This window comes from Cibotium barometz, chromosome 1 (genome assembly GCF_041138505.1).
Source record: "Cibotium barometz isolate CiBa-2024 chromosome 1, ASM4113850v1, whole genome shotgun sequence".
In the NCBI taxonomy this organism is placed as follows: domain Eukaryota; kingdom Viridiplantae; phylum Streptophyta; class Polypodiopsida; order Cyatheales; family Cibotiaceae; genus Cibotium; species Cibotium barometz.
The window spans coordinates 60,643,550-60,787,728 of NC_141046.1; the positions used below are offsets into that span (position 1 = coordinate 60,643,550).

The 144,179-nt window shown below is 42.1% G+C and overlaps 2 protein-coding genes across 4 annotated transcripts; both read right to left on the bottom strand.

The window, feature by feature from the left end:
* Positions 1-35,652: 35,652 nt before the first annotated feature.
* Positions 35,653-97,790, bottom strand: SYN4 (sister chromatid cohesion 1 protein 4). 2 transcript variants are annotated; one of them, XR_015266872.1, is made up of 13 exons: positions 96,572-97,778; positions 70,135-70,411; positions 69,833-69,933; positions 69,582-69,631; positions 68,984-69,048; positions 67,111-68,900; positions 66,885-67,020; positions 66,667-66,803; positions 64,341-65,281; positions 63,863-64,180; positions 49,370-49,478; positions 48,936-49,086; positions 35,653-35,975 (listed from the first exon to the last, which is right to left on the bottom strand). XR_015266872.1 is itself a non-coding variant. In XM_086804528.1 (13 exons), exons 1-13 carry the CDS (start codon positions 96,693-96,695, stop codon positions 35,877-35,879), a joined length of 4,014 nt encoding a protein of 1,337 aa, XP_086660654.1. In that variant the 5' UTR covers positions 96,696-97,790; the 3' UTR covers positions 35,653-35,876. The 2 variants fall into 2 exon arrangements, 1 of the variants encoding a protein (XP_086660654.1); XM_086804528.1 differs by having other exon boundaries at positions 64,147-64,180; positions 96,572-97,790.
* A 41,125-nt stretch (positions 97,791-138,915) lies between these two features.
* LOC147642264 (uncharacterized) lies at positions 138,916-141,483 on the bottom strand. 2 transcript variants are annotated; one of them, XM_086804542.1, is made up of 4 exons: positions 141,191-141,483; positions 141,001-141,070; positions 140,709-140,907; positions 138,916-140,594 (listed from the first exon to the last, which is right to left on the bottom strand). In XM_086804542.1, the coding sequence occupies exon 4, from the start codon at positions 140,529-140,531 to the stop codon at positions 139,473-139,475; it is 1,059 nt and encodes a 352-aa protein (XP_086660668.1). In that variant the 5' UTR covers positions 140,532-140,594; positions 140,709-140,907; positions 141,001-141,070; positions 141,191-141,483; the 3' UTR covers positions 138,916-139,472. The 2 variants fall into 2 exon arrangements, with proteins under 2 accessions (XP_086660668.1, XP_086660662.1); XM_086804536.1 differs by lacking the exons at positions 141,001-141,070; positions 141,191-141,483 and having other exon boundaries at positions 140,769-140,907.
* Positions 141,484-144,179: the final 2,696 nt, after the last annotated feature.

Consider the following 144,179-nt stretch of genomic DNA (forward strand, 5'->3'; position numbering starts at 1 on the left):
CTTGAAACACATCCAAAAAGAGATTACCTAGTGAACTGAACTGTCGTGTGAGGATCTTTCCAATGGTTGAGCTCGTAACCCTTGAGGTCTCCAAGCTCTACAACTCCTTGAGAAACAATTCCACCTCGTCTCCCCGCGAGCATTGTGAGATCCCCCCCTCCGGGGTTCGTACGGCGGAAGTGTTGAAATATACAAGTGAATAGGGTGTGTGTGGGAACAAGCCCTTAGCAAGAGGCTGTAAAAGAGAATCTGTAAATGTGAGAGACGCTATGAAAAGGTGAAAAGTATCTACTGGGAGAGAATAAAGGATAGTATGAGGAGATTTAGGAGGTGTGGAGATATTATGGGAAGAGGTGGAGAGAATCAAGCAAAAGAGGTGGAGTGAACCAAGGAGAAATCAGTGGGATTAGATGCTTGGATGTAAACTCTATAAATTGAGGCATTGGCCTAATGAGAATTTGCTAGTTTTTTATTATCCATGCCTACATTAAGCTATCACACTAATTACGTCTTAATTATCATTTAATCTCTTTTCTAATGATGTTGATTCTAGCATTTGATCCACCATAGCTCATCACATTGCTACAAATTTAACATGGTATTAGAGCCTAGCCTAGAATCTGTCAAATTTATGAGCCCATTATCTTGCTAATCACCTAGTTAATCAGGATTAGTAGATAATTAAGTTTTTTAACCTCTTTTTCAATTAGCCTCTGTACCCCCAACTGGTGGAGGAGCTCTCTCTCCCTTCGGCCCAAACCACTTTAGCCACACATAGCCACAAGCCTTGTGCTTCAGCCCATCAAGACAAACCAGCAAACCGCCGCCGCTGGCACAAGCAGCAGAAAATCGCGTTTTTTCCAGTGCCTATTTTTCTGAATAAAATTGAGATCTTGTCTACACCAAGTACAATGGCTCTAATTCCTCTTGGCCCTAGGGGTTTTCAAGGGTGCTCTACAATCTGGTGAAGAGATTTTTGATTTGATCAAGTCTACAGTGAGATCCAAGCTCTTCATCAAATCTACAGGTGACTTTGATAAAACAGAGATTAAGCATTCAATGTTTGGTCAAATCTTATGTTTCTTGGCTTAATCCTCTACTAGACTAATTGCTATTGATGGCCTTGAAAGGATTTGAGCTCATTTGAACTATAAGGCCCCAGATCTGGACTCCCCGCATACTCGGTTTTTTGTACACAAAATAGAGGATTTGAGCTCATTTGAACTATAAGGCCCCAGATCTGGACTCCCCGCATACTCGGTTTTTTGTACACAAAATAGAGGATTTGAGCTCATTTGAACTATAAGGCCCCAGATCTGGACTCCCCGCATACTCGGTTTTTTGTACACAAAATAGAGGATTAATTTGCTAATCAATGATTAATCAACACTAGTCACTATTTTTTTGGTGCAATTGAGGGTTCAAACTAACCATTGGGTACAGATCCCTATAACTTCAGATTGCAATTCAGATATGGTTTGATACTCCAACCCGTACAGATTTGTTACCCTTGGTTTAATATAATTTCTAGTGAATTTATGCTGATAAATCTGTTATAATAAACGTCTCAGCTAAGAGTTGATGTTTTTTATCAACTTGATACAAAACATCAACTTTTATGAAAATTTGATATTTTGCATCAACATGAAGGAAAGTGAACCTTTAATCACACACTTGAACAAATATAAAAGCATTAAGTAACAACTGTTAGCCACCATTCGCAAAAAGGTAGAGAATGATGAGGCACTAGCAGTGCTTTTGAAGAGTGTGGACAAAGGTGAATATGAAAACATTGTAGCAACATTAAAGAATGTGCCTAAATTGAAGCTGCACGAGATAGAAGGAGCTCTACTAGAGTAAGAGACCAGAGTCAAAGAGAAGAAATGGCTGGACTCAACGATTGGAGAGGAAAAAGCATTCTTCACCCGTGGAGGATTCTCTCGAGGGACGAGGACGAGGAAGAATCAGAGTAGGAGGAAGGAACTTCACTTGCCACAACTGTGGAAAGCCAAGACACATGGCAAGAGACTGCTATAGCAAACCCAGTGGAGAAGGAACAACATCGGCAAACTTCATGGAGGCTCCTAAGGAAGTGGAGTGAGATCATCTTTTCTGAGAGAGAGAGAGAGAGAGAGAGAGAGAGAGAGAGAGAGAGAGAGAGAGAAACCCCACAACCCAATGTAACCTGCCCCAATAGAGTAAAACCACCTCTCAGCCACCAATGATGTAGGCCATGTGGTAAATGTGTGTGTGAGCACTTTAGTCAAGGTCACGGGCACTTGTAGTAGCCTTGGATACACAGAGAGAGAGAGTGTGTCAAGGACTATGAGTTTAGGGACTTGAGGCATTGGTCGTGGACTATCAAGTAAGAGGGAAACTTGGTATAGGGTCCAGGTGTGCTAGGAGTATTCACTTGAGGGGAGGTGTTGAAATATACAAGTGAATAGGGTGTGTGCAAGAACAAGCCCTTTTAGCAAGAGGCTATAAAAGAGAATCTGTAAATATAAGAGAAGCTATGAAAAGGTGAGAATATCTACTGCTGGGAGAGAATAAAGGGCAGCATGAGGAGATTTAGGAGGTGTGGAGATATTCTGGGAAGAGGTGGAGAGAATCAAGCAAAAGAGATGGAGTGAATCAAGGAGAAATCAGTGAGATTAGATGCTTGGATGTAAACTCTATAAATTGAGGCTTTGGCCTAATGAGAATTTGCTGGTTTTTTATTATCCATGCCTACATTAAGCTATCAGTTAATTGCTCACTAATCATATCTTAATTATCATCTAATCTCTTTTCTAATGATGTTGATTCTAGCATTTGATCCACCATAGCTCATCACATTGCTGCAAATTTAGCATCGGCCTCCCACGCGGGGGGTGAGAATCCACACTCGGGGCCTCGCCGCCCACGGATATCCAGACGAGAGGCTAGCCTGACGGTTCCTCCGAAACCGAGCCCGAAAAAACTCTCCTCACCCGGAAGGCACGGGGGCGATTCGGCCATGGAAAAATCTTCTAACGGGGGAATTATCCTAACGAGTCAAAGTCATCACTATTAAAAGTGATATGACCGAGCTTGAAGTCACATGGTCAGATCAAGAAGAGACTTGCACTTGGTCCATATAATCACCGCTTTTTCCCTCTTTTAACGAGGATATTAGTGCAAATAAATGTGTATCTTTTTCTTTTCAAATAATGACGTAAAATTGTAAGAAGTTACGAATTGTGTAATGTTGTATTCAATAAATTGCATTGAAATTGTTATCTTTAAAGAGTGCAAGTTTTTTTTGGCTTCAACGCTAACTCCGTTCCGTGCTTGTATAGCAGGGCGGCATCGTTAGCAAAGCTCGGGAATGGCCCAAGGTATCCCTCATACCATTGGTGGCAGAATAAGGTTCGCCGATTGAGGCGAGAGATTATAATGCTGCCTAGTTCTGAGGGCCCAGGCTAGTGCGCTAAATAAGCCCACCCTAGTGTGCAGACATCCCTCTGGGGGGCGAGAGGATAAAAGTGTTACTTTCATCAATATTATTTTCATGCATAAAATGATGCATAAAAGAATTATTTTTTATTATAAAAGTGTTACTTTCACCAATATTGATTTTTATGCATAAAAGAATTTTTTTTAATTATAAAAGTGTTACTTTCATCAAAATTGATTTTTATGTATAAATAGATGCATAAAAGATTATTTTTTTTAATTATAAAAATGTTACTTTCATCAATATTGATTTTCATGCATAAAATGATGCATAAAAGAAATTTTTTTAATTATAAAAGTGTTACTTTCATCAAAATTGATTTTTGTACATAAATAGATGCATAAAAGGATTTTCTTTTATATAAAAGTGTTATTTCCATAGAAGTTGGGTTTTATGCATAAATAGATGCATACATAACTTTTATATCAAAATAAGAGTTCTCTTTAATCCTATGTTTAAATCCCATGAATATTGGTAAATGAATAAGTAAATACTCTGTGAGAGAAAATTCTACCGTTTCATATTCTCTAGGATAGTAATGAGAAAATTCAAAAAAAACTATCGAAGTCAGAATTTTAGATAAATGATTAATTTATTCCTCATAGGAATTCATGATTAGTTTTAAATTCAGTTAAGCAAAATACTCAATGAATGAAATTCAATAAAGTATTAATTGAAATATTACCCTTCGAGTTCAAGAAAAGACGATGTGACCAGTTTAGAAAAATTCACTCAAATCACCCACCACCGAATCTGAAATCAAGTTAAGACCCTTGATTCTGATCTGAGGATCAAGGTTATAAAATTCAAGAAATTCTGTTGGAATTTTAGACCTGTGATCTAGAAGTATTGGGATACGGATTTAAGATATACCCATTGTATTCAAAAGATTCCTTCAAGATAAATCTGTAATAGTTTTCCTTCTATCTAGTTTAATCCGATGAAGGTTAGTTCAGTATCTTGACCTCATTAGAAAAATTCGTTAAGAAATTCAAAATGGTGGAATCGTCCCCGTTTTTCGGGTATGGGAAATTTCCCCGATTTTGATTTTAGGAATGACCACTAGCTTCGTCTCGTGCCCATATATTTGAGGGTGATGCCCGAGTGGGAAACCCTACCCCGCGCATGAGGGAGCTGCTTATGCTGCTAGGTAGCGGGAATCCGGTGTGCGGAGGGGGTAGTGGGATCTCACAGAGTCTTAACGTTCCATCTTTCTTCTTTTGAAAGAGAACGGGCACACCCCAAGGTGAGACACTAGGTCTGATGAATCCCTGCTCTAACAGTTGTCTTAACCGTTCCTTAAGTTCTATGGCTCCAGGGAGACTGGCATTTTGTATGTATGCCAGCTCCGGGGGGGTTAACTAGATCTCATGATCTACTTCGCGAGACGGAGGCATCTTAGTCAGCTCGTGCATACTCACTTAACCACTCTGGTTCTTTAGCCTTGCATTTTATGTCTACTGGATTCATCTTAAACGACATAAACTGCTTGCCTCTTTCTAATCCCTTTCAATAATTTGGAAGCCTTGACTAATTGCAGCACTGGGGATCCAAAAATTCTAGTTCCTTGAACTTTATTCTCATGAAGGTCAAGGAAAGAGATGGTTCCCTTCTGACAATGAATACCAGCTTGATTCTTACGGAGCCAATCCATTCCAAGGATTCCATCATAGACTCCCAAGGGTAGGACTCTGAACTGGCACTCTATTAGGTTCCCATCTAGGCTAAACTGAATAAGGTCTGTCTCAAGGTGTGTGAAAAGAATCTTTCCACTGGCCAATTCTACTTGCATAGGTTTCCCTAATTTTTGATCTAGGACTAATTTACGTAGACATCCTAGGGAAATAAAAGAATGAGTACTGCCTGAATCAATCAAAAGCTTGAATTGCTTACCCTGGTACTCTGCTGGAGTCTGGAGGACTGAGAATTGACGGTTATTCCCTTGATGCTCTATTGCTGCATAGATCTGTCCTTTTTCTTCCTCCACTTCATCAGCTATAGTGACTGCTCTAGTTGCTAGAGTCTGAGGTGGAACTCTCTCTCTTTGGCTACTCCAATTCTAGGAGGGAGTTCAGAGACTGCTTTGCATGGAGGCTGTAGGCTGAGCTGGCACTCTTCTAGGCCTTGATTCTGGCGCACGGGGGACCTTGATTGGACTGATATGAAGGAGTCTGTCTGGGACCTTGGCTTCCTTGGCCCATAGAAGGAGATGGGCTTCCTTGAGCTAGTGCCCAAACCCATGACACTCTTTTGGGGTTGCCTTGATTCTGGCGTGGGGGACCCTAATTGGATTGATATGGAGTTTATCTCTGAATTCTGGGACCCTGGCTTCCTTGGCCCACAGAAGGAGATGGGAAATCCTTGAGCTAGTGCCCAAACCCGTGACATCCGAAGTACTTGTTCTCACTTTGAAGCTCTTCCCTTTGCATTCTTGAGAGAGCCAGAGTTCCTCAGAAAGTACTTCGAGGGAAAGGTCTTCCTTCATTCCTAAAGCTTACCATCTCCAGATTCTGGTTAGAACCTTGGTGTCTCTTTGGAGGCAAAAGGTTGGAAAAACTTCCTGGTGTTTGAAATCTTTTGAAGGATGAGGGAGCTGGCTTTGGCGGAAATTTTACAATGAACGCTTTGGTGAAGTCCTTTGTCATTCTGACAGCTTCTGCCATGGATACTGGTTTGGCATTCTTGACCAGTGTGTCTAAGGGTTCGTTCATTCCCCGAATGAACCTGGCCATAAGTTGCTCTTCATCTAGGGGTGGTGAATGCTTGAGTAGAAGAGCGAATGCCTGGTGATATTCTTCGATGGTTTTGCTTCCCTGATTTAGCTCTAAGAATTCATTCATTTTGGTTTCTAAAAACCCGGGGGGACAAAATCTCTTCCTCAGATAAGCTTTAAGATCGTTCCAGGACTGGGTATTCCTGTGGTTCCTCCATGCCACCCTGGCTATTTCCACAATTTTTAGCTTGGCAAGAGCCATTTTGCTCCGCTCATTGTAGCCTGTGACATCAAAATACTCTTCCATAGCTTCCACCCATTTCTCCATAGCCTCGCGCCCAGGTTCTCCCCTTTTGCTTTAAAGGGTCCTGGCTGAGTTCTATGAAGAGCCTTGCGAATGTCAGGGTCAAGCTCTTCTTCTTCAGAGAGAGGGTCTGCTAGCTGACGGCCACGGTTTCCTCGCCTCATGATTCTGCCACCATACCATGATTCTGCCACGGTTTCCTCGCCAAAAATGATATATTATTAAATTTTTATTTTGATATCGTCCATGAGATCCTAAGACTTAAGAGGTGTGAAAAATAATTTCTTAAACAAGATAAATTATCTTATTAGAGATCTATGACATATGTCCCCAGTAATAGATTTTGCTTTATCAATTCGTCCATAAACAACCACTTTATACAAAAGGGAATTTTTCTCTAAAACATCTTTATTTATAGAAAGTCAAAATATCCTTGGGAGTCGCATAAGATAAGGGTACTGGGCTATAGACATGCCCTTATACAAATGTTCCCTTACTGCCAAGGGAGCGACTATCTTCTCCTTAGGAATAAAGCGACTAAGGAGTCTGTAGATTTGGCAGGAAAGTCTGAAATTTTGAGGCCTTGAGTGATATAAAATAACACCATGTATCACTTTCAGCTTCATCAGAATAATTGGTCAATGAGAGATTCTACCTCAGCATCACACACAGGTCGCAAGAGGCATGGACATACTGCCCTGCAAACCACTTGTGCTGCCGTCTCTCCACTGGTTCAGGAAAATATAGATCCTCGAAATGGCCTGTGAGTCTGGCTCGGCTCGTTCGAGTTGTAGCGGAAGAGATGAGATGCTCAAAGGCGAACGCAGTCATGTCTTGTGACTGGGCCTGGAGGTGTTTTTTGTTTTTGGGTCTTCTAGGTCATGACTTGCAAGCAACAGCTTCTTGTGCGCTCATTTCTCACTACCAGAGGGGTGACAAGAGCATTGTTATTTTGTTCTTGATGTGCTCCTAAGTCTCCGTATTTGATCTTGAATTTGTTGCTAAAATGATGTCGCAGTGTGTGGACAAAAACAGAGGTTGATGATGTGTACATACTGTGTAGAGTACTAAGAGTTTCAGAAAATATGTAATTAGTTCAGGTCAGTTTTGAGTTTTGGTTGAGATTAAATCTGCGCTGAACAGGAGGAGCAGAGGCATAACTAAAATATGGTGAGGGTTATGCTCATGTCTCTAAGGAATTCCAAGAATAATATCATACGTATGCAAAGGTGCAACTAGAAAAGTGCGAGGTTGAGAATATGGTGCAATGATTAAGACAATATCTTTCAGTTTCTTTGTACAATTATAATTTATTTCTTGAAAAGCAGTTTTGATTTTATAATTTGAAGGAGTAGCATTCAATTTAAGAGCACAAGTTTTTGGAAAATAAAGTCATGCGTACTACCATCATCATGTAATATATTTACTTCGTTGCCCTTAATTTATGCTTTTGTTTCTAGAAGCCAGCCATGGAGCTTTGGAACCTGCTCGTTTGCTGTACTAAAATGGTGGAAGGGTCAGCTGTATGAGGTGTTGATGTTTTTTCTAAGCTTGGGTTTTCTGGGAAGTTTTATGTAAAGAATCAAAGCTGGAACTGAATACTTGTATGCATGCTTGTAATAGTTACTGAAGTAAAGCTTTGAGGGTAGCCCACCTCAGATATGTATCTTGTCCTGGAGCTTGGTCCGGATATCGAAGAACTATACTTTGAAGATGTTTCTATGTTTGAGGTCGTATATTCTGAGAGTGATGCAGGGTATTATAGTTCACATCGATGAAGGGGAGTGGGCTGATTGTGAATGGGTGCTAGATGAAGATGGTTCTGAGGATGTAATGGATGTCCAACTTTGTAAAGACGAAGACTTGTACTAAAATAAAGTTTTGTTCATACTCGGGTCTGATGTTCTAGGTGTGTTTATATCAGTGTGTGGAAGTGTGACACTCTATAAACGCATATACAGCTATACCGCTTCCGTGTCATCACTTTTTGGTGCCTCCACAGAGGAAAAAATTTCCTTCGGTTTGTGAAAGAATACAAGGGTTTGTGTGAAGAAAGATTGAAGAGATGGCTCAGGACTTTCCAGAGTATTGGGGATTACCGCATGAAAGTGCATTCAAATTTTTGGAAAAGATGGAATTTACAGCTTTGATGAAAGACAGAGCAACCCCGGAGATCCTCTCTCAAATTTTGACTTATTGCTTACAGGGTGATGCAAAAGCATGGCTACAGATGTTTGTGACTACACACAGGAATGCTCATCAATAGGATCCTGAGTACCGTGTGGCTAGAGCTTCATTTTTGGCACAGTTTGCCTGTGTAATGATGTGTGGAAGGAGTTGTGTAAAATTTAGCAGAAGGATGGACAGGATGTGGATCAGTATTTGATTGAGTTTGGTAGACTGTGGAGTCTATGGTGTGAGGCTTTGATTCCCAAAGTACCCCCACAAATGATAAAGAGAGACCGGTTTGTGGCTGGCCAACCCTCCATCTGAAGGTGGAGCTGAAGAATCTGGATAGCTTTGAGGAAGCTGTCAGAGTTGCTCGAGAGAAGGAGTGGAAGGTGAAGGGTCTGAGGCAGTTGGGAATACAGGAAGAGCCGAAGAAGTTTGTGAAGGTGCCAGAGATTGAAAGTATGCATCCTGAAAGAGAGGCTGTTGTTGTTCCTAAATAGGAGGATTCATTGAAGAAAGATGTTCATGAAGCAGTGGAGTTCATGAAGTCTTTAAGCTTGAATTGGATAGAGTCTGCAGGAAGAGGAAGAGGCATAGGTGTTATGGGAAGGAAGACTAATGCATCATCTAGTTCTGAAGGAAATTCAGTAGATATTGGAAGAGGGAGACGGTATCCGAGTGATGTGCAATGCTGGAATTGTGTGGTGAGTGGGGTCATATCAATCCGCAATGTGAGAAACTAGCCAAAGCTAATGGTGGTATGTATCAATTGTCTATAGGAATGAATGATAGGGTGATTGACCCTAGTATGCAGATGAAGGATGCAATTCAGCACAATGTTCATGAAGTCCGTAAGGTCACATTTGCAGAGCAGGATATGGGATAGATTAACCTGTTGGAAATGGAGAAGGGTAAGGTTTTTGGAATCAGCCTTGAAGAGTTTTCAGAAGATGAGGAGGAGGAGGATGGAAGTATTGATGATGTGCAGCCAGTTATGATTTAGCCTATGATTAGGGAAGTGATGAAGACTCCAGTGTGCTATCTACCATGTGAACATCATACTATTAAATAGGCTGAAACTGATTATGAGCTTGTTGATTGTACTTTTGACTCTTGGCAGAGAAATCCCAATATGTTGTTTAAGAAGATTATTGATGATGTTGCAGATTGTGAAAGTGATGTTAATGCTGAGGAACCTGATGTGTTTGAGTATGGACATGACTTGGATGATCTCTTTGATTCAGAAATGAGTAATGACTTGCATGTGCCTGTACTTCAACCAGTCAAGGTAGAATGTGATGATCAAAATGTCACTAATGAAGATACTATGGATGTACATATTGATGATCCGAGTGATGAGTTGGATATTGCAGCTTGTGAGAATTTGGATGATGAGCTGAACTATATTCTTGATAATGCATTAGATGATCTGCTAGAATTGGCTCCCTTGGAGAAGATAACAAATACTTGCATACCAATTGTGCAGGAAGGGAGTGACGGTGTGACTGATGATGAGTTAGATTCTTTTGGATGATGACGTGATAGATTTTGCATGTGCGGTTGCTGATCATAAGGTATGTGTTTCTTGTCATGCCCAAGAGAATGAGTCAGTTGTTGTCAGTAGTAGTGAGAATGCATGTGAGGTTATTGTTGTTGGTCAAGGGGACCAAGATGCTTTGCCTGGCAATTTAGGAAGCTTAGACTTGGTAGAGATGTCTGTGCAAGATGTGGAGAATCTTGAAGGATCACCAATGGTCTTGAAGCTGGAGAAACTACAGGGAAGTGGCAATGATGAGTTTACAGTGCATGAAGTTGCTATGTTTGATGATGGGCTGAAGGGAAATGAGTTTATGGTGGGTACACCTCATGTTGATGCTCAACGTATGGATGAGTGGTTTGGCTATAGTCTTAGTTTGGCAGTTTATCCAGAGGAAGAGTTGGAAACCAATGATATAGGTTACAAATTGGATGACCATGAGATGGAAGTTGATGATCAGATGTTTGTTAATTCAGTATATGATTATGAGTGGGATTCAGATGTGTTAGAGAGGAGTAGAGGTGAGGAATGGTTGTTTCCATCATAAGATTATGTGAGCTCGTATGGAGGAGGAAATGCAATAGTATATATTGATAATGCCATATATAAAGAACCCAGGGGGTTGCTGAAAATGGAAGATCATGACAAGATGTATCAATGGTTATTTGACAGAGGAAAATGCTTGAAGAATTGGAAGGTGTATGCACCGAGATTTCTGTTTGATCCAGGAGGATAAATAGTCTCTGTTTGTACAGTTGTTTGTACAGCTGCTGGACATGAATGTCTCAGCAAAAATAGGGGGTTGCTAAATATGTGTGGACAAAAACAGAGGTTGATGATGTGTACATACTGTGCAAAGTACTAAGAGTTTCAGAAAATATGTAATTAGTTTGGGTCAATTTTGAGTTTTGGTTGAGATTAAATCTGCTGAACAGGAGGAGCAGAGACATAACCATCAGACCTTGCATCCTCATGATGTGGTGATCTTGTTGCTTTTGTTGGCGAGTCTTCGGGTGTGTGTGTGTCAGTGCCTGCATGAGTGCTGACCGTTTGCATTTGGGCATGCCCTTTGTAAATATATAGCATGGATGTAGGTGGTGTGTGACCTAAGGCCAATGAGGAGGCAAAAAGGGTGGAGTTAATGGCTTGTGAACAAAGGATGGGAAGACTTAAGTGGTATGGGGATATGGTTTAAGGGGCTACACAGTATGAACAGCCTTAAACAATAAAAAATCAATAAGAAAATAGAAGCTTCAAGCTTCCAAAAAAGTGAGGGTGGCGACTACCAACGGGATCCCGACAGGTTTGCCCTCACTGCGTGTGCCAAAGGATGGAAGGGGCCACATGGCAAGAGAAGGTGAGCTTGCTGTATGGGGAGTAGGGGAATTCCTGAGACGAGCCGAAGGAGAGTCACCAAGGTAGAGAGCATCGATAGTAGAGGAGGGGAGATGGCGTCAACTGCAGTGAAGTCGAAGAAGAAGAGGGTGGCGTCAAAACTGCAGCAAACCAGAGAAGGAAAGAAAGGTAGCATCGTCTGCTGGGAAGGAGAGAAAGGTAGTATCGACTACAAGAAAACAGTGAGGGAGAAAGGGTGGCGTCGATTTTGCAGGTCAAGAGACAGAGGAGGACGTCGATGGGCTAGCGTGTGAGAGAGGAAAAAAGGAAGGTGATAAAGGGGAGCGTTGGAGACAAAGAAGTCGTTGCTAACTGTGAGCTTGTGTGTCGGGCTAGCTGAATCCTGAGAGATGCTATGAGGCAGTCAGCTGAAAAAGAATAGAAGACAAGAAGGGGGCCTTTGTTCGAGATGTGGTACTACAAGCCTTGGGCCTCACAGAGGACGACTGTGTTGTTACTTTGAAGCCTACAGGCTAGGTACGTGGGAGGATGCCATGAAGCGACTATTATTGAAACTAGGAATAGGATAGAGGAGGGAGCTGCAGGGCTGAGGTTGAGTTGTGCTGCTATTGGGTTTTTCTCAGAGGACGACAGTCTGGTTCTCTTGGAGCTATGTGGCCATGAGGCAATGTGTGTGGAAGCAAAGGGAATTGAAGACCAAAAAGATGTCTTTTGGTGAGGTGGTCGTCTACTGCTGAGTTGGCTAGGAGACACTCTTCTTAAAGCTAGGGCCGTGGAGCTTTGGAACCTGCTCGTTTGCTGTACTAAAATGGTGGAAGGGTCGGCTGTATGAGGTGTTGATGTTTTTTCTAAGTTTGGGTTTTCTGGGAAGTTTTATGTAAAGAGTCAAAGCTGGAACTGAATACTTGCATGCATGCTTGTAATAGTTACTGTCTTGAAAATACAGTCTTGTAAACCTGAAGTAAAGCTTTGAGGGTAGCCCACCTCAGATATGTATCTTGTCCTGGAGCTTGGTCCGGATATCGAAGAACTATACTTTGAAGATGCTTCTATGTTTGAGGTTGTATATTCTGAGAGTGATGCAGGGTATTGGTCAGTCATAGTTCACATCGATGAAGGGGAGTGGGCTGATTGTGAATGGGTGCTAGATGAAGATGGTTCTGAGGATGTAATGGATGTCCAACTTTTGTTGAAATTTGAGCATAATGATGAGCTATGGTGGATCAAACACTAGAATCAACATCATTAACAAAGTGATTAGCAAATAATTAAGACGTAATTAGTGGGTAATTAGCAAATAGATTAATGTAGGCATGGATACTCAAAAACCAGCAAATTCTCATTAGGGCTATGCCTCAATTTATAGAGTTTACATCAAGCATCTAATCCCATTGATTTCTCCATGATTCACTCCCAGAATATCTCCACCTCTTGCCTGATTCTCTCCACCTCTTCTCTTTTCCCTGAATATCTCCCATATAACTCCACACTCCTAAATTCTCTCATGCTACCCTTTATTCTCTCCCAGTAGATTCTTCTCACCTTTTCACAAGTTCTTTCATAATTACATCTCCTCTTTTACAGCCTCTAACCAAGGGCTTGTTCCCGCACACACCCTATTCACTTGTATTTTCAACACCTCCCCTCAAGTGAATAATCCTAGCACACCTAGACCCTATACCAAGTTTCCCTCTTACTTGATAGCCCGCGACCAGTGCCTCAAGTCCCTAAACTCCATAGTCCTTGACACTCTCTCTCTCTATGTGTCCAAGGCTACTATAAGTGCCCGTGACCTTGACTAAAGTGCTCACACATACATCTACCACGTGGCCTACATCATCGGTGGCTCAGAGGTGGTTTTACTTTGTTGGGGCAGGTTACATTGGGTTGTGGGGTCTCTCTCTCTCTCTCTCAGAAAAGATGATCCAACTCCACTTCCTTTGGAGCCTCCATGAAGTTTGCCGATGTCGTTCCTTCTTCACTGGGTTTGCTAGTAGCAGTCTCTCGCCATGTGTCCTGGCTTTCCACATTTGTGGCAAGTGAAGGTCCTCCCTCCTACTCTGCCTCTTCCTCGTCCTCGTCCTCGAGAGAATCCTCCTCGGGTGAAGAATGTTTTTTCTTCTCCTGCTGTTAAGTCGAGCCCTTTCTTCTCTTTGCCTCTGCTCTCTTGCTCTAGTGGAGCTACTTCTATCTCGTGTATCTTCAATTCAGGTACATTCTTTAGTGTTGCTACAATGTTTTCATAATCTCCTTTGTCCACACTCTTCAGAAGTACAGCTAATGCTTCATCATCTTCTACCTTTTTGCCAATAGGTGCCAGCTGTTGCTTAATGCTTTTATATTTGTTCGTGTGATTAAAGGTTCACTTTCCTTCATGTCCAATTTGTAGAATTGCATTAACAGATTTATCTTTGAATTTTTTGCTTGTGTACCAAATAATTTATTGAGTTCATCCCATGCATCTTTTGCCCACTGTATCCCTGTGATGTGATGAATGATTTCATCATTTAAACTAAGTGCAATAAGTCCCAATGCTTTTTCATTCCTGCTCTTCCACTCATTTTTCCCTCTCTCTAGGCATTCATCTCTCCCTTCAACTAATCCCCACAGATTTTTCCTCATCAGCAAATACATGGTTTTTGTCTGCCATGTATAAAAAAAACTGTTCCCCATTAAATTTGGCTATTTTCTGTACTGAACTCATGGTGATGTGAAGGGGGTCTTACCTCTTGATCCAATTTCAAGATTCAAGGGCAATGTCTACCCTTTTACAACTCAATCTGGTGTTTAATAGATGATTACAATAAATTTATCAGCATAAAATCACCAAAAATTACATTAAATTAAGGGTAACCAATTTGTACGGGATGGTTGGAGTATCAAACCAACTCCGATTTGCAATCTTCACTTGGTTTAGATGAGGAACACCTTGTAGCATGATCATCTTCTAGCATGTTGTCATCTAAACATATTGCTTCTTTACAACATTGATCGAATGTTTTCGAATTGGATACAATGATCAAGTTGTGTAAGCTGTTATTCTTTAAGCCCATCATGAAACATCTCCTCAATTGAACATCGTTTAATTTTTTCCATGACTCACATGAGTCCAAGAGTTTTATCCGAAGGATAAAATCTCTAATGGATTCATTTGGTTGACGCTCAATTGAATAGAGTTTTGTTACTGCACTCCATCGATCACCTTGTTTGGAAAAGCCATGTATAAAGGCTGATTTCAAGGTTTTGAAGTTGGTCTTGATCACTGGCATCAATGCGATGAACCATCGACTAGCTTTTCTCTCTAAGCATAAGTTCAACGCATGTACCTTAGTGGGGCAGTTGGGATTTCCAAAGGCTTCACATCTCTGTTCAAACATTTGAATGAATTGAACAGGGTCGGTTGTTCCGTCGTATTTATCCATAATTTTGAAAATTTATATGGCCATATTTTTGTATGAATCATTGAGGCTGTATACGTGAGTGCTTTTGTTGGAAGAGACTCAGTGAGTTCTTGGACCACCCCCCTTCCTAGACTAGACAGTATGTCCAATGTGTGGGCATCCAGGAAAGGGTTGATACTTATAGGATTTGCGAGAATGTTAGGCAAGGTACCAAAGCCCGCGGTGGGATCGAAGTCACAAGGGGTGTAAAACTCGATGACACGCTTGTTATAGGCATGGCCAATGGCATGGGGAGGTGAATTGGTGGCATAGATCTCAATGGTTGAAGATGTCAGCCATTGGGTTGAGTCCTTGTGTGATCCCTTGGCAATCCCTCTATCGTGGCCATGTCAGAGTGCCTAAATGCTCCTTAATAAGCAATCACAGTTTGTTTTTTTTCTTTCTTTTTATACTTTCCCACAGCCCGTTTTACAGCCTCAAGAGGCTTGGCGTACTCTTCGTTGGATCAAACAGGTGTCCGTTTATCCTAATTAGCTTAGGTGCTATACGCATGTGAACCTCTTAGAGATATTTTTTCAAAAAAAGCATATGCTAGGAACTTCCCAAATGGAAGAGGAGGTCCTAAAACCTATTTTTCATCAGTCTCAAGACGAAAAAAATTCCCTCTTTCGCAGCACGTTTTTGAGGGTGTTCCAAAATGAATTTTGAAAAACTCTGTATGAGAGAGTTGTAATATTTTTGGAGTACTACAACTTAGACCCCAATTAACATATTTTCTAAATTTTTAGCCTCTTGAACAAGATTAATCACCCTTAATGACAAAAACCATTTCATTAAGAGAAATTAGTCAAATTCAAGGGTTTTTTGATGGTTTTAAGAAATGTTTTGAAAGATTATGCTACTCCTAATGCTTTCTAACACTCTAATCCAAACAAGTTCAACAAAAAACACATAATTAAACTAAAATTAATGATCTTAGATCTATGTTTAAACTAAAGAGAGCTAACACCATTAAGAAATGCATTCTCTTGCATTGTTTGATGTAATGGATGCAAACTAAGCATAATACAAACTATATGTATTAGGGCTTACATTGTGCAAGCCCTAAGAATATGAAAAATCACAAAAACAATAACAAAAATAACAAATCAATCTAAAAATTAAGCAAAAAGCATTCTTTTCAAAAACCAAAAAGAGAGCTATTCTACACCAAATCTCACACAAATCACCATCAAATCCACATCTTTTTCATGGAAAACCACTAATCAAGATAATGGGCAATGGGTTATGCGTAGATTAGAGACAAAACAATGGAAAAAATCAAGGGATGGCTCCTCGACAAAACGGCACCAAAAATGTTATGGCTCACCCTAACCCTCCTTGAAAAGAGATTACCTAGTGAACCGTAAACTGTCGTGAGAGGATCTTTCCAATGGCTAAGCTCGTAACCCTTAAGGTCTCCAAGCTCTACAACTCCTTGAGAAGCAATTCCACCATATCTCCCGCGAGCATTGTCACACCGTCGCATTGCACTACGGGTACTCGTCCCTCCTCTCACCTCACTTTACTCACACACATTCACTAGCATGCATTAGGGAGAGAGATTAGCAAGAGGATTAGCAAAAGCAAGACTCAATTGCACAATGGGAGAGTATGTTGTATTATGAGAGAAATTCACTTATATACATGGCCATAAGTATTCACACTCACTTAAACTATGGCCGACCGGGCACTTTAGGCTCATAAGAGACCTAATGCTATTGCAACAATGACCACTCTCATAATATATCCATGAAGTACATCACTTAGGACTTCATCCTAACTTGCTACCACATGCTCTTGAAGCAGGAATCACCATAAATACTCCGTCACACCATTTACGGACGCCTATCCAAGTTGTAGCTTTGGACACTATTGCTTCATATCTTAAATGTATGACCCTTTGGTGTATCTACCATGACTCCTTGATGTAAGATAATGGTAGTAGCTCTTGTTAATCCTAGAATTGGATTAACAGAAACTTTGACCCAAGCTCAGGATTCTATTAGTGCTCAGAATAAAGCACGATTTTATGCTGATATGGGACGCTCACCTCGGTCTTTTGAGCCAGGAGCGTTGGTTTATTTTAAAGTTCCTAAAGATTCTCAAACTTTATCAACAGGAAAGTTCTCAAAATTATCTCCTAGATATTGTGGTCCATTTCGAGTTATACGTCGAATTGGCATGATTGCATATGAGCTAAAACTACCTCCACATGTCAGAGTTCATCCAATCTTTCATGTTAGCAGACTGAAAGAGAAGCTGGGAGGCGAGGATAACACAATTACTCCTCACAAACTCGTTGAGGTCGAGGATTTATCCTATGCTCCACATGAGCCTGAAAAGGTACTTGAATTCAGGGAAAGGAAACTTCGTCGCTTAATCCCTGAGGTTAAAATTAAGTGGAAAGACAGGGAAATCCAGGATTCCAGGATTCGACTTGGGAGTCAATTGAGAACATTTAGCATAGGTTTCCTTATTTTTCATTGCAAGAGAGCAATGTTTTGAGAGAGGGGAAGTATGTTATGTGCACATCATATTATGTGCATATACTAGGAGGCTAACCCACACTAGGCATGTGAGCATGGGATCATGGGAACATGCTCTAGTGGGACAAGGGTTAGACCTAACCTTGGGTTGGGGTTAAGGTCAGGCAACCAAGGATCACATATGGAAATAGAGAGTCAAGAGTCACTTGAGAGTTCTCCTATATAATAGGAGCATGGGGAACTCTCCAAGGGATGTTCTCTTGTGTAAAGCATAGTATCTACTCTCTTGCCATTTCATACTAGAGCTACGTGCTGCTCTGCTGGATTCAAGACATACCTCTTGGTGGTATGGGACACCAAGGTTAGGTATGTGGTTCTTCATTACTTTGATGTGTGCACCCTTGGGCTCAAGGGTGGTTGGGTGGATGAGTATATGCATGGATTATGTGTGTTTATGCATAGTGAGATTAGCTAGAGAGATCTATGGGGTTTTAACACATATCCCAATGTTGCCCATTTTCTCATGTAATTAGTTAAGCTCAAGTGGTGAAGATGCTACCAGCCTGAAGATGTGTGGATGAAGAGGTATATGATGAAGTTGTCTTGCGAGGTTAAGTGTAGCAAGACACCATTCCACTTGCTTCAGAGCAGCTTATTAGAGATAATCTTGAGGAAAAAGCATATTGAGGCTCCATGTGGTGTAGTGTAGTGTAGTGTAGTGTTGGCATAGAAATTCTTGATACGAGGCCTCATCTCTCAAATTATATGTTTCAGCCCATAAATAGAGAGAAAATGATAGAAAGGGATCATTTTGTTTCTTTATGGGTTCTTGCACTAGGACTACATCTGCACGTGATTTGCATATGTAGAGATGGTAGTCAAGATTTCTCTTGGTGTGCAGTAGGGTATGGTTTCCACATCTCTCATGGTGGTACTAGAGATTGGGCTTCTTCATTTCCTCATGCATATTTGGTTGTGAGGTTGTTGTTGTGATGATGATAGCCAAAGAGGAGGCCAATGGAGAGAGCAAGGAGCTACATTCTTTAAAGGTCTTAGAGAGTCCTACATATTTGAGGGTTTTCCAAGCAATGGGTCATACCATGGAGGAGGAGTCTTGCGCACCAACCTTGCCCCCCCATCCAAAGATGTACCTAGATGGTCATGGATGATGAGACTTGTGTATGTTCTAGTCATTATGAGTGCCCATTCATGTAAGATGTTCCTGGAAAGGGCAAAGCCCTTAGTGAGACTAGGCTTGCACCCACCATGGTCCCCCCATCCAGAGATGTACCTAGATGCATATTAATGATGGTGAGGGTCGTACCATAGACCATGCTTACACCCACTGTAATACCCCCATCTAGAGATGTACTTAGATGCATGTCAATGTCAATAGCAAGAGTATAGTGCCTTCAAACTCTGTAGCACTTTGGCATCTATTGAGTGGCCGTATTCTTTGGTTGGCCTAACATTCTCTTGGCAAACTAATCACGGAGAATTGTGAGACGTTGTTTGAAGCATTTTGGTTGATTTTATTCTAACATCTTTGGTATACCTGTGTTCCTTGTGTGGGTATTATGTCCTTAAGTTTTAGATCAGTGCATGCACATATATCTTATGTGAAGTGCTCAACTGTAACTCAATTATATACAAGGACTCCATGAAGGGACATAAGTAAAAACAAGGTGAAGAAAAGTAAGCTTTGGAGTTAGAAGAGTTTTAATCTTAGAATGGGCTTAAAATTAGATTATGGTGTAAGAACAAAGAAACACCCAAGTTGTGATGACTAGAGGAAAAATAAGACAAGGGTGTCATCAGCTATTTTGAGATAGGTTTTAAGGTAGGCAGACGGAGTAAAGTGTAAAAATTTTGGATCTACAAGCCATGTAGGCATCACGTGTATAGATGCATACAAACCCAGATTTTGATGTGACTTGGACCTTCACGTGCTCAACGTCATCAAATTTTGGGACCTGACTGAATTTGAGAGACCTTGTGAGTTTAATGTGCCTTGGAAAACATGGCTTCATCTTTGCTTTGCCATTGATTACTTTGAAATGGAGTTGGTGTGATGGAGACCCATGTAGCAGCACCACGGATACCATCAGTATAGTTTGACACATTGTTAAAAATGAGAGATTACTGCATGATAGAATAAGACAAAGTCATGTGGGGAGTAAAAGTGGTGTTACTAATTGCACGTGGTAGCACATGAAATTGTGCTATGGTGAGCTGCCGGCACGTGGATGCGGCGCATTATGCAAGTAGTGGGATGGCTGGCGATTGGGGCCAGCTCGAAGAACCTGGGGAGGGTGGATGGGGTGATTGGGAGACTGATGAGACGAGATCAAGAGAGGAAGGGAAGAACAAGGAGATGAAGGGGTTGCAAAGAGATGCCAGCAGGATTGGATTTACTCTCGTCTAGACGCTCAACAATGCCAAGAAAATCTATGCTACAAGGAAGGTATGTATTAACATTTTATCGAAGTTAGTCAAAAGGCAAGTTGGTTTTTTTTTCAATGTGCAGTGTGATTTTATTTTGTCTAGGGAAGCCGCCTAGTAAGGTGGAGATAGGTAGATGGCTGCAAGAAGAAGTGTTTCATGAAAGAGTTGTTTCTTAAATCTTCTAGTTGGGGAAAGGATTCTTCAATGTCCTATTTATCAAAGGACAAATAGTGTGACCGATCTCTTTGCAAAATCCCCACTATTCATGGGTTCAAAGATGATTCATACCATGCCGTTTCATTCGACATTTGATGTGAATCGGAGTCTCAGGGAGTCATGCCTGATATGGGTTGACATAATTGGCCTCCCACCTTGGTTGAGGCCGGCTTTGAAGGAATTGGCAAGTGCCTTAGGCCAGGTGCTATTTGTGCCTACGATGAAGATAACAGCCCCGTCAAGGTTTGCATTTCTTGGAATACGCTTGTCGAAATGCCAACATCTCTTGAAATGGATCTAGGAGAACTTGGGAAAATGGAACTAAAGCTAAAGTTTGGGAGCTTTCCGGGTGCATGTTTCAGATGTGGGAATTTTGGGCATATTTCTAGGGATTCCGGTCTGGAAGTGAATGAAGAAGGGAAGAAAGAAGAGGGCTTAGTGGAGGGTAGCAAAGTAGATACCTCAGTTATGCAGGCCGATAAAGGAGTAAAAGGGAAAGGGAAGATAGGATGGAAGGAAATGATACTGAAGAGCAAGGATGTACCAGAGTCAAGGACAAAGTCAAGGGGGGGAACAACATTAGGCAAATTTGTTGAAATTTGAGCTAAATGATGAGCTATGGTGGATCAAACACTAGAATCAACATAATTAATAATGTGATTAAGAAATAATTAAGGTGTAATTAGTGAATAATTAGCACATAGATTAATGTAGGCATGGATACTCAAAAACCAGCAAATTCTCATTAGGGCTATGCCTCAATTTATAGAGTTTACATCAAGCATCAAATCCCATTGATTTCTCCATGATTCACTCCCAGAATATCTCCACCTTTTGCCTGATTCTCTCCACCTCTTCTCTTTTCCCTGAATATCTCCCAGAATAACTCCACACTCCTAAATTCCCTCATGCTACCCATTATTCTCTCCCAGTAGATTCTCCTAACCTTTTCACAGGTTCTTTCACAATTACATCTTCTCTTTTACAGCCTCTAACCAAGAGCTTGTTCCCACACACACCCTATTCACTTGTATTTTCAACACCTCCCCTCAAGTGAATACTCCTAGTACACCTAGACCCTATACCAAGTTTGCCTCCCCTTACTTGGCAGTCCGCGACCAGTGTCTACTCCTCCCCTCAAGTTATCTCAGCACACCTAGACCCTGTATCAAGTTTCTTTCTTACTTGACAGTCCGCGACCAGTGCCTCAAGTCCCTAAACTCCATAGTCCTTGACACTCTCTCTCTCTCTATGTGTCCAAGGCTACTATAAGTGCCCGCGACCTTGACTAAAGTGCTCACACATACATCTACCACGTGGCCTACATCATCGGTGGCTCAGAGGTGGTTTTACTTTATTGGGGCAGGTTACATTGGGTTGTGGGGTCTCTCTCTCTCTCTCTCTCTCTCTCAGAGATTTTCACATGGCTCCTCACTCTTTGGAGCCTCACATCTTCTCTTGTCTTCAGTCTTCTTGTCGTGGCAGCTTCTCTCCACGCGTCTGTCTCTTCTTTCAGTCTTCTTGGGGCAGCTTCTCTTCTTGTGGGCAGCTTCTCTTCTCATGTCCATGTCTTCCTTCAGATCTTCTTCTCGGTGTGGATCCTCTTCTTGGAAAGAGATATTCTTCTTCTTTCATGGCTGGGGCCATGAGCTCGTCCGTCAGGTCATTTTGCTCCATGTGAGCAACATATTTCAATGTTTTGCTGACAGTTCCTTTGGGCTTTTTATGTTTATTTTGTATCATTATGCAATTCAAACCCAAATTTATGCGGGAGGTCTTACCTCTTGCCTTAATCTGGACAAGGGCAGTGTCTGTTCCCATTTTTACACTGATAAAATGTGCCCAATACATAATGCGTATAGCATTCATTCTCATGCACATTCCAAATGCAATTCTGGCTGTGAATAATCTTGAATTTGAGTGAGATTTACAGGCATTAACCAAGGGTTAAATGCAAAATGATGATTTTCATAATTTTATCAGCACAATTTTCCCAGAAATTACACTAAATTAAGGGTAACCAATTTGTACGGGATGGTTGGAGTATCAAACCAACTCCGATTTGAAATCTGAAGTTATAGGGATGTGTATCAGATACCTAATGGTTAATTTGAACCCTCAATTGTACCAAAGTACAGTGATTAGCACTGATTAATCACTGATTAGCAAATTAATACTCTGGTTTGTGTGCAGAAAACAAAGTATGCGGGGAGCCCAGATCTGATGCCTTCCACTTCAAATGAGCTTAAATGCTTTCAAAGGCATCAATAGCAATGAGTCTAGTAGAGGATTAAGCCAAGAAACACAAGATTTGACCAAATAATGAAAGCTTAATCTTTGTTTTACCAAAGTCACCTGCAGATTTGATGAAGAGCTTGGATCTCTCTGTAGACTTGATGAAATTGATTTCTGTCTTCACCAGCTTGTAGAGCATGCTTGATTACCCTTTGTGCTAAGAGGAATTAGAAACATTTAAACTGTGCTTGAAGAAATCTCTATTTTGCTTCAGAAAAACGGCGCCTGCAGAAATGACGAATTCTCCCAAACGCGCTGGCGGTTTGCTGCGTTTTTGGCATAGGCTTGAAGAGCTTAGTGTTGGCTATTATGTGCTAGAAGGGCTTGCCCTAATTTTGAGTGTGCAAGGTGCTAGAGACCCTCCCCACTGGCTGGGGGTGAAGGGGAAGATGAAAAACTCACTAAAAACTGATCTTTTTGCTAATTACTTACTAATCTTGATTAATTCACTAATGGGCTCATAAATCTGGTTGATTCTAGGCATGGCTCTGATACCATGTTGAAATTTGAGCTAAATGATGAGCTATGGTGGATCAAACACTAGAATCAACATAATTAATAATGTGATTAAGAAATAATTAAGGCGTAATTAGTGAATAATTAGCACATAGATTAATGTAGGCATGGATACTCAAAAACCAGCAAATTCTCATTAGGGCTATGCCTCAATTTATAGAGTTTACATCAAGCATCAAATCCCATTGATTTCTCCATGATTCACTCCCAGAATATCTCCACCTTTTCCCTGAATATCTCCCAGAATAACTCCACACTCCTAAATTCCCTCATGCTACCCATTATTCTCTCCCAGTAGATTCTCCTAACCTTTTCACAGGTTCTTTCACAATTACATCTTCTCTTTTACAGCCTCTAACCAAGAGCTTGTTCCCACACACACCCTATTCACTTGTATTTTCAACAAAATTAAGGGCAAAGCTAGGAAAAAACAATCCAAAGATGGGGAGAAAGGAATGGGAGCAGGCAAGTCCTCCGAGGGTTTGAGTCCACCCTTCTACTCTAATCCCTTTAGGCGTATGGGGGAGGATAATGAAACCTTCTCCATGGGGAGGTTTAACTGGACACTTTGGACACTTCTTGGAGGGAGCTTCAGTCTAGGAGTTGGGAATTTGAGGATAGAGATAGGAGAGGAATATGGGCTGGAGGTAGAGATGGTCCCAGCTACTACCTTAGAATGATAAAAGGTAGTATGATTAGGGGGTGTACTTGGAACATTAAGGGCTTAAAGGATAAGAAGAAAAATGTAGGCTTTTGGGGATCGATGAAAGATTGGGACTTATCAATAATGTCTATTCAAGAGCATAACCTTTTTGATAGTAAAGGGGGGAGGAGAGAAAGTTTCAGGGATTGGGTTGTATGGAGGGGTTAAATAAAGGTTCAAAAAGGAGTTCTTACAATCATTAAAAAAATCCTAAAGCCCCTTGTTATTTCTAACCATCCTAATGGTAGAATCCTAGTTGTTAAGGTCCAAGTTGATGAAGAGAAGGTATGGCTAATCAATCTTTATGGGGACCACAACCACAAAGTCATAGGGGAAATGTGGGAGTGGATTTATAAAATGGATGTTCAATGTCCTTGTATTATGATGGGGGACTTCAATGTGGTTGTTGAGAAACATCTACATAGATGTGGAGGAAGTACAATCATGATGGGACAAGAAAAGAAGAAATGGGATAGTCTTAAATGAAAGTTGGGATTGATTGATCGCTGGAAACTAGGTCCTTGGAGTTCTGACTTAGGGCACACTTACTTTAGTCTTCAATATATGGGGTCGTCCTCCAGACTTGATAGGGTTTTTTTAAGTCACCAAGCTTCTTATGCCTTTGATGTGGGGGTGTTGGTTGGGGAGAAGGTGAACTCGAAAACGTTCCCACTAAGGAAGTAAAGGGTGAATAATAATCTTCTCAATAATGATCTATTTATATTTCTTACAGAAGAAGCATTAACAAGCTGAAGAGCAAGGGTGAGACAAAGGGATTGTGGAGGAAGTTTGCAAATGAGATGCAAGGCATTATTAGAAGGGTGGGTAAACTGAGAGCTCAGCAGAAAAGGCAGGAAAGGGAGTATTGGGGGAATCTATTGGACACTTTACAAAAGAAGAGGTAGCGTAGTGGATTTTCCATAATGGAGACTAATCAATATTTGGAATGTTAGGTTCACCTAAAGGAGAAAGACAACAAACTTGCTAAAGAAAGACAAAAAGAAGATAGATGGATAGCCTACCACAAGAGAAAACCAGTTAGATATTTGTTTGGATTAGCCAAAGAGAGGGGAAGGAATTGCAAGGACATAAGTTAGGGGGTATCTGGCAGATTTCTCTGAAGTGGGTAGACTTCTTGGGTGCTACTTTGAGTTTTAAAGAAGATGCCTCTCAGGCAAGGTTTCAAGAAGAAACCAAACTCCTAGATATGGCCAATAAAAGTATTGAAGCTGATAGGAAAAGATGGCTAGATAGGGACATTGAGATTAAGGAATGCTGGGAGGCCCTTATGAAACTAGGTAAGGAGATATCCCCATGGTGGGATGGGCTTTCAATAGAGTTTCTTATAGCCTTCTGGGACTCTTCGAAATACTAGATTTGGACTACATACAAGAAGGCCTTCTCCACAAGGGAGATGGATAATGACTTGAGATAAGGAATGGTAAAGCTAATCCCCAAACAACTTGCTTGCAACCAATAAACCATTGGAGACATATTACCCTACTCTCAGTAGTACTGTACAAGATACTGGCCAAGGTAATAGCAATGAGAATCAGTCCCTCTTTGCAAGAGGTGATCTTACAAACAACATAGATTTATCAAGGGCAGATCCATCTATGATAATATTTTTACACCAATGATAATAGGTAAGGATGTATGCAAGAGAACAGGTCAGGTGTTGGAAACATGGATCCTCCCACTTCCCGGGAGGTCACCCATCCCAATTGTGTTCGTGCGCAAGCGCGCTTAATTGAGGTGTCACCTATTACCCTACTCTTACTACTGTACAAGATACTGGCCAAGGTAATAGGAATGAGAATCGGTCTCTCTTTGCAACAGGTGATCTCTGACAAACAACATAGATTCATCAAGGGCAAATCCATCTATGATAATATCTTTACACCAATGATAATAGGTAAGGATGTATGCAAGAGGACAGGTCAGGTGTTGGAAACATAGATCCTCCTCCCACTTCCCGGGAGGTCACCCATCCCAATTGTGTTCTTGTGCAAGCGCGCTTAACTGAGGTGTTTCACAAATTGGTCTAGCCATCCAAACCCCAAAACCTTAAGGTGTTAGGTGACCTCTGGCAATCCAATTTGTAGAAATCTCAACTTGCCAAGATTCAAACCCAGTCTCACCACTTGAGCTGGTTCTCTCTAGAAGTGTGGATTGCATCTCCAACACCCCCCCTCAAGCCACACTTTGGTTGAGATCTTAGCTTCCAATATCACAACCTGGGCTCTGATACCATGTTGGAAACATGGATCCTCCCACTTCCGAGAGGTCACCCATCCCAGTTTTGTTCCTACGCAAGCGCTGAGGTGTTTCACAAATTGGTCTAGCCATCCAGACCCCAAAACCTTAAGGTGTTAGGTGATCTCTGGTGATCCAATTTGTATAAACCTCAACTTGCCAAGATTCAAACCCAGTCTCACCACGTGAGCTAGTTCTCTCTAGAAGTTTGGATTGCATCTCCAACATCAGGAATGTGTTATGTTTCAACTGGATCTTGAGAAAGTCTATGATAGAATACAGTGGTCTTTTGTGGCTAGAGTGATGGAAAAACTAGGCTTTGGTAACAGGATTGCTACCTACATTTATACTTTTACAGCTGAAGCATACTCTAAGCTCTTGTTAAGTGGGAGACTGGTTGGGGGATTTGAGATTAAAAGATCTATGAGACAAGGCTATCCTCTGGCCCCTTTGCTATTTGCCGTGGTCTCTCATCCCCTGTTGATAGCCTTAGAAGATGCTGGTGGAAAAGGGGTAATATCACGGCTAAGACTTAAAAATGGGAAAATTTTGATTATTCAATGCTTTGTTGATGACTCCTTGTTGTTTTTAAAAGCTGAGAATGAGAATGTGAGAAATGCCTTGTAGATAGTGCGCATCTCTTTGCTAATGCCTGGGTCCAAGTGTCACATCCATAAATCCAAAATCATTAGCTTGATTGAAGAGGAATTTTTTTATATGGAAAGATGGGGTTGTGAAGTCATTCAAAAGGGACGGATTATTAGACATCTGGAGTGCCTTTTGGGGTGGGGATGAGCAATAAGGACTTGACAAATTGGGCCATTGAAAGATTCTATGATAAACTTAGAAAATGGAAAGCGATTAGAGTGTCATTGCATGATAGGATAGCGATTGTGAATACAATTCTTAATGCTTATATCTTGTTTCTTTGCCTTGTATTAGATTTTAAGAAGTGCCATTGGAAAATGATTATAGCTCGATTATATCCCCTATCAAAGACTTCTTATGGACGAATGGTAATAATGGTAAGAAGGTTGCTGCCTGGCTGGCCTAGGAAAAATTTGTCCTTCCAAAGAATTTAGGAGGCCTGGGCATATTGCATCTTCCTTCTCATGCCAAAGTCAGAGTGATGATTAGTCTCCCCATATTTCTACAACAAAAAAGGGTCAGAGGGAGGTGTAAATGATGAACTATGTGCTAGAGGAGGTTGAGAATTGTTGGTATTCCATAACCTTCAATGAAGCCTCTTGACTTCAAGACTTGAACTCGTTCAATGCGGTCAAGTTGGACGGAATTACTACCAAAGCATTATATGAGGAGATAAGCAAAAGTGAAGTGAATGTGAAATATTGTAATAAAATCTGGAAAGTCAATTGGTGTTTGAACATTTGGAAGAAGAGGTGGAATCTTATCTAGAGCTTACTAATTCCAATGAAAGCCCAAACCTTCCTCTAGAGAATATGCTTGCTGACTCTACCTCTAGGCTCTTTCAAACTGCTCCAAAGAAACTTCACTACTGGGATATGTCCTAGATGTAAATCAGCAATTGAAGAGGGAGAGCATGCCTTCTAGGATTGTCCTGCAATGAGGGGGCTTTGGGGGAAAATAAGTAAATGGGTAAAAGACAATTTGGGGTTGAAAGGATATTGGAGGTTCTGGTTATTGGGAAGAATAGTCAAGGAGGCTCAGGAAGTAGATCTAATACTTTATATTATAAGATACTCTTGTTCATGGGAGATTTGGGATTCTAGGAATTCTTTGATATTCAATAAAGGGATTTCTCAGTGGGTAGAAATGACAGAGCTAATGTTCAAATGTGCGCATTTCTGCTAGTCTATCTACTATGTTAATAAGATGAATAATTCTATATATGCTGAGGTAGTTTCAGGCATTGCAGGCAGGCGTGATTTTGGCCTCTAATGATGGAATGTTAATACATACTAGGGCTCCCTAATGCTGTTTGATTGATAGCAAGTATATTCTTGGAAAGATGTAAGATCCAAATAGCCCAAGTTTGGGCCAAGATCCAAACGGTGGTACATGAAGGAAAAGCAACCAATGGACATGAAGGAAAAGCAACCAATGGACATCCTTGTGGCTTTGATTCAAAACCCTTTCGGGAGAAGACTTGTGGTGAAGATTTGGTCAAAGGGAGAGAACTTTGAAGAAGAGACTCCCAAGGGGTTTACCTCTGAAGTGCTTTTGATTGCTTGTATACAGTTGGGATTTCATATTTCTTGAATGGGAACTGATTTGTGATCAGCTTAATAGGGAGTGGGGCTAGAAGGAATATGTATGTTGTTGGAAGTGCTCTGTATAAAGGTATAATTTTGTTGATATTATTATAAATATATATTATTCTTCCCCAAAAAAATGAGAGACCGCTTTGTTTTTATTAAATTTAGGCACAGTGGGTGCTCATTGATGATGATGGATCTTCTTCTTCCTTCTACCTTCTTGTTGTGTGGGTGGGTGGCGGGTTTGCTAGGTGAGGCTTATGCTTTTCTTTTCCTTTTTTCTTTCTCTTGCTATTTTTTCCTTTCTTTCTTTTCTTTTCTTCTTTATGTTCATGTTATTTCTGGCTTCTCTTTATTTGTTCTTTTCCAACTTTTTGTTTTTCTTTCTTTCGTTCCTCCTGTTTCTTTCTTTCCTCCCATTTATTTCTTTCTCTTTTCCTGCCCGTCTTCTTCTTCCTCTCCTTCCCGTCTCCTCCTCCTTCTTCTTCCTTTATAAATCCTTCTCCCTCTTCTTCTTCCTCTCCTTCCCGTCTCCTCCTTCTTCTTCTTCCTTTATAAATCCTTCTCCCCTTCTTCTTCTTCTTCTTCTTCTTCCTTTCTCCTTCTCCCCTCTTTCTCTCCTTCTCCCTTTCTTTACTCTTTTCTTTCTTGGTCTTTCTTTACTTCTTTCCTACTTTCTCTCCCTTTCAGTTACTTCTTTGCTTCTTGCTCTTTCTTAGTTCATTCCAACTTCCCTTTCCTTCTTCCCATTCTTTCCTACTACCTCTCTCATCCCCTACTTCCTTACATTTCCTCTCTCTCTTTCTCCTCTTCTCTTCTTCCTTTGTATTTTTCTCTCTTTCTAAGGACAAGCTAAGGGGGAAAATAGGGTGGTGTGGGGAAAATGAGGTGTGAGGTGATGTCTACGGGCAAAGGCAATGTTGAAGCTTTAGGCCAGTGTGAAGAGAACGTTATAGTGAGTCACAGTGGGTCATGTTGGCGAGCACGTGGTGGTTTTACATTGCGTAGGGCAGATCAGATGGGTGCAAGGGGGCATGGGATTGTTGCAAGTGTATCACAAACTTGGAATGCTTTGTGTTGTCTAGCCATTAGACTAGATGATAACATGACGTATAAGCCATGGAAGGATTCAATCATAAAAACTCCCTCACATCTCAAGCTACCCAAGTTACTAATCTAGCTCCCAAAAACCAATCTATTTCTTAGATGTTAGCCAACAAACTTAGTGCAGCATTGCTAGAAAATTCAAGACCAAACCTTATTGGAGATGCTCTCATGATACAGTAAGATATGTTCATTTCTATCCTCATAGGATCTACTATGGTGTGCTACATTGAATATCCTTATTTGAGGTAGAGGTCATTGTTATATTATGTACATTGTAATAACCATAATACCAATTAATGTTCTTATCCTAGAGTGACAAACACCTTGCCATACCAACAAGCATCGTTAGTAGTAGTGAACCAAGCTCACACACTAGTAAGTAATCGATGCTTTGTAAAGGAATAATCGAAGGGGAGTGTATAGGTTACGAGAGAAGTTCCATTACCTCCGCTTGTCTTACCACCACGATAGTCTCCAACTCAATTGTTGTGATTGAGGAACCTATGGAAAATTTAGGATATAAAGTGGAATTAGAACTAAATCCAATTATCATGGAGTAGTCCTAAGAATATTTAAGCAAGTTATTGTTGGGATCATAAGGTAGTTATTAGTATAATAAGAAAAATTAGAACTTTTCCAATTTTCCAAGCAGAGGTATAGTCTTCAATCTCCACTAGAGTTTTGTAAGAATTGCACAGGGTTGCAAAATGTCAAATAAAGAATCACACAATTTTATAAGAATCCCATAAGGTTGCAAAATGTTAAATGAAGAAATCTTTGTATGTGAACCTGTAAAACAATAGTCCCAAATCCATCAAGGCAAGGTCGACCTTGAAAGCTATAATGAAATCCTCATTGGTTCATGTCACTAGCATATCATCTACATAGAGAATGTGTAATGAAGCAAAAACTTTTAGATTAGATCTAGGACCATGGTCTAGGATGTCACTAGCATGTCATCTACATAGAGAATGTGTAATGAAGCAACAATTTTTAGATTAGGTCTAGGACCATGGTCATGGGCTCAAGTATATAAGGGACGCATGGGTTATCATTTGTAAAATTTTATGATCTTTGGACATTATCTATTTTGAATATTTGTATATTCTTAGAGACTTTGGCTACCATAATCTTATGGAAGGCTATTTTCATCCTCTTGGTGATGATGAGAGGTTAACTCACTTATGCATCATGGCTCTTTTGTATGAGATTATCTCCTTAATCTTGATTAATCCATGGTATCTAAGCTTTAGCATCACTCCATTACATTTGGTATCAGAGCTCTTGGCTTAAATCTTAATATTTTGGATTAGAGAATGATAAGTTTTTAATCCATTTTTAGATTAGTTCTTTCACACATTTTTTAAATTTTTTGTTGATTCTATTTTGAGTTGATTAGCAATGAGATTAATGGTAATCGTTAGAGGATATATTCTAATTATAGATTTTAAAATCCTAATTTCTACAAATTTGAGTCTTGATTTTCAAATTAAGATTTTCAGCCATTTTCAAAGTGATTTCCATGGAATTTTCTTGCTAAATCCTCTTTACTAGTGCTTCCTTTCATCAAATCTATTCATAAACGTTAGTTTCCTTCTATATTTACCTAGATCTAGGAAATCTTGGCAGTTTTGGAGGATACTGAAGGTTGCTATGTAGATTTTGGTATATTTCTCATCAAGAATTGATGCAAATTGAAGATTCTATACAGATTTCAATGTAGTTTTAACATTTCTATAGCAAATTTAAGTAATCGAGTGTGTAGATTGTATTCCTAATGAGGCATTCTATGCAAATTACTATGTAGTTTACAATTTAATTATAAATTTATATAAAGCTTACTGTGCAAAGTCAAATTTCAGAATTGTAAAGTTTACAAGATTTAGTACAAAAATCAATAAATCTTGGTGCAAACTTAAGCTATATGTAATTCTTGATTAAAACTTTCCTAATCTTGATCATTTCTTGCAAGAGTTATGTTTCTTTAAGAGAAAATTATTAAAACTACAAGAAATCAAAAAATATTACAAAGTTTGATGCAAGATAAACACAATTGTGGTGTTCTCGCTTAATTTGATCCAAGTAAGCAAGATTATGGAATCTTGTTGGAAGCAAGGCAAGATTATTGCCAACACTTGGTGGTTTGAAGTGGTCATTGTCAAGAAACATTGAACAGAGACACACATTTGTAGAAAGTAGGATACAAATAATTTACAAGCTTTAAGCAATAAATTTCTATGTGAGCCCTGTTGGGAATTAAAACCCAATCCACTGGCGTAAGCCAGTGTTCTCCATACACCATGGTCTCCTAACCCGCATACAAGGCTTCTTGAGTGGGAAGGCATTTTGAGCAATGAGACAAGTATTTGAAACATGTATGCATACAAGGGTGCAAGGTTCTTGTTGATGCAAGATAAATCAGTAAGGCAACAAACTTTTAAAACACTAGGGTATAGACACTACGCAAGGTTCTTGTTGATGCAAGATAAATTAGTAAGGCAACAAACTTTTAAAACACTAGGGTATAGACACTGTGCAAGCAAGCTCAACAAACACACAGTTGAGATAAGGCTTCATAGCAAGAGCCTTCTTAAAGGCTAGAATCTATGGATGCCACAAGCAGATCTTGATCCAAGGTTTGGTGAAACCCTATGATGGGTATGTCTTATAAGTTGTGGTAAAGTTTTTGGGCAAACATAAACAAGGCTATACATGCCAAAACAAGTTTTTCGATCTTAATGTTGGCCTAGATGTAAAGCCTTTGACCAAAGCCTTCAACTGTGCAAGCTCTATAAGTTCAATGAGTCAATGCCCCACTATTAGTACCCTTAATACCACCGAAAATATTCCATCTTGCTACACCAACATAGCAAGGAGCTGGGGACCTTTGGACTTGCACAAACTCAATCTGGTAGGAGAAGCACTTTATGAGGGCGGAAAGAACACTTTTAGGAGAACCAACACAGCAAGGAGCTATAAGAGCAGCTCAAAGGACACCACCTCATCAACCACACCCTATTGTTCAGAATATAGCCTTTGGACGAACGATTTTCCAGTGGATGATAGATCTCTGATTGAGAAGGATTAATGATCCTGCTATCACTCGATCCTTGGCAAGTATCAACAAATATGAGTGCCCTTAGGAGTTGGAAGCAATAAAGCGTGACACTCTTGTACAAGCTTCATCGCCTCTAAGCTTACTACTGAAATAAGCTCGCTCAACACAGATTGCAGCACATTGGCATTCAATTCTTGGATGTGATTTTTGGCTTTTATATATAGCCTTCTATATGTGTGTTTTGTGCACGACCACCCTTTGATTTCGAGGACAAAATCATTATAAGAAGAGATGGTTTTATAATGAATCAACAACTTTTAGATTAGGTCTAGGACCATGGTCATGGGTTGTCATTTGTACCCTTTTATGATCTTTGGACGTTATCTATTTTGGACATTTGCATGTTCTTAGGACCTTTGGCTACCATAGGCTTATGGAAGGGAATCCTCTGTAAAAATGACATCCCTACTAACAATAATCTTCTTTATGAGAGGATTGTATAACCTTTACTTTCAACACTATAATCTTCTTTGTGAGACATACCCTTTGTTTTTAGCACTATAACCAATAAAAACACATTTGATTGTCTTGTCATCATCAATCTTAGTTCTACATTGCGCTAGCGCATGTGCATATGCCAAAAAACCAAAAAGACGCATGTATTCAACCTTACATATGCCAAACAACCAAAAACACGCAGTATTCAATCTTACATGTGCCAAACAACCAAAATCACACATGTACTCAACCTTAGGTTTTTAAATGAAGCAAGTCTCATAAGGAGTGATAGTCTTCAAAGCTTTAATGGGACACCTATTCAGCACACAAGTAGCACAAAGTATTACCTTCATCCAAAACTTATGTGGAAGCTGGCCTTTAATCATGCATCTAACTATCTCCATGAAAGTCATGATATGTCTCTCAGTAACACCATTTTGTTGTGCTACACCAAATTTTGTACTAACTACCCTGTTTCTGCACATTTTGAGTCGTCCGGACAGAAGCCAAATTGGAACCATGGTTGAATAGCACTCTCTTAAGGCTCTCCATAGAACCGCAAAATCGATGGACAAATCGAAAGGGTGAACAAGTGAATGCAAACTTACTCGAGGCATTATTGCCATGATACGCAAGGTGTTTGGGATGAGTGGTTGCTGCTTACGAAGTTTGCTCATAATAGTACATATCATGAGAGCATTGACATGTCACCTTTTAAGGCACTCTATGGGTACAAAGTGTATGCCAATGATGGTACAAACGCAAGAGGAGGTGAATCCTAATACAAAAGAGGAGATAGAAAGGTTGAATGCACTCTTGCAACAATGCAAAGCTAATATGAAGCAAGCTCAAAAAAGGATGAGACACTATGCTAATGCTCACAGGAGACCATTGAAGTTCATGGAGAGTGATTGATATTCTTGAGGATTCCCAAGACAAGATATGGTACTCTCAAGGGAAACACGAATACCAAGTTATAAGGTGGTGAGGCATGTTGGTGAAGTTGCTTATCAATTGACACTTCATCAACCTCAAAGATTCATGATGTGTTCTATGTGTCGCATCTCAAAGGTTACCTTGGGCTGGTAGTATTTGTGCAAAAAGAGCTACCTCTAGTGAATGAAAGTGCACGATTTGAATGTGTGCAAGAAGCAATATTGGGTACAAGAGAAAGAGTTCTTCGTAACCGTACATTAGTGGAGTACTTGGTCAAATGGTGAGAACTACCTAAGAAAGAAGCTTCTTGGCAACCCGCCTCTATATTAGAACGGTTTAAAGGATTGTTGGTTGCATTTCGAAAGTACGAGGGTCAAGAACAGTAAATTAGCTTACTGAAAATTCATTGTGGCGCATATGCCTATACCCATAGGTTTTGGACGCATAATGTTTGAAAGCTACACAAAGCTCTTATGCCATTATGGAGTTGATGTTATGGCTCGTGGCTTTTTGGACACTTTACAGCCATATAAATGTAATTCTGGCTTCCCATACATTGTGTGAGCATAAGCTTGAAGTTTGACATGAGTCCATTGCATCCATGTGGATTGTGATTGTACATATCAATGGTTTGGAGGATGAATCCTCTTGGGTGGAGATGGTTTGTAATATTGGACCCAAGGCCAATTCGCCATGCCCATGGACATTATTAATCATAGTGTAAAAAGAGTGGTCATGTATATACCAACATAAGCCATAATTGATACTAATCACTTGATAACGAGAAATCACTCTTTCTTTCCTTAAACCTTAGCTAATCCTTGTCCATCTTTACTAATCCATGTTTCCTAGGCTAATCTAGGCTAATGAGACCACTTGACTTTCTTTCATTGGATCTACTATTGACATGTCTCTTCAATTCTCACCCTACATGGCTCCTTGAAACCACCACCATTTACACACACACACACACACACACACACACACACACACACACACACACAAAACAATAAACGTGAAAGTGAACCACCAAATATATATATCAAGATTCACAATTTTTTGTTGGGAAACTTTTTATTTTTTTAATTTGCCTAGCAAGGTCCAAAGAGAAGGAGCATATGACAAACATAATAAGAAAAATGGAACGTAACAACATACATAATAAAACAAATGGTGGGGGGGGGCGCGCACACGCACGCACACACACACACACACACATATCCATAAGCCTATTTTGAAGGACACTTTTAATTAAATTAAAAGATGGAATATAATAAAACAAACATATCATTAAAAAACAATCATACACTTTTAATCACTAAAATACATACATATATATATATATATAATGAAACAAACAATCATTTAAAAAAAACACAAACATTATTAAAAGACACAAATACATTATTATCCAAAAGCCTTTTTTGACGAAGCACTTTGAATTAAATAAAAAATGCAACATAAACATATATAATAAAACAAACAATCATAAAAAGTCATGTTGGGCAATGGCTGACCTCCTTCAAATATGAAACCCAATTGCAACTGTCAAGCCTAGGCTCCCTGTTGAAACAGGTTGCCATGAATTACTCCTCTTGTGTATAGTAGAGATAATGATTTGATTAGTCCAGTGATAAGTCCATCCAAGAAGCTGTCGCCAAAAAATTACCATTGACTGATGCATAATTAAGGAAAAGGTTAGTACTCTTGCTACATGATGCATTCACCTTAGCACCTGAAGAGTTTACCATGAAAGAAAAGGTGAAGAGGAAATGCAAAGATCAAAGCAAAAAAGGCATGCCTGAGCCCTACCCATGATCATGCTCTACACAACCCATGAAAATATTTACTTCTTGACATTACACAGACTAGTAATAGAGACAATCAATGCACTACTTACTCTAAAGGTATGAATGAATTGCACACATTTACAATGAATATTGTACAAGGGGGCAGAGAATCCTTCTGTGGCCGAGGTCTCTGCAGTGGTGTGTGATCTAGTGAACAAACTTGCTAGCTTTTGAAAATATATCAGGACCCCAAGCCAAGCCTCTCTCTTACAGGGCCATCTGTATTGAGTCTAAATTACACAAGATTAGATTATTGTGTACTCCCATCACTTAAAAATTTGTCTTCATAAGTTTTGTTCTGGGGTACAAATGTATATCTTCATACGCGATATTTTGCTCCACATGGATGTAGTCTCTGGTTTTTAACACCTGCAGGGAAGGCAAGTGAAAGGCAAAAGTTCAGTGCAATAGATCAGAGGTACATGAATCAAACTAATATTCACAGTTAATGATGCTACTTCTACCATGTATCACAGGTAATGATGCTACTTCTACCATGCAACTCTATTTATAAGTGAACGTCTTCTACTTTATTTAATGAAATTGAACAAGCCAAGGTTACATGAAACATGTGTACACTACAGGCAATGTCATGACAGCAAAAATCTACACAACCTAACGCTACCATGTAGAACCTCCACACATCTGCAGGTAAGTGGGTGCGTGCGAGCAAAAGTGCATATCGGTGGCTTTGGCTGGTCCTAAGAACAACCTATCATCCTTAGATCTGTCGTGAGTTTTCAGTTATAAAACCCACATGCTTTTATCATCCCAACCATCTGTCAATTACTCTACAACCACCTTTCTTAACATGGCTATCGCACTTTCATTTGCATATTTATACCCTCATATTCTTCTCAATCTCTAGTATCTCTTTATTTTTGCTAGGGCTGTTGTTGCTCTTGTTAGAATAAACTCAGTAAAATCCAGTAGTACTAGGGCTGCTGTTGCTCTTGTTATGCTCATAGAATAAATTGTCAGCAGGACCTGCCTATAACCAGGTAGACTAGGCCACTATGGTAAGTGTAGGATATTCAGCTACCTAAGTGAGGAGGAGTTTCAACTCTTTACTCGGTAGCATACAGCCAGATCCTCATCCAGGGCACCGAGGAGAGTGCTCCATCTCCCACTCAGTGCATTGAGGCTGCTCCTGGCCCCTTTTCTTTTCTTGTTTGTGGCAAGCAACTCACTGGAGGCACAGGACACAAGGTTAAAGGGCCCCAGGCTTCCCATCCACATCTTGGAGGTGCACCTGGACTCCAGTATGCAGATGACACAATACCCTACCTTGCCAGTACTGAGGGCAAGTTCCCCTTGAGAAGTGCACTTCTCCATTTCCCACTCAGTCCTCCAGGGCTGCCCCCTGGCCCTTTTTCCCTGTTTGTGGCACATGCCGTGTGCAACTACCTTGGGGCACAGGACACAAGGTTACAAAACCCTGTATAATGCAGGATACAGAGTGCTTTCTGATGCAAACCCTAAGGCTTTTACTGACTCTACATGCATGAATGATTCTCTCCAAGTGGGTTAAGGGACTTGACTGACTGACTGACCCGCTAAGGCTAAGGAATGACCTACATAGCTCGTGCCTGACTTATCCTGGACTGAGGGTATACAATGGGGTCACGGCGTACGACAAATATCATCCTACTGGGTTCTAATAATGTACAAATGTTGCACTGCTGATGATGAGCCATCTTGTCACCATGCACTGAGTGCAGAGTGCATGTGACATTTTGGATGCTCATGCACGCCTCATCATCATTCATTGCATGACTCCTGCCATACAAGCACAGTTTATTTCTACAAGGAGTAATGCCCGACAAATGTGGCTTGAGATTCAGAGGAGGTTTGGTGTTGTTTCTTCCGTGAAGATTGCTAAGCTGGAGGCAGATATTGAGAAGTTTTGCATGAGTGAATCTGACAATATCACTCATAAGATTGGGGACTTTACTCACATCAAGCGGCAACTTGAAGAATATGGGAGAGCAATCAACAACCCAATCCACAAGCTGCTTGGTAAATTGCCTCCCTCTTTTGATTCCTTCAAAGATCATATATACCTAGGTGAATCCAGGAACATGCCCAAATTCAAAGATCATATTTACTTTCACTAGCCTCTTCCATCTTTTGAAGAAGTTGTGAGTTGTGACTATGCCGTGGGTCCATGAACATTCATAGACATCAAAATCCAGGCAACTTGCACACCAGAAAACAAGTTGAGGTGTGCAAGTCATTCCCAAGCAGACATGCATAATGCAAATGAACTGTTGATTGGACAATCTTCCATCTTCTTGTACTCTGGTAAAACTAGAAGCAAGGGGTCTGGTTGGTGACTGTGGATGTTCTCTGTTGGGGGGATTGTTATTGTTAAGGTTTCATAGCCAGTATGTGAGTGGAAGATTCCAACTTCACACGACACTTAATGTGAGTGGACAAGTTATAACATGAACATACAACTTATAATTGGCCATCCTCGGTAATTACAATTGTGGATAGCCCACCATATGTCAACTACACGTTTGGACACATAAGGAGGAGGTATGATTGGACACACAAGGGGGACACTTCACACTCGTCAATTCACACTTGTCAACTGGTTGACCTACAGCATGGAACCAACAACTTTTTAGCACATGGGCAATCCATGCCCAGCCATAAGGGCACATTCTCGATGGTTTTTGGTTAGGCAAGCTTAGGGCTTCACACTTCTGGCATTCCCATGCTGCCTCCTCCAAGCTGAAACCCTAATCCGAGGTGGTGTTGTACAGAAACCCTAATATGCAACTATTGTCCAGTAACTTTAATTTGCTGTTGTACAGAAACACTAATTTGCTGCTACTTTTGAGAAATCCTAATTTGTCGTTGAACAAAAACCCTGATCTGAGGTGCTGCTATACAAAAACCTAATATGAGGTGGTGGTTACAAAAACCATAATTTGCAGCTACTATTCGATAACCCTAATCTGTTGCTGTTGAATAGAAATCCTAATCTAAAGCTATTGGTTTTGTGACATTTGAAGCTGCCTAGTGTTTGTCCAATTGTGGACAGATTTGGGAGTTTATTGGGGGCATATGATGAAACCGATCCCGTCAAGTGGGAAAGACTCAATTGGACACCTACACGTTTAATAGCACAACTTTAAAACCACAAATATGAAATGGACAACTTAAAATAACTTGAACTTTAAATGAACAGAAATGGAAAGATGGACACCAGCACTGGGGCCGGAACGGGCCGACCCCCCCCTCAATATACGATATATTTATTGGGAGTATTTAAAGAATACAATGCTCCATGGGTTCTGAGAACCAGATAATGTCCATGTACATATGAAAACAGTACCAAACAAGTAGGCTCGGATTTCGATGAAGAATACTCGGAGCAGAACGACCACTATTGTGGCCCAATCTCTGCGGTCCTGTGCTTTCACTGGACTCCGCGGAGAGCGCCTCACTGGTGTTCCGAGACCACGCACAAACAGGCGCTCTCGTACTAACGCCTGGCTCTCCCGATCTCAGCACCTTTGGACCGAGGTTCGCCAATACAGCTTGGACAACCCGGCACCGAACGGGTGTGGCCGTAGAGGGATGAATCCCTTACCAGATTTAAACATTAAATGCTTTACTCAAATCTGAAAATCACTTACTTGTAAATGGCCGATAGAAAAACCAATACCCGGAGGTGTTCGTGTAGAAGGGGTAACCACCTAGTGGAGGATACCAGGGATGCAGCCACCTGAAAGATGGTGGCAGGAGCCGCCTGGTGTGGATAGCCGCCTGCTGGAGCACAGCCTGCTGTTGGTGGACAACGTCCAGAATGCAAACACCACTTGTTGGAAATGTACACGTAACCTGCTGGTGATGGATACCCAGATGGCTGCTGTGCAGCACAGCAACTAGTGGTGCAGCTGGCTGAGGGAGATACGCCGTCGTCTGGTGATCATGCGCACAGCCGCCTGAAGGAACAGGGTTCAAAGCCTGTTGGAAGAGGATACCCAGCAGCCTGCGCAGCCACCTGAGAAACAGTGGTTGGCCTGGCTGCAGCCGCCTGGTGATGCAAGCAATGGGGCAGACAGCCGCCTGGGAGAGGAGCAGTAGGCGCAGCAGTACAGGGAAAAGATGGCAGACAGCCGCCTGCAGATGGAAGACAGCCGGTTCAGTCGCCTGTAGAGGGGCAGGCGCAGCTGGCAGAATAGTAGGTGCTGCCGTCTTTGTGCAGGGCAGGCAGTCGCCTCAAGGATGAGCAGCCGTACAGCAGCAAGCGTAGCAATCTCCAGCCGCCAGGAAGTTACGAAAGGTGATGAAGCAACGCCAAGAAGAAGCGATGCCCTTACGCTTGATGGAGAGCCATATTTTTTTAATAAAAATTGAAGTGAAGATAACCTTAGAGCTACCCACGCATGCATGTGGGGGATTAGTGGGGGTTGGTGACCATGCCCACCCCCACACTCACTTAAAAGTGAGGCTCCCCACCTTGGCCCCAAAGTGGGTGCCCAAAGGGGGTGCCCACTTTTAAATAAGTGTGAACCCCTAACCTTATAAATCAAAGGGTTAGAATTTATAACATTAAAACAACATGTACCATATACTTACCACCTGTTCACATGCACTGAAATTCGTCAGAATACAGGGCAAACTTCACGACTCACTGGCAGGCGTCCCCGCTCAGTAAGTAACACGTCAGGCAGGCAAACACACGAATACATGTCATGCGAAAACAGTTTCAAACATGCAAAATATGTGTGCATGTGCAAATAGTAACATGGACATATCTCCCGTTCATGGAACATGTACAAAATATCTGTCGGCACAAAACTGGCACGACATAAAACATAAAAACCTGGTCTTCCTATGGAGTGACAGTCCCATAGGTAAGACACAGTTCCAGGCACGAGTTTCCCTAGGTGTGACAGTCCCATAGGTAAAACACGGCACGAATACTGGCTCTTCCATGGCGTGACAGTCCCATGGATCGAACACAGTCCAGGTCATACACGGGTGGCACTGATCTGGCTCCCGTCCATACGACACCATCCTGCTAACACACGGGTGGCACCAGTCTGGCTCCCATCCATGTCAGCAAAATATTGGCCTCTTCACATGAGACACCGGCCTGGCCTCAAGTGAACGAGACGCAAAAACTAGGAATGGACCAAATGGTCGGCCAATTGGTGACATCCCCCCGGGCTTCTAAAGAGTTGACCTCAACTTAAAAGCCTCAAGATATGCCTGCAACAATTGCGGATAATCTGCAAAATAATCCTCATTTACCCATTTGGCATCAATAGGCAAATAATTTTTAAACTTCACAAGGTATCTCCTGGAAAGCTTTCCTGCAGGAAGCTTTCTCTCCTTGTGAAAAACAATCTGTTCTGGCTGGAGGATCTCCTCAAGCTCTTCAATTTCCGGCGGATCTTCTGTGACAGGCTCATCAGGATCTGGCCCCACATATTTCCGAAATAGACTCACATGAAAAGCATTGTGAATCTTCCAATGACTAGGTAAAGCAAGTCTGTAGGACACTTCATTGATTTTGTGAATCACCTTGAAGGGTCCATAATAGCGAGGAGAAAGCTTAGGATATGATCCTTCTCGTCCTGGCCTCTTCCGAAGCCTAGCCTTCTCAAATTTCAGCAATACCCAATCACCTTCTTTGACTTCCATGTCCCTTCTATGCTTGTCAGCAGCCTTTTTATGCTTATCCTGAGATCTTGCAATGGATGTCCGTACCTGACCAAAGGCAACATCCAAGTCACGAACATATTCATCAGCTGCAAAAATCTCATCCTTTGTACGAAGGATGGGTGGCAAGACCACTCTGCCATAAATAATCTCAAACGGAGCCTTTCCTGTGGAAGCATGGATTGTATTGTTGTAGGCAAACTCAACAAGTGGAAGATACTTCTCCCATGCACTCTTCTGATCTGCCACATAACACTTCAATAAATCCAACACAGCTGAATTCGCAGCTTCACTTTGGCCATCTGTTTGGGGATGATAAGCTGATGAAAACTCAAGCTTAGTACCCATATTATCAAACAAAGCCCTCCAAAATAGGCTTGTAGTCCTGGGATCTCTATCCCCAACAATGGATTTAGGCATACCATGATGCTTAAAAATATTAGCAAGAAAAAGCTTTACCATATGATCAGCTTTGATGGTTTTCTTGACGGGCAAGAAGTGAGCTTGCTTGCTAAACCTGTCCACAATAGTCCAAATAGCGTCATTCCCATGCTGGGATCTAGGCAAATCCATAATAAAATCCATCGTGATACTTTCCCAAGGTTGCGAGGGAATAGGCAATGGCTGAAGCAAACCTGGAGGCTTTTGCCTATCAAATTTTACCTTTTGGCAAGTGATACATACACGCACATAAGCCTCAATGTCTTTACGCATGCTTGGCCAAAAGAAATACCTCTGAATCATGCGAGTAGTAGGCATAATACCTCTATGACCAGCATAAGGTGGAGCGTGACATTCGTCCATAACCTTTGGACGCAAATCCTTCACCACACATAGGCAATTATCCTTCATGAGATAACCCTCATTGATAACATAAGAGGCATGTGAATGACCAGCCATCAAATCAGTCCAAATATGGCAAAAATCAGCATCCAAATGATACAAATCTCTCATAACAGATAGATCTCCATGAGAGGCCACTGAGACTGCAGCAATATAAGGCCTCCTAGATAGTGCATCGGCCACCACATTTTTCTTTCCTGGAGTATGCACAATCTGAAAATGAAACATGGAAAGAAAATTCGCCATTCTCATTTGCTTCTCTGAAAGCTTGGTTTGAGATAGAAAGTATCTCAAGCTTTGATGATCTGTCTTGACCACAAATTCAGCCCCAAGAAGGTAGTGTTTCCAAATTTTTAAGGCGTGAATTACAGCCAAGAGCTCTTTCTCATAGATATCCATATGAAGCTCAGCATCATGCAAACGACGGCTCTCGTATGCAACTGCATGCCCTTCTTGATTTAGGACAGCTCCTATGCAATCACCACAAGCATCACATTCAACTACGAATGACTTGTGCAAGTCAGGAACAATCAATACTGGACCACATATGATCGCATGCTTGAGCTGCAAGAAAGCATCCTGTTCCTTTGAAGTCCATTTGAAAACAGTTTTCTTCTTTGTGAGATCATGTAGAGGAGTGGCAATCATAGCAAAATGTCTTATGAAACGCCTGTAATACGAACATAATCCCAGAAAACTACGTACTTGATGTACGTTTTGCAATTCGGGCCAATTCCGAATAGTCTCTATCTTTGCAGGATCCATTGTAACTCCATCCTTGGATACAATATGTCCCAGATAATGAATCTCAGAAAGGAAAAACTCACTTTTCTTGGCATTGACGAAAAGTTTATGCTTCCGCAACTCTTCGAACACTGTGACCAAATGAGTTCTGTGTTCCTGCTCATTCTTGGAGAAAACCAAGATATCATCAAAGAAGACTCCTGTAAACTTGCGATGGGATCGGAATATCCTATCCATCATACGATTAAAAGTAGCAGGAGCATTGGTGAGACCAAAAGGCATTACCAAGAATTCATATAATCCGAAGGCTGTCCTGAATGCAGTCTTATGGACATCTTGTGGCACCACTCGTATCTGGTGATAACCACTCTTCAAATCAAGTCTGCTAAAGCAAGCTGAGCCATCAAGCTTATCCAAGATATCATCAATACGTGGAATTGGGAATCTGTTCTTGATGGTAAGCTTGTTCAAAGCTCTATAGTCAACACACATACGGAATGATCCGTCGTTCTTTTGAACAAGAAGTACAGGAGAGCAGTAAGGTGAGGAACTGGGCTGAACCAAACCTTTCTCTAAAAGCTCGTTGACCTGCTTCATAATTTCTTCTTGTTGTGCAGCACTCACTCGGTATGCGGGTTTGTTAGGTGGAGAACTACCTGGCACAAGATCTATACGGTGATCTTCGGGCCTTTGGGGAGGTAATTCACCTGGCAATGAGTCAGCAAAACAGTCTTTGAATGCATTAAGAAAATTCAGCCTATCATTAGACATAGCATCCACATTTTGATGATTTGGCACAAGACTATCACGCACAAAAACCAAGTACGCTGAAAGACTCTTTTTCATTGCTTTATTAATTTGGATGTGTGATACAACTGGGATGGAATCCCCTTCTTTGCCAGCATCAATAAAGTGCATGCGGCCTTTATGCATAAAAGAAATCATATTAGATTTGTAGTCTTTGCGGGGCTCAAGCCTATGATGCCACGGCTTGCCCAACAATACATCACATCCATTCAAAGGAGCAACTAAGAAATGCTCATTGTCAAGGTAGCCCTGTATATGAATACGCAACTTCCCAATCAAAGGGGTAACCTGCACCTCTTTACCAATAAATGCAGCTTCGGCTTCAATCTGAGGTCCCATGCTTTCAACCTCAATTCCCAATGCAGCTGCCATTTGCATAGAGATGAAATTGTCAGTTGCACAGTCATCAAACATAAATAGTGCGGGCTGATCCTTGATTTGCCCCCAAGCCTTGCAAACCATGCGCTCTTTTGCATCATGACCTGTATTACCTTGCACATCAGGAACTGCATGAACATTTGCTTTGGTGTTCTTGTCCTCGTGCTTTGGTTTGCGATCTGGGCATTGCCGGAACATGTGGTCTTTGCTACCACAAGAAAAGCATTTTCCATCCTTAGCATATTGCTCTCTTTGCTCCGGGGTTAATCCAAATTTGTTCTTTCTTGGGCCCTGTTCTTTATTTTCAGCTTTACCACCCTTGTAGGACTCCCGGAAGTTCTTTTTAGATGGCTGTCCGCCCTTTTGCTGATTTGGGGCAGCCTTGTCCTTCGCCTTGGAACCTCCTTGATCCTGCTTGATCTTGAGCACCAATTGCTCTGTAGCAAGGGCAGAAGCTGTGAGTTGCTGCAACGTATGTTTTGGGTGCAATTCAATACCCGATCTATATGCAGGTTGCAATCCAGAACGAAACTTCCTCTTTCTTTCCTCCTCAGAGATTAGCATGAAGGGAGTCACTTCCAGCAACACTTTCCAAAATTTGTTAACATACTGTTGCACACTCTCGTTATCTTTTTGTTCCAGCCTATCCCACTTTTGAGTGAGAGTTTGCTCTGCATTGGGTGGCAAGAACTGAGCATAGAATCTATCTTTGAATTCCTTCCAAGTAGAGATGGGATCCTTGGTGATCTTTTCGGTGATCCACCAATGAGCAGCAGTGCCTTTCAGAAACATGCTAGCATGGCGCACCTTCGACTTTTCTGTAAAGTCCTCATCGCTAAAAGCAATGTCGAACTGTGCCACAAACGCTAACACCTTAGAAGCATCGTGTTCACCATGAAAGACATCAAATTTGACAGATTTATCACCTGCTTTGAACTCCTTGAGCTTCCTGGCATGAGGCTCATGGTCCTCTCTTTTTCTTTTCCCCTTATCCAACGGGGTAGCCCTATCTGCATGGGCTCCATGGGCCGTCATAGAAGCTTCATGGGGCACGGTGGCATGTGCTCCACGAACTCGAGGCTCAGATGCATGTGACTTACCTGCATATGGCATGGTCTCTCCATGAGACAACTCAGAAGGCAAAATTTTTCTGGAAGTAGTCCTGTCACCATGAGATACATATCTTGCATGCATGTGACTCTCATGCCCTCCATGAGCACTGGCATACATATGTCTGTCAGGCTTAGTGCCTTGGGGAGAGGATGCATGACGAGAGGTGACAGTCACCTCTTCCTTTTGCATAAAAGATTTCAGCCTCTGGGATGCAGGATCTCCATGCTTCAAACGAGGTGGATTTCTGAATTTTAGCTCTCCGTCATCCCCCTCTTTGATATCACCTTTGCGAAGGAGATAGGCAAGTGCCAACTCCCTTGGTTTCTTGCCCACTTCACGAGCCATTGATTCAAAGGTTACATCAACCATAGCATCAGCCTTCCTGGCTTCAATAGCACTTTGTAGATGAGGATCTTCATGCAAAAACTTCAATTCTTGCTCTTGAGCCTGCAAAAGTTTTCTCATATGTTCCATTTCAGCCCTCATAGCATCAGGGTCTTGTTCAAGCATAACTGTCTTCCCTGGAGACAGTTGACCTTTGGATTCACTATCCATAACCCTTTCAAGAGGCTTGTGTCTACCTCGCAGGGCATCAGACCCACGAGAAGCACTAGAGAGACCCCTCGAATTTGGTACTTCCAAAGGGTTGCCTTGGCTGTCCATTGTGTTCAAAGTTTGCTAAAAGCGGGATGTCCAGTACACAGGTTCGTTTCCCCACTAGGAAGAGGGAAACAACCGTGCTCTGATACCAATGAAACCGATCCCGTCAAGTGGGAAAGACTCAATTGGACACCTACACGTTTAATAGCACAACTTTAAAACCACAAATATGAAATGGACAACTTAAAATAACTTGAACTTTAAATGAATAGAAATGGAAAGATGGACACCAGCACTGGGGCCGGAACGGGCCGACCCCCCCCTCAATATACGATATATTTATTGGGAGTATTTAAAGAATACAATGCTCCATGGGTTCTGAGAACCAGATAATGTCCATGTACATATGAAAACAGTACCAAACAAGTAGGCTCGGATTTCGATGAAGAATACTCGGAGCAGAACGACCACTATTGTGGCCCAATCTCTGCGGTCCTGTGCTTTCACTGGACTCCGCGGAGAGCACCTCACTGGTGTTCCGAGACCACGCACAAACAGGCGCTCTCGTACTAACGCCTGGCTCTCCCGATCTCAGCACCTTTGGACCGAGGTTCGCCAATACAGCTTGGACAACCCGGCACCGAACGGGTGTGGCCGTAGAGGGATGAATCCCTTACCAGATTTAAACATTAAATGCTTTACTCAAATCTGAAAATCACTTACTTGTAAATGGCCGATAGAAAAACCAATACCCGGAGGTGTTCGTGTAGAAGGGGTAACCACCTAGTGGAGGATACCAGGGATGCAGCCACCTGAAAGATGGTGGCAGGAGCCGCCTGGTGTGGATAGCCGCCTGCTGGAGCACAGCCTGCTGTTGGTGGACAACGTCCAGAATGCAAACACCACTTGTTGGAAATGTACACGTAACCTGCTGGTGATGGATACCCAGATGGCTGCTGTGCAGCACAGCAACTAGTGGTGCAGCTGGCTGAGGGAGATACGCCGTCGTCTGGTGATCATGCGCACAGCCGCCTGAAGGAACAGGGTTCAAAGCCTGTTGGAAGAGGATACCCAGCAGCCTGCGCAGCCACCTGAGAAACAGTGGTTGGCCTGGCTGCAGCCGCCTGGTGATGCAAGCAATGGGGCAGACAGCCGCCTGGGAGAGGAGCAGTAGGCGCAGCAGTACAGGGAAAAGATGGCAGACAGCCGCCTGCAGATGGAAGACAGCCGGTTCAGTCGCCTGTAGAGGGGCAGGCGCAGCTGGCAGAATAGTAGGTGCTGCCGTCTTTGTGCAGGGCAGGCAGTCGCCTCAAGGATGAGCAGCCGTACAGCAGCAAGCGTAGCAATCTCCAGCCGCCAGGAAGTTACGAAAGGTGATGAAGCAACGCCAAGAAGAAGCGATGCCCTTACGCTTGATGGAGAGCCATATTTTTTTAATAAAAATTGAAGTGAAGATAACCTTAGAGCTACCCACGCATGCATGTGGGGGATTAGTGGGGGTTGGTGACCATGCCCACCCCCACACTCACTTAAAAGTGAGGCTCCCCACCTTGGCCCCAAAGTGGGTGCCCAAAGGGGGTGCCCACTTTTAAATAAGTGTGAACCCCTAACCTTATAAATCAAAGGGTTAGAATTTATAACATTAAAACAACATGTACCATATACTTACCACCTGTTCACATGCACTGAAATTCGTCAGAATACAGGGCAAACTTCACGACTCACTGGCAGGCGTCCCCGCTCAGTAAGTAACACGTCAGGCAGGCAAACACACGAATACATGTCATGCGAAAACAGTTTCAAACATGCAAAATATGTGTGCATGTGCAAATAGTAACATGGACATATCTCCCGTTCATGGAACATGTACAAAATATCTGTCGGCACAAAACTGGCACGACATAAAACATAAAAACCTGGTCTTCCTATGGAGTGACAGTCCCATAGGTAAGACACAGTTCCAGGCACGAGTTTCCCTAGGTGTGACAGTCCCATAGGTAAAACACAGCACGAATACTGGCTCTTCCATGGCGTGACAGTCCCATGGATCGAACACAGTCCAGGTCATACACGGGTGGCACTGATCTGGCTCCCGTCCATACGACACCATCCTGCTAACACACGGGTGGCACCAGTCTGGCTCCCATCCATGTCAGCAAAATACTGGCCTCTTCACATGAGACACCGGCCTGGCCTCAAGTGAACGAGACGCAAAAACTAGGAATGGACCAAATGGTCGGCCAATTGGTGACATATGATGCTGCCCATTGACTATCCAAGACCTGTGGACACATTTGGGGGCTGATTTGGGTCTGTTTAGAGGACAAAGCTGCCCCGGAACCTATAGAAGCTGCCTGACCTGTTCTTGAGGTCATTTGGAGGGCTCGTACTTGTGTGGAAGGATGTCCACGCTATTCAAAGACTCTTGAAACACTATTGAATGAAGACCTTGGAACATTTTTGAAGAGTTTGGATCATTTGGAAGACTTGAAACATCTTGAAGAGCTTGCCTATGTGATGGAAAGCATGTGAAAGCTGATCCATTTTGAGGATTGCATATGTGCATTGGGAATCCTTTGAACACCATTAAGGCTCTCAGTGAAGATCAAAGACAGCCCTTGAAACTTGTAGAAGCTTTGGAAAGCTTTTCAAAGATCTATTGGAGACTTTGAAGCTTTGGGCTTCTTGGGAGTTGCCTAGAGTTGCCCAACTGATTCCTCAATAAAAGCTTTGGAAAACCAAGTTATCTGAGATGGAGGACAGCTCGCCACCTTACCACCCCCTCTTGTAGCTCTAATTAATTACTTTAAATAGAATCCCTCAACAGCCAAAGCTCACATTTTAATCAAACAAAATTCAACTGCCTAATGAAGGGCTGGCATTCTGACTGTGTTTTGCTGTACACAAGTTACCACACACAAATCCCCAAAAAAAAAAAACACACACACACACAGAGATGACCAATGTTTCAAAAAACATGCGAGCAGCTTCTTTCTTTGTTTTCTGTGCAAGCAATCGTTCAAGCCCCATTAACGCATGTCCTTGATCAAACAAAATTGGACTGCCTAATGACTGACTGTGTTTTGCGGTACGACACACACACACACAAGGGCGCGGGGGGGAGAGAGAGAGAGAGAGAGAGAGAGAGAGAGAGATGACCAATGTTTCAAAAAACATGCGAGCAGCTTCTTTCTTTGTTTTCTGTGCAAGCAATCGTTCAAGCCCCAGTACTGCATGTCCTTGGTCCTTAGATCTTCTAGAGCTGCCATCCATTCCTTCAAACACTGTTTTCAAATATCTTCCTACATTCCTGATACACACAACAGAAATCAATTATAAAACTTACAACTTTAAGAAAAGACAGACAAAAAAAGGCTCTCAACAGGGAGAGCCCCACCCATCGGCAGGCAGGGGAGATCCCCCGCCCAGGGAGCATGTTTGCAAGAAGGGGCCCTCCAATCTGACCCTCCTAAATTCAAAATATAATCGGAAGTGTTATCCTTATGATTTAAAAAATATTCCATCACACAACCGAGGTGTTCAAGCTACTAAGGAAATAAAAAGGAACTAAAAAATGAGTCACTGGTCGAGACCTAGAGCGTGCTGACCATCCACCATTGTCTTGAATCAAAGCGTCATGCTCATCGCTTGAATACCCATCCATCTCAGCATATGCCATGTCATCATCTGCTGCTAGGAAATCTACAATTTGAAGGTAGCCGATTAGAACTCTCTCTTCAATTTAAAAATGACTTCACCGTCTAGAAAAATGAGCATGCACAAAAAAAAAACTATTTGTTTGTGCTTTAAGTATTGATTCAGTAAAAACTTCTTGACAAAAATGGGCATACACCTATATCTAATTGGTAATAATAATCAAACATATCTAGAGGTTATTAATTTCAATGATATGTCACAAACAAAATGAAAGGCCAAGGGTCAAGGGCAAAGGGTGACGACAGAATATGGATGGTAGAGTAGTTTTTTGTTTTTTGTATCACATATCCATGGTTTACTCTCTCTTGATCCAAGGCTAAATATGAGTTCAAGTATTGTCTATTGTACCACTAGCTTTTACATGACTGTTTTTTCTTCTAGCTCTAGTTGGGGCTTTTTTATGATTTTCCATGATCAATTACTTCATGGACATACTGTAACACTTTGATCTCATAGACCCTGTGGTCTTTTGTACTCTCTCTCTCTCTCTCTCTCTCTCTCTCTCTCTCTCTCGCACCAGCCCCCTCTGCGCCAGCCCTCCCTCCCGCCCTCTCTCCCGCCAGCCCCCCTGCCCTCTCTCTCTCTCTCTCTCTCTCTCTCTCTCTCTCTCTCTGCGCCTCCCCTCCTCCTGCCCGCCAGCCCCTCACTCTCTCTGCTGCGCATACCCCTCTGCCCGCTACACCCCCCCCCTCCTGCCCGCCAGCCCCTCGCCTCCTCTCCTCTCTCTCTCTCCAGCCTGTCCTCTCAGCCCCCACCTCCCCCCCTCTTCTCTACCTTCCGCCTGTCCTGTGAGCCCCGCCTCCCCCCTCTGCTCGCTAACCCTGTGCCTGTTACCCCACCCCCCCCCCCAAACCCCCCCACCCCCCCCCCCCGTTTTTGCTGCACCTCCTGCCCCCCCCTGCACACCTGACACCACCTGTGCATTCTCCTGCCCCTGCCTGCACACGCAGCCCCACCATTGCCCTACTGCTGAATCTTTTCTCTACATGGCTTGACCCCCCTCCTGCTGCTGTTTCGCGCTGCGCGCAGGTGTCATGGATTAAATTCCAGTCCATTGGCTGTGGGAAGTACTGCAAAAAGTCATGGCCAAGACCGGAGTTAAAGAGGAGCTCGGGATGACAAGCTCAACACAATTATCAAAGAAAACAAGAAGATGGTCGACTCTTCCGTTACCGCAATCATAAACCGCCTCTCCAAACTCGAGATGGGATTTGACAAAATCCAAGAGCTCGAAGAGAGAACATCCAAGCAAGAGGCTGAGATTTCAGCCCTAAAGGAGGAACTAGTGGAGGCCAAATTGCATGCTAAAAGTCAAGCGGCTGAAATCTCAGCCCTCAAAAAGGAATTGGAAGCCACTTCACAAGGCAAGCTTGAGGATGGAAAATTTCAACCCTCCTTGATTGAAGAGCTGAATACCATCAAGGAACAAATGAGGATCATTCGAAAGGAGGAGGAGCAACATAAAGAGAAGACATGTCACATCTTCATGGGTGGAGGTGATCACAGAGACACAAAAGAAGATGGACGAGGCGGAGAAATGGATCGAGGTCGCCAAGAAAGGGAAAGGTAAAGAATCGCCACCCATCCCCACTCCCACCATCATCAAATGACCCTTGAAGAGGAGCAAAGGAGGAAGACCCGGGCCTTACATGTACGAGTGTCCGGTCTAAAAGACCGTGATGATGCGGAAGGGGAAACCAAGGAGCTCTTCTCTATGATGGGCATTGAAGCTACGCACACAAAGGCATGGAGAGTGGGAAAGAAGAGAGAAGGTAGTGGCGAATCTTCTAAGGAGAGAGCACTTATCATTCGTTTCCCCTCCATGGAAGCGAAGAAGGACTTCTTGAAGAGACATCCTACACTCAAGACGGGAATATTTCTTGGAGAAAACCTCACACTCTCGCAGCTTGCCCACATGAAAGAAGTTATGCCCAAGATAAGGGCAGCCCGAGAGAAAGGGAAAGTGGCCTTCTATAGAGATGAAAGAGTGGTGATTATGGAGAGGCACTCTTCATGACGGCGCGAGACCTATGGGACTACACTCAAAGTTGCTACTTGGATTTGTAATGGATCTCTACGCCTTGATGTAGGGGCCTTTGAGGATAGTTTCACTGGGAGGCACATCATCTTCTACTCTGAGATGCATCAGGCTCCTGGACAGTCCATGCCACATGTTAGTGGATACCTCCCACTAGCTTGTAGACAGAAGACTCGTTCAGAGCATAGAGGACGGGGCTCGGGAGGAGTGGCAGTATTGTTTAGAGAGGAGCTGCAGCCACTGATACATATAGTCCGCAAAGATGAGCAGGCTAGGTACATGTGGGTTAGACTGAGGGCAGAGACGGGCAGATATCTCTACATTGGTATATGCTATTTTGCTCCTAGTACATCAGTGTAAGCATCACCTAGCGGGCAGTCTCCCTTTTCTATTTTGGATGATGACATTTGGGATTTCTCCAGGGATGGTGACATCATTCTCCTGGGAGACTTCAATGCCAGGACCGCCCATAACCAAACAGTATTTTATGATACCTCAGAGGAGATGTTGAGGGAGCTTGATGTTAGGGATATGGGCCTATCTAGACTCTCACAGGATGAGGAACACACTTCAGTATGGGTGGTATTTGATAGACATGGGGACTGCACATGGATTGGCCATCCTAAATGGCCTACAGAGATTCCCGGCAGCGAGCGGTTTCACTTGCTTTCCACATCGGCATGGTGCTAGTACAGTGGACTATGTTATGGCTCAGCCCAGTCTCATTCCCTCTTTTCGGGATTTTATGGTAGGCACTAGGCCGGTTGGAGTAGCAGTGGATCATGCTATCTTGTCCTTCACTCTCACATTTCAGTTCAGCACAACTCCATTGGGACAGGTCTCCACACACACTCGTTATACCTTTACGAGAGAGACTGACACCGTGTACACGGATGAGATATACAGACGCTTATGTGCCGACGAGCCGGGACGGCCATTAGATGAGCTCACTCAGATATTGATAGAGACGCTTCATGCTGCAGCATCAGAGGCATATCCCCATAGTCCACCTACACGGAGACGATCTGGGAACATGCCCCAAAACAGCTGGTATGATGAGGAGTGCAGAGAGATGAGGATCAGATTACAGAGAGAGGTGCTCATGGGTGTTACCACTCACAAGCAATCACGGATTACCTTCCGGCGCCTAGTGCGACGGAAGAAGAGGGCTTATCAACTCAATTAATAGGGATTTGTATCAGTTATTTATGAGTCAGGACTCAGGCGAGGCATGGAGACTATTCCATGAGCATTCACCATCACCAGCCATTACCTCCACAGAGATTTGGGGTGAGTACGCAGCATCCCTGTACACAGCACCAGGACAGCCACCCCTACCAGACCCATCAGAGCCATGCCCAGAGACATGTGCTTTCTTTACTACTGAGATGGTAAGGAAAGCTATTGACAAGATGAGGACTGGGAGAGCATATGATCATGATGGTTTGGTAGCAGAGCACTTTATTCATGCCAGAGATATGCTTGCAGAGCTTATTGCTATGATGTTTAACCAAGCCATGTGTGAGGGTTTTCCTGAGACTTGGAATATGTCCACGATTGTGCCTATCTTCAAGTCAGGGGATCCCATTGTTGGGTTTTATGCTGTGTATGCACCCAGAGGAGTGCTAGTGATCATCAGTAGATTACTGGGGCACTTTTTACTTCAGTTAGTGGAGGTTTTTTCCCCCAGTTTAGTTCAGTTTCACTTATATGCAGTTTATAAGTGTTTTGGTCCACCCGGCACATTTATGGCCGGACATGTGAACACTTATCTTTTAGGGTCACTATCATGTGGCTATTGTACTTCACTTTCTTATCATTGAAGCATACTGGAAGTCGTGTTCACTCTTCTATTGTTTTCCACGCTTGCTTGAATCCTAACCCCTTATTGTCTTCAATTGGTATCAGAGCATTGAAGCTCTGCATTGCTGCTGCCCGTACAGCATACGTACACCTTGTCTGCGCCAACTTCAGTACACCTTGTCTGCGCCGGCTTCAACATCTGCTGCCCGTACACCTTGTCTGCGCTGCCTTCAGCTACAACTGTGCGCTGTACAGCATTCCGTACCTGACAGCGCCGTACAGCATATTGTACCTGTCAGCGTACGTGTACCAGCCCGTACAGTCAAGCGCAGCCATACATCTGTGCGCCGCCTTCTGTACTTGGTCGCCTTCAGTCGGGTACTGCAACAGTCAAGCGCCGCCTACTGTACCTGCTTCGAATGATTGCGCCTGTCATCGCCTGTACCTAAAACAGCAGCACACGTGTATACTGTACCTGATTCGAAGACTGCGCCAGGACAGTACTGTGGAACTGGTAGTACACGACTGCAATAGTACAGTCAAAGTACATGCACGGTACAGCACCTCGACTGAGTTGCTGAGTACCTGCACAATACAGAAGTGGTAAGCATTACATATTTTGAATTTTGGGCATTTTTATTTTCTCTGTGAAAATATACAGGCACAACAGGCAGATTTTCTAGCAAGGAAATATACAGGTTTTTTGCACAGTTGGGTGCAGCAAATTTGGGGATTTTTGGGGCATTTTGGCATTGTGTACGCCATTTGCTGCTCTACTCAATCATTGGTGCATTGAGCTGCACATTCAGAGGATTGAGAGTGCAGGCAGATTTGGGTGAACTGTATTCAGTGGAGTACAGTTATTATCAGGGTTTCTGCTATTGGGTTTTTTGGTAAACAGGTACAACATTGTGCGTAAAGCATAATGGCAAATCAACAGCAAAGTGATGTATTCACATATTTGTCTAAGGAAGACAAATTGGATGGCACGAACTACTCCTTGTGGAGTTTTATGCTGAAAAATGTGCTTGTGGCAAAAGGTCTTTGGGATTTTGTTAGTGGTGATGAACCACGTCCAGGTCCATTGGCTCCAGAGACTCCTCCCCAAGGGGGTGCTCGTGGACGAGGACAACAGGTACAGGCTCCAGGACAGCCATTGCCTGTTCAGAGAACAAATGCTCAAAAGACATGGGATGCCAGGGATGCACAAGCTTTGTCACTCATTGCATTGTCAGTTCAGAGGTCCATTATACCTCATATTCGTTCAGCTGGCTCTTCACAGAATGCATGGGTGACTTTGGAGCAGATGTATGCTGCACGTAATGAGGCTAGGATCTCATTTTTGAAAAGAGAGCTGGAAAATCAGAAGATGAATGAAGGAGATGATATGTCTAGCCACTTAAACAAGCTGCAGGATTTGAGAGAGCAACTCATCAATGTGGATGAGATTATTCCTGAGACACAGCTTGTGTCCACCATCTTGCACTCTTTGCCAAGATCTTACTTGGCTTTTCATACCTCTTTGAACCTCAGCATGAGGAATGCTGTTGAACCCCTCAAGTATCAGGAACTTGTTGCTCTCTTACTATTAAGAGGAACAAATGAGGAAGAATATGAATATGAACACAAATGCTGAACAAGCATTTACTACAGGTCAAAAAGGGAAAGGAAAAACTCAGCCAAAGAGTGCAAATCAAAATTCAGGTGATGGTGGTTCTTCACAGGATACCAAGAAAGGTGATGGACAGCCCAAGAAGAAGGGCAAATGTCATTACTGTAAGAAGCCAAGTCACTACATCACGGAATGTAGGAAGAGGATTGCCAAAGAGAAGGCAAAGGAAGCTGGGATGTCAGTTAATGATGCTTCTAAAGCTCCTCCAGAGACTGCTTCTTTTGTTGAGGACAGGGATTACTGTTTTTATACATGCAGCTATGATGCCTCATGGTCTTCACAGGCACTCAGTTTGACAGAGCATGCATGTACTTGGTATTTTGATAGTGGTGCCTCAAAGCATATCACATCTCGCAGGGATTTGTTTAGTCATGTAGGCCCTGCCCCTGTTGGCAAAACTGTTCAGTGTGCCAACAATGCTTCATATCCAGTTCGTGGCATTGGGGAGATTCAGCTCACAGCCATTGATGGCTCCATTCTCCGCCTTACAGATGCCTTATATGTACCAGGGATAAAGAAGAATTTGTTGTCCATTTCTTCTTTAGCACATTGTGGTATGCAGGTCCACTTTGATGATGATAAATGCATGGTCAGAGACAAAGCTAATGCCTTGACCTTGATGCTTACTGGTACATTATGTCATGGACTTTATCAGTTGGATGCATTTCAGCCAGTGGATCAGTCTGCTTATCATGCATTCACTCCTACTCCAGCTATGGTTGATGCGGAGTCATAGCATGCTCGCATGGGGCATGTAAATTTTGGGAGTCTTATGCTTATGCAGCAACATAATATGTTTACAGATCTACCTCTCATGAAGAAGCCTCCAGATCATATTTGTGAAGGATGTATTTTGGGAAAAATGCACAGGTTTTCCTTCCCACGTGATCAGGCTCTAAGAGCAACTGCAAAGTTGCAACTTATACATAGTGATCTTTGTGGTCCCATGCAGACAAAGTCATTAGGTGGTTGCTTTTATTTTGCAACATTTATTGATAACTTCTCTCGTATATGCTGGGTCTATCCTTTGACACAGAAATCACAGGTATATCATGCATTTTTGGCCTTTGTAGCACTTGCTGAGACAGAGTCAGGATGCAAGGTGAAGACTTTCTGACCGAGGGGGGGAATATATGTCACATGTGCTGAATTCCTTTCTTGGGAGTAGAGGTATAAAACATCAGTATACTACTCCTTACACTCCACAGCAGAATGGGGTTGCAGAAAGGAAGAATCGGTCACTCATGGAGATGGCCAGATGTATGCTAAAGGCAAAAAGACTACCACATATCTTTTGGGTGGAAGCAGTAATGTGTGCTTGTCATATTTTGAATCGATGTCCCACAAAGGCATTGGTCTCTATTACTCCTTTTGAGGCTTGGCATGGCCGCAAGCCTTCTGTATCGCATTTTCGTATCTTTGGGTGTCTTGCATATGCACACATACCCAAAGAGTTGAGGAGGAAGCTGGATGATAAAGCCACAAAATGCATTTTTGTTGGGTATAGCCGTGAGAGCAAGGGCTACAGGTTATATGACCCACTATCCAGGAAGATATTCATCAGTCGGGATGTGATTTTTGATGAAAAATCAGAAATATCCATGGCTGGTTACGAGGCAAATCAGGCTGAAAATGATGTGTTTGAAGGTCTACTACCCATGGAGTTTCATTCCACAGTTGGTGATCCAACTCATGAGGGTACTGGACAGCCAGCAAATGATGTAGGTGGTGCAGAAATTCAGCAGCCAAATGAGCCAGAAGCTGAACCAAATATGGGACAACAGGCACCACAAGTCAGACATATACCTAGATGGTATTTGAGGACATTACAGGACAGCCATTTAGAGGGTCCTCTTGCTGGTCGTACTCGTAGGGAGACAAGGACCAATGAGCATGCACACATCATGGATTTGAATCTGGTTATGGCAGCCAGTTTACAGGATGATGATGAGCCTGATTCATTTGTGGATGCACGAGATAATGTGCATTGGAACAAAGCCATGCAAGATGAGATTTATTCTATTAAAAAGAATCAAACATGGGATTTGGTTGATCTGCCCAAAGGCAAGAAAGCCATTGGTACTAAATGGGTCTATAAGTTGAAAAGACATGCAGATGGATCCATTGACAGGTACAAAGCCCGTCTAGTTGCAAAGGGCTATGCACAGAAGAAGGGCATTGATTATGAGGAGACATTTGCTCCTACATCCCGTATGTCGACACTTAGGTGTGTCATTGCATTGGCTGCACATCGTGGTTGGGTTGTTCACCAGTTGGACATAAAGACTGCATTCCTACATGGGGACCTCGAGGAGGAAGTTTATGTATTTCAGCCCATGGGATTTGCAGAACATGGTCATGAGGGGAAAGTTTGCAGGCTGAAAAAGGCCTTGTATGGTTTGAAACAAGCTCCACGAGCTTGGTATGCAAAAATAGATGCTTTTCTACTCACTCAGGGATTTGTGAACAGTCCATCAGAGGCCACTCTGTATGTAAAGAAAGAAGAGACAGATTTGCTGGTCATCAGTCTTTACGTGGATGATCTCTTGCTCATGGGATCAAATGATGACAAAATTGCAGCTTTTAAGGAGATACTGCAACAGACATTTGACATGTCTGACTTGGGCCTTGTACATTACTATTTGGGCATACAGTTTGTGCAGGATAACAGAGGCATTGGGTTGTTGCAATCACGCTATGTTACTAAACTTCTGGAGAAGTTTAAATTTCAGGATTGCAAGCCTATTAGTACTCCTATGGAGCCTGGGATGAAACTGTCACTACAAGATGACAGTGTTTCCTTTGATGCCACTACATATGCTCAGGCTGTTGGGTGCCTCATTTACTCGTGTAATACAAGGCCAGATATTCAGTATGCAGTCTCTCAGTTGAGCAGATTCATGCACAGCCCACGGTTGTCACATTGGAAAGCTGTGAAGCGTGTATTCCGTTATTTGCAGGGTACCTTGTCTCTTGGATTGCTTTATCCTGAGGGGGGTGACATGCAGTTACACGCTTACAGTGATTCAGATTGGGCTGGTGATTTTGATACCAGACATTCCACTAGTGGAAATTGTTTCTTTCTTGGCTCTTCATGCATTTCTTGGCTAAGCAAGAAACAGACCACAGTGGCCACTTCGTCTTGTGAGGCAGAGTACAGAGCAGCCTACACTACTACTGTTGAGTGTGTTTGGCTGCGTCGTCTTATGACTGATATGGATATTTCAGTGGAGGAGCCTACACCTATCTATACTGATAGTCAGAGTGCCATTGCTGTGGCCAGGAATCCTGTGTTTCATGCTCGCACGAAACACATTGAGATTCACTATCATTTTGTTCGGGAGAGACTCCAGGCAGGAGATATCAGTCTGATCTACTGTCCTACAGATCAGAATGTGGCAGACATCTTCACCAAGGCATTACCACGTCCGAAATTTGAAGCATTCCGCAATGCTTTGAATTTGTTTCCTTATGGTGGATGATGTACAGTGATCACATATCACTCCAGGGGGGTTTGTTGGGTTTTATGCTGTGTATGCACCCAGAGGAGTGCTAGTGATCATCAGTAGATTACTGGGGCACTTTTTACTTCAGTTAGTGGAGGTTTTTTCCCCCAGTTTAGTTCAGTTTCACTTATATGCAGTTTATAAGTGTTTTGGTCCACCCGGCACATTTATGGCCGGACATGTGAACACTTATCTTTTAGGGTCACTATCATGTGGCTATTGTACTTCACTTTCTTATCATTGAAGCATACTGGAAGTCGTGTTCACTCTTCTATTGTTTTCCACGCTTGCTTGAACCTGTGTAAACCCTAACCCTAACCCCTTATTGTCTTCACCCATGCTTCCTGGGAATTATCGTACCATCATGATTGGTCACACATTGGCTAGATTATATGCATCTATTCTTGAGCAAGAGTTGAGTAGATGGGCAGAGAGAGAGGGCATCCGTGCATCAGGGCAGGCAGGGTTCAGGAGAGGTTTCTCCACTCTTGACCATATCTTGACACTCATAGCTATTATTGAGGAGGGTAGATCATATGGCAGGAGGATTTATTGTTGCTTTGTGGATTTCCGCAAAGCTTTTGACACAGTACCGAGAGCCAGACTGATGCGCAGACTACTGGAGATGGGAGTACCCACAGAGCTGATTTGGGAAATCATGGCTTTATACAGGACAGTTGTGGGGCAGGTACATACTACTGAGGGTATATCTGAGATGGTTCACTCCACTATTGGGGTGAAACAAGGCTGCCCCCTTTCTCCCACCTTATTTGGGATGTATGTGGATGAGGTTTCGGACTATGTAGAGCGGGAGGGTGACAGAGGAGCACAGCTAGCAGGGACATGGATTCCACTGTTATTGTATGCTGATGATATTGTGTTGATCTCAGATTCTCCAGAGGGGATGCAGCGTCATTTGGATACATTGCACACGTTTGCACAGGACAGTGGATTGTCTGTTAACCTTGGTAAAACCAAGGTGATGGTGTTTAATACCACAACACAATGGGTTAGGAGGTCAGCACCCACCTTTACATATGGTCAGGAGACAGTGGAGTATACAGATGCATATACTTACCTTGGTGTGGTTTTTAGTGGCCCACTATTTTCCTTGAGGAGAGCAGCGGAGACGAGATTGACCAGAGCTTATGCAGCATTGGGGAGACTAGAGAGGATGTGTTCGCAGGTTCAGTTTCAGGAACCTCGAACAAAGCTCTGGCTCTTTGACACTTTGGTCACTTCAACCATGCTATATGGAGTGGAGATATGGGGACCCTCAGTGGATCACCACAGGCGAGCTGGTAGCACTAATGGATGGAGATGTATGGAGAGGCCCTTGGTTTCTATGATTTCCCAAATGATTAGGGCCAAGGCCTCTGTACCACATGATATTATCCTTGTAGAGATGGCTGCTCCCCCATTGGTAGTAGAGGCACTCACTCGATCAATCTCACATAGCACTTGGGCTCTCCCTAGAGACAGATATGCTCGCTTAGCCCTGGAGTCTTCATGACAGTTGGCATCACAGGGAGACGGATCATGTTGGTATACACAGATGACAGCTTGGTTCCAGCTGCATGGCTTTAGTATGGACAGGCTACCTCCATTTCAGTACTCCCTGGATGCACCCTCCCTCTCTCTCACACGGGCAGAGATTACCAGACTTACCAGGCAGGACTTGACTCAGCTGGACACTAGGAGGACATGGATACAACCGACACACGAGCTTGGTACGAAGATGGCTTTCTATAGAGATCATCTTCTCCAGCTCACGGAGGATGAGTTTGTGATTAGACCCAGCTACATGGATACTCATCTTTCTCATGGGGTACCGTGTGCTATTGGTCAGATGCCCACATCCTCACACCAGCTAGAGATTGAGACTGGCAGATTCAGAGGAGTACCAACTGAGGCCAGGATTTGTCAGTTGTGCCAGATGGAGCCAGAGACAGAGTTACATTACATATGTCACTGTCCAGTATATTATGAGATACGAGGCCGCTTTCACTGCTTGTTCAGAGAGGGTTTCGGACCACTTTCCAGAGTCATGAGATACCAGGATCAGAGATGCCTCGGATTATACTTGCTAGAGCTGCGTAGACATAGAGAGGGTCTCTTGAGAGGGAGGGGATCAGAGAGGAGAGACACCTACAGAGGTAGATTACAGACTTCTTTCGACCAGAGATTGAGCAGTCAGGCCAGCCGGCATCGCAGCTAGCCCCAAAGTATAGCCGCACCAGAGGTACACTGATTGATCGGGCTATAGAGCTGGGGCGGTCCAGGTGCCCCAAGATGAGAGGCCCATCTCGACACCAGCCGAGACTACAACAGAGGATCAGGACCATACTAGCACGGCATGGGAGACGTCCAGTCAGAGTACTCACCATGGAGGACATTGAGGATATCCGCCATCGACCGATGAGAGACATCTTTGGATAGTGATGTATATGATGCTTACCTTTGTTGGTGGAGTTTTCCTTCCCAGATGTTATCCATTAGGAGCTCCTAGTACCTTACTTTTCCCCATAGTTGTTGTTTCAGTTTCAATTAGTTGTTTAGTTGTTTTAGCTTTTCTTACACAGACATTGTATCAGATCCACCAATTGTTGTAACCTTTTTGGTCTCCTAGGTCATTTTGGCCTTTTGAAGACGTTAATATATCATTTCATTTCTCTCTCTCTCTCTCTCTCTCTCTCTCTCTCTCTCTCTCTCTCTCCAGATTGGGGAGATTCTCATGCCATGGATAGCATTGTACCACTTTGGTCTCATAGACCCATTGGGTCTTTAGGATACGTTTAATATAACTTTCTTCCTTCCTTTTCCAGCGATATAGAGATACTCCTCCACGAAGGGAGGACTTAGCGAGTCCTTCGGCAGTCAGACTCCCGTATGCTAGATATTTTGGATGGATGAGGACGATGATATCACACCCACATGAGCCCTCCTTTTCTTGTACTGACTTGGAGATGTATTCTCCACATGTATTTTCACATGTACTCACATGCTCACCATAGTGCATACCATGCTCATGCTGTGTTACGTACCTCATGCTAAGGGTTAGCCAACGTAATCTTGGGTTGGGGAACCCTAAAGCATAGTTGCATGACATGGAAACGGAAAAGGAAACGGCTCATGTTTATGCAACAAAAAAAGCATGAAACCAAGAAACAAAAATGGTTAGGAAACGGCTAGTCTTTAGCATTATAGAGTATACACGAAACTTGAAAGGTAAAATTGTAAAATAAAAAAATTTGAGAGAGAGAAGAGAAACATGGGGTGGATCATAATGTGGAGGAGATGGTAAGGAAATTTATATCTAAAAGTAAAATTTTGGGGCAAAATTTTTGAGAGGAATTTAAGAAACAAGAAATGGAAGGAAACAGAAACAGAAACATCGACTAAAGAGAAACAGGGTTTCCCTATTTATAATTTTATAGGTCTATATAAGTGGGGTGAGCCTATTGAGTGGACTACTGCATTCTATTCTGATGTTGGATGACAAAGGCCTGTGCCTAGGCCTTGGACACGGTCCACTCGAAGCCCTAGCCCTTGCGCTCGAGGGAGGTATGCCAATGCACACCTACGGTTGGGTGGTGAGCTAGCCTCCACGACCCCTAATTTGGAAACTAATCCTATTTGTCCTATGTTTAGGAGATCTAGGGATGTGACATGGTGATGATGATGATGAGATAGACATACAGCTAGTCTATGGCTTCTCTCCCGACTCCAACCCATTAGCTGGGGCTACCATTTTCTCTTTTCACGGCTTGCTTCCTGGGTTCGCGCAAGGAATATCTTGAGCTTCTCAAGTGATTGTATGCTCGATCCACCAAATTCTTAAGACCTCTTGGATGGCGGCAGCAAGAGTTACTCGTTGCAGCCAACCTCCCTACCCTTCACATTCTTATTGCTTACCTAAAGCACAGTGGGACAGTGGCTTAATCTAATCAGGTGGCATGTGGACATACTTTTGCAATTTAAGCAGGGATTAGGCTTGCAAATCAGCCAACACACACACCAACATGTAGCAAAGCTAGGTGCCAATGAATTGGGACAATTTATAATACTTTTTAAGGTTGTTTACTGCGGACTAGCAGCCAATTACTTGACCATCCAACTAACCATCCGGCAAGCAGATTTGTGCCTATAAATAGGAGTCTTAGGTTGTGTCTCAGAATTCAGCAATTGGACCAACAGTCCTCAATGCTAGATCAGCATTAGGCAGCCAAGTGACAACAGTACTATGAAGCAGCCAGTTTAGTGATTAGCATACAGTAGAAGTTTATGTACGACATTCAAGTGTCCAAATCTACTTCTGATCTGAACATTCATTGTATATATTCATGATCTTTCATTCAATATACACATATATAATATACTAGGTTAAAATGTAAGTTTCTACCTCATTCTCTTTAGAGGAGTTTTGCCTAGCTTCCAAGGCAAGTATCAACGGGCATAAATCTTGTGGCTTTTGGATGGGACCCTCCCCCACCCCGACTTGACAACCAGTTAAGTCTTTTCAGTGGATTCCTAGAGGCACCCCTGTGTGATACCTTGGGTGCCGTGTAGACATCAATATTACCCTGCGAAGCAACAGATTGCCTCCCTCCTGAGCTATGCACGGCTGTCCTTTGTGGGCAGAGTGGTGGTGGTCAACCAGGTTCTTCTAGCTAGGGCGTCTGAAGGTCCATGAGAGGAGATGGAAGAGGAGGGGGACTGCAGGGAGGATATGGGGGAGAAGGGGCAGAGAATAGAGGAAGACGAAGGGGGTGGAGGACATAGGAGAGGAAACCAAGCTGGAGGTGCCAAGGGTGGCGACAAGGGGAGGGGGTGGAAAACAGTGAGGGAGGCGAGAGTAACGGGCCGCAGTGATGGAAGGAGGAGGAGGGGGGGGCTAGCTGCACAACAGGAGAGGGAAAGGATGTGCAGGAAGTAGGGCGCGCCACTTCATGGTCAAGAGCTCCAGCTCGTTCTTTTTGGATGAAACAAAGTTTTCATGCTTCTTAACAGGGAATGGCCATTCTTGTGACTGTTCTCCTGGTGCATATTGTAGTCAGACATGCCACACGTGACACAATGCACCGAAAATGCAGCCATAAAGCAGAAGTAGGATGAACAAAATCCTTGCAAACAACTGCCACCAAGCTGAAGGAGAAGATCACTAAAAAGATAAGGCACAGCATATAGATATTTGGGAGAGCAGTGACAAGACAGACAAGTAGCGTTTGGCAGTGAATGGCATGCGAGATGGAGTGACTCACTAAGTGATCAATCCCCCATAAGAAGTGGAAGGGGTCAGAAAAACGTCCACCCATGGGAGCTGAAATAGGAAAAAAAATAAAGAACGCACCATGGGATAGGCAGCATAGAGGAACAAGTAGGATGGAAGATCAAGGGCTCTCGGAGGGGAGGGTCCTTGCCTTAGCAGCTATCGCACCACATACCCCAACTGGGGATAAAAGTTCGAACCCCAACACCTCAAAATAAAGATGGTGAAACTAAAAAATATTAAAAGAAAAGTCTTGGATATAGTTTCTTATTATATGGAGGCATAGAGGGTCGACACTTGATATTCCATTATAATTTGAGAACTGTGATAATATAGAAGGCATAGAAGGTATAGGTGATGGATACCTGTATCTCTCTCATTCGCCATGAAGCCAAAAGGCTGCAAAAAGTACCCAAGAAAACCAGATTCTAACCATTAAAAACTAGTACTAAAACGCACCCAAAGTTATTAAAAACGGAACTTAGAGAAGAGCTGATGCATTGAAACATCCTCCTTGGTAAAGAGCTCAAAAAAAGGAATAACCAAACCCATTACTCACTTCATCATCTCCACAGAAATCCACCATTTCTTCAGGGACTACAAGAGTAGTTTGTCTGTCCCCACTTTCTGCATTCCCGGTATCTCTATCAGTAAATTTTACCGATGGCCCTTCGGTAACATCTTTCTTTGCATCCGCTAATACCTCCAAGGAACCCAAATCAGCATCTTTGTTGGGCATAGCTTCCTCTTGATGAGCATCCTGTTCATGTAGTCCCAAACCATGCTGCTTGTCTTCCACTAGAGTTCCTGTATCTCCCTGCAATGCCATTGCTCTACTCTCTTCACCTACTTTTGAACTTACAACGCCTTCCCATTTCTCCATATCAGTAGAATTACAAATGACAGTGTCCACTTGTACCTGCCCTATACCTTTAACTGCTGCATCCAACACAACGTTTTGCTCCATAGCTGGTTCACTTGCTTCTGTTTCCCTTAACGCTATCCCATTTGTATCAATATCTTCTGAAGTGGTCGACTCAGCTGATATCATTTTGTTCCTTACTTCCCCAGCCAGGGGTTCAGTATCCACCACAGGAAAAACAAGCTCCTCTGTAACTCTGCCATTTGGTGATGATGTTCTATCATCAACTTGTGCTTGTGCACTCAAATCTTCCATACTTGCTGTTCTGATCGAGCTACCAATCAAAATCTCGGGACCTGTTTTGATGTCTCCCTTCTCCTGCTCCATAGAACCTTCCAACAAGGCATTTTCAGGTGTGCTCAGCACCTCGTTTGGGCATCCATGAGAGTAATGTTTACTGGATCCTTCATTCACCAACTCAGTTGAAAGCTCACTTACGCTCTTTGTATCCAGCCTGCTCCTTTCAGATTCAGGTATTGGTGTAGCTTTTGTGGCACCAATCAAATCTGAAGATGAAAGCCTTAATTCATTCACCCCCAAAATGTCATGATACAGATCATGAAGATCAATTGAAAGTCCTGCCATGTGGCCATATAACATTAAGCATTAAACAAGTACGTGCACACAAAATAATATGTCAACACTTGGCTATCAATGAAAAATAAAGACACACCTTCAGAATTCACCGACCAAAAAAAGAAGGGAAGAGCATTTTGTGAACAATAACACTGTTAAGGAACCTTTTAAGTAAACACAGGCTATATCAACCATCCCTTGAGGCCCTACTGTATTTTCTCAATCTTGATATCTTTTATTTAAAGAAAAAATAGCTCTTAAAATATATACACCGACCTTTGGATGGGCCCAATTGGCTTGTAAATGGGGAAGCACATGAAACGCATCTGTTAAGCCTTTTGAGTAAGAAAAATAACGGCTAGCAATGCAAAACACCAATTGCGCTCACCCGAAGGTAGTTCACAATGCACATCTAAAGACATGTTCTCTTAGTATCTAGGCCCCTAGTAGATCACACCAACTTGGACCAAATGGTAGCACCATGTCATGTGATTATCCAAGGGTATCCTATGTAAACAAAATAGATTTGGACGTCTTTTAATCTTGCAGCTCCCATTCTGATTAGAGTCAGTGAGAGGGAATGCATTGATCCTAGCAATTTGACACGAGGATCCCAAAGGGTGCCTGTGTTTGGACTCACATTCTCAGCTGCTTATCCTCAAACTCTAAACAAAGAAGATAAGTTTGTGTGAGGAACCCTCAACATGTCCTGTGACATAGCAGGAGAATGTTAATAAAGCATTAGAAGTAAAATATCTAAATACAGAGAAATAATCACTCACTCTTTCAAGTGTCCTTTTGTGGAACTAACTCCTACTTGTGCTTCACCTGATGTCAGAAGTCAACATTCGTGAGATCCTTTGAGAGGAAGTCTGGGGAAAAATCGTAACTTAGTGGGTACTAAATGAGGCAAATCAATGGATATCCTAAGCACATGTTATGACACGGAAAACCGGAATGGAGACTGCGAACAGAGTTTCCGTGTTTCTGAGCTAGGAAGCCACCATTTGCTGTGACTTGGCCTATTTTCTGTAAGCGCTCAGAAGAAGGTGCAAAACCAAAACGAGTATCACATCAAATTTCTCCCATCAGAAAGCACTGTCCCAGACACATATTCCCTCTATTTACACAAAAAGACACACACATCAGGGTTCTGATCTCAACAGAGGCACCACTACTGCAAGCATGGCATTCTCTCAACTGTGTGAGCGCAGGAATGTTATGCTGGAAGCCACGTCACAATTCAAGAGCACCTCGGCATCTGTATAAGCTCATGCACAATTGCAACTTTGATAGAAGGATAGATATAATCATACGTATAGAATGCAAACCTTCAGCAAAATCATACCTCGATCACACAAATATGGCAGAAAGCAGAGAAAAATACCTAGTAGTGACGGTTCATCAAAGTTCTGTTGGTCTTGAGTTTCTTTGTTGATGCGCCACGCCTCACGACGGGTGCAAGGCGCTTTTCTCCGTTCTCGACGTATGTCCTCTGTGTTTGCCAGTTGCTGCCTGATGACACTGTTAACAAAGCTTAAATTATCAAAAACTGGAATATTGTGTGCAATAGCATGTAAAACCAGGTAGCCTTAAAACACTCACTCTCCATGTAGAACTGCCAAGGTGTCAAAGTCATTCTTCCTCTTCTTTAGAATACTTCTCGGTGCCACCTTTGGCCGCTTCACAACAAGATTCTCCTTTGGGGTTGAGATGACTTTAAAAGCATTAGTTCTCCGCCCTAAACAAAAAGCACACACACACACACATCAGATGTAAGACAGTCTGTGTCCAGGAAGCTATCTCCACCTTCCAACAAACTTGTACATACCTAGTATGGATGCTAGCACGTCATCATCTTGTGGCAGAGAATCAAAGCTGCGTGTTGACAAACGTGGAGGTTTTCTGGCTGTAAAAGGAGTCTCCTCTCTAAAAGTAGGTGTCTTATCAAATTCAGGTTGTAGTGCTCCCGTTGAGACTCTATCAGAGCTCATAATATAAGCTTTATCCCTGTCCAGCTCTAATGCCGGAATCCTTTCATCTAGCATGTCCTTCTGTAGCAACAGAAAGTCAGACTCCTCTCTTTGAGAATTGGCTGCTGACCTTAGAGTCTCAAATTGTGGAATCTCTCTCGCATGCACAGATGGTAAGATAGGCATTGGGGCTGTTGAAGACGCAGAAACTTGCTGTGCTGCAGGATGCCAAAGCAGACCTTTGATAGCAGCTAAATCTTGTGTCTTGTGTATGGCTTGCATGTCCAAATCCATTGTCTCAGTGTGTCCAAACAAAGATGAATCCTTTGCTATTGGTAAGGTAGATCCTGAACCCACTAAAAATGGAGGAAGAAGGCCCGCCTTGGGCACAAATGGGGAAGCTGGTATTCGATTAGCCATGTTATCCCGCACCATGCTATGTGTTTGCAAGACTGAAGAAACTTCACTTGTACCCCTATATGAAGCCTGCACATAATCTGAGCTGACTGTAGTTCCATGCTGCTGAAATGGTGAGGAAACTTCCTGATTTGACATGGATGAAGGGCACTGATAGCTTAAAGTAGCTGATGAGCTACCAATTGGTTGGTGTAAAGAACCCATAGAAGTCACAAGAGCTGATGGTAAAGAATTAGAGGTGCCTGCTGGCAAAAAGACAGCTTCATCTGATGCAGCAGCCCTTGATTGTTGCAAGAAAGCCGGCTGAGGAAAGCTCTGGAAAGGAGCAGACACAGAATCTCTAGTTTCTTCAACAAAGGAAACCAGCTGCACGTGACTTTTTTCATTTCTTTGAACAAGTGAAGAGACCAAGAAAGTGTCCCCTGTTACTCCAACAGAGGAAGCCTGCTGAAGGTGAAATCCCTGGAAATGAGTAGAGCTCGAGCCATTGGTTGCGTCAAAGGAGGAGACCCCTTGACCAAAGCTTTGAGTAGGAAATGGTGGGATGCCATGTTGCGTGCTATCCACAAAAGGGGCCTGCAGATGTGACTGCCTTTGCTGTGAAAACACTGCTGTGTTTGCCTGTGCTAGACCAGAAGATGGAGCATAAGCCTGTTTGATGGGTGGTAAAAAATATTGAACAGAAGGTAGCTCTTGCTTGGGTTGCTCCAAGGAGGCGTGCACAGAAACCAACTTAGGTGGCAAAGAACCGGGATGTAATTCAGTAGAAGTATTCCTTTCAAAATTTCCCAACATACCTGGTGGAGATCTTGTACTTTCTATATTAGACTCCTTGTACATGGGCAAGGATGTCTCATCTGGCAATGCAGGTGTGGAAGGCTCATCTGGTGGGCAAAATTCTTGATTAAGATCAGGAGTGCGAGCCTCAAAAATATGTGGTGTATAAGCTTGAAAGCTCGGAGTGTCATTCTTAAAAAGGACCGAGTCAGAGACTTTGCTCGAGACCGCCTCCATAGCAACAGGTTCATCCAGTGTGTCCCCTAAGGGAGCAAGACTAAAGGTGTTTTGCTGACCATCCGCTTCAATCCGGTCAAATCTGAAAACAGCCGTGGCCCTTTGTTCATTCGAATCAGCCTTATGCAGTCCAAAAATTGGTTCTGAAGACTCGTAATGATCATCAATATCCATACGAATACCTTCATCACCGCAACCACTAGGGGATGGAAGAATGCTGCCACATTCAGAAGCTAAATGAGGCAAACAGCTCTATGAGCACCCTTCAAAAGTTTTATAAGACGATCAATCAGAACATACTCTTCCTTTAGCAAAGGTGTCGATGTGCTTGCAGCAGAAGAATGTGGTTTTTCAGCCAAAAACTCCTGAAATTTTCCGCAAGTCTAATGATGAGATCTTTCTGGTGTTTTGAATTTTCTAATCTACATTTTAAATGGTGTACTATACATGTACCCATACACATACACATCCAGATATAAATACAAATACATACATACTAACAAATTCCAATATTGCCTGGCTATCACTCCATGAGGACTTGGCACACACACAAGTTTGTACTTTTGTTATATCAACAAATTGCGTTATGATCAAAGGGTATTTCAACCATCATTTCCATCAATCTGTAGTTTATGTGCTATGGCATCCATCTAATGTTGCAATACCCAAATACCAGCCCCATATATGAGATACATCTATGTCAGCATTCCCATCTTTGAACAAAGAGCAACATGCAAAGTTTACAATCACTTCTTATGTGGAGTGTTCCAATGGAGAGATAAAGAAGAACTCAGGTAGAAACCAACAGGTTCAGAAGCATTGGACTTCAAGCACTTCTAAAATATCCCTCCGATTCTTGCACTAGCATCCCATTTCAGAGAGCGCATAAGGGCAGTACCTCATCAAAGTCAAGGCCCATCGGAGAGCAATTCCCATCACCGAATCTTTCTGCATAAGCAAACCTTTGTGTGAAAAACTTGTGCATATATGGGTGCACGCAAGGTTAAAACTGGCCAACCACATACTGCACCTTTACATCCAACATACTCTAACCAATGACCATACCCTAGATTACAGTGATAACATCAGGCTAATTACCATTGGATTCTTTGATGAAAAAGGTAAAGAAAAGAGATGAATGCCACAAACCATCCAGTCCAAATTGTGATGAGCCAAGATAAGGGTTGTTTTCTATGCGATCCTGGAGAGTAATCTGCTCCCGAGTTGTCACATGATGATCCACATAATTTCTGGCAGGAAAAGAATCATGAGATTCATAATAATGTAACATCGCAAATGTGCCTGCCTGTGCACACATTCGAGTGCACATGTGCGTGTGCATGTGAGTAGATGTGTGTCAGCATAAAATGGGCCAAATTCATGGTACAAAAAGCACAAAAAGCTTGAAATTAAGGAAGTAAACCATCATGATTAAGTAGACAGCTTCTAACCCGTTTGAAGCTAGAAATGAGCTTTCAGAATCTGGAAGCAGCTCCAACTCATCGAAATCGAATGTCTCTGGCAATGTTATGGAGTGAAACGGCGCAGTGGTGGCTTCTGGTGGAAGATCAACAGCGGTGGAATGGAATGCTTGCTTAATCTTAACGAGTGTCTCGCTACAATCGTTAAAAAGATAGTTCACTTGTCTTGAATAGATTCGCACCACTCCCAGCAAGAGATGTCCTGACAGTCGAAGGGCGATAGGGACTTCCGGAAATAAAATGGAATCTTCACATGAAGAAAAATACAATATTCTTAGTGCTAAAGTACCCATTGCCCAATGTAAGAAAACTGTAGACTAACACTGTTAAGAGAGAACATTCAACAGATATACTTGTCAGTCAATTCCATGCAACTTCAGTTCAATATTCTGAGATTACTTTTTAAAATTAGATATTGAGAATTATTGGCAGTAGCTAAAGACATCTTAATTTTATTCATTTAGACTGGTAAACAAATGGACACTGATTCACACACTCGTTGTTCTTGCATGGTACAAGAAGCGAGGCAATGTTTCCTGTGAAGACTTTGGAAGTATTGGAGAGTCATGTGTGGAATCATGACTGGCTGTCATGGCTATGTGAGTTTGAGTACTGTGTGAGTATGAGTACTGTGTGACCGGCTATCACAGGCTCGTGAATACTGTTGGGATTCGTGGCCGGTTACCATAGAAATCCTTGGATTATTCTGTTTTCACCTCATTGCTGTTCTCAGAAAATTGGTGTGCATGGGTTGAGGATTCTCCCAAGCACCCACACCTTTGTACAAGGACAAACACTCCTTTTGGAATAGAGATACCTTAAACTGTGTGTGTGTTGGTTTGTTTTGGGGGCCAGAGGCGCGTGCGGGCCGCGCCGCGGGGGGGGGGGGGGGGGGGGGGGGGTGGTGATTGTGCAAAGCTGAATTTTAATTTTTTCTTTTCATGATTGTCTGGTTAACTTAAGTATTCCGAGAATCACGCATCCCATTACAATAACATTCTAGTACATAAAATAAACAGTAGGATTTAGGTCTATCTATCTTGTGAGTGAGCTGGCATTTGTGATTTCCCTGCTTTCTGTTTGATAACCCTTGCACATAAGCACAAGTAGTCCACAGTTGGTATCAAAGCCTAGAAAGCCTGCATAATTTTCTCTCTTTTTTTGCACCCAGGTGCATTGATTTTAGCGCGGAGGGGGGGGGGGGGGGGGGGGGGGGGGGGATGGGATATACCTACCCCTACAATGCTGGTCGACTGGTTTGCTTTGGGCAACGTTTTGGGCAGCCATGATGGCCAGATATGGGCAGCCAAGTATGAACCCACGTGCAAAAATGAGTAGGGAAAAGCACATCATGTAGCTGGAGCCCACAAACACCCTATTTAAAGGGAGTTAGGGCTATTTGCTAATTATCTAATGCATTCTCGAGAGTTCTTACTACAAAGGAGCATAGACTCAAGGCAAGAGAGTCGGAAACAATCTGCAATCATCAGTATTGGGCTAGGCACTGGCATCGAACAGTAGCTTTTGGGCTGAGATCAGGATGACCTTCATTTTGAGTTTTATGTTGTACTCAAGGCATTCAGTTTTACCTTTCTTGTACATGAAATAGACAATAGGATTTAGGTATATCTTGTGAGTGCACGTGTGTTTGTGATTCTGTTGCTCTCTTTACTTTATGATAACTCTTGCACATAAGCATGAGTAGTCCACAGCCATGACCATCAGCCATCACCAGAGCCAACACTCAAGTCATTACAAGCGTCGTTGCTTACATGACGATCGTCATAAGCATCTACAGCATCAATCACCCTTTCGATATCCTTTGTCGTCTAGTTCCAATTCCAGTTATTCTTCCCATTCTCGTTCTCCATCACCTCGACGACATACCCGTGCTGGATTGTTGTGGTCCTAGTTCTCATACCAAGCAAACCTAGATCCTCAAGATGCTGAAGATGGATGATGAGGCAATAACCAATTGACAGATGGATGGTAAAAGTCACCAATTGGGCTTGGGAGATGATGCCCACACTAGAGGCAACTGGTGGTTCCGATATGGTGGCAGGACTATTTGAAGCATCATAGGCTTCAAACTCGGCAATTGCCAGGCAGTTTTAAAGGATTTTACCCTGTAGACTTCCAGCCCAATCTTTATAAGTAGTGGGAGAATTTTACTAAGAAGCAAGGTAAGTAGATAAATAACTACTTCAGGAAGCTGGCCTGCTCCAAGAAACTCACTATTTGGCCCACTTCAGAAGAAGTTGCTCGTGCTCCAAAAGTCCATCAAGCTGCATGGGCAGGTGGACAAATTTGTGGATGGTTTGAGGCCGTCCTTGCATGCATTGTTCATGTGCAAAACCCCAGAGTCTCTCGGAGGTGACTGGTGTGGCAATGACCCTCAAGACTACCAAACCAAGCACACAACACAGCAGCAAAAGGGTAAGGATATTGAGCTCTTAAGGCCACACAGATTAAGGAGGAAAGAGTTGAAGCCTCAACCCTCTCTAGAAGAGTTCCAAGCCAAGCGCCTGGCAAGGCAATGTTTCAAGTGTGAAAAACACAAAGGAGCAATCCAGGGAGGAGGTTACTTCAAAAGCAGAGGATGATCATGGAGGAGATACCCCTCATGTGTCTTGGCTCTTTTCATTCCTTGGATTGCATATCGGTAATCACTAAACATCATGATGGGTTCACCAATGTGACATTAACCTCAACATAGCAAGGTATGCAAACCCTTGTATTTTATTTTCAGCAATTGAGTTAATTGGTAGAAGGCTAACATTAGTCTTGTATTTGAGCCGCAAGAGTGGCTAAGGCTCATTTTGAATTTTGAATAAATAAAAATGTAATCATTTAAAATTCCATCAAACTACTTGAGAATGCTTGTTTTGCATATATCTACCTATGGTAGAAGTTCTAAAAAGTCACAATGTAACTATTAAAATTATTAATAGCCATATCTTCAAGGAGGCGTATAAAAAAGTGTGTTTAGTTAATAGAAGGCACATGCCAATGGCCTAAATACAAATTAAAACAAATTGTTTTGCATTTGCACCATGGAGACTATGTTTTTTAAACTTTTTTGGCATCGACATTTTTTTCAATTAATATCTTGTGTTGAGAGTATTTCCCTAATAGGAAGAGAATTCTTTTACTCCTAATTATAGTCTCCTCTTTAAGGTAAAATTAAGCAAAGAGATTCAAATTTCTCCAATTGGTCAAACAATTGATGTGATTAGGTGTTTTGATGCTCTCAAAACACTCAAAAATCTCAATTTTGACTACTCATATGATCAATTTAGACCCCAATTAACACATTTTCTAAAATTTTTAGCCTCTTGAACAAGATTAATCACCCTTTATGACAAAAACCAGTCCATTAAGAGAAATTAGTTAAATTCAAGGGTTTTTTGATGGTTTTAAGATTTTTTAAAAATATTAAGCTACTCCTAATTCTTGCTAATACTCTAATCCAAACAATTTCAACAAAAAAGACACAATTAAACTAAAATTAATGATCTTAGATCTATGTTTAAACTAAAGAGAGCTAACATTCACTAAGAAACGCATTCTCTTGCAGAAGTCCCTAAAAGCCACAAAAGTGGCTTTTTTCTACAAGACTAAAATCAACATAGGGCTTCCTCCTCTATTCACCTCCCATCCATAGTAATATAGTATCGCCTATTCTCTATGCACGACTCCTTGAGGCCCCAATTGGAATTTTCACATTTTCTATTGATATCATGTGCTTGTCCAATGCTTGCCATGTGGCCAATTTCTTGTGTAAGGCGTAAACCCCTTTCGACCTTTCACTGTAATCCTTCAATTAAAGCCTTTGGACATCCCCTTATGCCCTTCTTGTCACGTGCATCTCGCACTTGGATACCACGTAGACATTTCTGTACAGAAGGTGCAGGACCTGGGATGGTGAACTGGTCCCATGTGAGCCCAGTCCGAGACGAGTCAGCCAGGGGTCCATCTCAGTCGTCCGAGGTCAGGTGTGCATTGTCCTGCACATGAGTCCAAGGTCAAGTGTGCACTGTCCTGCACATGAAACAGTGCCAGTCCGCGCTGTGAGTCTCCCTCTAGAATGATGACATTGGTTCTGTTTATCTGGTATGGTACCAGATGCCAGATCACTGAGTAGATAGTGGTTAGGACAAGGGGCCAGCCCATAGGGCTACCCCTGATCTGAGTGGGGGCATGGGAATGGTGTAGAACCACCCCCATGAGGGCCAGGAAGGCCCAGGCTGAACCCACCAACCATGGAGGGGCTGTAGGACAGCCCTAGGGCACAAATAAGGCAAGTTCCAGGAGTTTACAGCCTTTAGATGGCTGTAGGGCATGTATAGGGCAGCCCATACAGGCTGCCCAGCCCTGGGATTGTGGACAAAAGCTGTGTCCAGCCAATTAGAAGCAGGCGCATCACTTTCAGCCTGTTAGGAAAAAAAGGCAGCATTTTTTGGGATTTAATTTAGCATTTATTGCTGAATTTTCACCAGTCGTGGGACATTGGTGCTGGCTGCCTGTTTATCAGCTGGCCGACTGCTCCTGAAGAGAAGTATAAATAGTGGAGGCCATAATCCCAATGATTCATCTCAGTATTCACCAAGAGCTCAAGCCAATCAAGGGCTAGACAAGCCAAGGAGATTGCTAAGCAAAGGGGTGGACTTCTGAAGGTCAAGGGCAGGGATTTCCCAACCAAGAAAGGTCAAGAATTATGTATTTGTTTTCAGATTTACATCATTCTAATAAAGCAAATACACCATGCGTGGTGGGGGCCCTACAGAGGGTGATTGGGACCCAATACTGTGTCCTCTCCATCTCCCCCTACTCTCTCTATTTTCTGCACTTCTCCTTTCAAGTGTCGTGCGTTAAGTTCCGTCGCGAAAAGAGTGCTGAATTCTGAGTTTTGAAGTTACCGATCTTTCTCCGGAGCTTCCGCATATTACACTTCTAGCTCACATTAATCACCCCAAGCATTGACTAAGCCCTCTAGACTCCCTAATATGTACCCATCCCTAGGGAAATCCATCAATACAAGACAGAAGCGCAGTGCAAGTTTCCAAGACCGTAGCTAAGTAAGTACAAAGTTTCAAGCCATGTACCTACAGAAAAACCTACAAAGCCACAAGAAGTATTTGGTGGACAGTCTAACATCATTGGTACTTCTGGCACCACAAGAGGACATGGTAGGTGATGTGTCCTCGCCGACGGCGAACAAGTTCCTTGGAAACTGATAAGGCTACTAATAGCTAGAGTATTTGCTTCGTTGTATCACAAAGTTTATTTCCTCACAACAATGTTCCACATGGATGTGTCCATAAGGAGGACCGAGCATCAATGCCCAACATGGAGTTGGTGAATGTTGGTCTAAACATGTTGCTTGCGCGGAAGCCTTGTTGTACTCATCCACAGCCCTAAGCTTGATTAAGAACAAGATGCTGACTTAAACATGATTAAGACACGAGAGAGAAGACGAGAGCAATAGTTGGTGCCAGGGTTTTCTGTATTTAATATGGTACAAAAAGGTTACTGTAATGGGGTGACCTCTGGCTCCTACGTGACTTCTACAACTGATGATATGATGAATCACCTTATTTATACTAAATGCGCTGAATGTGAATGCTGCAAATGATGCCTTTGCTTATATATTATGCTGAGGTTGCTGGTTGACCAGTTGTAGGCTGTCGGCCTGTTTGCTTGGACAAGTAATGCACAAAATATTCTATTTATCTGTTGCGCTTACTATACGGCTACCCACACCTGCTGGCCACTGCCTAGGATCTAGCCGCCTGTTGCTTGGGCTTTTGATGGCTGGGCTCCCATGATGCTTATGCTGATGGTGATGCTGAAGATGATGCTACTGTTGATGATGCCGATGCTAACACTGATGCTGATGCTGATGATGCTATTGCTGATGGTAATGATGCTACTCATGATGCTCTAAATGCTATCCTAACTGCTATATTAATAAGGGATTATGATGTTCATGCTAGAGTTTAGCCATGACATGGACATGCACGTCACATCCCCTCATGCTAAACTTGATGACGGGGTGGACACTTTGTTATCCTTCCTCCCTATACTAGTGACTTTGAACTTCTACTTCTAACTTTGACACTTTTGTCTGAACACCTTCCACTTTTGATCTCCACTTCGAAGTCTTGCTGAAGAATTGAGTGTTGGAAATATTGTTCATCCCCAAACTCCCTGCATGCTTGTATCTGGTCCATTTGTAAGGCCTTGCATTGCATATTTATTTGCTATTTTTTGCGCCATTTTTGGGAGCATTTTTAGTATTTATCTAGCGTTTTATAGACTTTTGTCTAGATCGGCCTGGAGGAAATGCCCGATCTAAATAATAGGTGCCTCAGTCCACTTCATTTTCATCTCCCTTTTCAGCCCTGATTTGTACATTTCATTTTCATCTGCCTTTTCAGCCCTGATTTGTCCATACCAACACTCACGGCCCTCCCTCGTGTGTACCTTCAATCATATTCACGTTATTGATCATACAGTCTATTGTCTACACATATATGCTGTTTTATTCTCTGTTTTCAGATTTACAGCAGTAGCACATAAATCTCACACGGTATCAGAGCCTAGAACTGCTCTAGGACCTGCGTTTTTCTTCATGGACCTGTCGTTTACAGATTTCAGCACAAAAAGACCTGCTTTTTCAGATCTGGGAGCTGTATTTTTCATCAGAGAGCTGCATTTTCTCAGTCGTGCTGGTTTTCTTCAATCAGGCTATGTTTTTCTTCACTGTGCTGTGTTTTCAGCATATGTAGTGCCATTAAATCTTGGAGAATTTCTTTATTCAAATTCAATGGAAAGTTTAACTGAGTACAACAAAACCAGTCAAGGAAAGTAAACCTACATGTCCAATCTGGCAGCCCGCAAGACCTCTTAGCATAGAGGATTCACATACAGATCTGTGTCCCACAAAAGCAACACACTGTAGTCTCCTCTAATCAACCAAGACAATCCAACAGGGCAGCTTGAGCACGCATCTGGCTGTTCCATGTTCATGGCTTCAAACTCAGCCCAAGTACCAATCCACTGTCCAACTCTGTTTCCACCCTTCAAACTGCCATACCCCTCCTCTCACAAAGGGCCAGAAGAAACAACTCTGTAGCAGACATAAGCCAGTGGAAAGAAAGAGAGAAAGATATGTTCAGAGTTTACCAACTGTTATGTGCAGTTCTGCACTGGAGGGATTGACCGTACCAGTCTGTACTTGCAACCACCTGTGTTAGCAACTCTGCAACACACGTGTGCACCTGTCTGTACAGGTTTGTACTTGCAGCACACGTGTGTACCTGTCTGTACTATTCTCCCTGCAGCCGCCTCAGAATTGTACCTCTGCAGCTGCCTACATCAGCCAGTCATCAGCAGCAACTGGACGGAACCTGTCTATAGCCGTATGTCCTTATGATGCGCCGCCTGTACCCTTGTGATGTGCCGCCTGTACCCTTGTGATGTGCTGCCTGTACCAGCTGTACAGGACTGAACTATACCCGCCTATACCTGCTGGACAGGACTGTCCATACAATACTCGCATGTACCTGTCTACGTCAGATGACCTGCAGCCACCTGCGTCAGAAAGCCTGCAGTAGCCTGTACCTGTCGTACCAGTGTGTACTTGTAGCCGCCTGTACCACCGTTTTGCAGCTGCTGTACTGTACGTCCACACAGCCAGCCGACCTGTACCAGTCTCTCTCCACGCAGCCAGCCGACCTGTTCTCTCCACGCAGCCAGCCCACTTCTCTTTTCCAAAAAGCAAGAGAGAGAAGATGATGGGGGAGGCGTGTACTCTAAAAGTAGAGTAGCCCCCTCCAAAATTATCCTAGTGGCCCTCCCTTAAAGTTTTTAAAAACTAAAGGCCACCCAAGGTTTATAGACCTTATAAAATTTAATACCTTGGTCCCCCTTCACACTTGGGGTTGTCCACACATATTACTTTTGTCCGGACACCCAAGTATGCATCTTGCTCACCAACCACCATGCTCACACTTATGTTGTTCCACTTTCACAGGGTCATGACATACCCCCCTCTTGAAAAATGGCAAGCGTCCTCGATTGCAATCTGGTGATACAGCAAAATATCCAAAGTGAAATGTACAATATGGCAAGATCAGCGTCCCAATCTCTCTAAGCCATGCTTCGGGTGAGACAAAAGCTGCACCAAGCGACCCCTAGATGTCATCTGAGCCTGTCTGTATCAAGGGAGTGGAGGTGCTACCTCCCTCTTGAGCATCAGGCAGTGCTCCAGACTCATGCTCTGCTGAACCTGAATGAGCCATAACAAGAGTCGGCTCCAACTCAAAGGCATCGAGATAAAGCTGCAAAACCTGAGGTGAATCTGCTAAGTCACCTTCCTCCATCCACTTCGCATTCATCGGTGAATAGTTCTTGAACTTCACAAGCTATCAACGGGAAACTTTACCTCGTACCTTTCTTTCCTTATGTGCCAGTATCTGCTCTGGAATAAGAACCTCATCAAGTTCCTCAACTTCCGGCTGAGCCTCATCTAATACATCCTCAGGCACATTCCCATGGAAAGGTCTAAGTAGACTCACATGAAATGCATTGTGAATCCTCCAGTGATCTAGTAGCTTCAAGCGATAGACCACCTCACCAATCTTTTCCAATACCTGAAAAGGTCCATAATGGCGCATGCTCAACTTAGGGAATAAGCGCTCTTTACCCTTCATTTTCTTGAGCCTAGCTTTTTCAAATCGCAAAAGAACCCAATCACCCAATGCAAACTCTAATGCACGTCTGTGTTGGTCTGCTGCTTTCTTTTGCTTTTGCTCAGTTTTCTGGAGTGCCAACTTAACTCTCCGATAAGCTTCATCCATGTTCTCCACATACTAATCAGCCTCAAAGATCTTATCCTTTGTGTGCAAAATAGGTGGTACCTTCTTCCCTCCTTCCACAATCTCAAAAGGCGCCTTGCCCTTCGAGGTATGTACGGTGTTGTTATAAGCAAACTCCACCAAAGGAAGATACTTTTCCCATTGTTGCTTGTGCTCTGACACAACACTTCAGAAGATCTAACACGGTAGAATTAGCCTCTTCCGATTGACCATCTGTTTGTGGATGAAACGAAGATGAAAACTTGAGAGTTGTACCCATGTTGTCAAACAACCCTCTCCAGAATAAACTCGTCATCCGTGGATCACGGTCACTGATGATAGACGAAGGCAAGCCATGATACTTGAAGATGTTCGCCATCATGAACAACTTCACCATATGAGCAACTTTGATCGTCTTATGCACGGGAATGAAATGAGCCTGCTTACTGAACCTGCATATGATAGTCCAAATGCCATCATTCCCCGTTTGTGTCCTTGGAAGATCCATGGCAATGCTCTCCCATGGTCTATCTGGAATAGGTAAAGGCTGAAGTAACCCTGGTGTCTTTTGACGGTCAAACTTCACCTTCTAACATACGATGCATTGCCTAACAAAAGCATCAACATCTCTTCTCAAGGTCGGCCAATAAAAGAAAGTCTCAACTGCCTTTACCGTGGCGTCAATACCTCTATGACCTGCATATGGTGGAGCATGACTTTCAATCATAACCTTGAGTCGTAATTGCCTGGTAACACACAATCTACCATGCATCAACAAAAAACCATCCCTGAGAGTATAATGATCATGCCGCTGACCCTCAGACATCTGATCATAGAGCCTTCCAAAATCCTCATCATGGGCTTACTGCTCTTTCATGCCATCAAGCTCATGATGATAAGCAAGTGAAACTGCTGAGACCTATGGCTTGCGTGACAAAGCATCTGCCACAACATTCTTTTTTCCTTCCACATATACAATCTGGAAGTGAAACATAGACAAAAAGTTGGCCCATCGCATATGCTTCTCAGAAAGTTTAATTTGCGTGAGGAAATAACACAAGGTCTGATGATCTGTCTGCACAGTGAAATCAGCCCCAAGCAAATAGTGTTTCCATGTAGAAAGAGCATGAGTTACAGCCAACATCTCTTTCTCATAAACCTACAAATGCTTCTCGGCATTCTGTAATATACGACTCTCATAGGCTATCACATGTCCTTTCTGCATGAGAACTACCCCAATGCTCTTTCCACATGCATCACACTGGACAACAAAAGCCTTTCGGAGATCCGGTAATACCAATACGGGATCCGAAGTAAGCTTTTCTTTAAGTTTTTTAAAGGCTGCAATTTCCTGATCAACCCATCTAAACGAAGTTGCCTTCTTTGTTAAGGCATGAAGAGGCGAAGCAATCTCAACAAAATACCGTATGTACCGCTTGTAATAGGAACACATTCCCAAAAAGCTGCGTACATCATGCACGGTCCTCAAATCTGGCCAATTGAGAATTGCTTCCACTTTCGAAGGATCCATACGGACTCCATGCTTAGACACAATATGCCCCAAGAAGTGTATCTCTTCCAAGAAGAACTCACTCTTCTTGCCATTAATGACCAGCCTATGCTTCCGGAGTTCTTCAAACACAATGGCCAAATGCTTCCTATGCTCCTCCTCTGTGTGTGAATGCACAATCATATCATCAAAGAATGTGTCCACAAACGCTCTATGAGGCCAGAAAATCCTGTCCATCATCCTGTTAAATGTAGCAGGAGCATTTGTCAAACCAAAGGGCATAACTACGAACTCATATAGCCCAAAAGTGGTCCGAAATGCTGTCTTGTGCACATCCTCGGGTCTAATGCGTATCTGATGATACCCGCTTTTCAAATCTATCCGACTAAAGACTGTTGAGCCCTGTAAGCGGTCCAATATGTCATCGATCCTCGGAATAGGGAATCGATTCTTGAGGGTATTCTTGTTTAGCGCCCTGTGATCAATACACATGTGCCAAGAACCATCTTTCTTTTGCACTAAGAGTACAGGTGAGCAAAAGGGTGATGAGCTAGGCTGGATCAACCCTTTATTCAACAACTCCTGTACCTGACTCATAATTTTCTTCTTGTTGGGCTGCACTAACCTGGTACGGTGGTCTATTTGGTGAAGTACTCCCCGGAATTAGATCAATAGCATGATCTTATGGCCTTTCCGGAGGAAGTTCTCTTGGCAATGACTCAGAAAAACAATCTTGGAACTCACGTAAGAAATCAGTCCTATCTTTATCTAACATAGACAAATTAGATTTAGACTCATCATCTTTTGCATCCTTTACAAAAATCAAGTACGCGGAAAGATGCTTTTTCATTACTGATGAAATTGCCGAAGCTGATACAATAGGAACAACAGATTCCCCTTTAAGCTTTACATCCAAAATATGCTCTTTCCCTCTATGAGTCAAAGTAATCTTCCTGTTGTATGTATCCACCACCGCATGTACTCTATGGCACCATGGCATACCCAACAAAACATCACATCCATCTGTTAGAAGTCATCTCCTGTCTACTTTTATACACCAGGGCCTCTGTTGTGGGTGTGCCCGCCCTGTATAAGGTGTTTTATCATTTTTCCTCACTCCTCGTATTTTTTCCCTATTTTTCCCATTTTTTCCATGGTGTGGATGGATGCCAGATGGTTGGCAGGAGCACCTAGTGGCTGGCCGACTGTCCATACAGCAGTCGTGTGGCTAGCCGACTGCATATTCAGCAGTCGTGGAGGTGCTGGTGGCTGGCCGACTTGCTCCTATAGTCGTGGAGGCCATTTATTGCTGGCCGACTGTTGTATGCAGTCGTGGAGAGCTTTTACAGCAGGCCGACTGCATGCATGGGGCATATAAATAGGCCCCATGCCCCCCACCATTGTATCATTCAGTTATTTGCGGGATCTTGTGTATAGAGAAGAGTTTACACACCTATCTCTCTGTGTTTCTTGTGCTGTCTATTTTCTGCATTCTACTTGCTCTTGTCAACCCAAGTTTGGTTATCATTTCCGCTGCATATTCTGACATGGTATCAGAGCCCCAGGCTCGTGATAGATCTTGGGAGTTTCCTGAGCAAGAGGGGGATCGTTAGGTTGCTGATTGGTGGACTGTTTTGGACGGTTTGGGAAGAGAAGGTGCAAGAGAAAGGCGGGCTAAGGTGCTGGACAGCCACTTGCAGGTATTACAGATTTTTTTTTCCCACCCTTTCAGTTTACTCCCCGTGATGGCAGATTTACTAGAGATGGCTGAGAAGCATGTGAAGATTTCGACTCTCCCCACGTTCCCAGTGGACCGTCAATTGGACGGATCCAATTACGGCATCTGGAAGGTCATGATGGAGTCTGTGCTGGAGTCATTTACCTTGCTGATTTCATCATCATCATCGGGGTTCCACGGCCGGAAGCAGAGGAAGGGGAGTTGCTGTCGATGAAGGAGGACCGAGAGGCACAGGCACACATGTGGGATCGTGTCAACGCCAGGGTCCGGTCATTTATTTTCCTCAACTGCACACCACAAGTGATCAATCATGTAAAGCACATGACACTGGCGAGAGGCATATGGGAGCACTTGGCTTCTCTTTACAACAGGGTATCACCCATGAAACGGATCTCCTTGGAAGTGCAGATGCGGGTTATGAACCCTGCAAAGTCCTCGACGATGCGGGAACACATTAACAAGCTGCAGGCCCTTCAGCAGGAAGTCCTACAAGCTGGGAAAGAGATATCATCTGCAGACATGGCCATCACTTTGCTGTCCCACTTGCCTGTTCAGTATTCTGCTTTCTATTCCTCGTTGATTACGAGTGGCAGGCTCAGCACCATTACCTGGGAGGAGCTTGTGCCAATGGTCTTGGACCAGGAGGAACGTTTCACAAACCCTCCTCACAGCGGCGGTTCAGAGGCCTTAACTGGCCAACGGTCGAAAGGCCAGAATAACAACAAGGGCAAAGGGAAGGCTTCACCGGAGAAGTCTTCTGAGAAGAAGCTTGACTCAGAACGAGAGAAGCTGAAGGCCGAAAGATTCTGCAATGATTGTGGCAAGAAAGGCCACTATTGGAGGAAGTGCCCTAAGCGGACAGGGAAGAGTGCTGATTCCTCAACCTCAGCTGCAAAGACTCCGGCATTTGTGCACTTAGAGATGATGGACTCCAACGCTTCATCATCTTCGAGCGAGGAGGCAGTTGGCTTCACCTGCCTCCATCCCGTGACTTCTTTCTGGATCTGAAACGGCAGTCAGGTCGCATCTTTATTGGCGACAACTCCACTATTCCGATACATAGTGAGGGCGTTCCCGACGGCAAGGGTGGCAAGCATGCTTCCCGTGTTCTTTATGTCCCTGCTCTCGGTTTTCATCTTCTGTCAGTGCATGAAGTATGCAAGACTGGCTTTTGGGTGGAATTTGAGGAGCATTCAGTTGTTCTCCGGGACCGTGAGACTGGCCAGGTTGTTTGGGAAGGCGGTGTGGAGAATGGTATCTTCAAGCTCTCTGCACTCTCCTCGTTGACAGGTTCTCAGGTCGGAGATCTGTGGCACTTTCGTTTTGGCCACTTAAATGTGGATGCATTGAGGCGAGCTTCCCGAGACCAGATGGTGGTTGGCTTGCCAGATGTTGGTTGTAGGCAAGGGCGTTGCAGTTCTTGCATACGTGGTAAGCAGCACAGGGAATCCTTTCCGAAGCAAGCTTCCAGGCGGGCTTCAAAACCATTGGAGTTGATTCACACTGACTTGTGTGGACCTCAGCAGACACCATCTTTGGGAGGATCTCTCTACTTCATGCTGCTTGTTGATGATTGTACTAGATTCACGTGGGTCTACTTTCTTTCCCAGAAGGACCAAGCTTTTGCTCGGTTCAAGGATTGGCACGTAATGGTGGAGAAAGAGTCTGGATTTCAAGTCAAGACTCTCAGGGCTGATAAAGGAGCTGAATTCTCCTCGACTGTATTTCTCAGATTTTGTGCAGATCATGGCATCAAAAGGGAACTGGCCAATACTGGATCGCCTTCGGAGAATGGAGTTGTCAAACGCAAGAACAGGACTGTGGTGGAGATGGCGAGGACCATGCTGGAGCATCGTGATCTTCCTCGTCCACTTTGGGGAGAGGCTGTGGCAACGGCTGTCCACACCCTCAACCGATCTTTGACGACTTCAGTACCCCATATGACTCCATTTGAGGCATACTTTGGCAGGAAACCTGATCTCTCGCACTTCCGTGTCTTTGGGAGTGACGCGTATGTACATATTCCGAAGAAGCAGAGGAGGAAGCTTGACTCCAAGTCCCGCAAGCTTGTATTTGTGGGGTATAACTCTCTTTCCAAGGGATACAGGTTGTATGATCCAGACAGGAACGAGATTGTTGTCAGCCGGGATGTGGTCTTTGACGAGCATGTTCCAGTATCCACTGTCGAGGAGCGGCCACTTCTTGGAGATCCAGAGGAGTCTGATGATGATTCCCAGACCATCATTCCAGTTGATCAACCTCAGTCAGTACAGGAGGTTGAGCCCGCAGCTGGAGTAGAGCCCCCACAGGAGGCTCCACGATCTGTTCGAGTACCTAGGTGGTTGTGAGACACCCTTCGGGAGTCAGGTGTCACGGAGCTACCCTCCCAGTGGACCACAGAGGACGGCTCTTGAAGATCACACAGAGTCCGAGAGAAAAGCAATACAGCGGAGCTTCTTCAAGTGAACTATGCTTTGATGTCTCGTATTATGCGGGACAAAGAGCCCACTTCCGTAAAGGAAGCCCTTTCACAGAACACTTGGAGGAAAGCCATGCAGGTGGAACTTGATGCCATCGAGAAGAACAACACTTGGGAGTTGGTACCGAGGCCGTCGAAGCGGTCAGTCATTGGTGTCAAATGGGTCTTTAAGACCAAATATGCGTCTGATGGGTCGGTGGACAAACACACAGCCTAGACTTGTGGCTAAAGGTTATGCTCAGCGGCCAGGCATCGACTACGAGGATACCTTTGCACCGACAGCACGGATGTCCACGATTCAGACCGTTCTTGCCCTTGCTTCTTCTCAGAGGTGGCCCGTGTATCAAATGGATGTAAAATCTGCGTTCCTTAATGGTGACCTGCACGAGGAGGTGTATATTGAGCAGCCTCCAGGCTTTATTGTTCCAGGATCTGAAGGGATGGTTTACAGGTTACGTAAGGCCTTGTATGGTCTTAAGCAGGCTCCCAGGGCTTGGAATCAGAAGATTGATTCCTTCTTTATTCGGACTGGATTTCAGAGATCGGTTGCAGATCCAAACCTGTATCTCTTTCGGGAACGCGGCATGGTCACGCTTATCATCCTTTATGTGGATGATCTCATTCTCATTGGCGGTCATGTGGAGCACATTAGAGTGACAAAGGCTGCCTTGTCAAAGGAGTTTGAGATGACCGACTTAGGCTTACTCCACTTCTTTTTGGGATTGGAGATCTCGCAGACCCAGAGGGGGTTTTTCGTCTCTCAGCAGTGGTATGTTCATTAGTTGCTTGAGGCCTTTGGGATGGCCTATTACTTCGTCGATGGACCCGAACACAAAGCTAACCGTTACTGATCCTTGTGAGCCAGTTGATGCCTCGCAATACCGGAAGTTGGTTGGTTCATTGATCTGGTTGCTGAACACCAGATTGGACTTGAGCTTCTCCGTGGGGCTGTTGAGCTCTTTTATGCAGACGCCATTGAAGTCTCATTGGGACGCAGGATTGCGGATCTTGCGGTATCTACAAAGTACGAAGGATCTAGGACTCTTTTACACAGGAGGGGATGGAGTCAGGCTCCAAGGTTGGAGTGACTCAGATTGGGGAGGAGATCCAAATACGAGGAGATCTACTTCAGGATACAGTTTTACCCTCGGCTCAGGAGCAGTTTCTTGGAGCAGCAAGAGGCAGCCAACTATTGCCCTTTCTTCGACAGAGGCAGAGTACCGGGCTGCTTGTGGTGCTGCTTGTGAGGTTGTGTGGCTGCGGAGGCTGCTAGGCGAGATTGGGTTTCCACAGAAGGAGCCCACAGTCATCCAGTGCGATAACCAGAGTTGTATAGCTATTGCTCGGAACCCGGTCTTCCATGCCTGGACCAAGCACATAGAGATATAGTATCACTTTGTACGTGAGAAGATCTTGGCTGGTGACATCTTGCTACTTTATTGTTCGACGGAGGACAATGCGGCAGACCTCTTCACGAAGTCTCAACCTCAGGCTACGCTCAGGCAGAACTCCAGCTCCCTTGGGTTGGTTTCACAGCCAGGAGAGCTGAGAGGGGGTGTTAGAAGTCATCTCCTGTCTACTTTTATACACCAGGGCCTCTGTTGTGGGTGTGCCCGCCCTGTATAAGGTGTTTTATCATTTTTCCTCACTCCCTATATTTTTTCCCTATTTTTCTCATTTTTTCCATGGTGTGAATGGATGCCAGATGGTTGGCAGGAGCACCTAGTGGCTGGCCGACTGTCCATACAGTAGTCGTGTGGCTGGCCGACTGCATATTCAGCAGTCGTGGAGGTGCTGGTGGCTGGCCGACTTGCTCCTACAGTCGTGGAGGCCATTTACTGTTGGCCGACTGCTGAATGAAGTCGTGGAGAGCTTTTACAGCAGGCCGACGGCATGCATGGGGCATATAAATAGGCCCCATGCCCCCACCATTGTATCATTCAGTTATTTGCGGGATCTTGTGTATAGAGAAGAGTTTGCACACCTATCTCTCTGTGTTTCTTGTGCTGTCTATTTTTTGCATTCTACTTGCTCTATTTTCTGCATTCTACTTGCTCTTGTCAACCCAAGTTTGGTTATCATTTCCGCTACATATTCTGATACCATCAAGTGGCATGATGTAGAACTCCTCACTGTCCACATGACCCTGCACATGAAGCCTGAGCTTCCCAATAATAGGAGTAACGGGTTCTGCATACCCAGGACAAGCCATATTAGCCTCATACAAAGGCCCCATCTCCTCTACACGGATCCCCAATCGGCCAGCCAAATCCGGTGAAATAAAGTTGGCTCTCGCACCTGTGTCAAAGAAAATCAAGGCATTTCGATCTCTCACTTTGCCCCATGCCCTGCACAACTCAGTCTCTTCACCACCTGGCTGTTCCCCAACAAGATCAAGAACTAACCCTGCAGAAGGTTTTGATTTCTTAGACTTGGGCTCCCCTTTAGTGTCAGAGTCCTTTTGGGACTTACGCTTGGGACAATTAAAAAACATACGTCACTCCTCTGTACAGTAAAAGCACTTCCGAGCATCCATCAAAGCCTCTCTCTCCTCAGGAGTTCTCTTGGGCATTGGTAACTTCTTATACCGCTTCTCTGTAGACCCTTTTGCATCACGCGAAGCATGCCCTGACTTTTCAGATTTCTTGCTTCAGCTTTTACTTCCTTTAAATCCAGATCAGACTCCAGTGAGTAACGCGTTTGCCGTCATAGCATTCTCTGTCATCTGCGACATGTTTGTTACTCGAGTCTTTATGCAATAGTCACGCACTTCCTTGGGCACCCACAACAATACTTCTCCACCTGCTCAAACAAAGGCACTACACGATAGGAAGTAACTAGGAGTAAAGCTTCCCAAAACTTCTTATTATAATCCTCAAGATTTTCACACTTTGATGCATCCAACTTGTGCCATGCTGTCATTACATCCATCTCAAAAGTAGATGTGAGCCATACGGAAGAGAACACCTGTTTAAACTGTATCCAAGTAGATGGTGCTATGCCCTGTAAAAGAAGAGTGGACCACCACTGCAATGCATTGCCCTTGAGAAAAGTCGCAGCTTTTCTCACCTTAGAAGATTCCGTGTAATTTCCACCAGAAAAAGCAGCATCAAACTGCTGTAAAAAGGTAAGTGCCTTTAGCTTATCTTTGGCCCCACTGAACGTGTCAAATTTTACTGCAGCTCCCCCTTCCTTATAATCCTTCGCCTTACCCATAGGCGTTAGATTATCGTAAGGAAGTGGCTTCACAAGATTACTACCCCCGGAATTCATGCCCATCATAGGGTCAATATTGCCAGTTCCCACACCTGGCATTCCATACATTCCAGCCATGTTTCCAAACATACCACTATGCATACCGGGCTACACGCCCCCATACATGTGTCCTTGCATTCCGGGCTGCATGCCCCCAAACATGTTTCCTTGCATTCCGGACTGCATACCACCATACATATTCCCTTGCATACCAGGCTGAAAACTAGCTCCAAAATTCCCTGGCATACCCATGCCTCCCTGAGGATAACCCCCAGTCATGGATTGGAACACAGAGCCACCACCAAAATAGCCTGGATGCATAGACTGTTGTGGAATAGATGGCTGTCCGAAAAAGGAACTCTGTGAGTTTGCACCAAAAGTGTTTTGCATGTTCACAAACTGTCCAAAAGAAGGATCCTGTGGGAAGGCACCACTATTGCCCTGAGGTGGGTTCTTAGAACGCACTTTCTTCTTCTTCTTTTCAGGCTCAGAACGGGATCTCATAAATTCAACAAACTTCTCACTTTGAGTGAGCTGCATAAACACATCCATTACCCCTGCCAAACGATTTTTAAACTGAGCATCATCTTCCTCTTTACTAGGCATGTCTTCTGGCTGTGTTACATCCTCATATTGTGCATCTTCTGCAGCCTGTTCTCCTACAAGAATATCCTCAGATTCGTTTCTCTCAAGAGAGGCCTTCGTCTTCCTCATAAAAATATTCATCTTCTGTGTCTGACATATTGCTGAATTTTTCAGCAATGGCTTTCCTCGAGAAAACCACGAGCTCACCCCCTTAAGAAAGTTGATGATGGGTCCCGGCAACGGAACCTTCAAACCGGCCTCTGGTTGAAACCAAAGTGCGGTAGACTAGCAATCACCTTTCCAATTGTAGTCCAGACAAAAAAAAACAAATGAACAGGAGCTAGAATGCTCCAGAACAAAAAGGAAAACGACACCTGTTGGCCCCAAAGCTTGGCGCCCCTTTCAGTATTTCTTTATTCAAATTCAATGAAAAGTTTAACTGAGTACAACAAAACCAGTCAAGGAAAGTAAACCTGCATGTCCAATCTGGTAGCCCTCAAGACCTCTTAGCATAGAGGATTCACATACAGATCTGTGTCCCACAAAAGCAACACACTGTAGTCTCCTCTAATCAACCAAGACAATACAACAGGGCAGCCTTGAGCACGCATCTAGCTATTCCATGTTCATGGCTTCAAACTCAACCCAAGTACAAATCCACTGTCCAACTCTGTTTCCACCCTTCAAACTGCCATACCCCTCCTCTCACAAAGGGCCAGAAGAAACAACTCTGTAGCAGACATAAGCCAGTGGAAAGAAAGAGAGAAATATATGTTCAGAGTTTACCAGCTGCTATGCGCAGTTCTACACCGGAGGGATCGACCGTACCAGTCTGTACTTGCAGCTGCCTGTGTCAGCAACTCTGCAGCACACGTGTGCACCTGTCCGTACAGGTTTGTACTTACAGCACACGTGTGTACCTGTCTGTACTATTCTCCCTGTAGCCGCCTCAGAACTGTACCTCTATAGCTGCCTACGTCAGCCAGTTAGCAGCAACCGGACGGAACCTATCTAAAGCCATATGTTCTTATGATGCGCCGCCTGCACCCTTGTGATGTGCCGCCTGTACCAGCTGTACAGGACTGAATTGTACCCGCCTGTACCTGCTGGACAAGACTGTCCGTACAGTACTCGCCTGTACCTGTATGCGTCAGATGACCTGCAGCCACCTGCGTCATAAAGCCTGCAGTAGCTTGTACCTGTCGTACCAGTGTGTACCTGCAACCGCTTGTACCAACCTGTACGAGTCGTTTTGCAGCTGCTGTACTGTACGGCTTCTCTCCACGCAGCCAGCCGACCTGTACCAGTCTCTCTCCACGCAGCCAGCCGACCTGTTCTCTCCACGTAGCCAGCCCACTTCTCTTTTCCAAAAAGCAAGAGAGAGAAGATGATGAGGGAGGCGTGTACTCTAAAAGTAGAGTAGCCCCCTCCAAAATTTGGCCCTCCCTTAAAGTTTTTAAAAACTAAGGGCCACCCAAGGTTTATAAACCTTATAAAATTTAATACCTTGGTCCCCCTTCACACTTGGGGTTGTCCACACATATTACTTTTTTCCGGACACCCAAGTATGCATCTTGCTCACCAACCACCATGCTCACACTTAAGCTATTCCACTTTCACAGGGTCATGACATCATCGGTACCCTCTCCTTCCACCCCTTTGGTGGTCCCCTCATCCTTTGTTGAACCACTTCTTCTCTTGTTTCTCCCCTCCCACAGAACCTCTCCCCCTCTTTCTCTCATGTTCCATCCTACTCTCCTCCCCAAATCAGTGATTCCATGAAGCTTAGCCACCAATTATCATACTTGGCCTTATTATACCCAATTGCTTCTTGAAGGTGTTGGTGTTTGGACATCAGTTATGACACCTACCTTGGTGGATCCAGCTTTATGGGGAGTTTTGTGTAATATGTAGCGGAAGTCTTGGTATTGGAGGATCCTGTCATACAAATGCTCACACCGTCTTCTGTATCCTCAGTTTCGTGAGTTTAGCAATCCACTTTAATACTTCAAACTTTAAAGAGATATGAGAACTGTACACCAAATTGGGTCCCAAATTACCCACTGAAGAGCCCCCTATCCCGGTAACGAGATAGTATTTGCTTTATTACTTTAGAGAGAATGACTGTGGACTGTAGATAAGCCAAACGCAAGATCTCGAAGGATCGGAAGCCTAGCTGAGCTGTACACGGCTATAGAAACACCTCGATGAACTGATCTCGAGCCTATGCACTCTCCCCAAGGGCATGAGGAAGGGTTGCACACCTGAGGCTAAGAAAGGACTGTGGTGGACTGTTCTAAGCTATGTAACTATGCTGTAAATGCTTATGAATGATATGTTACCTTCACCAGATGATTGTAGCATGTATGGATGATGCACAGAGGGCGGAGGCACTGCTGTAGGGCTGAATACGCAAGGTAACTGCTGTAGAACTGCAAACGCAGGACTGAACTGTCCAGAATACTTGCTGGCTGTGATCTATGCTCAAACACAGAGGGAACCTGCTGTACTGGGGCCTGGCAGGGTGCTGTATGCAAGCACCTATGGGCTGAAGGTCTGAACTGCTGCGTTTAGGGTACAGGTGGCTGCACCTGAGGCTGTAGGGACTGTGGTGCTGCGTTAAACTGCTGGGACTGCTGAATAAGAATGCTGATGTGCTGTGTTTAAACTGCAGGGACTGCTGAGAGTAAAAACGCAAGCTTCAGGGGTGTTGAGAGGCTAACGCAGAAGCTCCAGAAGGGCTGGATTAGTCTAGGCTGAAGGCGGGGAATGCTCCTAGTGCTGAGGATGAAGGCACCTAGCTCTCTGTAGACTAAATGAATGTCTAAGCCCTGTGCAAGCCTATTTATACTAACTAGTGGCTGGTCAAGTTGCTGGTCATTTATTTAATAAAGTTTATGTTTATAAATGACAATAAATGCTAAATAAATACCATAAAATATGGAAAAAATACCAAATAAATCCTAGTAAATTCCCTAAGGCTTCTGGGATGTTCTAAATGATGCACAGGCATATGAATGCATATTATGCAGCCTGCAGGATACAGAGTGCTTTCTGATGCAAACCCTAAGGCTTTTACTGACTCTACATGCATGAATGATTCTCTCCAAGTGGGTTAAGGGACTTGACTGACTGACTGACCCGCTAAGGCTAAGGAATGACCTACATAGCTCGTGCCTGACTTATCCTGGACTGAGGGTATACAATGGGGTCACGGCGTACGACAAATATCATCCTACTGGGTTCTAATAATGTACAAATGTTGCACTGCTGATGATGAGCCATCTTGTCACCATGCACTGAGTGCAGAGTGCATGTGACATTTTGGATGCTCATGCACGCCTCATCATCATTCATTGCATGACTCCTGCCATACAAGCACAGTTTATTTCTACAAGGAGTAATGCCCGACAAATGTGGCTTGAGATTCAGAGGAGGTTTGGTGTTGTTTCTTCCGTGAAGATTGCTAAGCTGGAGGCAGATATTGAGAAGTTTTGCATGAGTGAATCTGACAATATCACTCATAAGATTGGGGACTTTACTCACATCAAGCGGCAACTTGAAGAATATGGGAGAGCAATCAACAACCCAATCCACAAGCTGCTTGGTAAATTGCCTCCCTCTTTTGATTCCTTCAAAGATCATATATACCTAGGTGAATCCAGGAACATGCCCAAATTCAAAGATCATATTTACTTTCACTAGCCTCTTCCATCTTTTGAAGAAGTTGTGAGTTATATACATGACAAGTGTTTGATGAGAAGCAAAGGAAAGTCGGAATCTGCTTTTGTTGCCCAAGATAAGGAAAAGAACAAAGGAGGACAAGGCGGTAACAACACCAACCAAAGCTGCCCAAGGAAAAGGCAAGAAGGATGCTTCAGAGGCCAAAGGTAACAAAACCTTGGAGTGTTCTTTTTGTGGCAGATCCGACCATACGGAAGAACGGTGCTTTGCTCGACATGACAGCTCACCGGCAGCCAAAGCCAAATACAAAGCCAAAGATAACTCTCGGGACTCTGACAAGGATTCTGATAAGAACAAAGGCAAGGAAAAGGTGAAGGACAAGGGCAATGCCAAAGTGGCATACATGGCAGTTACAGATTCCCCCCCTACCTCTCCACAGGATACTTTCCTCGTGATCACATATATAGCTTCTTCCACAGAGGGTAGTGACACATCAACAGAGGTTGAGTGGGTTAGTGACAGCGCTGCTTCCACCCATATGACCAAACATTCACATATTTTGGAGGATTACCAGCCACTCTCTTCTTCAGTCCGCATTGGCAATGACTCTTCCTTACCCATTATTGGTATTGGTAATGTTACTTTTGGTTCCTCTGCTACCCTCCGTGATGTTTTACATGTGCCTCAGCTTTCAGAGAACTCGTTTTCAGTTCACATGGCTGCTCGGAAGGAACTTGGAGTTTATTTTGATCATGAGGTGGTTGAGGTCATTGACAGACAAACACTCTCGGTTGTTGCCAATGGAGTTGCTGAATTTACAAAATAGAGGGTGGGACTGCAAAATCACCCTTCAAACATACAGGAGTATCTCCCATTACAAAGGACAAAACATCACCCTTCCAATCTACATGGATGCCATGGCTATAAAACCGTTCTTTCCCTAGTATGACATCGACCCTATCTAGATTCATAATCAAAAAAATCTAGAAACTCTATATAACTTTGGATAGATATCGGTAATTGAGACACGCCTGTCCCATATATGTTCAGATCTCGCAGCTAGGTTCTCATGATACACGTGATCACTTGGTTGTGTCTCAACTCCTCGCTTCTGCACAAATTTGGCATTAAGGAAGTTGTGAGTACTACCAGGGTCAAAAGATGTGCACAGTCTCCCCTAACACCAACCCATACATACTTATCGAGTTGTTAGGACCAAAGGCTGCCATGTTGAAAATACATTCCATGCAGCACTCTGACCACAACTCGATTTCAAGTGACCCTTCTGACAGCAAGTGAAACACCTATCCCCCCGAAAGTTCTATTGGTGCTTCTGATCCTTCTTCGGACTAGACTCGCCCAAAGCCTAGGTTTGGCTTTGAGGAGCCTTCTCAACCTTAAACTTTCATTTACGCTGGAAAGCCTGCTCAGAGGTTTATGTGGCTTGAGGTTTTTGGGAGACTTCTTTGAATTTGGCCAACCATCGTCTCCTCATAAATTCTAGCATGCCGGATGGCATCCTCCAGTGTCCCTACTATGATTATTCTTCACCTAAAGCTTGTGTCCTCGTGCCAACCCATGGACAAAGAACCCACACAATGTTGTGGCATCCATGTGTGCTGCTTGGGACTACAACTATCTAAATCTCTGTAAGACGTGTCGAAAGAAATGTTCTTCATATCCAAAACCGCAAACTTGGCCACTACATCAAACTCATCCTCTGCCTGGAGGAACTTATCTTGCAAAATCACCTCGAAGGTGGGTTAATTCTTGAGCTCTCTCCATCATGTCAGGGATTTCCCCTTCAAGAAACCCCTAACCATCAAAATTTTTTGAGCTTCTCGGAATGGGTGAAACTCAAAGTGAACATTCCAACGGTTGAGCCAAGAGTCTACAACCTCCTATGTCCTCTACTTCTTCTCGCCCGCAAAAGCATCCGGTGTGAACGAAGGAGCCACTGCAACCATACCTGCAATAGTTGCCAAGCCAACCACTGCCCTTCGGAGAAGCAACACTTGTTGATTCCATTGAATACCTACCTTCGGAGAAGCAACACCTGTTGATTCCATTGAATACCTACCTGCAACTCACTCCGGAGTTTTGCCATCTACTCGTTAAACTAAGTCTTCTCTACTCTTCTTGTTTGAACTCCACTTGATCCCCTTGGGATTGAGGATGATCCTCGTCGTCTGACAGGGTATCATCAACCAAAAATCTTCGGCCATGGATGAAATGAAGGCAGTAAAGTACACTGAAGGCAATAAAGCATCTCCTGTTGCAAGAAAACTATGTGCCCATTCTAAAATTCAAAACTTAAAGAGAGAAAACTATGCTTTCACACGAGAAAATATGTGAGAAACACGACCTACAGATGCTTCACACACAAGAGATGGAAACCGTGTTGTAAATATGCACGCAACAAACTACCTCCAAACCTTTCGTTACACCCGGAGTATGATAGTATGTGTTTAACTCCCCTAACCTTGTTTTTATGAGTTAAAAAAACACATGTTGTGCTTTTCACTTTTAAAAAAAACAATAGGACTTGCTTTTAGGATGCACCAAGGTAAATATAGCCCCATCCATATTTTTTCAAGGAAAAAAAAGGCCCTTTGTGCTTTTTAAAAAAAAATCAAAAATAGCACGACGCTTTCTTTAAAAAAATAATGCCCCTAAACTCGCATGCATCCTCTTGTGATCCGAAATGGTCCACAATACCTAGAAGGCAACTTGTAATGTTTTCTTGTACGCATGTCCTTCAGTAATTTCAAGAATACCCACTTGTCCACCTCCAACAACCTTGGAGATCTATGTTGGTTAGCATAAGATTGAGCTCTTCTTACACTCTCCATGACTAACTTAAGCATCTCCTGCATATCTTGTATAAAATCTATAGCTTGCCTATTTTGGATTTTACTTAATCGTGGCCTAGATTGAAAATTGTACGTAAGCATAAATAGGTTGAATTTTATTGCAGAATGCTTATTGCTATTGTACGCGAAATCCAACTATGGGAGATACCTTTCCACTCTGGCTGCTGTTTTAAAACACAAGCCCTTCGCATATCTTCCAAAGTTTGATTCGTACATTTAGTCTAACCATCTGTCTCTCGATGATATGAGGAAGACATACTTAGCTGAGTCTCAAGTATAACCGCCAAAATCTTGGTGAACTTTGAATCTCCATCACTGACTATTACCTTAGGCAATCCATATAGCCTTTATGACCGATCTACAAACAAAGCAACCAACTCGTCACTCTTTATAGTAGATTGTTTTGGGATGAACCTGGCCATCTTGGTTAGTCTATCAACTATCACCCAGATAGAATAATGTCCTCGATTGTAACCCAACAATAAAGTCCATTGAGATACTTTGCCATCTCCAATGGATGAAGTAACCCACCTTGCCGAAGACACCCCCGCCTTATTAACTTGGCACTAGCTACACTTCTTGAAATAGTCCGCCACATAGGTCTTCATCTGTGGCCAATAAAAATCTCTTCACTAATGCAAGAGTCCTATAAATGCCTGGGTGCCCTGCACGTGGTACATCATGACATTCAAAAAGTATCTTTTTCCGAATTTGATGTCAGCCACACAAGCATTCCCATTTTTTATCAACAATCCATTCCGAATGGAATACTGCTGACCTACCCTCTCTTCAACGTGACTCATCTCTGAGAGTCCGGAATTCCCAAATCTCATGAGCTGCCACCACTTTGGACTGGCTGCCAAATCCTTCCAAAGAAGCGATCTCCTTGGCAAAGCCCTTGAAGAGAATGATAGAAAACAGCCGATATCTCAGCATTTGACAGGGTGTCATGCCACACATAAATGGAGTAGGTTCCAGGCAGCCACGTGAAGCAAGAACAGAACAGCCATGTCAAGTGAAGATGGGTGACCATGTGCAAGCCATTGAACAGCTCGCTACAGCCCCCACCAAACAACGAAGGGGCTCAGGCATTTAGCCCCATTAATGCGTGTCAGGCTGTCCAACCAGCAAGAGGGGGGGGGGCGGGGGGGGGGGGGGAGGAGGGACTACGGAAACAAAAAGGGACCAATGCCCCCCCCCCCCCCCCCCCCCCCCCCCCGGGATGCATGTGCATCCATGTGTATCATACCCCTGCTGCACTACACTCAGCATTTTGTGGAGGGATTATTGTATGTTACATATGTGTGTGTGCGTGTGTGTAACACACAAACACCCTACTCATCAATTGAGAGCCTTAAAAAACCCATAATTTTAATGAAATAGTCTTTTGAGTTTTAGTAATAAGTGGATAATCAAACTTACCAACTGTCACTCCAATGTTTGTTTCTGCAACTTGATTTTTGCGGAGCTTCCGTTCCAGGTGAGCTGCAATCCATATGGTACCCAGGGGTCCTTTCTTTGCTAAAATGAACTGAGAGTAGAACATCTTTGTGTGGCTAAAAACCCAAATACAAAAAAAAATGGCTATATATGAAATATATAAAAATGGCTCACTGCCAAGCTGGTGTATATCAGGAACCCAAATAGGAAAATTGACTGAATGTGAGGCTCAAGCTTTCATGGTCCGAACTAAAGCTTAGGCTTTCCCTGCAAAGTCTTTAAGTGTAGCCATTTCCTTGAAAGTTGAAGAGACCAAATTCCATATTTAGCTCAGTCAAGCTTTCGGCTATGGTGAAACCATGCCCGCTTTCTCTCAATTGACAGCTCAAATGAGACAATTTACAGCTAGGTTACTCCCACAATGCGTAAATTTCCGGCCTTCTTGCTTCCGGAAGAAAATTTCCCACCCTGTTGTCTGTTCCGGTGGGTTCTCTTACTGTCATCACTCTCGCCCCCTTCTCAATCTAGCAAAGGGGCCGAAATTTCCCTCATTTCGTTGTGCTCCGGAACTGAAACACTATTGGAAAAGTCGTGACGCGATAGAAATCCTGTCGGGAAATCTCGGCAGGGAAATTCTCTGTCAGGGATGCCCCTGCCTGGAAAGTCTTGTCGGAAAGGAGGAGAAATGGTGAGAATTTGCAGTGAATTGACAGAGTGTGCAGACAGAAATAGAATGAAGGGTTTTCAAAAGCAGAAATGGGGCTTGGAAAGCTTGAGATGGGGATAAATTTGAGGTAAAGGAAGAGCGGGGTAGATGAAGCGGTCGAAAAGCTCCAAGAAAATGACTATGGCGAGGGGGGGGGGGGGGGGGGATCAAGTGCAGACACGGACGAGAGAGAGGAAAACCACAAAAAAAAAAAGGGGAAGAAACTGTAGCAGGTGAAGTGGGTGAAAAACGGTGAAGGTGCAGACGGTGGTGGGCGATTTAAAAATGGGAAGAATTTTGACTGAGGGGAAGCTCTTTCCACTCCATGGCTTGGCCGGGCCTGGCTATGGAAACCTTCACCAGATCTGAGAGATCTTTTTAGCAGTCTGGTTTGGGGAGGCGGGCTTAAGCAGGCAATGAGGTAATGTATGGCATGTAACACCATGCCACATGGTTTCAAGCTTCACCCGTTCCCCGCAACACAAGCCCACCATGACCCCTTCGCGTGCATCAAACTACGGACATACACTTGACATGGCGTTGAATTTTGGAGCACCTTGGTAATCCATACTTTATGGATGCCCTACACAATGTGCATACCTCAAAGTAGCTTCAACTGTTGTTGGAATCATGCCCCCTCTTCCCATGCCCACCCCACCACGTGCGGTTCGACGAGCGCACTTCGAATACGGGATGTCAAGGCTTTATGTCTCCTCCTTTGCAACATCTGTATCATAAAAAAAGGTGAGTGCAAGGGGTAACTTAACTCTACACTATAGATGCCCACCATCTTGGAACCATAGCATGCACAAGGGAACTACTAGTTTGGCAACTTTTTCCTCCTTGGAATGAGTTTGATTGGTCGAAGAATAGTGATCTGTAAATTCTCTGTGCGAGCTCATGTTGGACCTTTTCCAATTGTACTGTTTTTTCTTCTCGATAGTTGTGGCATGGCTCTTGTTTTTGTTGGGCATACCCAAGCGTGAAGGTTATTTTTCGCAAACAAGCATTATGGACAATGGGCGCAAGCTACCTCACCCCCTTAAGGCATGACAACACTTGCTTGTGAAAGAAGCCCTAAGTTATGTTTTAAAAGCCCTTAAAGCACACTGCCTTTTAGCAAGGCAATGTGAAGATAATCATGATATCTCCTTCCAAACCACATATGACCCATCTAACCATACCAAAGTGCATGGGATGGGATTTGAGTGTGTAAGCTCTCAAGTAGGAGCCCATTGCGAAAACCATATGCTAGCATGGTATAGATTGTTTCTTTGTGTATGTGTACATTTGCAATCTATACTAGGGTTATCATATGATTGGTCGTAAAACATTATTGCACTTAAGCATATACCACCCAAGAGGCACTTTGACTTCATGTGAATCAACTTCTCTTTCTTAAATAATGAGTCCGCATTTTCAACATGTTCACACGGGTCTTTTAGTGTTTCAAAAACCAACTATTATATTCAACTAACTTACCTTTGCAAGAAACCATAAAATGATCCATTGTGTGCATCATATGGTTCTCACATTCATCAATCAATGGAAAAAAACTATACCTACCAAATGCTTCTAAGTTCTATTCATACCCTATTTCCTTTGGACAACAACTATACACACACACAAAATGCAAGGTGGCTTTGTGATAAACTTAATGTGGGCATGCGAACAAATAATTTTTTTTACTATAATAAGTGTATGATGCAATTTGCATGAGGTAAATCCAAAGCATTTATCTTCTCAACTTCCCTTATCCAAAAGGGTTTGAGGACTTTCATATTACAAATTAGCGAGACGTTCATGGTAGCCCACCACAAAGCCTCTCACTCCTCTATGTGCATTTCCTCCACTCTTCCTCCTCTTCCCATTCATTCTCGTATCTCTTCCCACTCTAATTCACTCTCCAACCTCCTCCATCTTTTGTGTGCTCCTCCTATCCCCTTCTACCTCCCAACCTCCATGTCAAACTCCCCAGCCCCCCCTCCCCACCACCTCGCCAAATGCTAGTGTGTGCATGCACACACACACACACACACAAAAGACTATTTTTGTGGGTGGGGCTACCACATTACATTTGCCCTCTCTTTCTTTTAAAATAGTAAAAGAGATGAACAAGTAGTAGTCGCTCATCTATAAACTTAATGTTTTCTCTATTAGAAATGTATGCTAATAGGCATGTATCTTATTTAACAATATCGATGTTGTGTTTTCCATGCACCATAGTTAAGTATCATAACCACTTGAGAAAGTTCAACAAAATACTTTCTTAATTTACTAATATAATTCCAAGTGCTCAATTAATGGTGCTATTTTTATGCTCCACAATATGTGCATCCTAGCATGCATCCATTAGAAGAAGAGATTAACAATTAGACACATCTAATCTCAAAATTGTCAAAGCTCAAGAGCATCCACATGCATGTATATAGAAAGTGCGCCATGCCGCAAAACTAATCCATATTCAAAAATTGCATGCACAAATGGCAAAGACAATACATAGTGCAAGAGCCCCAATGAAAAGTTGATATTTAAAAACAATAGTACTCCAATCTAAATGACCTTCTATATAGATTGGTCATGGGAAAGGTTTCTCGCAAATAAAGCTGAGTAGTGTCATTCTATTGCCTCTGATAGATTAAACTTGAAAATATTTTTAATTGCATTGAGAAACCAATCCAAGAGTAAGGTTCCCCCTCTCACAATACAATGTCCATAACAATCTCTAGGAAGTGCTATGTTCGAGAGGAGAACATGCCATTAGTGGAGCCTTGAGGCTATGCCACTCATAGTGTAGCCTATGGAAGAAGCTATGTTTGAGCAGTGAACATGCCCTTGGAGCATTCTCACTAATACACCTGACTCCCTTGACCTTTATTCTCTCTCTCTCTCTCTCTCTCTCTCTCTCTCTCTCTCTCTCTCTCTCTCTCTCTCTCTCTCGGCACAGAAAAATAGGGGAAATTGTAAAATTAGCAAGAGACTCTCAAGCGACCTTGACCCTACATGCATAAGAGCATGTTGAGAAGCACACAAGAGACAGAGATAGACATAAAAAATACATAGTGAAAACATTGAATTTAGTGAGAGACACTCAAGTGCTCCTTTACCCTAATGAATAGGGACATGTTTGAGAGAGAGAGAGAGAGAGAGAGAGAGAGAGAGGGAGAGAGGGAGAGAGCTATTATTCCTACGCTAGAGGACCACCCACCACCAAGCACTTCTTCAACTCCTTTATTGCTCCTTATACATGCAAGTATATCAACTACCTATATGTTAGATCCAAACAATATTTTTAATAAAGCCACTTAAATTTTTAATAAATCCACTTAAATTTTCACCGCTACTATCCAATCCATAACTACATACTTTAAAAAATACATTTTAGACTTTCCCTAACCTACAATATTTCCTACACCACATAAAGATAAAACATTACCCTCCACCCCTACATTTCTTTTATGGCCCCTCACACATACCCACATCATTATTTATGCCTCAATCGTGCCTATTTCATAAACCTACACATGGTAGGGTGGCACACCCAACATCTAACTCCACATGCCTTCTCTTGTCTCCGTTTTTTGAGCGCGATGGTTGCCTTTTTTGAAAATTATATATAGAAGTCACAAAAAAATGAGTAGACTTCCTTTGGAAAGGAAGTTATAGAGGTAGCATTCAAGTTTTCAAGTAGTCAAGGTGTCTCAACAAAAAGATCAAAAAATTATTAAGCTATTGATTGGTGGAATTCAATGGTGAAAGATATATAATAAACATATATTCAATAGAATCTCAAAATGACCATTCTTCATAAATGAAATATGTGAAATTTTCTTTCAATGTTGAAGAGTACGTAACAAAGACATATAGAAAGATTTTTTATAGAGGTCCCCCCCTCCAATGAGAAAGGCTATATCAAAAGGGCTCTCTCTCTCTCTCTCTCTCTCTCTCTCTCTCTCTCTCTCTCTCTCTCTCTCTCTCTCTCTCTCTCTCTCTCTACTTTTTCCTCACATATAAACTAAGACTTATATATATATATATATATTGTATGATCTGATAAAAAAATAAAGCTAGGCCAATTGAGAAACCTATTTTCATAATATAATATACTTTGTACAATATAAAAACAATATATTCTCTACAAATACTGCCCTATCCTTCATTCTTACCATTACAAATTAGCTACCCTTCGTTCCAAACATTCTCCTTTCTATACTAAAGTTTTTGCACATGCAAACTTAAACATACATGCAAATTCCAATCACAAACCCCTATAAGCCTTATTAAACATTCACTTCCTCTATCTCTTAGCATTCTACTCCCTAAACTCCTTAAATTTTGCTCTAAACTAATGTAAATGCACCAAATATGCAAACGTTGATCACGAACACCCAAAAAGAAAATCAACCACCATATTTCTACTCATATATATATCATGCATTGGCATGTGACAATGCCTTTTTTCCTTATAGATAGTGTTACACTAATTATGCAAATATTGATAATTGCTACTTCATCTAAAAAATCAACCACCCATCTCTTAACATAATAGCATGTTACTACTCATGGACCGATAAAGAAGAAGAGGCATGTTATGTATCGGCATGTGGTAGTGCTCCATTCCCCTACTAATAAGTAGTGTGGATAATAACAAATTATACACCTTAACACCCAATCGAGCCATGCCAATTATAATCATTTACATATTATTTGTGCTTTCTATTCTTATAAATATGTAGTATAAGCATTTACACATTGGTTGTACTTTCAATCCTAAGATATAATGCAACATTAATTTGCAAAAGTTACAACTTCTAGAGTGCACCTTTAAAAGGAGTTGTGCAAACTACATAGTAATATTTGTAACATTAACATTATGATATCACATGTATTTAAATAAAACATTTACATAAATTATCACATACATGAAATATCAAATATAACGTTTATTAAATTACATTCAATAAGCACGCCCAACATTTTTGTCTGATAACATAAATTATAAGATAACATTAAAATTAAAATCGCGTATCATCTTTTAAATAAAACAATAAGATTAATTATAACATTAACATTATAATATCACATATATTTAAATAAAACATTAACATAAAATATATTAAATATTAAATATAACATTTATTAAAATACATTTAATAAGCACGTGCAACATGAATTACAATGTCTGAAGAATTTTTTTCAAAAAAAAAAGAAAGGAAAGCTTTGTATTTGATATAGCTGTTTATTACAGAAGATGCATGATGCAGGGGTCAACACGATCATCAAAAATTATATAAAGAATTAGTGTTATGCCATCTTTTACGTTATTAGAAAATAATGATGAGTAACAAGATTAATAGGCAATTTTCTTTGAAATTATTATATGATGAGATAACAAGATGAATTGGTGATTTTCTTTGAAAAATGACCAAAATCAATGTGCAAAGTATACATGATTCAGAATTAATTACCTCGCAAGACTTAAAAAAGTTAGGTGCATGACCTACAACTAAACTAAATTGGAACATTTAGAATGCTAAATGTTGCAATGTAGAATTAACCACACCATAAGACTTACCAAAAGTTAGGTGTGTGACTAACTACATTGAAATATTTAGAATTAATGACATCACAAGGCTCTTACACAAGTTATGTGTGTGACTAATTGAGGACTAATTACATTTAGAATACTAATATTTTATTCAAAGCTTTAGCCATCATACATAAAGGTTTCACGGTATCATTTTTAAGAAGTTTTGGCATGATGCATTTAAATATTACTCTTAAAAAAGTCTAATATGATAGTACAAAATGAAAGTATTGTTGCATGGGTAAATGTTGTTATAAAATAAGGTCTTTAACACCAAATAGATGGAAGAAAAAGTGTTTATGATGTACATACGACTTTGGTGAGGCTAAATTATGTATGGCCTCTTTAAGCTTGAGGGTCCTCATAGGTTTCTCACTCTCAACCATTAACACATGAATGTTAGTATAATTTAGATGCACATGTTAGGAGCAAAAAACATAACATTCATGGAAGATTTCAATTGTTATGGAACACTAATGATTGTTATGTGTCTCACTCTATGGTAGGCATATAAAACCATATCATTGTATCAAATGGCTATTGTCAATATGAGCGCTTAGAGACATGTGCTTGGATGGGTTTGTTTATTTGTGTGGAATAGTTTTTGTATGATTTGTTGATGTGTGTGTGCGCACGTGTCGCACTCTACATGTTAACGTGCGCATGTGAGTTCTTTTAGGTGCATAGGCGTGATTTTATGTTCATATATGTGTGCATGCATGTGCGTGTGTGCGTGTGTGTGTGTACAGACAAACAAGATAGAAGCATTACAAAAACTGTGAACATCCTTAAAATACCATCCATGTATTTAAGTAGGCATAGATACAATATAGGATTGAAACTATAGTTAGAGCCTAAAAACTAGAAAAGTGTAATGCAATAAGAAACTTCAACAAAACCAAATGGAAATTATTACAAATGTAGAGGTGGTAAATCTTCCCCAATGTGTGTGTGTGTGTGTGTGTGGTTTGGGGGCGGGGGGATTTCAAATAAGAACCAATGGGAATAAAGTAAGGTAAACAAATTTGAACTTACAAAAAAAACATTAATTTTAAGTATATTTTCTTGTTAAAATGATGCCCATAATGCTTGAAAGTCTAGCACCCTTATCAACTGTTATATATCTAATTATGTTTTAATTTGCATAAGTGGTCTAATCTCAAAATTTAACTCATCAAACATGACTACATGTGGTGGCAACATGGTAAGATAGTTGTATTCTAGATGTTAATGACCAGGGACAATTACACACAAAAAGTATGGCTACCTTGTTAAGGGAAACTTAAGATGAGAAGGTAGCCATCCCAAGCTTTTTAATGTATGGATAAGAAATATAGCTATGCTTGTTAAGGACAATTATGTGCAAGAAGACTTGGGATAATATAAGAAGCATGGCTACCTTGTTAAGGGCAACTTGGGACAATTATTGTTAGCCTTTGGCCTCTGGGAAGTCGTGGTGTAAACAGTCTTATACATGAGCACTTTTTACCTTGCTCGCAGGTGTTTTTTCCCCGTGTGAACACACACTCTAGTGTGTTGGGCATGTCAACCCTAGGACTACAGTCTGTTAGCTTTACTCGATCAGTCATTCAATTTTTGGCTTTTCCCATTCAGCACATTCGGTTTTAGCATTCAACTTTAACTTTTTGCATTCAATGTTCAACTTTCAGCCTTCAGCTTTCTGGTATTCAGCTGCGTCTGTTGGTTTTGCCCACCCAGTCATTCAGCCTTCGAATTTCAGCTTTTTGCATCAGATTTCTACGTTTGTTGGCTTTGCCCGGTTAGCCATTTAGCATTTGGCTTTCCACATTTAGCCATTCGGCTTTCAGGCTTTTTGTATTCAACATTCGGCTTTAGCCTTCAAGCATTCAATAGTCGGCTTTCAGTGTTCAGCTTTCCACATTTAGCCATTTGGCTTTAGGCTTTCTGCATTTAGCCATTTGGCTTTAGGCTTTTCGTATTCAGCATTCGGCTTCAGCCTTGAAGCATTCAGCAGCAGTCAGCTTTCAGTGTTCAGCTTTCCACATTCAATACTCAGCTTTCACCATTCGACCTTCCACATTTTGCATTCGGATTTCAGATTTTCTCGTTTGGCATTTGGCATTCCGTCTATGGCCTCTTCGATGATCAGCATTTGATCTGTAGATTTAGTGTTAGTCACTTCCGCATATAGACTCTGATCCACAGAATCCCATTCCAACCTTTCGATGATCAGCATTTGATCTGTAGATTTAGTGTTAGTCACTTCCGCATATAGACTCTGATCCACAGAATCCCATTCCAACCTTTCAAACTGTTGATTCCATGTAAGATTCCACCCTATTAATTCCATGTCAGCTTTTAACCCACTGATTCCACATCAACTTCCGACCTATTGATTCCATGTCAGCTTTCGACCTATTGATTCCACATCAGCTTTCCACTTGTTGATTTCAAGTCAACTTTTGACCTACTGATTTCATGTCAGTTTTTGATCTGTTGATTTTAGACAATAGATTTTGCGTTCACCAATTCCACCTCCAGATTTCGACTTGTAGATTGTTGGTTTAGTGAGTTTGCACATACATTAAGTAAACATTTGAGGTACTCCGAGTCACATGTAGCTACTGCTTGTGTCAGATATACTTTAGTTTGCACATTCATTTGATGCTGAGGAAGTAAATTTTGCACATGATTGCTATGCCTTAACACTCACATGCAGTAATTTGCATGCTTCTTGTTTGTCATTATCGGATGCTAATTGGTACTTTGATTTAGGTGCTATAAAGCACATTACTTCATGCAAGTAGCTGTGTGCTACCTTGAGAAATGCTCCGTTAGGTGGTTCAGTTTTGTGTGCTAACAATGCATCCTATGCCATTAAAGGCATTGGCAATGTGGAATTAACATCATGTAGTGGGGACCCATGTACTCTTACTGACACTTTGTATGTACTTAGCATTCACAATAATATTATTTCTATCTCAGCACTTGCAAAAGCTGGTCTCAAAATCTAGTTTTTTTATCATTGCTATTCCATCTATGATAAAACTAATTTCGATGCGCTTCTGCTTTCTAGTACATTACGCAATGGCCTTTATAGGCTTGAGATGTATGACAGGAGTAGTGATTCTCATGATAATGCTATGGTTGCTTCCACTTAATAGGTTATGCATGATATTGAGCTATGGCATGCTTGGTTTGGTCACCTTAATTTCTCGTCTCTTCTGCGTTTACACCATCACTGTATGGTTCATGAGCTGCCACCTATGTAGCTCCCACACAAGCATGTATGCGAGGGATGTATATTCAAAAAGATGCATCGTTAATCCTTTCCGAAAGATGGCACTGTGCAAGCTACTCGGCCATTGCAGCTTGTACAAATAGTGATTTATGTGGCCCTTTGAGGGCATTATCTTTTGTAGGACATATGTACTTTATGACTTTCATGATGATTACACCTATTTCTTTTGGGTGTATCATCTGAAAGCCAAATTAGATGCATTTTTAACTTTCCGTCAATTTCTCCCCATTGTGTACCAATTGAGGGGGGGAATATTTATCACATGAGTTAACAGCTTTTATATAGTCATGTGGTATTTCTCATCAGTGTACTACTCCTTATACACCACAACAAAATGGTGTGGCTGAATGTCATAATCATAAATTCATGGAAATGGCGAGATGTATGCTTAAAAGAAAGGATTTGCCATCTAGATTTTGGCTTGAAGCGGTCATGTGTGCCAACTATGTGTTGAACCCCGCTATCTAATTAAAGCATTAAAATATATGATAGCTTATAAGACTTGGAATGGCAGAATCCCTATAGTCACTCATATGCATGTTTTTGGATGTGTGGCTTACGCCCATGTACCAGCACAACACATACATAAACTTAAAGCAAAGGCATTGAAATGTTATTTTGTGAGGTATAGTAGTGAAAGCAAGGGATACCAGTTGTATGGTCTGTCCACCAGGAAGATTATTGTATCCAGAGATGTCGTCTTTGATGAATATGCATCCCAAGCTATGCTTTCATGTCGGCTCTAGCCATCAATTGATGCCCCATATATCTTTGATGCATTACTACCATTATTTGGTACTAGTGTTGAATTCGTTGAGCCTCCTTTGGTTCTAAATCAACCTTTCATTGTTGCTGCCTTACTGACAATTAGCAAATTAAGTAGCACAACTCTATTGCTCTAGATCAACCACACTTTGATCAAGATACCCTGGGTGATGCATTAATTGAAGAGGATGCAACCATTCATAGCTCACAGAGAGTTCCCCGCTGGCTTTGTGCTACCTTGCATGATAGCAAGTTGCCTACACTTATGCTAGGTTAGACACGTGTTGCCTACACTTATGCTAGGTTAGACACGTGTTGCCTCTTGAAATGCATCTCATTTTGTTGATATACAACCCTTGTTGCTACCGTATTAAATGAGGAGCCACTTTTTCATTTTGATGCATTGGAGGATGAAAATTGGGTTACAGCCATGCGTTTGGAGTTGGCCTTTATTGAAAAAAATGCTATATGTGAATTATGTGACTTGCCTACAAGCAAGTGTGCTATCAACACAAAGTGGCCTGATGGATCCATTGATCGCTATAAGGCTTGTTTAGTTGCCAAAGGGTATGCCCAGAGAGAGGGCATTGACTATGATGAGACTTTTGCACTTACTTCACGTATGACTACCATTTGCACTATTGCTGCATTGGTTGTGCATAAAGGTTAGAATGTGCATCAGTTCAATGTTAGAACTGCATTTATGAATGGTGATTTATAGGAAGAGGTATATGTATCACAACCTCCTAGAAGCTTTGTTCAGAAAAATGTAGAGTATAAGGTATGCAGATTGCGTAAAGCACTTTATGGCCTTAAATAGGTCCCTCGTGCTTGGTATCAAAAGATTCATGCATACTTGATCTCTCATGGTTTTCAGAATAGTCCTACAAAGAGTACCCTCTATGTTCACAAATAGGGGGGTGATTTTATAATCCTGAAGCTTTATGTGGATGATTTGCTCGTGACTGGCCTTGATGAGGGGTAAATTTTAGCTTTTATTCTTGAATTACAGCATGCATTTGATGTTCAGACATGGGGCTTTTGCATTATTATTTGGGTATCTAGTTAATACCAGTTGAGAGGGGCATCATGCTATCTTAGAGAAGATACATTGAGCACCTCTTAGCACAGTTCCAAATGATAGATTGCAAACCTGTTTCTACTCCTGTGGAACTAGGCTTACAACTATCACTTGAGGACTCTTCCGAGCCTTTTTGATGTTGTCCTTTTTCAACAATAAAATCGGTGCGGGCGTTGAGATTTTCTTGAGCTTTCGAGAGTGCAAGGCAATGTGGGAGCCAAACCACATATCACTCTCATGAACTGAAACTTATCAGTAGGTTGTCACATGCCTTATATATCTTTGCACTACGTGTCTTGATATTCATTATGGAGCATTATAGTTGAGCAGATTTATGCATTGCCCTGGCACTCAGCAATGGCAAGCAGTGAAGCGTGCCTTTTGTTACCTTAAAGGCACTCAATACTTTGCATTGTTTTATAGCAATGTGTCCTCTTCAAGTTTGATCACCTACACTAATAATGACTGCATAGGATGTTATGACACTAGGGTGTCAACCAATGGTAACTGTTTCCTTCTTGGCAGTTCATGCATTTCATGGCTCAGCAAGAAGCAACCCCAACAATGGACACTTCTAGTTGTGAGGGTTGTGTTTAGGGTAGCATTCATAGCTATTGTGGAATGTGTATGGATCCGTCTCATGTTTATTGGCATATCTTAGTATTAGATAGCCGTCTTCTACCACCATTTTAGATAGCCATCTTTTATTAGTAGATCTTGGTATTAGACAGCCGTCTTCTACCACCGTTTTCACTAATAGTTAGAGTGCATTAGCAGTTGCACAAAATCTAATTTTTTATATGCAGAAAAAGCACATTGAGGTGCGTTATCATTAAGTTAGTAGAGAGGCTTTATACAAGAGAGATAGCCTTGACTTACGTGCCTACACAGGATAATGTGGTAGATGGGTTTACCAAGTCTCTGTCTCAAGAGAAAAGTTTGAAGCTTTTTGCCAAGCTTTAAAATTATCACCTCTACCAGGGTGGTTTGCTACACCCTGTACATGTTCACACCATTCACTTCAGGGGGTTTGTTACCCTCTGGGACATCCTAGTGTATAAACAATCTTATACATGGGCACTTCTTGCCCTGTTCAGGCAAGGGTTTTTCCTCGTGTGAACACACTCTAGTGTGTTGGGCATGTTAGCCCTAGGACTACAAATACCTTATACTCCACTCATTTCTCATCATTCGATTGATGAGTACTTCCAGCTATCACATATCATCTCTCTCTCTCTCTGAGCTCAATATGACTGTGTGTGACTGTGTGTCTATATGTGTGTGTAGAGCATATACTACCTCATCCAACAATTATGTGCAAGAAGATATGGTATAATGCAATAATAATGGCTACCTTGTTAAGGGCGACTTGAGACAAGGAGGCAAGATATTTGTTTTCTAGGTTGTCAAGGACTTGGGACAATGCAAGAAGAATGGCTACCTTGTTAAGGGAAACTTGAGATGAGGAGGCAAGATATTTGTTTTCTAGGACCTAGGACAATTATGCACACTTATGCATAAGAAGTTTGGCTACCTTATAAAGGGTAAAAAAGGAATGTTGAAGTGGGTGTCTCTAGCAAAGCTTTTACGTAAACAAGATGTATCCCCAATAACATGGACAATGTAAATAGAGTAAAACATCAAATAAGGATTCCATAGCAAAGAAGGTGACGACCATCTTGGAGAAAAGATACTAACCAGTATAGTTAACATTAATTTTTATAATTCAAGGGGGAATGTGCCATAAGCTCTTGTTTTATCACGCCTACAGTATGCACTTAATGGCATATTTATAACAATGGGTAGATGTTCTTATTATATGAAGCTTATGTAATGAAAGCCAACACTTCTAATGCACACAACCTATATAAAAAAATAAATAGAGAGAAAGGCGATAAAAAATCAAATAAGGAGTCCATAACAGATAAGGTGATGCGAGACGACTAGCTTGGAGAAAAGATGTTAATCAGTCTAGTTAACATTACTTTTTATAATGCAAGGAGAGCATCATAAGCTCTTGTCTCCCCCCTCCCCCCTAAATATGTGCTTTTAATGGCATATTTACAATAATGGCTAGCCATTCTTATGAAGCTTATGTAATGAAAGCCAACACTTGTAATGTACACAGCTTAGATCAGAAATAAATAACAAATAAGACACTCAACATCTCATGGATGGCCAAAAGTAAAAAAAGAGGCAATAAAAAAGTAATATGTAAATAATAAGGCACCCAATCGCTAGCCTCATCATTGACAATGGTTCTCTACATTATTCTAGCCTCATCATCAACAATGGTTCTCTACATTTTCCATTTGATCTAGGTTGTCTCGTGGAGGTTGGATTTCCTTTTAATCCAAGTGGTTGCATGGTTAGCCTCATCACGGTACTTCACCATCCTTTCCATTTTATGTGACTTTGGCTTTATTCATGTTCTGGCACTTTGGTCTTTGATTTGACCCTAGTATCCGCCATACCCAACCTAGAAATCCACCAATCAATAGAGGGTCTTCAAGGTCTTCAAGTAAATGCATATTTCAGTAATTAAATTGGGGGAGAAATCACCCTTTCTCGTACATGGCTTGTATAGAAGAGAGCGAGCATAGGGAGGTGATTCTTATTAAGTATCTAATCCTTTGCCTTATGTTGTACTCTCATCGATGGAGGTACTTCAAAGGCAGAAGCTGCAATTAAGAGTTGTTAGGGTGCTGATGGAACGAATGCTTAAGTGGGGGGGGGAGGGGTGAATTATCAGTGTTATGGTAGGTCTCTCCGAGAGGGAGGGAGGTCCCATGAGAGTGAATGGGCACAAGCCTATACAAGAAAGTCTTCTTCTATTTAGCCAAGGATTCCATGGAAGCTTAAACTCTCAAAACACTCACCTTGAGAACCCCCAATTGGGATTTGATTTTCCATGTGAATTGGGATCTAAATGCTCTAGGCATCCTTATTACTATCAAGATTGGCACCATTTCATTAAAATTTGGATTATTTGTGAGCTTTTTTAGGTCTCTTTTGAAGAAAAGGACAATAATTTTTTAATGTCTAGGACTCAAAAATCCTTGGGAAAAGAGCATTTAATGCTGGCTAACTAATAACCTATTGATTAGTTCCAGATAAGGATTTGCACAAGGAGTTCCCATATATCAAAGACTATAACCATCAACTCAATTTTAGAGCATGAGAAGTGGAGGTGACTGAATGGGCTTGTCTTAGAAACCCATCAATTTCCATTCCTAGCCTTGAAACTCTCCCCTTTTGGTCTATCTTAGTTTTGAGTTTACACGTGCTAACATCAGTGTGGACAACTCTCAACACACACAGTTAAGTCACTACCCAATCCTAACCTTAAAAATGTGGGTTTGAAGCATTCATTATTTACTTTATGCTCTAAGAAACCCACATGTCTAATTTGGTCTTATTTGGACTAGTTTCAGACAAGTTAGAAGCCTTTTTTTAGATTTTTTTTAAATGTAAAAAGCCTAAATTTTTCTAAGTTTAGAACCTAGAAAACCTTGGGGAAAAGAATTTTTGTAAAAGATATAACTCCTAACCTAAGAGTCTATTGCAAACAAGGTTTTGTATGAGCTAGTTTGTACTTCAGAGTTCAAGCCTATCAACTCACTTCTTTGAGACAAGATTCTGAGAGCTTATGCAAACCTACTGACTAGAACAAGTTTTCTAGGCTGTAAAAGGCTAGGGATCTTGAATTTGAACGATCCCAAGTCATATGAAGCATGAGGACATTCCCTTGGGTAAAGTCCCCTGAGATTGCTATTTTTATCAGGTCTTGATTTTTGATAAAAATCGAACACTTTGCTAGTTCCTGCACCTGATCTCATAGTGAAACCTAGACTCATGAATGGTGCGATTGTAGATCCATTGTTTTGCACGTATAGGCAATTTTCTCAAAGGCACTCCCTATCTTACTACTCCACCAATAAAAATCAATAGTCCTTTGGGACCAACTATGGCTTTGAACATGTTGAGTGTCTTGCAAGGGTGAAATATTGATTCTATCCTTATACATGTCAACACTATGTTAACCTGAACACAAGCTAAGTTAGCTCTAAAGGAAAGTGGGGAAAAACCACTAATGACTTAGAAGCCATCACTTCCAAAAGTGCAAAAAAGAAGGTTAAAACAGAAGAAGAATATTATCCAAATAGGATAAGGGGAAAACATAGAAGAAAACTTGGATGGAATTGATTCCTCTTCTATAGGTTCTATTCACAAAACTTTGTGCTACACAAAGAAAGAAATTGAAGGAAGTTTTGAGGCAAACCCTCAAGCTCATCAAAAATGTTAGCACAATATCCTACTAACCCTATTGAGGTAGTTAGGCAAACACAACAAGAGAACGAGGAGGACCATTAAAGTTTCCTCAACCCTCTCCACCACTAGCACATTTATCTACCATTCTAAAGTCTGACAATGAAGCACTGATTACACTTGACTTTGAGATTGGATCTATTGGTACAAGAGAAGATGAAAATAGAGACTTTGCCCAAAAAGGAAGAGTTAATTGAGAATATTTCTGATAAAACCAAAGAAACATCTCCTCCTACGAAGCTAGAGTCTCTTTCTCTTTGATTTCTTTGACCAACTAAAGGATCCAAACCTGAAAAACCTTTGGCAGCATAAGACTTCTTGATCTCAACGAAGATCTAAAGTTTCATCTATCATAGATGCCACTTCAATTACAAGATATTTTAAAAATGGGTTTGACCTAGATTCCTTAATGGGGTCTTTGGGAAATGTTCCTCAATATCCTAGAAGTTAAAGTGAAAAAACAATAGGCTAGAAAACCTAGGAACTTTTATATTAAGATTTCTAAGATTTTCCCAAGGGGCTAGAAAGAGGTAAGCAACCCAAGAACTTTTATAGCAAGATCGTACAGTTTCCCAAGATGCTAGAGACCTAGGGATGTGGAATTATTGCAGTAGACGCTCTTGTTTACTTTAGTCACCATTCATTTAGGACAACTTTTATAGGGTAAGCATGTGATGTGGAAAAGTGTGTACAAGATTGGTTAGGAGGTAAGCTAAAAGCCAAATACAAAGAGTCACATGATGAAGAAGGAGATTTTGAAATTGATAGTGATGAAATTATTCTAAAAGTTCCACTAACAATCTTGGAGAATACTAGTATTATAAAGGTGAGGATATGAATGCAACCATACCCATCTCTACAAGGGATATCAAATTTCAGCCATCTTGATGGCAGAGCAAGAGTGAGTATTACAACAAAAGCTTGTTGAGGTTGAAGTGGGGAAAACTTGCCCTTGAATCCACAGGAGTCTCTACCAAAATGGCTGACGGAATGTAAGAAAGACCATTTGAAAAAGTCAGCAAAATGTACACGAAAACATGTGGATTTTAATTTGAACATACCTTTGTTATTATGGATTTCCATAGGCCTACAAACTATGATGTTGTCCTAGGTAGGCCATTCATGAGATAATTATTGATGATACATAACTGGGGAACCAATTACATTTATCTGAGAAAGAACAAGCAAATAATAAAGGTCAACTTGGCTAATCATAGTGCTCACTTAGTCACTAGATCTCCTATAGATCTCGAATCTAACACAACATCCTAATTAAGAAGGTCCATTGAAACATGTGTCTTTATATTATGTAAAACTAAGATCTTGATCTTGAATGATGAATCTTGGCTAAAAAGAAACTTGTGAAAATGAAGGCCTTAATGTGGATCTTAAAAAGATTGGAGTAAACATTAAGAGAAAAGAAAGAGAAATAGCTTCTATTCTATACCCATCTTATTGTGAAAATTGGATGCAACTATTGGCTAGGTCTACATTCAAGAATGTCGATGGAAAGGAGATTTCTATATGTGTGATGAGTGCATATTCTTTTATAAATGTGCCACATGATGATACATCTAAAGGAAGTGATTTTGATAATACCCTTTGTTGACAAAATAAGAAAAGCCAAAAAGAAACTAGGAAAAATAAGGAACAAACCATTAAAAATGAAATTACCAACTCCCCACCCTGAATTGGAGAGTGAGGTACATTTCCTGCAATATGTGGGGGCAATTGAATCTTTTGACAAGCTCACCAAATCTCTGGGTAAAGAGTGTGGTAGTGAAACTCTAAACCTTGTTTAGGAAGTTAATAGTCCAAAAGCGAGAGTTGGAAGAGGTTCCCTCATAAAAGCTGTTTAGATTAGCGCGCAAACAAAATTTTTTTTTGAAAGATGCTGAGAAAGAGGCCAAAAAGAAAACTAGGAAGAAGAGAAATTGGAAGAGGATGTGTCTAGAACACCTAAGTATTTTCAAAATTACAACATAGACGACATGATAACTTTGTTAAAAAGGTTAAAAGGACCACGGATGAAAGTTCAAGACCATCTTATGTAAGACCTGCTGAGGTTAAGGGAGTTGATCTTGCTGAGCCCCCGGTGAAGGCCCTGAGCAAGTGTACATTGCCATAGAGAAGGAAAAAAAGATTTCATCAATCTTTTCAAAGAATTTAAGGATGTGTTTGCATGGAAGTACTGACATGAAGGGAGTCCCACCTAAAGTTTGCAAACACACAATTCCCTCATGGACGATGTACGACTAGTAAGACAAAGAGCCCATCCTATGAATCACAATTATGGAAAGATAGTGCATGAAGAGAAATATAATCTAAACAAGGAAAAATTTATTTACGAGATTGAACACATGGAATGGGTGTCCCATTGTGGTTGTACCCAAAAAGAACAAAAAACTTAGTGTGTAGATCTTAAGAAAGTAAATGTTACAACAATAAAGGACCAATATCTTTTGTCGTTTACAAAACATGCTTTGGAAAGAGTTGCACGAAAAGAAGCTTACAACTTCTTGGATGGCTTCTCTACTATAATAAGGTTCAAATTGACTCTGTAGGCCAACACAAGATAACTTCTTATAGAATAGGGCACCTTTGCATATAAAGTCATGCCTTTTAATCTGCCCAATGGCCCAACAATCTTCCAAAGACTAATGTCTATAGCCTTCAAAGGCTATCTCATAGAATTTCTTGATAATTTTATTGATGACCTAGTTGTGGCATCTCTTTGTAAGAGGATTTGAACTATCTAAGAAAGGTATTTCTTAGATGCAGGCTATAGAATCTCTTTGAATTCTAAAAATGTCAGTTTTATGGTGAAGCATGGTGTGAATCTAGGTCACATTGTGTCCAAAGAATGGTATTTCAATGGATGATATTTTAAGCAAAAGCTAGATTTTTGGCTCTCTTGAAGAAATCTATTCGTAAAATGATTTTTTCTTTCCCCACTTGGCTATTAAAAGGTTTAATGGATCTACAATACTTGGATATTTGGTTTGAGGCTTCCTAAACCATTCTACTATGGGCTGAAAGCTTCACATCACGTTCTCACCTCAACAAGTTATTTATCTAGCTACTGCCAGCAGACACTAGCATGCACAATCTCATTCAAGGAAGCTATTCCTACATGAATTTTTAGAGGGCTTAATCAAACCATTGGAGCCAAGAATTCTCACAAGTAGTAATCTCATATGCATGTCAAATCTTAACTCAATCTGATAACTCGCGGAGGGGTCCACACAAGGTAACCACTTTTCTCAAATAGTCTCTAAAATGGTCCATTGTAATTTGTTTCTACTCTTTACATAAAGAAGGATAAAATGACCCAAAATCTTTATTAGAATTTAAAATTCAAGATAAAATATATAGAAACTACTATTTTTATATGCCATGTTAATGTCAAATCAAGAAAAATCTCTTCTCTTATTAGCCTACTTCAAAGTGTTCATCAACCCTCCTGCTACTTTTAGTAAATCTAGGCTAAATTCAACATATGCTATTTTTGGCTGACTCGAGATGTGAACACAAGTTTTGGGTGGCCAAGGAGCTTTCAAAAGAACTTTGAGACCCACTCACTATTTTTAGTAAATGCTAACTAGTGCCACTCTGTCAATCTAAATTTGACTGATATGATGACCAGGGGGAAAAACCTGACCAAACATCAGATAGTGTGGTGGAGGCTACTATATTTAGCAAGTATTGGCTAAATTTAGTAGGTAGTAGCCTGAATGTGCTAAAATTGAGCACACAAGCTCCGAGCAATCACAAGTCACGAGAGCTCATTCTAGAGGATGCTATCAACCTACTAACTATTTTTAACAATAGTTTCTTTGGGGCTTAAAATAGCAATTATGACTCTAACTAGGAAGTGGGGTAATCTTTTACTCTTCCAACAATTCATTTCATGTCATAGTCCGCGGCGTGGCTATGCCTAAAGATGTCCTGAGTCACTGTCTCGATCTTGTTGGGTTGAAAGTATAGTCTTTTTCTGAAATAACACATGCACAATAAACCAAAAATGTCATTAAAAAATTTTGCGCACAAAGTCGCCCCAATTGGTTTTCCAACCATTGATAATCTTGTTTTTGCATAAGCATATAAAGAGTCACTGGTCTAGGTATTGGCATAAGAGTCTAAAATTGCCTAAGATTTTTGGGTCAAAGGCATACTCTTGCTTTTGAGTCTTGCATAGCATATTCTTTTATAAATAAATAAATTAAAAGAAGAAAAAGAAAAGAAAAGGCAAAACAAAAAGAGCTTCTATATAGGTACACACACCGTGCACATGATTTACTCTACTTGGTGATACTGTGGCCCTATATTTTTGATGAAACTGAGCGATGATCACTGCATGGAATGGGGTGATCATAAAGCTCAGATTAGGGACAAATCGTCATAGATTAATATAAGATTAAGGATAATCTCATACAATGGCCATGATGCCTAAGTGAGTTAACCTCCCACCAAGAGGATGGAAAAAACCTTCCATAGGCCTAGGTTGAAAGCCATGAGGCTAGAGTCACTAGATGACTAATGTCAAAAGATATCAAAAGATGTATAAAGGTATAAAGGGTACAATGATAGTCCATGAGCCCCCTTTTATGTTGAGATATCGAGCTCATCTAGTGAGGCGGTGGACACTGATGACCCGCCTGGGGGATAGACCCCACACTTACACCACTGGCATGGTTAGTGAGATCATGGGTGATATGCGGCCAATAGGATGACAGGCTATGTGACAGCCATTCTAGAGACTGGCATAGTTATAATGCTAGCTCATTTAGTTGGGTTCACACTATAAAGAACGCTATTATGTATTTGGTTGAGTACTCTTATCTTTGTATATGGTGTGTTGAGTGTTGAGTGAAGAAGAAGAAGAAGAAGAAGAAGATTTTCAGCCTCTCACCTTGTGTGTTCTCTATTAGGGTTTTGTGAGTGTGTGCGTGCTTGCAAGAGCTCAAGCTCTCTTCTCCCCTGCATCTTTTTATGGTATTAGAGCCTGGTTCATGCTAAGGGCTGAGCTGCAAGCAAGAGAAGCACAGGAAGCGGTACGAGGGTAAGAGCTTCAATCACTCTTTCCTATTTGTGTTGGCGACGACTACACCCTGTTGGGAGCTCTACAGGAGGCATTGACAAACGATCTCTGATTGAGGAGCTTTCTTCGCAGGAGTAAAGCTACAGGGCAACTATACCGTCTTATCGGATAACATTTTTTGGGCCGAAAATGCGTCTTGGACGCGTCACGACCTCCGTTTTTCAGAAAGCAGGCGATTTCGAGCACTGTGGGTAAGTCATCGATTCTCTGCAAAACTCTGTTTAAGAAATACAGGAAGACAGATTGGCTGTGCAGGCACTGTGTGTGCTGCAAGGAGGTCAACAATTGCCATTGGGTGTATGTATGCACATTGAGGTCACTGGTTGACATTTGAGTGTACTACAGTACTGCTACAGAAAATACAGCAGTTTGTGCAAGACAAACCAAAATGTTGTTTCTGGTAAATTTGTGTCTGGCAAGATGTCAAATGATGGCATAAACCAGATTGTTGCTAAGAAGCTTGATAAGAACAACTTCCATGCTTGGAGGTTCAGGTTGACGAATTTCCTGATGGGAAAGGGTTATTGGGACTACATAGAAGGTGAGCATAAAGAGGCACAGGAGATACCAGAGATTAATCCACTGCTGCAGATGTGAAAGAGTTCAAGGACTGGAACCAAGGAGCCAGAAAAGTTATGTATTGGCTCTCTATCAATATACAGGACACTATGATTGGGCACATTCAGGATGCCAAGTCCCCCAAGGAGGCATGGGACACCTTGGTAAAACTCTATGAAACGAATACCAAGGCACGAAAGATACAGTTGAAGAATGAACATACTGTGGAGAAAAAGAGTATGTCTGTGAATGACTTTGCATTGAAGATAGAGGGTATTGTGGAATCCCTTGCATCTATTGGTGTTTCAATAGATGATAATGACAAGGTGAAAGTCTGTCTACGTGGTCTCGGGCCACAATACAAGGCGTTCAAGACATCTATTCAGACACGGGAAAACATTTCCAATTTCACAGATTTGGTGTCTATGTCGATCATAGAAGAGAAGAGCTTGGGTGAAGACCAACAGTCTTCACAAAACAAAAACAGTTCAGAGCAACATGCCTTCTACACAAGTTCAGGAAGAGGATGAAGTAGAGGAGGCCGTGGACGCGGCCAAGGAGGTGGCTAAACAAGTACTCAGAATTATGGCCAGCAGAAGCAGCAACAACAACAACAGTCCCGGAATTCACAACAACAACAATAACAACACGCAGGTGGAAGAGGCCAATTCAGAGGAAAGGGGAGTCAAAGAGGTCGTGGAAATTGGTAAAGACAGTATAATGATACATGTGGATGCTTTTCTGGACATGTGCAGGCAGATTGCTATAAGAAGCAGACTGACATGCAAAATAGGAAATTACAGCAAAACAACTATGCATCCTCGAGTAGAAACAATGAGGATAATGAAAGGTTGTTTGTTATGCAGCATGTCATTAATGCCATGTCTGAAAATGTAGAAACAACACATAAAGATGATGTATAGTACATTGATTCAGGTGCTTCGAACCACATGACAAGTCATGGAGAGTGGTTTAAGGAGATGAAAAACCTTGAAAGACTAGGTTTTGTGGAAACAAGGGATGACACTGCTCATCCAATTGCCCATGTTGGAGATGTGCCATTGTCTATGCAGGAGGATGGCAAAGTGAAGCACCTTGCAGATGTACTTCATGTTCCGAACATAACAAAGAATCTGGTTTCAGTTGACCAAATGATTGAGCAGGGTTTGCAGGTTTGGTTTAACCCTGATGGTTGTTATGTTGAAGACTTTAAAGACAAGTGCAGGTTGGTGTTGCAAAAGGCAACAAAGTGGACAAAATGTTTACGTTAAATGTAAACATGCCTGAAGTGAGTGCTGTGATGTTTACAAATGGTCCAAGAATTGTTGTAGACACAGATATTTGGCATAAAAGAATTGGACATCTGAATGTGTAGAGAATGAAGTCTATTTGGCATAAAAGAATTGGACATGTGAATGTGTAGAGAATGAAGTCTATGCAGACTAAAGGAATTGTGATAGGGCTGCCAAAATTTAAAGTTGAAGGTATGTAGAGAATATGTGAAGCATGCCAATTTGGAAAGCAAACAAAGCATGTGTTTCCACGTAACAGATATGTGAGCAGAAATGCACTAGATGTTGTGCATTCACAGTGTATGGGGTCCTACGAAGACCATGTCTATGGGAGGCTGCAGGTATTATGTGACATTTATTGATGACCACACAAGGAAAGTGTGGGTATACTTCATGAAGGAGAAGGGTGAGGTGTTCACTCACTTTCAAAATTTCAGAGTTATGGTTGAAAAGCAAACAGGGAAATATGTAAAGTGCCTAAGGTCAGATGGAGGTGGAGAGTACTTCTCCAATGAGTTCTCTGAATTTTTGAAGAAAAATGGTATTCGGAGATAGTTTTCATGCAGATACACTCTCTGCAGTAAAATGGAGTTGCTGTGAGCAAAAAAAGAGGCACATTGCTGAGATTGCGTGAGCATTAATGGAAGAGAAGAATATGCAACATAGCTATTGGGCTGAGGCTATTTCTATAGTAGTTTACATCATGAACAGGACTCCAACTGCAGCCATACATGATGTAACTCCAGAGGAGAGGTTTACTGGCAGAAAACTTGATTTGTCTCATCTGAAAGTCTTTGGATGCATTGCATATGTGCATGTGCCAGATGAGTTGAGAACTATGCTGGATCCAAAAGCTGAAAAATGTGTGTTTATTGGGTATTCCCTTGAGCAAAAGGGATACAGGTGTTATAACCCTGCTACACGTGAGTTGAGGGTAAGCAGGGATGTTGTTTTTGATGAGATGAGCAGCTGGTATGCTGCTAAAAAAGAAGCTATTGGGGCTGACGTGAGTGGAAGTGTGGTTGCACAGAATGCAAGTCAGCAATCACAGTCTTTAAGTGGACCAGGAGAGTCCTCATCTAGTGGTTCAGTTGATAGACCATGGAGTGGCAGGCTGCGTCATAATACCAGTCCTGTAAATGTGATTAGTACATCACGTAAAGGAAAAGAGAAAGTGGTTGAGCCCCTTAGTATGCCTGACATTTGTGCAGGGCATTCTCATGTTGATGGAGAGTCTAGTGGCTCAGAGATGAGCCTTGATGAGGAGCTTGGGATCCCAGCTATGAGAACACTGGTGTAAAGAAGGCTATGGAAGCCATGAATGAAAAGCTGCGAAGATCTGGGAGAGTGAAGAACCCTGTGCTGCAGAGGTTTACCTATGATGGTTATGTGGCACATTGCTATGCATACATGGCAAAGGTTGTGCAGGTTGTAGAGCCCACATGCATTGATGAGGCTGTTGGAAATGTGTGTCGGGAGAAAGCTATGGATGAGGAGATGGATGCACTATATGGAAATGAGACTTGGGATTTAGTGCAATTGCCTAAAGGCAAGAAAGCCATTGGATGCAAGTGGGTGTACAAAGCAAAACATAACAGTGATGGAAGCATAAGCAGGTACAAGGCTAGGTTAGTAGCCAAAGGATATGCGTAGACATATGGCATTGATTATGAGGAAACTTTTAGCCCAGTTGTTGCCGAGATGGATACTTGAGCCCATGACCAAGGTCCTAGACCTAAACTAAAGGTGTTGCTTCATTACAAACCATCCCCCTTATAATGATTTTATCCTCGAAATCAAAGGGTGGTTATGCCCAAAGAAAAGACATATACAAGTGGCTATGTAGAAAAGCCAAAAATCACATCCATGGAAGACCCATACATGAATCATATGACCCCCTGTGTCGATGTAGTGGAAGACCCATACATGAATCATATGACACCCTGGGTCAAATGGAAAGGATAAAGGGCTCCCATTGATGATGAGGCTATCTATGCAACCGCCTGGATCGAAAGGAAATTCGAGGCATGCAAAATCCAAGGCAATGGTCCCATGATAATCTGGTGCAAGTGGAGAGGATAAGGAACCACTATCGATGACGAAGCTAGTTGAGTATCCTCCAAGATCAAATGGAAAAGATACTAGTATCACCCCGAAGATGAGGTAATATCACCCCGAAGATGAGGTAATCCACACAAGTGTGACCACATATATGGAATGTAAATCCAAAGCATATAGGCTCCAAAGCAATGACTCTCGAACCACCTGGATCGAATGGACATTGTAGAGAGCCAATGTCAGTGTCGTGGTCGGCCAATCCTCCTGGATCAAATGGATAGACACCCATGTCGATGACGTAGCTACTATAACTTCGAATGGGTCAAATGGATATCCAAAGTGTAGACCATCTAGCCATGGAATAAATGTGTGACCACCTGGATCAAAAAGGAAGGATCTAAGCTCCTCGTCCAAAGTGAAATGACCACCAGAAATATCATCAAATCCATGGTCCAAATAACTGCTCAAGTGAGAATCTGGATGTGATGTATGTAAATCCACATAATGCACCATATAATCAGATACCATGCATCCCAAATGACATATACTGCATCCAAAAGTAAATGTCATGGCCCCAAAGAAAATAGGATCGTGTCGACATTTGTAAGAGCCAAAAGAACATATCTCAAGGTCAGCATTATGCGACGGTAAGAGTGAACCAATGCTATCATCCCATGTAATATCACTCAAAATGTCAAAAACATGATCCACTATATCAATAGGTATATGGGCATGAACCAAACCATGCACTACCTCCTCATGTGCAAAACCCTCTATGTGTGTATGATGATCTAAGATATCAATATACGCATCAACATCATCATAATCATCATTGAAAAATGAAGAGGTATCCTCACATGAAAGATAAATGGTATCATCTCCTAAATCATCATGTATGGAATCCTCAAGGCCTCTAAGGTCATCCTCATAAACATGATCTATCTCCATCAATGATACCCCTATGTGACCTATATCCCATGATAAATCTATCTCCAACAATATAGGATCTAAGGAGATGTCTAGATCAAATGTGAATCTTTCAAGATCTATACCATATGATCTACTATGGATATGATCATGATCCATCAAATCATTGGCCATGTCATCTTCACAATCTCTAAAATCATCATCATGATCATGGTCTGTATCCATCAATGGAATCCATATATAATCTATATCCAAAGATAGGTCAATCTCTCTAATCATTCGATCTAGGAAAATATCTGAATCATTTGCAAAGCTCTCTAGATCCATATGCATAATCCTATCTCTTCTACGAAGCCTCACCTCAACAAAATCATTTCTATGCTCATGTGTAATCCCTGACTGCCTATATGCACTAAACCCAAATAAATGCTGCCAGGTATGCTACGAGAGCTATGAGAACTAGGAGTAGAGATAGAATCATAGATATCACCTTGAGTAGAAGATCTAAAAGAGTACCTTGACTCATCTAGCACTAGAAACTCATGTCAATGCTCCTCATGCACTATCGTATGCCCATCAACATGTGAAGTATCATCATCCCGAATCTCACACACTGCGATGGATGCATCACTAGTCAAGAGCTGATCCCCATTATAGTCTAATGTATCACTATCTCCTAATGCATCACTATGATCCCCTGGAAGGTAGGTAGACATAGGCCTATCATCAATCACAATGCTCGGAATGCTTGCTGCTGCCATCCCTCCCATCAAGATCATGCCCACATGATTTGACTCACACACATCACTCTCAGTATCACTAACACATACATCATCGTTATGTGCATATGTGTCAGTGGTGGCAACATGTGCACGTGTATCACTATCATCATGTATATGTGTGTGCGATACGTCATCATGGGTATGTGGATGTGATACATCAATGTCATCACATGCGTGTGTATGACCATCACCATGTGTACGTGTGTCAACATCAATATCATCAACATGATGATCATCATCACTATCCATATCATCATCCACCACTGAATGCATGTCATAATGATACCCATCCTCACGTATATAATCATCTCTGCTCACAAGTGTAGGGCACTCGATCAAGTCCCCACCTACATCATCCCATGAAAGCAATGCCGAACCATCCATGTAAAGATAACCATATAGATCCTCAACAAAATCACCATGTGTAGAATGTCTGGACCATCTGGCATGGACATCCCCCTCATCAAATAAGTGTCTAAACTGGCTAGGCAACAACATCTGAAGCTCAAACATCCATAAGTGACATGAATATGATGTGTCATAATAGTATGATGTTGGTGAAGAAGGATCCAGAGGTCGAAGCCACGATGTACAAAATGTATGTATGAACTCAGCAAATGATATGCATCTCCTCACATGGAATGGCAAATCAAGATGACGGGCATAGAGCTAAAGTAATAGGGTATGAGCGGATGTCCCACGATCAACGTCTGGTATGGAGTCGTAGTGATGTCGACGATGATGATGTTGGGTATCATGGCTATTGTAGGCAGGGTAGAGGTAGTAATGGATCCCCATGTCGTCCTGCTAATGCCCGAAAGTGTGGAAACACCCCCAAATGTACCCAAAAATATACACAAAAAGAACTCTATGCACCCAAATGTGCGAATAATGCATGTGAACACGTCCCATAAAGGCCCAAAGCATGTGAACAACTCCCAAATGCACCAATCTATCCAAAGGAAAAATGAGCAAGAAGCTATGGGCAACAAGCCAAATGTAAATGGCTGGAAGTATGAAGCGGCCAAAGGTGAGGGTGGGTCGAACCAAAAGTGAATGTGAAAGGACAAAATGGGAAAAGGGTTCCAAACCCTAGCTCAAACTCTGAAAAGAAGTCTTAAGCCCCCTTCAACAAATGATGTTTACTTAAGCCCCTCTTCACAGCTGTGCTGGTGGCCACCCAAATGGTGAAAGCTCTTTTGAGCTTAGCGATGCTGGCAGCCAACTGAAAGGTCTCTACTTGCCAACAAAATCATGTTGCTAAGGCTCTCTATTGCGAAGGCCCATGCTGCACCCAGTAGCCTTTCACTGAGCCTTCAAAAGGCGATGAAGCTAGTCTCGGTGAAGCTGTTGCTAAGGCTCTCTGTCGCGAAGGCCCACGCTACACCCATCGGCCTTTCTCTCCCTCACACGTTCATTCCACATCCATAATATTGCACTGGGCACGACGGCTTTGCTGTGCTTACTGATGACGGACGAGCTGCTGGGGCTGCTGCGTATGTAGAAATGCTGAGACGCTGTAGCTCTGCTCGTTCGCCTGAAAGGCTGGATGAACTGACGATACTACAAACTCATGATGAAGATGTGTGAATGATGGTGTAGAGTCTGTGGGACTTGATCTCTGCTGTCAGGTTCTCAAGAATCTCCTGCTTCTTCTGGCCGCCTTTGTGTGAGCTCTCTGGTGTACATGCCAGAGAGCCGCTAGAATGCCTTAATGTCGATGGAGAGCTCAAGGCCAAGATCTGAGATGCAATGATGCCGATGAGTGATCACTCCATGAGCATCTGCTTGAATTTGGGCACTATTAAGCACTTAAATGGTTTGGTTGCTAAATTCAAGCACTTATAGAAGACCTTCTGCGCTTAGCTGAGCCTCAAATGGCGATGAAACTTCTGCTTGAGCCTTAAACTGCACAGAGCCCTTGTTTTTGAGTGATGGCTGCCACCCTTGTTTAAGAAGGATTTTTATGCCACAATTCTGACCTGCATGTCATTGCTCCTCTTTTGGCTTGCTTGGTGTGCCCCCACAAGGCCATGATTTTTTGCCCTTTTGCATTCCAATGGTATTGAAAGTCACTGTTTGAGATCTGTTGTAGCTTAATGAAAAAGGATGTATTAACTAGAAACTTGAAATTATGTAGGAATGTTGTGTTTAATTGCCTGTCACAGTGAATGGCAACAACTGTTTTAGCTTAATGAAAAAGGATGTATTAACTCGAAACTTGAAATTATGTAGGAATGTTGTGTTTAATTGCTTATCAGTGAATGGCAACAACTGTTGCTCTTTAAGACAACAAGCAAGCAAAGTAAGACCAGACCTCCCATTGCTTGTTAGTTGTAAAGAGTTTCAGTAGGCTGAAATTCCCATGTAATCATAATACTTCAAAATCTCTTGCTTGTACTAGTTTTGAGTAATCTGTGCATTCTTTCTTGAAGGTTTTCACACTCAAGAAACCTTGTTTACAAGTTAGGTAAACCCTGTGGTGTATGGGGCACATTGGCTCACACCAGTGGACTGGGTTCAATTCCTAGTAGGGCCATATTTGCATAATCTTTGTTTAGAAAGACACTTAGTTTGGCACCACCTTATTTGCTTGTTGAACAAGTGTTTGTTGCACAAACTTCAAGAAAATGTGAAATGAAGGTCAAGTTTAAGGCACTTACTTCATATTGATTGCACTTCTTTAATCTATAAAATGCATTGTAAACTATGCTATGAACTGCAGTAAATCTACACCAATACAACACTTTGCACATTGTTTTGAAAGTTTGAAACTCTACACAATAATCTTTTGTACTGCACAACAAACTGTACTCTGCATAAAGTCTACAATCTGAATACTCTGCATAGTAATATGAAAATCGACAATAATAATCTACACAATTTGCACCAGTCTTTGAAAACTGCAATGAAATTTTTACAAAACTGCTTCAGCTACCAAACTTCTTGCGAAACTGCTCCAAGAACTCCAAAATTTGAAAAAACAGGGTAGAGATAGAGACTTATTAGATTAATAATTGGAAATATAAGCTCTCTAATCAAGATAATGCAAGAAATTCACTAAAAACTAGTTGCTAAAATCTTTGCAAACCCTAATCTGAAAATCAAGAAAATCAAGGGATGATGTGGATTAAGGGTTTTAAAAATAGAAATTAATGTAAATTAAAAAATAATTATAGCATATTTGATTGCTAATCTTCTCAGATTAAGAAAATAGTAACTCTAAAAAAAATTATGTAAAAATCAATTTAAAAAATGATTAAGGGTTTAATCACTCCAAAACAAAGGATCTAAGCTAAGAGCTTTGATACCAATTGGAATGGGGTGATCATAAAGGTTAGATTAGGGACAAATCATCATGGATTAATATAAGATTAAGGATAATCTTACAATGGCCATGATGCCTAAGTGAGTTAACCTCCCACGAAGAGGATGGAAATAGTCTTCCATAGACCTAGGTTGAAAGCCATAAGGCTCTAAGAGTCATGAGATGGCCAATGTCAAAAGGTATCAAAAGATGTAAAAAGGTATAAAGGGTACAATGATAGTCTATGAGTCCCCTTTTATACTTGAGCCCATGACCAAGGTTCTAGACCTAAACTAAAGGTGTTGCTTCATTACACTGCGAGTCATTCGAGACTCCATGGACAGTTTCTTTGCAAAAATCAAGGATTATAAGGAGTAGTTGGCCAGTGTTGAATCTTGACAGTTCATTAGAATCCAAGCCAAGAGCTCAGATACCAATTGGAATGGGGTGATCATAAAGCTCAGGTTAGGGACAAATCATCATAGATTAATACAAGATTAAAGATAATCTCATACAATGGCCATGATGCCTAAGTGAGTTAACTTCCCACCAAGAGGATGGAAACAACCTTCCATAGACCTAGGTTGAAAGCCATAAGGCTCCAAGAGTTATGAGATGACCAATGTCAAAAGGTATCAAAAGATGTAAAAAGGTATAAAGGGTACAATGATAGTCCATGAGCCCCCTTTTATGCTTGAGCCCATGACCAAGGTCCTAGACCTAAACTAAAGGTGTTGCTTCATTACATTGCGAGCCATTTGAGACTCCATGGACAGTTTCCTTACAAAAAACAAGGATTATAAGGAGTAGTTGGCCAATGTTGATGAAGTATATCCTGACAGTTCATTAGTGCCTACTGTCTTGAATGCAAAGTTTTACTTTGACCATCAGACTCATGATGAAAGGCAATTTACATGCCTTGAAGTTTGAGGAGTTGGTTTCTGTGCTTTGGTAAGAAGAGCAATCTAGGAAAAATAGATCTGTCAGGTATATAGGAGATCAGGCTTTTACTTGCCAGTCACAATAAAGAGGCAAAGAAAACCCTTTTCTCAGGGTAGTTACAAGACGAAATCAGATTCATTGGGCAAGCTTGCAGACAAGGAAGGTGACAAGCCAAAGAAAAAGAGAAAATGTAACTATTGCAAGAAACCTGGTCTCTACATTAATAAGTGTAAGAAGTGACTAGAGAAGGATAAAAGTAAAGACTCAGCTATGGATGTAGTTGATGCGTCAACATCTAATTTAGAAAACAAAGAATCTACAAACTATGCACATGATGATTGGGCTTTCATTGTGCAATATAATTATGACCCTTCGCATAAGGATATATGCATGGCTGTTACAAATGTACATATATGGTATTTTGACAGTGGTGCTAGTAAGCACATTACTTCTCACTGTAATTTGTCTCATCACTTGAATCTGCTCCATAGAGAAACATTGTTACATGTGTAAACAACTCCTCATATCATGTAAAAGGACTTGGTAAAATTGTTCTCACTATTATAAATGGTAGAAAAATCACACTCTCAAATGTATTATATGTACCAAGGATTAAGAAGAACTTGTTGTCTATCTTTGCCATTAAGGTTGGCTTAGTGGTTCAATTTGTGAATGACAGATTCATTGTTCATGATTACAATGATGGCAATACAAGTGGTACTTTTGGTACTTTGTCTCATAGCCTTGACAGGCTAGATGTATATGAAAGATGAAAGCCTGTTGTATGTACAGTTTGTGCCACAACGGCAATGGGTGATGCTAAGCTGTGGCATGCACACTTTGGTCACTTGAACTTTGGCAGTTTGCTACGTTTGCATAAGCATGACATGGTGTTTGAGTTGCCACATCTTGAAGCCTCTATCAAACATGTCTGTAAGGATTGTATTCTTGGAAAAGTGCAGCGGACATCATATCCCAAAGATGGTTCAGTTAGAGCTATCTAAAAATTGTAGCTTACACGTAATGATATTTGTGGTCCTATGAGGACACTATCTATTGGGGGCTACCTCTATTTTGTCACATTCACTAATGATTATTCCAGATATACTTGAGTATATCTGGAATAATCATCAATGATATCTGTGGTCCTATGAGGACACTATTTATTGGGGGCTACCTTTATTTTGTCACATTCATTGTGATGATTATTCCAGACAAACTTGGATATATCCATTGAAATAGAAATCAGAGGTTTTTGTGTGCTTTAAGCACTTTGTTGCTATGGTTGAAAATTTTTGTACATGTAAGATTGGTACCTTGCATACTGATCGAGGGGGGAGCATATATCTAAGGAATTTCATGCATGCATGGCTGATCATGGGATACAACACCAATGTACTGTGCCATATACACCTTAGCAAAATGGTATAATTGAATGCAAATATAGGTCTCTCATAGAGATGGCTGTAAGAGTTACCTCATGGTTTTTGAATAGAAGCAGTTATACGTGCGCCATATGTTTTAAACAGATGTCCTACAAAGGCTTTGCATACAATTATGCTTTTTGAAGCTTGGAATGGTAAGAAGCCCTGTGTGGCTCACTTATGCATTTTTGGTTGTCTTGCTTATGTACTTGTGCTTGAGCAAATTCACGCAAGCTTGCCGATAAGGTTGTTAAATGTATTTTTATGGGTACAGCTCGAAAAGTAAAGGTTACCGTTTGTATCATCCTGCTACCAAGCGGATTCTTGTGAGTAGAGATGTATTTATGAATGATGTGATTCAGCCCTTGCTTTCGTGTAAAAAAAACAAAATGTATGTTTGCACGACATATTTGTCTCGACACTCTACTTCCATTGTTCACTGCAGGACATATTGATGTAGATCATTTGGGTACTCAAAGGAATGTTGAAATTAGCCCACACAGGTTAAAAATCAACATGTTTTTCAGCCCACAAATTAGCCTATTGATGAGGCAAATGTGGATGATGCAGTTAATGAGGAAAGAAGGAAAATTAAGAGTCAAAAAGTATGTCAAAATGGCTGGTGCAAACACTACGTGACAAGAAATTGGCCACTCCTTTGTCTAGCATAATACGTGGAAGTTCTCACCACGTATCTTATGTTGATGTAGGTCATGCTCTTATTGCTAGTTTATGTAATGAAGAGGAACCTATCTCCTTTAATGAAGCAAAGGAATCAGAACAATGGATGAGTGCTATGCAATCTAAATATGATGCTCTGCTCAAAAATGGTACTTGGGAGTTGTCTAATTTGCCTCATGGCAAGAAGGCGATTGGCATGAAATGGTTTGACAAGCTTAAACGTAAAGCTGATGGTAGTGTCAAGTGATAAAAAGCAAGGCTTGTTACAAAGGGTCATGCACATGAAAAATGCATTGACTATGGTGAGACCTTTGCACCACCCACATGGTGAGACCTTTGCACCACCCACATGTCATATGATTACCTTGTGGAGTATGGTGAGACCTTTGCACCACCCACATGTCATATGATTACCTTGTGGAGTATCATTGCATAAGCAGCACATAAAGGTTGGACTGTACGTCAGTTGGATATCAAAACTACTTTTTTGAATTGAGATTTGCATGAGGAGGTCTATGTATCTCAGCCTCGTGGTTTTGTTTAGAAAGTTCAGGAATTAAAAGTATGTAGATTGAAAAAAGCTTTGTATGGTCTTAAGCAGGCTCCTAGAGCATGATATGAGAAGGTACATGCATACTTGGTTGTATAAGATTTTTGCAACAGTCCTACTGATATTAGCCTCTACATTAAGAGGACTAAAGATGAATTTTTGGTCATTATGTTATATGTTGATAACATGTTGCTCACAGGCCTTGATGATGATCATATTTTAGCTTTTAAGCTGATTTATAGAGGTCTTTTAAAATGTCAGATCTTGGCCCGTTGTATTATTATTTAAGCATTGAGTTTCAATATCATAATGATGGCATTATTATGCTACAGATACAATACTCAAGAAGCAGTTGGATACTTATCTTCTTATGTAACACTAGACTTAACATTCAATATGGGGTCTCAATATTGAGAAGATTTATATATACTCAGGCACAAAGCATTGGCAATCTGTCAAACGGGTATTTTGTTATCTAAAGGGCACCAAGCACTTTGGGTTGTTTTATCCCAAGGGGTAAATCATAGTTGTATACATTCACAGACTCAAATTGAACTAGATGTTATGACACACGAGTATCCACGAGTGGGTTCTTCTTTCACCTTGGTGATTCATGTATATCATGGCTTAGCAAGAAGCAACCCACTCGTGACCACTTCTAGCTCTATGAAGCTGAGTACATGGTATCGTTTACAGTTACAAGTTGAGTGCATTTGGCTTAGACGCCTTATTGTGATGTTTGGGTATTGGCCAATCCTTAGCTACTATTACCATCTTTACTGATAGTCAAAGTGCTACGAACGGCTACGAGGAATCTAGTTTTTCATGCTCGCACAAAGCACATTGAGGTGCATTATCATTATGTCAAGGAGAGATGCTCTGCAGAGGGGGAAATCAACTTGGCTTATATGCCAACATAGGAAAACATGGAATATTTATTCACGAAGGCTCTCTCACGAGAGAGGTTTGAAGCTTTCGTAAAGCTTTGAACTTACTTCCCTTTGGGAATTAGTCTGGGCTCCCTCTTATAGGCCAAAGAGCCTAGAACATCTATGTAATTTTAGTGCTAGCTCACCTTTTGTTCCCATCATCACTCCCAAGGGGGATTTGTAGCCATATTTGGTAATAATGTGTGTGAACAGAATAGGACTAGTTAGGGCACCTTTTTTCTCTTTAAGAAGTTTTTTCCCCCGTGTTAGTGTACACCCATCTTAGGATATACTTATCATCTTTGTACATCACACATTCATTATCTATCTATCATCTCATTGTGTGTTCCCTTGAGCTTCTCCACTATGTGTGTGTGTGTGTGCATATTCCTGTAACCCTATTTCAAACACTTGTGTCCACTAAAGTCTTTTCAACAAGTTGATGAGGAATGCAAGTCTTGGGAGACATAAGGTTAACCAAAGTTAGTTGCCCTTATTTGCATGACCTTGAGGGAGGCATGGTGGATTAGATTGGCACTCTTATGCAAGCCCTTCACCACCCCCTCTTCATGTTACAGTATAGGGTTTTGGGATCATCTTCTTTTTCAGTGTGTGAGCGGAATAGAGTAGAGTATAGGCAAAGTTTGAGCTAGGTTTTGTACCTATAGCTAGAGGAATATCTTGCACTTATAAGCGACAACACCCCTTGGACAAGTTGAGCTTTGACCCCAAGCTAGGGACTTAACAATGCATATGCTAAGGAAGCCATGCAAGAAGCACATGGTCAAATAGATGAGTACGGAGCCCAATACCCCAAGGGCATATAAATGGATGGGAGGAACTTATAACCCTATGTAGGTTATTATGTAACATTGGCATCCTAACACTGAAGTTATGTATTCTCTTGGAGCTTCTCGCTAGAATGCGTCATTCCATGCCTTTATGGATCGTCTTTTTCATGGGCCTCTATGCGACAAACAAAGCTTTAGCTAGGTTCACTAGAGGCATTTCTTACACTTGCCAACAACCACCCTCGGACAACTTGAGCTTTGACCCCAAACTCAAGGCTTAGTAATGTGTATGCTAGGGGAACCAAGAGGAAGGCATGTAAGATGCACATGGACAAGTAGAATAGTGTGGAGTCATGTAGCTATATTTGGTAGTGATGTCTGTGAACACATTAGGTATACTTATCAGCTTTTGTACAACACACATTCATTATATATCTATCATCTCATTGTGTGCTCCCTTGAGCTTCTCCCCTATGTGTGTGTGTGTGTGCGCATTCTTGCAACCCTATTTCCAACATTTGGTATTAGAGTATACGCTCCTCGCCCCTGTGTTGATGCCTACCCTTCACCCCAAGTCACTTGTCTTCTTGAATCGGATCAAGGAGCCCTTTTGGGAGAAGAAAAAGGACTGTGAAGTGTGGAGTACTTTGTACTAAGGTCTTTCCGAAAGATTTTTGTTCCGGGCATGTTTTGGGGGCCGTTCTCGGGTTTTCGGTTATTTGCAAATAACTTCGAAGATGGGTTTTGCATTGCTCTTTATCGGATTTTGGAGTAGTTTTGTCAGATCTACTATAATGGGTGTGCCGATATATAAGAAAGCATCAATAGACACTCACCACGCTGGATCCGGTCTACAAGCTACACTTTAGTGACATCGATCTCTACATCTTACGAAGTAAAATTTCTACTCACTTTACTCTGCATTTCTTTCATACACCTTGCAGATCTCCACTGTTAGCAACTTTATTAGTAGCCACCTTGGTTGCATCAAAGGAGCACTCAACACTTTTCAGGTTATGTGATTACTTGCTTGTGTATTATTAGAAATGGCAGATAGTGATGTATTTTGGATGTTATATACTGAGGGTAAGCTTGACGGGGCCAGCTACCCATTATGGTCTTATATGATGCGGCATGTATTGGAAGCCAAAGGGCTATGGAATGTTGTGGTTGGTATTGAGAAACGTCTTGGTTTCTTTGATGAACATAATGCAAAAGGCACATTTGCAGACACGGACTCAGTTTCAAATGGTGCATTACCACACAGCATAGCATACCTCTTACATAGGAACAAATAAAGTGGGATGAAAGAGATGTGCAAGCACATGAGTTGCTTAATTTGTCAGTTAAGAGGAATATCATTCCTCACATTCATTTATGCAGGACTGCTAAACATGCTTAATTTGTCAGTTAAGAGGAATATCATTCCTCACATTCATTTATGCAGGACTGCTAAACATGCTTGGGATGCACTTGCGTCATTGTACTAGGTACGTAACGAAGCACGTGTTGCCTATATATGCAAGCAATTAGAGTCAAATCATATGGATGAGGGAAACTCCATGGACAGTTTTCTTACAAAAATCAAGGATTTTAAGGAGGTGTTATCTAGTGTTGATGAAATATATCCTGATAGTTCATTGGTTTCTACTGTCTTGAATGCGTTGCCAGGCTCGTATCAAGGTTTTTCTTCTACCATCAGACTCATGATGATGAAAGGCAATCCAAATGTCTTGAAATTTTAGGAGTTGGTTTTTGTGCTCTTGCAAGAAGAGCAATCCTGGCAAAACAGATTTGTCATACGTACAGGAGATCAGGCTTTTATATACGAGTCAACAAAGAGGCAAAGGTAAATCCTTTCATTGGGGTAGGTACAAGCTGAAATTAGAGTCATTGGGCAAGCCAACATACAAGGAAGGCGCCAAGCCAAAGAAAAAGGCAAATGCAACTATTGCCGAAAACCTAGTCACTACATTAATGTGTGTAGGAAACAGCAGGAGAAGGAGAAAAAGAAAGACTTAGGTATGGCTATAGCTGATGCATTAATGTCCAATGCAGAAAACAAAGAATCTACAACTATGCACATGATGATTAGGCTTTCATTGTGTAATGTAGTTATGACCCTTCATGTAAGGATGTATACATGGCTATTACAAATATACATGTCTGGTATTTTTATAGTGGTGTTAGTAAGCATATTACTTCTCATCATAGTTTGTTCTCATCACTTAAATCTGCTCCACAAGGAAACATTATAACATGTGCAAACTCCTCATATCTTGTAAAAGGAGTTGGTAAAATTGTTCTCACTACTGTAAATAGTAGAACAATCACGCTTTCAAATGTATTATATGTAGAAAGGATTAAGGAGAACTTGTTAGATCTATCTTTGCCATTACTAAGGCTGGTGTAGTGGTTCACTTTAAGGATGATAAATGTATTGTTCATGATCGCAGTGAGACGGCAAGACAATTGTTGCTTTTGGTACTTTGTCTCATGGCCTTTATAGGCTAGATGCATATGAAAGACAAAGGCATGATGTATGTATAATTTGTGCCACCAAGGCAATGGGTGATACTAAGCTACGGAATGCTTGCTTTGGTCACTTGAACTTTGGCAGTTTGTTGCGTTTGCGTAAACATGACATGGTGTCTGAGCTACCACGTCTTGAAGCCCTTATCAATGAGGGTTGTATTCTTAGAAAAATGCAGTGGGCATCATGTCCCAAAGATGGTTTAGTCAGAGCTGTCCAAAAATTGCAACTTATACACAATGATGTATGTGGTCCTATGAGGACACCATCTATTGGGAGCTACCTCTATTTTGTCGTATCCATTGATGACTACTCTAGACATATGTGGGTATATCCATTGAAACAGAAATAAGAGGTTTTTATGTGCTTTAGGTACTTGCTGCTATGGTTCAAAATGCTTCTGCATGTAAGATTGGTATCCTGCGTATTGATCAAGGAGGGGTGTATATGTCTAAGTTTTATGCATACATGGCTAATCATGGGATAAAACACCAATGTATTGTGCCCTATACACCTTAGCAAAATGGTGTAGCTCAACGTAAAAATAGGTCTCTCATGTAGATGGCATGTTGTATGGTCAAAAGTCAGGAGTTACCTCATGGTTTCTGGCTAGAAGTAGCCATGTGTGCAACATATGTTTTGAAAAGGTATCCTACAAGGCTTCGCATACAATTACACCTTTTAAAGCTTGCAATGGCAGAAATCTCTCTATGACACTCACACATTTTTGGTTGTCTTGCTTATGCACTTGTGCCTGAGCAATTTTGGCAAGCTTGATGATAAGGCTGTTAAATATATTTTTGTGGGATACATCTCGAAAAGTAAGGGCTAACATTTCTATCATCCTTCTACGAAGCGGATTCTTGTGAGTAGATATGTTGTATTTGTGGAAGATGCAATTCAGCCCTTGGTTTCATGTAAATAGCAAAATGTATGTTCGTAGGACATATTCAACACTCTTCTTCCATTGTTCAATGTAGGACACATTGATGTAGAGTATTTGTGTAATCAAAGAAATGCTGAAAATCAGCCCACACAAGTTATAAATCAGCATGTTTTTCAGCCTATTGAGATGAGGCAAATGTGGATGATGTAGTTGATAAGGAAAGAAGGGAAATTGAGGAGTCTAAAAGTATGCTAAAATGGCTGGTGCAAACACTACATGACAACAAATTGGCCACTCCTTTGCCTAGAAGAACACGTGCAGGTTCTCATCATCCATCTAATGTTGATGCAGTTATGCTCTTATTGCTAGTTTATGTGATGAAGAGGAACCTGTCTTGTTTAATGAAGCAAAGAGGAATCTAAAAATTGGATGAGTGCTATGAAATTTGAGTATGATTCAATACTCAAAAATGATACATGGGATTTGGTAGACTTGCCTTCTTGCCTTCTTGCCTCTTGGCAAGAAGGCCATTGGTATGAAATGGGTTTACAAGCTTAAACGTAGAGCGGATGGCAGTGTTGAGTGATATAAAGCTAGGCTTGTTACAAAGGGTTATGCACAGAAGAAATACATTGACTATGGTGAAACCTTTTCACCCACATGTCGTATGACCACCATGCAGACTATCATTGCATTTGCGGCACATAAAGATTGGAATGTATGTCAATTGGATATTAAAACTTCTTTCTTGAATGGAGATTTGCATAAGGAGATCTATGTATCTCAGCCTCGTGGTTTTGTTTAGGAAAGTCAAGAATTAAAAATATGTAGATTGAAGAAAGCTTTATATGGTCTTAAGCAACGTCCCAGCACATCGTACGAAAAGATACATGCATACTTGGTTGCACAAGGTTTTAAAATAGCCCAACTGAAAGTACCCTCTGTATTAAGGAGACTAAGGATGTTTTATTGGTTATCATGTTATACATTGATGACATGCTGCTCATAGGCCCTAATAATGATCATATTTTAGCTTTTATAGAGCTGATTTAGAGAAGTCTTTTGAGATGTTAGATCTTGTACCATTGCACTATTATTTGGGCATTGAGTTTTGGCAACATAATGATGGCATTGCTATGCTGCAGAGGAAATACATAGATGCATTGTTGAAGAGGTTCAATCTTTAAGACTGTAAACCTGTGGCTACACCTATGGAGCCAAGTTTATGACTAAGCCTTGAAGATGCAGGTGACCCTTTTGACACTACCTTGTATCAAGAAGCTATTAGATGCCTTATCTTTTTGTGTAACACCAAGCTTGACATTCAGTATGTGGTCTCAATATTGAGTAGATTTATGCATAGCCCAAGCACAAAGCATTGGCCAAACAGGTGTTCTGTTACATAAAGGGCACTTAGAACTTTGGGTTATTTTATCCCAAGGGGGGTAAATCACTGTTGCATGCATTTATAGACTCAAATTGGGCTGGATGTTATGACACACGTGTGTCACGAGTGGTTTTTTACTTTCGCCTTGGTAATTCATGTATATTTCGCTTAACAAGAAGCAACCCACTGTGGCCACTTCTAGCTGTAAAGCTGCATACGAGACATCGTTTATAGCTAGAGTTGAGTGTTCAGGTGCCTTATTGGCTCATTTGGGTATTGGCGAGTCCTTAGCACCATCTTCACTGACAGTCAGAGCACTATGGCAGTTTGAGGAATTCAGTTTTTCATGCTTGCACAAAGCACATTCAGGTGCACTATCATTATGTCAGGGAGAGATGCTCTGCAGGGGAAATCAACTTGGCTTATGTGCCAACATAGGACAACTTGGCAGATTTGTTCACGAAGGCTCTCCCCACGAGAGAAGTTTGAAGCTTTTCGCAAAACTTTAAAGTTACTTCGATCCAGTCTAGGCTCCCTATCACAGTCAAAGGAGCTTGGCACATCTTTGTACTTCTAGTGCCAACTCACCCCCTTGTTCACATCATCATTCCCAAGGGTGATTTGTAGCCATATTTGGTAGTGATGTGTGTGAACACACTACGACCAGCCAAGGTACTTTTTCCCTCTTTAGGAGGTTTTTTCCCATGTGCTAGTATACATCCATCTTGGGGTATACTTATCATCTTTATTCTTGGCACACATTCATTATCTATCTATCATCTCATTATGTGCTCCCTTGAGCTTCTCCACTGTGTGTGTGTGTGTGTGCACGCACGCGCGTGCGCGTGCATGTGCGTGCATGCGTGTGTGTGGGCGCATTCCTGCAACCCTATTTTCAACAAGTATAATACCCCAAGTGCATATAAATGGATTGGAGGAACTTATAACCCTAGTATGTAACTTTGGCTTAGGATAAAATGTAACTTTGGCTTTCCTCACACTCAAGTATGTAGGATAAAATGTAACTTTGGCTTTTCTCACACTCAAGTATGTGTTCTCTCTTGTTGGAGCTTCTCACTGGAATGAGTCCTTCCATTTTATCTTGATATGTAGGATAAAATGTAAGTTTGGCTTTCCTTACACTCAAGTATGTGTTCTCTCTTGTTGGAGCTTCTCACTAGAATGAGTCCTTCCATGCCTATTTGTGATTACCTTTTTCATGGGCCTCTATGTGTGAGTGATATAGATTAGAATATAGACAAATATTTAGCTAGGTTTTATGCCTATCACTAGAGGCATTTCATGGACTTATAGGCCAACAAACCCTCTTCCCCCCCTTCCCCTTCCCCTTCCCCTCCCTTCTTCCTCCTCTTTCCCTTGTGCTTTTTTTGAAACATGTCATTCTTGAATGAAACATACTTGGAACAATTGTGTAATTTGACCACTCAACATTGACTATAATTGCCATCAAGGGATGCACTTGTGCACCAAAATTTCAACCATGTGATGCTAGGAGAACCAAGAGGAAACCATGTAAGATGCACATGGACAAAAAGTATAGTGTGGAGTCCAATACCCCAAGGGCATAAAAATGGATGGGAGGAACTTATAATCCTATGTAGGGGATTATGTAACTTTGGAGGTAACTTTGGCTCCGCTCACACTAAGTAACGTGTGCTCTCTTGCAGCTTCTCATCCTTCCATGCCTTTTTGCTCTTATTCTTTTCACGAAGCTTCTCGCTAGAATGAGTCCTTCCATGCCTTTTTGCGATTGTCTTTTTCATGGAGCTTCTCACTAGAATGAGTCCTTCCATGCCTTTTTGCAATTGCCTTTTTTATGGGCCTCTGCATGTGAGTGATAGAGAGTAGAATATAGGCAAAGCTTTAGCTAGGTTTTGTACCTTTCATGCACTTATAAAGTAGCCAACACCCACCCTGCGGCCTTGGCCCCTGCTCTTCATCCTCTTTCGCTTGTGCTTGTTTTTGAAACATGTCGTCCTTGAATGAAACATGTCATCCTTGAATATTTGTGCAATCTGACCTCTCAACATTGGCTATAATTTCCATAGAGGGATGCACTTGTGCACCAAAATTTTGACCATTGGCTATAATTACAATAGAGGGGTGCACTTGTGCACTAAAATTTTGACCATGTGATGTAAAAAAAGAGGCTTGCCTACAAATCTCACACAACACCCTACTTTTGGTTGTATAGAGATGGATTGTGTTGCACACAATCACTCCCCTAAAAAGCCACATTATTAATGTAAGCGATGGGCACCATTTTTCAAACTGAAGTATCTTTCAAAAGGGGGCTTTTAGATTTCACAAGAAGGGTGGATACCCTCCAAAAGATACTTTAATTTTCATTGCAAGAAGAATGGATCAAAAAAGTGTGCTCCAGAATGAAATTTTGAGACCCATGGAACCTCAACGATACTTTAATTTTCATTGCAAGAAGAATGGATCAAAAATTGTGCTCCAGAATGAAATTTTGAGACCCATGGCACCTCAACGAGAACTTGCATGTATCCTTATTTTGGTCTTCGATTGTAAGCCTAGTAAGGAAACGAATGCAACGAGGAACTTTAAAAAGAAGATGTGGTCAAAAAGAAGTTCTAGTTATGTGGGAACAACAAGTGTGACAGAGGAAATGGTGGGGCAAGCTAGTGCTAGCATTATGATTCATGTGTATAGGACTTGAGGGCCTTTATAAACAGGGCAGGGAGATGGACAAGGGAGACTCCTTGTCTAGATGAGAATGGTGGGGGGATCTCCCCTTTTTCTTGGCCTGTCCTCCTTCAAATATTTTTAAAAGAAAGCGTGGTAAAGCCCCTTAGATTGATCACCATCCGAGCTCGGCCAAAACAAGTGATGAATTAATTCATTCAAAATTCTTACCAGTAGCCCCTAGTACTAATCGATGAGTATTAGCACAAATAATGTGTATTACAACGATAAGCACCCACCATTTCATCGACTCATCATCCAGGCCCTGGGTCGTTGAATTGAGAGAAATCTGGCCAGGTTCCTCCGGGCAGATAAACGAAACCATCTCCAGCTCCATTGAAAAGACCTTCGGAGATCAACTGCCAGTCATAAGGATTAGTAGCAGTTGCTTCACCTACTTCCTGTTTAATCTCGTTTCTGGAGAGGGATTTGCCACTAATCGTGGGATTAGCTCCTTCATTATTGTTGTTGATGGTGGGACTAGGACCAGCTGCAGCTTCGTTTGGGAGCAAATCTCTGTCGTTGGAAGGGGGCGGCAAGAGGCCGTTGTAGTTGACAACATAGCTTGGCGCCTCTTTGCTGTATTGGTTTAAGGGGGGCAAGCTGGTGGAGTAGCTAGAGTAGAACTGCGGTAAGTGCCGGGCTTCTCCATAGAAGTTGCTGCCTGGTTGGTGACCCGATGAAGCGGCGCCCGTGGCGGCGCCGCCATGTTCTGAAGCGTCGCTGCCGCCATAATCCAGAGTGGCGCCGCCGCAGCGATCATCGCTTGAGATTATTTTGCTTGAATTTACTCTCCTCGACGAGTCGAAAGTGTACAGTTGCGGTTCAATCCTGGCGAGATTCGTAGACATTTCTCCCAGAGAAGCGGCGGCGGCGGAGGAGCTGACAGCTGAAGCTACCTGGTTGTTTTTCAGCGTTTCAGCATTGATTTCCAGTTGGGCGCGGGCGACTGGGGCTGGAGATTTGATCTGGTACTGCTGCTGTACTGTCAAAGCTTGGGAGGCGGCGTCGGAGTCAGAATTGGCTGCGGCTAGTTTGAGCTTGGAGCGCTTGTTCTTGCGCAGACCACCGCCCACGGGGACGTTACGGAGGGCGCCCCCTGCGGTCCAGTAGCGCTTGCAGTTCTTGCAAAAGTAACGGGGCTGGGAGAGGCTGTAGTTGTTGTAGTAGCAGAACTTAGTGTCGAGGGATCCGCAGCGCGGGCATTTGAGCACCTGGCTGGGGTGCGGGGCCTTGGCAGAAGGGTGGCGCTCGCCGGAGTGCGCCAGCGGAGGCGGCGTGGAGGCGGTGCCGAAGGAGGAGCATGCAAGCATCTCACCGCTAGGATCAGGAGGAGGAGGAGGAGGAGATGGAGCCTTGAAGGCTCCAGCTTGTCCCTGTAAAGATACACACAAGGCATTAGCTAAATCTACAAGCTAATCTCGCCAGAATCCTCTTACACTGAGGACGTAGAGACCACGCACACACTATCAAAGCAAGAGATTACATACAAACTGCAGCCATCAACAAAACTGCAAGGCAATGGTCGGACAAGGGCTACAGCGCCTCACTATCATGGAGAAACGGCGCCGCAACCGCCAGCAAGGGCTGATCTGCAGGGAGCTCTAACTTCTAGCTGTAGAACAGCGTCTCATGGTTTCTGCAAAACGCAAGCGATTTGTCTGATCTGTTTACGTTCTCCTTCAGGACCTAGATGCAAAATCATGGGATCAAGTGAACAGGCATTAGAGCTGGAAGCATAATCATGTACAAATCTTGCTTTCTGTCGAGAGGTAATCTCACCTGAAACAGAAGCTGAGTGCTGATAATTGTGTTGATTAGCTCTCTGATGCTAGTAAACCTTCTCTGCATGCTACTCATTAAAAGAAAGCACAGTAAAAATCACACTCACCATGCTAGAAGACCTTCTCCATCTCCTGATTTAAAAAAAAAAAACACAGAGAAGCACTCTCTGCATGCTAGTAAAACTCACTCTGTCCATGCAAGTGAACCTTCTGCGGATGCTAGCAGACCTTCTCCATGAGCGTTCTCTGCATAATATATTGCTAGTAAAAAAACTCACTCTCTCCAAGCTAGCAACCCTTCTCTCTCTGTACCGCTGACATTGACGGAGACAAGGTAGGCGGTGGTGGACAGACTGCGAGAGGTAACGATTTCCTAGCTCGACAAAACAGCACAGCTTGTTGTCCGACAGACGACGCACGCCATGAAAAGTCTACTGCCCAAGCTCTCCAACGAAGAAGATGACCCCGACACCACACGCACTTTTGTCGCCCTGTTGGCAAAAAGATAGCGCATCCTCAGCCTCCCCTACCGTCCGATCCCAACCGCATCCTTCCCCTCCCATTCGTCCACGTGGTCCTTACTCTTCCCCATCCTCCCCCTCCCATTCGTCCACGTGTTCCTTACTCTTTCCCGTCAGCAAAAAAAAAACCCTCCATCATTTATTTGCCCCATTTGCATTTGTTTTTCGCATTTTAATGCAACTCTTGTCGATTTATCTCTCTGTCAATTGGCCCACTTTGCCTTGCAAGATATTTACATGCTTGAACATTTTTGCTAAATTGCCATTGTGACATAATCCATTCTACTCTCTCTCTCTCTCTCTCTCTCTCTCTCTCTCTCTCTCTCTTCTCCCCTACCCCCCCCAAACAAAAAAAAATCCCAATTATCAACCCTAGTGGGCTTCACAGTTTTGCCTACAAGATATTTAAAAGATGAAATTCAATCCCAACACTAACCCACACCTTCTTACGTGGAGGTGCTGGGTGCTAATCTACCCACTCCTATAGTGGAAGACTCGAAGTGATGACCATGTAATTTCAATACCCATTTCACATTTAAAAATAAATAAAAATTTCTCTCTAAAATGATGAAATTGAATCCCTCTCTCTCTTCCCCTGGTCCCCTCCCTCCCCCAATATTTCCCAATTATTAACCCTAGTGGGCTTCAAAGTTTTTCCCCTCTCACCCTTCAAATATCTCATCCCCATCATACATCTCTTTCAAAAGAAAATTTCTCCACCCTTCCCAATCTCATACTGCTCCTTCCACCGCTCAACTCATGATGGGACTCCCAAATCAACTTGCGTCTTCGTATTACAAACCATTGATGTACACACAGCCGGACCCCTCTTCATTTGTTGACAACGCACATACTCGCATGCCTCTAAAGACATTTCCAACATTTCGATATCATCTCTTATCCAATCTATATGAGATAAATCAAATATTTCTTTCATGGCATTTCAAGCCTAATGAGCTTAGATTCCACCCTTTAACAAGGGGATATGCCTTGCATCCAAACTTTTCCACTACTACTTCTTAACATTCTTAAAATAATATTTGATTAAGTGTTTATCTTGTATTGTAACGTTCTACCTACTTCTCAAGTACATTCACAAACATGATGTAGAGCACTCTCTTTGTTCAAACTCAAATACTATAAGAATAGGTTTACACCATTCTTTCAATGTGAAAATGCAAAATGACTTGAAGAAATGACATAAGCTTTCTTTAAAGAACTAATGAATTCATAGATGAAATGTAAAATGACTTGAATAAATTACTTCCAAGGGGAGCGGAACAAAGTCCCCATTCAGAAAAGAGTGTTTGCACAACCGACAAGGCAATAAGAGCTCAAGGACAAGCATGTATTTAATGGACAAATACCACCATAGCAAGTATGAGGTTGGCAACTTTTACTTCAACTCTATAGGCTTCAAGATAAAGAGAGATTTATAAGGTTGAATCATAGAAATGACCACTAAGAAAATACAATAGAGACTTGAAAAATATATCTTTCACATGTACACACTTTGTATATAAACCTTATTCAAAAACCCTCACCTTTGCATGATATGATATCATACAAACTTTTGGATGATGTCCTTGACACACATCACACACCCATGCTCGTCATGAGCACAGTGTAAGTGTGCACATGCATGCATGCATGTGTGCATGCGTACATAAATGTGTGTGTGTGTGTGTGTGCATGTGTGTGTGTGTGTGTGTGTGTGTGTGTGTGTGTGTGTTATGGTGGCTTATTTATCAAGTTCTTAAATGAGAGATATAAGTATAAGTTTCAAGTCCTATTAACTACACCTTTGTGTAAGTCATATGGATTGTAGTTTGCTAGCTTGGTCATGATGTTAAAAGACTCATCTCTCTCTTGCTCTGCACACACGTGCACGCACATATGCACACATACACACACATGCATGCATGCACACATATACACACGTGCACACACTCACACACACACGTGTATATAATGTAAACACGCATACACTCACACAAATATAAGACTAATACCTTTGCCAATAACAATGTGTATATGGTGCAAACACACATACACACACAAACATAAGATTAATGCCTTTGCCAATAACACTGTATCATCTTGATCTTTAATTTTATTTATGCCAATAATAATCAAGTTGCTTCTCTTTATTAAAGCACCTTTTTTCTAGCATCTATTTTTTATTTTCCAACAAACAACCATACACAAAGGCACTAAAAGATGGGCGTAATTAAATGGGTCCATATGGCTTATTTTCCAACAAACAACCATACACAAAGGCACTAAAAGATGGGCGTAATTAAATGGGTCCATATGGCTTATTTTTTAAGAAATTAAAATTGCATCACTTGTTCTTTAAAAAGTGTAATTAGAATATATTTTGAATGCTTTAAATTGTAATTAGGACATGTAGACTTACGAAAATTGTGCCTTCACATAAAAATGTTGTCGAAGATTCTTGTAAGGCTCATCCTCCTTGATTTTTTTATTCAAAATGTCATAGTGTACATGCTCATAACAATATAGAAAAGTACATCTAGTGCAACCAATCAACATGAATTCAATTTACTAACTAAAGATTGATTGCCATTGATAAACTAGATTGGCATAGAGGCATGGTGACACTTGCACCACTATCACAAATGTTTCTTGCTCA

What these genes read in the sequence shown, in the direction of transcription:
- SYN4 (XM_086804528.1), bottom strand. Translation starts at nt 96,695, where the DNA reads ATGTTCTACTCTCAGTTCATTTTAGCAAAGAAAGGACCCCTGGGTACC. An exon ending in AAACATTGGAGTGACAGTTG is followed by an intron (nt 70,412 to 96,571) that starts GTAAGTTTGATT and finishes CTTCATGTGAAG; the next exon opens with ATTCCATTTTATTTCCGGAA. An exon ending in CGTGCTAGCATCCATACTAG is followed by an intron (nt 67,021 to 67,110) that starts GTATGTACAAGT and finishes CTTTTTGTTTAG; the next exon opens with GGCGGAGAACTAATGCTTTT.